The following is a 144,179-nucleotide window of genomic DNA, read 5'->3' on the forward strand; positions in this document are numbered from 1 at the left end:
ATGACGCAGTTCTTCATCCCCTCGGGCTCAGCTTTTCAAAGATTTATGATTATTATTATTTTTACTTTTGTCCCTGTTAGACCATGAGCTCCTTGAGGATGTGTTAGCTTGTTATCCTTGTTATTTAGTTTAGTAGCAAGAAAATGTGATTAATAATGTCTGCATTGTTACTAATAACAATATTCTTTGTCTAATTCCTAATGCTCAAAATAATGTCTTTAATACAATGAGTTCCCTCAGGTTGAAAGAAAGGAATGAACCAATGCAGGACCAAATACAGGACTCTTTTCAAATTGTGAGTGACATGCTTCTGGTGGGGAAAGGTCTCTGGAAGCAGAGTCTTTGGTTCATCTAGAATCAGAATCCTTGGAGCCTGGCTTAGTTTCTGGAACAAATGAGGAGCTGAGGAAGTATTTTTTGTAATTTAATAGCCACTGTTCTAGGATTCTTTCAGACTGCTAGAAGATTTATTTAATATGTAGGAGTGGGTAGTGAAAGAGAGTGTTTCAACAAAGAGGTCTGAGATTCTTTTTCTTGTTTGCTACTTTGAAATAGGAATGGGGGAAAGCAGGTCCCAGGTCTCACATTGAAAGGAATCTGTTTGAGAGGCTCACACTTTCTTGATCGCCACAGTTGGCCTAGTTCTGACTTCTGCACGAGACAGTGGTCCGAAGACTACAAACCACACTGCCTGCGCCCAAACCATGGTCGCGTGAGCGAAGCACGTTCCTTAAGGTTGCAATGTGGATTAGCGCGGAATTCCTACCCTACGGCGTCCTTGATAGCTCAGAGGTAAAAGAATCCTCTTGCAATGCAAGAGTCCTGGGTTCAATCCCTGGGTCAGGAAGAGCCCCTGGAGGAGGAAATGGCAACCCACTCCAGTATTCTTGCCTGGGAAATCCTGTGGAGAGAAGGACCTTGTGGGCTACAATTTGTGAGAGAGTAAAGAGATGGACGTGACTAAGTGACTAACCCACCACCACCACCACCTACCCTATATGGCCAAAAGCAGCAGAGGAGGCAGTTATCAGTGGGATCTTTTGTCAATAACTGCATGGTGAGAAGAATCAGTCTCCTGACTTTTGTCCAACAAATATTCATCAAATACCCACTTTGTGCCTGGCCCTACACCAATGATCAGAACCCTCAAGGGTGCCTGGGTTTGTGTTTGGACCTTTCCATCTATGCTGCCTTATTTAAATCCTGCAACTGTCCAAGTGAAGTGTCATCATTATTACCTCCATTTTGTAGATGAAAAAACAGGCCTTGGAGGCCCCTCCTCTCAGAGCTGGCGCTGAATTGAGATTTAGTTCTCGATGTCTGTCTGTGTGTCTGTCTCCAAAGTGCCTCCTTTTCTTCCTGTGATACTCGACCTCATGTCAGTATCTGCACATTTAGAAAATAGCACGAGGGGGCAAAACCTCAAGGATCGTTTGTTTAAGAAATATTTGTGATGTGCTGGGTGAAGCATATATGGAGGGTGACCCGAAAACCTGAGCCACCGCGGTGAGCCTGCTGAGTGATTTCAACGTTCAGGAGTCAGGCTTATTATTCATAACCTCTTGTCACGATCTTCCAAGATAACCTACGTATCGGGGGATCCAGACTCCCATATAAGATGGAAGAGCCCAGTCAGTGTCTGGGGGTAGAAAACTAGATTTACTCACCCTCTGGTCTGACACTCGTCCCCTCACGTGTTTACCGACTACCCCACCAAGCGCAGTGCGTTCCACTCCTTGCAGTAGTCATGTGCTACAAAGGTGCTGCAAAAGCTGAATCAGTGAACACTGAACCATCTCTCCTGCGGGAAATACGGGGTTAGGCTCCTATGAGCCTTTGGTCACATTTTGTCCAGTAATCTGTATCCGCCTTTCACGTGTGTTTCTGTTGAAAGACGTCTTATTTAATACATATGGTTGGTTTATTAATACGGGACTCACAGCCATGGCGCTGTTACTCCTGCCTGAAGGAAGCTCATCTCTTGGATGTATTTTCTCCAGCAGGCACAGCACGGTCTTCTCACGCTCAGGGCACTAGACCGCACTTCGGGACTGTATGCAGGGCCATTTTAAATAGCAAAATCACCAACAAAGTCACAGGAAAACAAAAACCGTGGCACCAAATAGGCCCAAGAGGACACTTGTTTACAGCGCGAGAGCCAAAACCGGGCAAATGGCCTTGCATGAGCTCACTTGGGAATGTGTGCAACTTTGCTCACTCTGAACATTCTAGAATGACTCAAAAAGTGGCTCAGAAGGTAAAGAATCTACCTGTAACTCAGGAGACCTGGGTTCCATCCCTGGGTCGGGAAGATCCCCTGGAGAAGGGAATGGCTACCCACTCCAATATTCTTGCCTGGAGAATCCCATGGAGAGAGGAGCCTGGCGGGCTACAGTCCATGGGGTGTCAAAGAGTCAGACACAACTGAGAAACTCACACTTTTACTTTACAGGTAAATGCCAGCCAGGAGGCAGATCTGTGAGCAACGAGGATCTGCTGTGCAGTGGGCGCCCCACCCAGTTTACCCCTAGCTTCCCTGTTATCTCTCTTGTTCCTTCCCACCTGGTGTATGCACCTGCTGTCCCCAGCACCTCCCTCAGGCATTGGCTCTGTATCCACCCTTTGGTTCCATCTGGCCGTTGTCCATCCGCTTCCTGCTGAACCTCGCAGCTGAATTTCATGCTGATGAGCATTCCCTACTTCCCTGAAATCCTCTGGCTTCTGAGATGTGGTCTCCTTGGCCCTCCTCTTGGCCACGACCCTCAGTGGATGCTCAGTGCATACACGTTTATTGACTGGATGAATGACAGATGAATGAATGAACAGTCCCATCTCAGATGACCCAGGTCCTCACGTGGCCATGACTTCTGCCAGTCTACTGCTGACCTGACTTGATTGGTTCCCTCCCTCTCCCATCACCAGCACCTCCTTAGTTCAGACTGAGTCCAGGATCTGGTTGCAGCCTTTCCTCGGGGACCCTTCCCTCTCTGAGACTTGACCTTCCTTCCTGGGTCTGTATTTCTGTTCCACGGACTCCATGACCTCCTCTTCTCCCTGCAGGTGTCTCTCACCCCCCTCCCCTTTTTTTGTTCAGGGAACTGGCTGCTTTGCATGGTTTTTCTAGTCTCTGGTGCCATCTTGGATTCCTTTTCAAACAGCGCCCAGGAATCTGTGTCCTGTCTCCATAAGAGTGTGAAATGTGTGCCACAGGGTCTAACCCTCCCCTTCTTCTCTCTTTTAACAGCAGAATGCATTGGAAGAAATGGAAGTTCCAATGAAGAAAGATACCTTATGCATTGTGTAATTTTCTTTTGATCAATTTCAGTCCCTAATAAACGGCTTACTTTTCCTTTCATTGCTTTTTTTTAATGAGTAACTATCATGTATTTGCTTCCCTGTTGGCTCAGGTGGTAAAGACTCTGCCTGCAGTGTCAGAGAACCAGGTTCGATCCCTGGGTCGGGAAGATCCCCTGGAGAAGGGCATGGCAACCCACTCTAGCATTCTTGCCTGCCTGGAGAATCCCATGGACAGAGAAGCCTGGCGGGCTACAGTTCATGGGGTCACAAAGGGTGGGACATGGCTGAGCAGCTAACACTATCTATCACCATGTGTTTAGAGGAGAAGCTAATGTCATGAGGACAGTTCACTCAGTATGTGTCTCTTCCCATGGGCCTGTTGACCCCCAAAGAAAGGCGACGTTCGGGGACCACCTGGGCTGAGCTAGCAGGAGGATGGCTGGAACCATTCCCACGTGCACGCTGACAGCACAAATCAGAGTGTTTCTGGTGCCGGAGACACAACCTGACAAACTCCCGTCTCAGGGTCCGTGACTACTGCCAGGCGAGGACTGGACATTTCAGGTGTAGTGTTTGTTTAAAACTACAGCACGCTGGTTGCAAAGAAGCCTGGCTCCAGGAGGCACCAAACTGGGCCCCGTTTCTAAGTAAGCAGCTTGGGGGACAAAGACCTCAGTCCCTTGGCTTCTTTCTTGGTGATTCCTGCGTTGGCAGAAAGCTCATTTTGCTCAGTGGGCAAGAGGGCTCACTGACCCTTGGCAGTGATGGGGACTTCATGAAAGATGGGGGCTGAGTGTGTGACCCATGTGCTCCGCTCTCTCACCAAGGCTATTCCTGAGAACAAAGTGACCTCGTGGCTTTCCTTAGGCATGGCCCTGTCCTCACCGTGGGTAGAGGGATGTGGCCACCACTAGCCTCCCTCCCAGCTCTGACCTCTGTGGGAACCCGGTACAAGACCAATCTGTCAGTCAAAATATCATTGTGCCACTTCCATACATGTTGTGAAATCAGATATTTCAGGATACCTCCATCTCGAGATCTTAACTAAATCATAGCTGTGTGTGTCAACTCGGTCGCTCAGTTGTGTCCGATTTTGCAGCCTCTTAGACTGTAGCCCTCCAGGCCGCTCTGTCCATGGAATTTTCTAGGCAAGAGTTCTGGAGTTTTCTTGGCAATCTCAGGATACATAATTTCAACTCCTGGGTCAGGAAGATCCCCTGGGAAAGGAAATGGCAACCCACTCCAGTATTCTTGCCTGGGAAATCTCATGGAGAGAGGAGACTGGTGGGCTACAGTCCATGGCTTCAAAGAGTTGGACATGACTGAGTGTGTGGGTGTGTACACACACACACACACACACACACACATACACACACACAGGGTGCTGGGGAGGTCATGGTTTGGTGAATAAAGCAGTTGCTCAGTCGTGTCCGACTCTTTGCAGCCCCATGGACTATATACAGTTCATGGAATTCCCCAGGCCAGAATACTGGAGTGGGCAGCATTTCCCTTCTCCAGGAGATCTTCCCAACCCAGGGATCAAACCCAGGTCTTCCATACTGGGGGCAGATTCTTTACCAGCTGAGCCACAGGGAAGCCAGAATAAAGCAGAGGAGAAAGGAAAGAAAAACAAGCCATCTCTCTAGGCTCCCCGAAGCACTAGGTGGCAGAATTTGCTCAGCACAGCTCTGCGGGCCACCAGCTGGGACTGGTTTGGCGTTGTTGCCCGGGCCCCGTAACTAGGTCACGGTTAAATTGGGAAACGTGTGTCGTCCTGTGGACAGAAGCTCAGGGGCTGTTGCTGCTTCTTCAAAGGCAGGGCTGTGCACGGCCGGCAGCGGCTACAGGCAGCCTGCTGGCCCCTTTCCTTCCTATTTTCTCTGCTCTGCTGTGTCGTGAGGGTTCTCGTTCTCTCTCCTTTGTCTCCTGTTGGGCCAGAACCTGCTGGGACGTCACCCAGTTCAACAGTGGTGACTCAGATGGTGTGGTTCCTGCCTCCCATTCCAACCTATGCACACTCTGCTTTAAAACAGCTTTTGTGGTAGCACAACTCACATTTTCAAGAAAGTGCATAGCTTTGTCGAAAGAAGCATCACGTTAAAAAATAAAACAAGAATGAAATAATGCCATTTGCAGCAACATAGATGGATCTAGATATTGTCATAGTGAATGAAGTAAGTCAGATAGACAAGGAGAAATACTGTATGACATCCCTTATATAGGGAATCTAAAAGAAATGAGGCAAACGAACTTACAAAACAGAAACAGACTCACAGACTTAGAGAAGGAACCAAATGAGCCCTGGGCCAGCTGTACTGGGTTGAAATCATGTCCCCCGGAAATACATGTCCACCTAGAACCTCAGAATGGATTCTACTCTGACACAAGGTCTTTGTAGACGTAAACAGTTAAGATAAAGTCATGCTGGATTTGTTGTTGTTCAGTTGCTAAGTCGTGTCCAGCTCTTTGCGACACAACCAACTGCAGCATGCCAGGCTTCACTGTCCTTCGCTATCTCTGAGAGTTAGCTCAAACACTCTTAGCATTGTGTCTATTATGCTATCTAACCATCTCATCCTCTGTCTCCCCCTTCTCCTCCTGCCCTCAATCTTTCCCAGCATTAGGGTCTTTTCAAATGAGTTGGCTTTTCAAAGTACTAGAGCTTCAGCTTCTGCATCAGTTCTTCCTATGAATGTTCAGGGTTAGGGTGGTCTCTTGTAACCAGGAAGGGTTAATTTTGAATTTATGATGGATCAGCTTCTGTATATATACAAAGAAAGCTGAGCGCCGAAGAATTGATGCTTTTGAACTGTTCTATTTGAGAAAACTCTTGAGAGTCCCTTGGACTGCAAGGAGATCCAACCAGTCCATCCTAAAGGAGATCAGTCCTGGGTGTTCATTGGAGGGACTGATGTTGAAGCTGAAGCTCCAATACTTTGGCCACCTGATGCGAAGAGCTGACTCATTAGAAAAGACCCTTATGCTGGAAAAGATTGAGGGCAGGAGGAGAAGGGGACAACAGAGGATGAGATGGTTGGATGGCATCATCAATTCAATGGAGATGAGTTTGAGTAGACTCCGTGAGTTGGTGATGGATAGGGAGGCCTGGGGTGTTGTGGTCCATGGGATCGCCAAGAGTCGGACATGACTGAGCGACTGAACTGAACTGAGCTTCTGTGACTTTAACCCTTTTTTGTTATTATAAACACACATGGTGGCCTGTCTCAGGGAGATAACCTGAGCCCACCTGTGAAGGACAGTAAGGAAGAGAAACTAACACATCCCTTGCTTGAGACCTGCCATTCTCTAGGGGACATTTGGAAGAATTAAATAGTGTTTTTACTTTGTTTCCTCGCCTCCCCCCATCTCTAATCCATAAAAGAACCTGGCAACCAGGCCCCCTACAAGATGGTTATTTTGACGTGCTAGCCTGCCATCTTCTTGATAGTTGGCTCCTGAATAAAGTCCTTCCTGACCCCAGCACCTTGTCTTGGATTCACTGACTTATCTTACGGCAAGCAGGCTGAGCTGCTACTCAGCAACAGTCCTAGTCCAGTGCCCAGTGTCCTTATAGGAAGAGAAGACAAGAGACAGAGAGGAGAATCGGCCACGTGGCGATGCCGCAGGGAGTGCAGTGATCCGTCCCCAAGGATCGCCAAGGATTGCCAGAGTCCAGGAGGCGGGTGGGAGGATGGACAGAGTCCCCTTCAGAGCCTGCAGAGGGAACCGTCCTGCAGACGCTTGCAGACTGTGAGTGAGGAAACCTCAGCTGTGTGAAGCCTCTCGTGTGTGGAGTTGTCGCGGCAGCCCCTGCTTCCCCACTTGGTCTCTATCAGGCCCCAGGAAACACCCACACATTGTTTGTCCCCATCAACCCTGCAGGGCAGGATGACCCCAGGATGACCCAGCCCTCCCCTGACCCTGCCTCCAAAGCCTTCGGTCAGCTCTTCTCTTGTTCTCTCCACCTCTTGGGGGCAATTGGACCCAGCCTGAAGTCTGATTCCTTCTCTTCGCCTCGGGCCTCAGCTTGATTCTCTCCCTGGGCTCTGGGCTGGGAACCAGCATCCTCTCTCCCCTCACCCAAGCATGGGTGCCCATAGCAAGGCACCTTCTCTCCAAAGAGACCTCATCACCAGTCTCCTCCACAAGGCCTCTCTCTGATGCTTAAAAAATCCCTCCTTGCTAAGAGGCCCAGGTGTTGGGCCGCAGGTTCCTTCATTCCCTTTGAAATTGTGCATCTGGGGGTGGCTTGGGGGTTTTTCATGCTCATTTTGGTTCCCCAGTTCCCTTCTAAGATTCTATTACAGGTGTGTGTATATACACACACACACACACACACACGTATGTATATAAATATTTTTATGTTGTTCAGGTTGGACTGTATAAAGTTTATATTTGTTGTTGTTGTTTAGTTGTTCAGTCATGTTCAACTCTGCGACCCCATGGACTGTAATCCATTCTGACTGTGGGATTTCCCAGACAAGAATACTGGTATGGATTGCCATTTCCTCCTCCAGGGGATCTTCCAGGCCCAGGGATCAAACCTGCATCTTTTATATTAGCAGATAGATTCTTTACCCTTGAGCCACAGGGTAAGCCCGTATAAAGTTGATATACTGCTTTTCTAATTGTAATAGGTTGAATTATGCTCCCACTTATCCTGCAAAAGACATGTCCTCTCAGAACCCATGAATATAATCTTATTTGGAAAAAAGATCTTTTCTGGTATTATTCATTTAAGTATCTCAAAATGAGATCACCATAAATTGAGGATGGGGCCTAAACCTGGCAGACTGCAAGGAGATCAAATCAGTCAATTCTAAAGGAAATCAACTCTGAATATTCATTAGAAGGACTGATGCTGAAGCTGAAGCGCCAATAATTTGGCTACCTGATGGGAAGAGCTGACTTATTGGAAAAGACCCTGATGCTGGGAAAGATTGAGGGAAGAAGGGGAAGAGAGCAGCAGAGGATGAGATGGTTGGACAGCATCACTGACGCAATGGACATGAATTTGAACAAGCTCTGGGAGATAGTGGAGGACAGGGAAGCCTGAGGTGCTGCAGTCCATGAGGTCACAAAGAGTTGAACATGACTTAGCGACTAAACAACAACTAATCCTGGTGACAGGTGGCCTTATAAGAAGGATGAAGTGAAACAGAGGTGCAGGTGATGTGGAGACAAGGCTGAGATTGGAGCCATATAGTCCCAAACCAGCAAGCGCATTGAACCTCCAGCTGCTGGGAGTGGTTCTCCCTTAGACCATTGGGTGGGAGCCGGCCCTGCCAACAGATTGGGTGACCCCATTATTTCCAGCCTCCACAAGTGTGCAAGGATAAATGTCTGTGGTTTTAAGCTGCCTAGTTGGGGTAATTTTTTACGACAGCCTGAGAAAACTGACACTAATTATATTATAAACATTTCCCCATGCTATTAGATATTGTGATAATTGTTTTTAATGACAGCACACTATTCTGTAGTATAAGGAAGCCAATCAATTCTCTGTTGTAAAATATTTAAGATTTGAAAACTGAGCTAACTAAATAAAAAGGATTACATGCTCGTGAATATTCATTTTGAGTGTGTGATCATTTCTGTAGAAGGGACTTCTGTGGAGTGGGACTACACACATCTTTCAGTCTGCATGAACCTATCTTGCAGGAAGCCTGTCACTCAAGGCCTGTAATTTCTGCAAATATTAGTTTATGCTAGTTGTACAAGACTCGTAATAACCCTGTGACTCACTTATATAACAACACTCACAAATGCTGTCCTTGTGAGCTTGAAACACAACCTCCTATGAACCTGCCACCACCTAGTACTTAACTCTCTGGGTCACCCATCTGATACATTTTAGTCGTAATTAGTACACATCCCTCAGTTTTGGCACCAGATATATATCAAAATGTGTTTCTTAGGGCCTTGTCTTTTATTGGTCTCAACTCTAAAAGCAAACCCTGAAACATAGCAAGTCATCCTTAAGCATTCAGAACAAATGAGCCTTGGATCAGGTTCCTGCTCTGTCCTGAACACTTCAAAGCATCAACATAACAGAGACTGGAAGTAATGTTAGCACAAAAAGTCTTTGGGCATCTTTGCTGTGAGGAGATTAGCATAGAAAAGATATATCACTGAAAATTGCATTTATCTAGACTCAAAGGATCTGGGATTCAACTTGCGTTTTCCTAGCATATAATTATTATTATTTTTTGGTTGCTTTCCTGCCTGCCAATGTAGGAGACTCGGGTTTGATCCCTGGGTTGGGAAGATCCCCTGGAGAAGGAAATGGCAACCCACTCCAGTATTCTTGCCTGGAGAATCCCATGGACAGAGGAGCCTGGCAGGCTACAGTCATGGGGTTGCAAGAGTCAGACAAGACTTAGTGACTAAACAACAACAATAATTATTTTTATCTTATGAATGTTTGTATCACTTAATCTTGGTGACACATTCTGAACCATGAGTGTAGTGTGCTAAACAGACTCTAAGACTGCCAAGACTCTACCCTCATGCTATTGTTTAAATGACCCATTTGAAGCACATTTGCATGTTTACTTCTAAGGATTGAGGCAGATGTGTCTGAACCACATGAAGCTTCCCTACATCATTTGGAGATGGTCTTTGGAGTCAAGACCTTGACAGAATAACAACCACAAAGATCACAACCAAACTAGGCTGATGCAATCGTACCAGGAGCCTCTCTTTTTTTCAGTTGACTAAAACATTTGCTTTTTATTTGAACTGCTATCTTGATACACAAGATTATAATTAGAGACAAAAAAATAAGTCATGGAATCATTATCCGACTAGCTGTGGTGCATCATTTGTGAGTTTATAAGAGACTGTGGCCTGCCATAAGCTTATAAAACATGTCTATATAATTCTGACTTGGGATCTGAAAATGACTTGAAAATTTAGTGTAGAAAGAAACTGGTCAGTGCCATCAAATAGGAGATCCATTAGAAGTTTACTATCAGTTTGTTATTAGCTATTGAATAATTAGAAAATATTGATTCTAAGAGAGAAACACAAGCATATGTACATGTAGACACACATGTACAGCACAATGCATACGCACACCCAGGCACACACACAAAACTATGAAGGATGCAGAGTAACATCCCCGCTTGCTTCTTCTTGGCATCTTTACGCCACTATCCCCTTTTTGGGAAAAGTTAACCGCACTGCATATCGGGAGGAAAGGTCCGCTGTACTAAAACTATCATCAGGAAAGATGACATTTCCACATGACATCCCTTTGAAGTCAATGAACAGCCAGTACACATTGGTCCTCAAGTTGCCCACTGTAATCCCAAGACCCAGGGACAATTTACTTAAATTATTTAATTTTTTTCTTTAATATTATGTTACTATTTTGTCATTTAGTCACTAAGTCATGTCCTACTCTTTGTGACCTCATTGACTGTAGCCCTCCAGGCTCCTCTGTCCATGGGAGTTGCCATTACTGGAGTGGGTTGCCATTTCTTTCTTCAGGGAACCCTTGCAACCCATGGATCCAATGTGTTTCTCCTGCATAGCAGGCAGATTCTTTACTGCTGAGTCACTGGGAAGCCTATGTTACTGTTTGGGCTTCTTTAATATTTCATACCTTGGCATTTATTTTTGTTATTTCATAAAAGCTATTGTTGGTAGTAATGGTAAAGAACCCACCTGCCAATTCAGGAGACATAAGAGGCATGGGTTTGATCCCTGGGTAGGGAAGATCCCCTGGAAGCAGGCATGGCAAACCACTCCAGTATTCTTGCCTGGGGAATCCCATGGACAAGAACCTGGAGGGCTATCATCCAGAACGTCTCAAAGAGCTCGGCATGACTGAGGCAACTTAGCATGCACACATGCAAAAGTTGTTGAGTTTTTAGTCAGATGAGGCTTTGGAGAGCATCTACAGTGAAAGTCCAGAAGTCTATCTCCTTGGAGACCTGGGCCCGTGAGGTCTCAGGGGCCCGTGAGGTCTCATCATGAGGATATCAATTCCTTCCAGTGACTGGTTCTGAAATGTATGTGTGAATCTATGCAGGCTGGGGACAAGCAACCAAAAGTTTGCTGGAGGTTGCTGGACACATTTTCTTGCTTTTCTGGACTATCTTCCTTCTATAAAGATAAAGTTGACACATGGCATAATGCAGAAATGAGAAAAGCTGAGCTATGAAGCCAGAGCCAGTAGGTTCAATTGAGCCTCAAACCTGCACTTCCAGAGTAGAACCTTTCAGCATTGCTTCATTCAAGTCATTTGGGGTTGGCTCTTATGAAAAAAATCCTAAGTATGATAGACTAACAAGCTCAGTTCATCTCATTTTAGACAAGAAACCACAGCTCCTTAGGCCATGGCTAGGAAATGGCAACCCACTCCAGTACTCTTGCCTGAAAAATCCCATGGACAGAGGAGCCTGGTGGGCTACAGTCCACGGACTTGCAGAGATGGGCATTAATGAGCACACACACAGAAAGGGCTTGCCCACCATCATCAGCTACCTAGAGACAGACCAGAAACTGGGGGCCAGTGTCCTGATGACCAGTCCACAGGGCTTCCCATCTCACAGAGTGTATACATCTGAGCTGAACTTCCACATGTCTTTCCAAGCACATGATTCTTTGGTGGATCAGTGGACCTCTCTGGGCTGGGATCAGGAGGGGAGGGGGAATCTTTAATATTCAGAAAAAAATGGATAAATTCATAGAAGCAGTGTTTGTTTGGCAGACTGTATCTTATGACCCAACTTAATTGAGATCCTTCTTGATCTTTGCTCAAGCGCTAAGGTGCTTGCTTAACGGATAACATTTTAGAGTTTTAATATAGATAGGCAGGTTGAGATTCCTGTTCTTCAAGGAGACTTGTCTTTTGATTAGAAAATTTCTGCCACTGCTGTTTAACACTCAGAAAGGACTTCGTGATCTTTCAGATACTTTGGACAAACATCATTCTATCCTGTGCATTGCTAAGTCACTTCAATCGTGTCCAACTCTCTGCAACTCTATGAACTGTGTCCCACCAGTCTCTACAGTCCATGGAACTCTCCAAGCAAGAACACTGGAGTGGGTTGCCATTTCCTCCTCCAGGGGATCTTTCCAACCCAGGATTCAAATCCACATCTCCTGCATCTCCTGCATTGGGAGGCAGTTTCTTTACCACTAGCGCTACTTGGGAAACCCATCCTGTGCATTATAGGGAAGAAAAGGAAGAGATGAGAGAAAGCTGTGGTCTACCCACTCCGCTCCTCGCCACATGCCTAGACTTTTCTCCAAGAATGTAGACTCACTCTTCTTTGTCTTGCTTTCAGGGAACCCATGATTCTTTCCTGCATTAACACACCTCTTTTTGTGGTTGTTCTGGACCTTAAAGAACAAAGATACTAGGTCATGAATCAGACAACTTGATTTTAACACCTGGAAATGATTCTGAGCAGGTCATTTCTTTTTTTCTTAATTTTATTGTAGGGTTGATTTACAATGTTGTGTTAATTTCTGCTGTGCAGCAAACATTTCAGTTATACATGTATATATTCTTTTTCATATTATTTTCCACTATGGTTTATCACAGTATATTGAATAGAGCTTCCTGTGCTATACAGTAGAACTTTGTTGTTTATCCATATTATCTACACAAGCTTGAGCAGGTCATTTCAATGTCACTCTGAAAAAACTTAGTGTCCCCAGGCCTTTGCTCACTCATCTGAAAATGAAGGTAATAACCCCCACCCAGCACATTTTCTGCCTGAGCTGTACCCCAGCTTGTTATGGGGGACTGGTTAGACTAGTTGAGTGCCCACTATGTAAAAGGCACAATGCCAGGGGGGAGATACAAATGTAAATTGTAGAGCTTTATCTAAATGTCAGGTCTTGGTACTGTTATAAAAACACTCATCTGGAAACTACATCAAACATTTTATTTCTTCTTCAACTACTGTCATCTTCCACATCCATAAACCCCCCAGCTCTTCTATTACCCACATTAGTGATAAAGACAAAATGCCATCCTTTCATGCCCTGTCACCTTCCTCACTGAGCAATAACCATGTCAACTGGAAATATTAGAAAGGTCACTGGCTGAAACATTTATTCTGCAGTCTTGCATCATTGGTTGTTTTTTTTCTTTGAGTGTCAGCTAAGTATCATAAGGGATTGAGGTCCTCAATAATTCTCAATTTTTGTTTTCTATTTAATAAGTCACACACACAAACTTTTACTTTCTGTGTAAGGGTGGTAGTCAGAAGAGATTAAGCTACTTCTGAGTTGTTTTACTCTGAAAATGGCATCATGCTAGTTAGAAACATCGTTTTCTAAGTTATGGGTTGAATTTTGTGTTTCCCCCTCTCCAAAAGAAAGATGCATGAGGTTTGAAGCCCTGGTGACTCAGAATGTAGTGTGGTTTGGGAAAGAGGGTCACAGCAGATGTGATTAGTTAAGATGAGGTGAGGTCATCCAGGAGAAGAGTGGGCTCCAGTCCAGTGTGATCGGGGCCCTTATAAGAAGATTCTCATGCGAAGGCAGAGACACGCGGGGAGGAAGCCATGCGTCAATGGAAGCCCAGACTAGGTAACACAGCTTCGAGCCAGAGAACACCGAGTTCTGCAGCAACTTCCAGGAGGCACGCAGAAGGAAAGAAGGATTTCCTTACATATTTCAGAGAGGTCCTGGCCCTGATCTCAGACTTCCAGCCCCAGAGCTGTGAGAGGGTGCGCTTTTGCTGTTTGAAGCCATCCAGTTGTGAAACTTTGTCAGGACAGCCTTAGAAAATGAATACAGTACATAAGACATCTAGGGAAAAGAGAGCTTCCAAGTGATGCTGTATTGTTATCTGTTTCTGGGTAACAGACTACCTAAGCTCGGCAACTTAAAGTAGTACACCTTTGTCATCTCACAGCTTCTCTGAGTCAGGAGCCTGAGTGTGGCCTGACTTGTCCCGCACAGGCTGTGCTCAGGGTGACGGCCGGGGCTGGGGTCTCGCCTGAAGGCTCGCCTGAGGCAGGATGCATCGTGAACTGATGGCGGTTCAAGGTCCCGGCTGCAGGGAGTGTGTGGGCAGCAGATGGACTCTCAGGTGAGCTCCGGAGACCAGCGATGCTGGCCTTGGTTACTCAAGGAGGAGAGAGAGCTCGTCACAATAAAACCAGTGAGGTTTTCAGAGACAAACAACAAAAGTGTATATATATATATATTTCCAACTACAGGTATTGACCTTTATTTGGTAAAAGAAAGCAGTTTTGACAGTTGAGTTACCAGAGTCTTAAAAATACAATTATATATTAAAATTTCTTGTTTTCTTAAAAGAACTGCTGTTTTGAACCAAATATGGGTTGGGTATAGTTTATTTACATGATGAAACTGCACCTGAACACAACTTAAAATGTTCTTATCTCTCAGCTTTTCTCTTCTCAGAGTTAAATGCCTCATATCATCACTGTGCTCAACTCCTCAGTATATTCCATATCATTTCCAGGGGAAATCCTTGGGAAGTAGGGAATACCTGTCTTCCCTCAGAAAGATACTGATCACCTAGAATTCTTCTTACTACATTGTGAGAATATCCTCACAACTCATACCTTCTGCTCTTCTGAGATGTGCATTTTGCCACAACAGGGCAAAACACACCACTAGGACCTTGAAAACCTATTTCTTGATACCAGCTGTTACCTCCATTAAGACTACATGTTTGGCACAAAGGAATATTAGTCAGACATTAAAAAAGAGTGAAATAATGCCATTTGCCACAGCATGGATGGACCTGGAGATTGTCATACGGAGTGAAGTAAGTCAGACAGAAAAGGAGAAATATCATATGACATCCCTTATATGTGGAATCTCAAAAGAAATGATACAAATGAACTTACTTACAAAACAGAAAGAGACTCACAGACTTAGAGAACGAACTCACAGCTGCCGGGGGGAAGGATCAGGGAAGGGATAGTTAAGGAGTTTGGAATGGGCATGTACACACTGCTGTATTTAAAATGGATCACTGACAAGCACCGACTGTACAGTACATGGAACTCTGCCCAGTGCTGTGTGGCGGCCTGGATGGGAGGGGAGTTTGGGGCAAAATGGATACATGTATATGCATGGCTGAGTCCCTTTGCTGTTCCTCTGAAATTATCAGAACATTGTTAGTTGGCTATACACCAATACAAAATAAGAAGCTATAAAAAAAGACTACATGTTTGGTTATCTTTTTCTGGAGCACATGTAGTTTTGGAAATGTGATGTTTTTAACTATGCCAAAATAGGTTTGATGAAAGATTAAAGAAATTAAGCTATCTTATCACATCCTTGTGTGGTATCTTGGGGAAATCAGTAGTGAGATCTCTGTCCTCTCATATCCTGGGACTGAGGGAAAAGGAAAATAACAGCAGACATGACATTTAGGACAAATTTGTTACACGACTGACCTGAGTGTGTAACTTTATTTTTCCAGAGGAAACTTACTCATGCATGTATTTAAACAGCCTTTAAAAGACCTATTGGACATCTTCTGTGTGCCAGGTGCTGTGCTTGGCACTGGGGATACAAAGACAGTGAGAAACCAGTTTTTGGTTGAGCTTTAAATGGCACAAATGATCCAGTGTCCTGTACTCTGAGCTCTGAATAGTTTCACTTAGAAACACAAGTATTGACTAGGAATCAAAACTCCTGTCTTGTCACTGATGGATTGGAAAAATTATCTTCCTAGTTGTCTACAAAATTGTGATGGAGACCCTGGTGAACATTTCTGCCCAGGGTAGCAACAGATGGGAGAAACTCTGTGGTCTATGTGCAGGAGAAGGAAGGGAGAGGGAGAGACACAGAGACAGAGAGATGGAGACAGAGAGGAACAGAGAGAGACAGATAGGAACAGAGAGAGGGCGTCTCACTTGAAGACTATGCCCTCCTACCTTACTTGAAGACTATGCCGGTGAGGTGGGCAGGGCTCAGCTGGGTGGTTGCTGCAGGTTTGCCTCCTGGTTAATACAGCATCAGAGCTGTGGGTCTCTGTGCGGCACATTGGAGAAGAGGGCCTCCTGCTTGGCTCTTCGATGGGGACAATTCTCTTATCTGAATGGCCTGTCTATATGGCAGGGCAACATCTAATTACATCTGTTCCTCTCCTCTCCTGTGAATGGCCTTCCTCTGTTTGGACGCCCCAGGCCTGGATCCCATTCCTTAGCGTAACCAAAAGTGGGGTCTGGCTGCTCGCTGCCCAAAAGCCAGTAGAGAGGCCAGGGTGGTGCCAAGGAAAGTTTGCTTAATTTTGGATGAGGAGGCAGGAATGGACTCCCATCCTAAGGCAGACACCCCTCCACACACTTGACAATCAGTGGGAAAGAACTTTTATAGACAGAGGGAGGGGGCTATATGCAGAAAGAGCACAGTCAGCTCTGACAGTCATCTTGAAATTGATCATCAGTGGTCTGACCAAAGTCATCTTGATTGCTTTAAATACAATCAACCTTCAGTTCCAGACTTGGTTTGTTACCGTTTCCTTGAGGCCAGTTCTCGGATTTGTGGCAGCTTCTGTTATGGCTACAGTCTGGGCATTTTGTAGTTAACTTCTTTCATCCAGCGGGGGTTTCAGTACCTACAGGAGAGCTCACAGAATATGGCTCAGAATATTATCTATAGCCCTTGAGGTGGTCCTTGACGATACTTAAAGACAAAGCTATTATTATTTGGTCTCCTTTGACTATTTTCCTTTGTTTCTGCATTTTCTCACTTCTCTGATCAAACTTACCCTTTGGCTAAAGTTTCTCCACAGACAAAGGCAGGCTGAGGACATGGGGCAGGCGGTGGGGGTGGCGAAACCACAGGACTCTGTTCTGGTTCATTAGCTCAGGATGGCACATTGCCTTGGTTCTTACACTTTTAGAACCTGTATGTATGAAATTAAATTTGCTTTTTCTCCCATTACCATGTCTCACATCAATTTAATAATTAGACCAGCCAAAGAACCTAGAAGAAAAGAAAGGAAAGCTTTCCCACCTGACAATAGACAAGAAAAGCAAACTGGGAGAAGCACAGAAAGGAAGCATTGCTGATGAAAGCAGACCAAAGCTTACGGGTGCCGGGATTGAGAAAGACAGAAAAGTGAAACCAACATGAGCCGAGAGTTGTAAAGAATTGGAGAGAAGTGAGAAATAAGCAAGACAGACAAAGGAGCTCAAACACACATGTAACTGATGCCTCAAAAGAAGATAACAAAACAATGGACAGGAAGGATGTTTAAAGTTGCAATTCAGGCCCAATTTCCAGAATTAAAGAAAGAAGTGGCTCTTCAGGTCAAAAGATCACACCATTTGTCCTAGAGGAAAACATTTACATTGGACCATCAATGTGGAGGCTCATCTTAGTGAAGTTACTGAACTTTATAAAGAAAGAAAATCCTTTGGACACTTAGACCAAGAGATCAAATGACCTCTTGGTGGGGAAAATCAGTCTTGCTCAGAGAGCTCACAGCCTCAATCAATCCTTGAAGTGACAGAGCAAAGCCTACAAAGTCCTAAAGAAAAACCCCATGACATAAGAATTTATAGCCTCCTGTGCCTTATGCCACAAATGAAGGCAGCAGAAAAGCATCTTTGAACTGCAAGAGCTTAGAGAATAGTGTTCCCATGAGTTGCTTTTAAAGAAACTACTAGATGACATTCAGCTAGTTGAAAGGTCAATGGGAAAAAATACAGCAAAAAGACCACCCGTGAGGGCTGAATTCATTATACTCTGGGGTTAAGACCAAAGCACTTGGTTACGGGCATTAGGAATTATAGAATCAATGAAGGCCAGGAGACAAAGAAGAGAACTGTGTAGCTGGAGGAAGTGAACGAGGGATCTACTCTTTATTACGCAACACTTTCTGTTTTTCTTTTAATTCATCCCAGGTGCATTGACATACACAAAAAATAAATAATGCATTTAAAAAAATAGAATGAAACAAGATGGGCCAACATTTTAGACTTTACTGTTCTGTCAGCTTGAAGCCAGTGGATGAGACAGAGTTTTGTACCATCTTGGCCACAACCAATAGGGGTAGAGAGAAGCCATCTAATCGCTCTCAAAACCAGAAAAGAAGGTAGAGAAGGAAAAGCAGAAGTGTAAAATTTTGTATGGGGCTTAACTATCAGCCTGGTATTTTTCTTGTGGCAAACATTCAAAAGATCCTTTTAGAAGTTCAGCATACTAGGTTGATGTGTATTTGTTTTCTTTTTTTTTTTTTTAAGAGAAGGTGGTGACTGAGGAGACTTTCCAGGTCCAAGTGACATCTACTCTGGACTTGTGGTTTTTACCCCTGTCTCCTGTGTATCCTCATGGCCAGTGAAGGGGAGCAGAGTTTGTCTCCCCAAAATGTGGTTATCTTTTAAGAAACAACAGACATAGGAAAAGGTCTGAAAACCAAGTAGAGGTGGTTGTTGTTGTTCAGTCACTCAGCTGTGTCCGACTCTTTGAGACCCCATGGACTGCAGCACAACAGCCTTCCCTGTCCTTCACTATCTGCCTTTTTATTTCGGGGGGTGAGTGTGGGTGGGGGGAGTGGGAGTGGTCTCAGCCAAGAACCTAGATGGGTAGAGGGAAAATTATTTTTTCTCTCCCACACTGGACCTGCCCATTTCCTGATAGTTCTGCTCTAGTCCTGGTTCTGGGGTGTTTCAGATAGCATCTGAGCCTCGTGGAGGACCTGCAGTGACCCAGCCCTAGATGCCTTCTCTGCCCTCAGAGTCTGCCACATGCTGTCCTGCAGCCTTGTTGATGTCTGTGCCCTCAGCTCCCTGCCTGGGGCTTCTGTGTGGGTTTGTTTTGCTCTGACTCCTTCCAGCCCCTCAACCAAGAAATCATGGCCTTCTCCTGGAATCCCAGCCTGGAGGTCAAGACCTTTGAAAGAGATGATGCCTTGCCCCTCATTGGATCAAAATCGTCTCACTTGGACACCTCAACCTTTTTTGCAATTTTTGTGCTAATTTCACATTATGTTTCTGGTTGATGCTGTTTGAAAACCCCCTTGACCATCCAAAGCTCTCCATGCACCAAGTTAACCTTACAGCCTTCTGACTTGAATGAATAGGTTTTCTGCCTCTGAAATTCCCCCTCCTCTTCCCTTGCTTTCTGTTGGAACAAGACATCACCAATTCTTATGCCTCATTAAATGGTTTATTCATAGAGTTGTTGACTGAAAAAATGCCCAACCTAAAGTGGAGAATTCTCTTTTATTTGGCAGATAAAACTGAGGGCTTAAGCCTGGACATAGCATTTCAGCTCTAAGGGACTGTTCCAAAGAGGTAAGTGAGGAGCCAGGATATATAGGAGTTTTTGCAACAAAGACCAGGTAGTTGGAACATCAAAAGGTTACTATTAATTAAGGAAAACCAGACATCTCAGGTTAAGGTACTTAGAGTTTTTCTGTGTATGGGAAGATGCAAGAGTGTGGTCTCTTTGAAATCATTTCATTGATATGTACCTCAGCTATCTGGGGCCAGCATCCTGTGTTTTCTCATCCTGAATTTCTTCAGATGCGCCTAGGGAGGGGTGCAGCGTGGCTGCAGCTGCTAATTACCGGATGGAGGGAGGCATACTGCATCCATCCCGAGTTCCCTTAGGGCTCACCACTGGGGAGGCTATAATGGGATGACTTGATGGCTACAACATCCTTTGTTTACTGATGTGGCAAGCAATATTTTTCATTCACGGGGTGCATCTCAAACTTTGATGTGGATACAAATCACCCCAGGGTTCTTATTAAAATGTAAAATCTGTTTCATTTAGGTCTGAGCTTGCACTTGAGATTCTTTCGTGGGGAGGAAAATGTTGACCCTCTTGGGGTTCTTGACTGGGTCTGAAAAAGATCAGGAGGGAAGCACACAAATATATTTATTATAAATTTTACATAACATGGGAAATTTCATCAGGAAGTAAAGACCCAAAAAGACAGTTAAACCTGAATCTTTTTTTTTTTCTGGGTTTGGTGAAGAGTGGACAGTCGTATAGATATCAATATAAGTCAAAAAGTGTGAGGCAAGTGTACAAACTGTGGTGTCCCAAGGATGAAAGAACAAGGTGAATGAGAAGGGTCTTGGAATGTAGGAACAGAGAAAACCAGATTCTATCGCCCTCCCTACCCATCCCCCCCAACGCCATGTTGTAACTACTGAGGAATTTTTGGACCCTTCTGAGCAGTATGGCCTGTCTCCCCTTCTACCCCAGACCCCCATATAAGGAAAAGGTATTTGCCTTACTCTTCTGCCCAGTGCACATACCTCCCCCAATCAGCAAATGACTGGCAGGACCCCTACCCCACTCCTTGTCCCCTGGCTACAGAAACAAACCAAGAATCCACTCCAAGGTTGGTTCTCCCTGGCTATTGGGAAGCTGGCCCTCTGTACTGGCAGTGACTGTCCCCTCCTCTGCTCTAATAAGCTTTATTCTCCTTTCATTCTGTCTCTTGTCTGGAAATTCTTTTCCAAGCCGCACATAGACCACGACACAAACTAGGGGAATCTTGGCAAAGTCTGTTGATTCAGATTCTTCTCAGTGTTTCTGTGTCTTTGGAGACAAGTATGCTCTTTGCTCCAGGCACAGGGAAATCGTCTCTCACATGAGGGTTCTGTGTCTAGGGCAGAAGGGTGAAGAGGAAGGTCAAAGTGGCCTTGCCATTTATGCTGCTTTCTCAAGTTCCTCCAGCTAAAAAACTCAATATGCCAAGGTTCCAAGTTTTAGGGTAATGTGTCCTTCACCCCATCAATCTGCACTTTCGACAAGTTTCCACATGATGATACCAGGTACTCCTGGGAGGAAGACCATGCTTTGAGTGGCAGGAATCGCCATCATTCCACCAGGTGGCACTTGTGGTAAAGAATCCACCTGGCAATGCAAGGGACACAAGAGAGGCAGTTTCAATCCCTGGGGCGGGAAGATGCCCTGGAGAAGGAAATGGCAGCCCGCTCCAGTACCCTTGCCTGAAGAATCCCAGGACAGAGGAGCCTGGCGGGCTGCAGTGCATGGGGGCATGGAGAGTTGGGCATGACTGAGTGACTTCACTTTCACTTTTCACTTTCATGCATTGGAGAAGGAAATGGCAACCTGCTCCAGTGTTCTTGCCTGGAGAATCCATGGACAGAGGAGCCTGGCGGGCTGCAGTGCATGGGGGCATGGAGAGTTGGGCATGACTGAGTGACTTCACTTTCACTTTCATGCATTGGAGAAGGAAATGGCAACCCACTCCAGTGTTCTTGCCTGGAGAATCCCAGGGACGGAGGAGCCTGGCGGGCTGCAGTGCATGGGGGCATGGAGAGCTGGATATGACAGAGAGACTGACATTACTACTACTACAGCAGCAAAAGCCTCATTAAACAGCTTAGAACAAAACAAGGCCCCTACTTCTTAGTATTCAAAACACCAGTTCGTATTGCTCTGGTCTTCTGCCCCTCCTTTGGGTCAGTGGATGAGTCTGCAAGTCAGATTGATGGCGACTTTGAGTCCTGTTTACTCAAACCCAATGGTAAACTTTATGCACCTGGTTACAAGTTACCGATGTACTGTGTGTAATCTAACATGTGGTTTCCCCATTCATTTAATGAAGTTTTATCAGGCTTGGTTTCCTCATTAGACATCAGAGGGCATAGGGCACATGATTCTTTAGGGACCCAGGAAAATGTTTACATTTCTGTTAAAATCAGAAGGAAAACAAGCATTTAAAAAGAACTTTTAATTTTGGATGGACAGGGAGGCCTGGCGTGCTGGGATTCATGGGGTCGCAGAGTCGGACATGACTGAGCGACTGAACTGAACTGAAATGAAAGTGTTTTAGTTTTTAATTCAGCCAGGATTGTATTAATAGTTGTCTTTCTTTCAGTGGCAAGTCCCTCTTTCTCTGAGACCGACCACGTGACTTACTTGTGTGGTGTCAGACACTGGGCTAGGTGAGAGGGACCCCTGTGGCCTCGAGACCTGGGCACTGCTTCTCTGGGTCGCTGTCTTGAGCCAGACTCTGGAGTAGCTCTACCCAGCCCTGTTCAGAGATGTTCCCAGGGGAGCCCTTCAGTGACGCACACGGTGCCTTCACGTGGGAACCTGAGGAGGCCTTTGCTTTCCAGCTGCTTGGGGCTCTCGTGTTGGAGGCCTTGCTATAGAGTCAGTGGAGTTGCCAGACCACAGGGCTCCACTCCTCCTGGGCGCATCCTGCCTCGTCCTTCATAGCTACCAGACTGTTCAATTACATTAAAGTAAAGGTATTTGAGAGGGGGAGAAAAAAAGAAACCTTATCATTTCCAAGGACGGCTTAATTGCAGTGCCTTTTCCTTTCACATCCTTCTGTCCCTTTGGTGAATTTCCAGCATTAAATAAACACTTCAAATACATCGGGGGCTTCTCTGGTGGCTCAGATGGTAAAGAACCCACCTGAGATGCAGGAGACCTGGGTTCGATCCCTGGGTTGGGAAGATCCCTTGGAGGGGGGCATGGCAACCCACTCTAGTATTCTTGCCCAGAGGAAACCCCAAGGACAGAGGAGAGTTGCAGACTACAGTCCATGGGGTCACAGAGTCAGACACAACTGAGTGACTAACACATTTCAGTGGAGCTGTAAAATATGAATTTTAATACTTTAATGGAGTAAGGGCCAATGAAAATCATAATGTGGCCTTGGTCACATTCTAAAGGTCATAAAATAGTAGATGACATCATAGAAAGCAAAATGATGGTACTTTTTGTGAGATTTAAAACTTTGTTGGTTGATAGAGTTGGTTTTGGTCTTCCTGGGGGCTCAGTAGTAAAGAAATTGCCTGCTGATGCTGGAGATGTGGTGTGATCCCTGGGTCAGGAAGATCCCTTGGAGAAGGAAATGGCAACCTACTCCAGTGTTCTTGCCTGGAGAATCCCATGGACAGAGGAGCCTGGTGGGCTACAGTCCATGAGGTCTCAAAGAGTCTGACAAGACTTAGTGGCTAAACAACAATAAAGAGTTGGTTTACAAATCATCATCTGCCATGTGTTGCTCGTAACCCTGATGGGCATCTTATGCAGCCTGGATGGACTTAGGGACTGCCTAAGTGTTGACAGGCTGTCGACACTGATGGTCAGAACCAAAGCCAGCAACTCTGGCCTCACGTCTGCCCCAAGTTAGAAGGCTTGTTGTTCCTAAGAATGGCCTGAGAGCCAGAACAAGCCCTGATTTCCAGACCACACCCATGCCCGGGTAACCAGGACTCGTGGGCATCAACTGGGTGTTGAAAATTCCCTCAATGATTCCAAGGTGCAGCCAAGTTTGAGAACCAATGATTCAGTTTCCCCCAGGGAGTGACTGTAGGATCTTATTTTGCAGGGTTCACTCCACGGAGCCCTGGTTCCTCACAACTTTGACACTAAGGTTTGTTGAAAGATTATCCTTAGAAAAAAGGGATCCTGGAGTCAAATATATCTGGGAAACATAAAAAAAAAAAAAAAAAAAGTAAAGCAGTTGCCTTTATTGTAGGATGCCTGATATTTGTTGAAATAAATTTCTAGGCCCAAGATGCAGCCATTCCAGTCCAAGGTGCCACATTAGCAAACCGAAATTTCGAGAAGTTTAGTGTCTCTATAAGTGCCCGACTGGACCAAGAGCAATGTATCTGGGCAGTCAGCCCCCAAAACCAAACGCATTCTTAGCTCAAAATTTCCTGTACCTTCTCACCTCAAACAAGGTTACTATACGTTCTTTGTCAATCAGATATTATCTGATTTCCTCTTTCTTTTCTTTATGCTTTATCCCATAAAAACTTCCTGCCCTCTGCTCATTTTGCAGTTCTCCAAAAGGAAACTGTCTACATCATGAATAAAGTTTGCTAGTATCACATAACTATCTTCTTTAATCACTTTTTTACCACTGACTAATATGAACTAAAATTTCCTAAGAGAAGGTATGCAGCATTTTGAAGAGTAGCAAAATATTCTACCCCAAAATATTCCTCTTTGGCATGAGGATTATTTTGAGTTGAGTATTTTGAGAAAGAGCAGATACAGCAGAAGTTCTGAAAATGGAATGGAAGTTATCCTTTTGAAAGGGAAATTTCCATGTATCGCTATTTATAAATTTGTCTCACTTTCTCTACCAGGAAGAGAGAGATGGCTTTAAACCTTTCACAGGAAACTTCTATCAGTGGAGAAGGCTTTGAGCTGAATATTCATAATAACTAGGACTTTCTCTGTAACTAGCCTTCCTCACCCCACACACCCTTTCTTTAGCTACGGATGGCATTTAAGCTGGTGGCTTAGGCCATCTTGAGGAATTACTTAATTTTCCCTGGGTATTTCTCAGGTGTGTATATATAACAGTATATCTCATATTCCTAAATGAAATCAACCCTGAATATTAATTGGAAGGACTGATGCTGAAGCTAAAGCTCCAATATTTGGCCACCTGATGTGAACAGCTGATTTGTTGGGAAAGACCCTGATGCTGAGAAAGATTGAGGGCAGAAGGAGAAGAAGGTGGCAGAGGATGAGATGGTTAGATAGCATCACCGACTCAATGAACATTGAGCAAACTCCAGGAGATTGTGAGGGACAGGGAGGCCTGGGGTAGTCCATGGGGCTGCAGAGAGTCGGACATGAATGAGAGACTGAACAACAACAAATATCTCACATATGAGGCTTGCCGGATGGCTCAGAGGTAAAGAATTCACCTGCCAATGCAGGAGACGCAGGAGATGCAGGTTTGATCCTTGGTTTGGGAAGATCTCCTGGAGGAGGAAACAGCAACCCACTCGAGTATTCTTGCCTGAAAGATCTCATGGACAGAGGAGCCTGGTGGGCTAGACTCCATGGGGTTGCAAAAAGTTGGACATGGCTGAGCAACTGAGCACACTCACATCTCATATATACATCTATATTTCTATAACAGCTTAACTGTGAAAGTGCTGCATTCAATATGCCAGCAAATTTGGAAAACTCAGCAGTGGCCACAGGACTGGAAAAGGTCAGTTTTCATTCCGATCCCAAAGAAAGGCAAGGCCAAAGAATGTTCAAACTACCACACAATTGCACTCATCTCACGTGCTAGCAAAATAATGCTCAAACTTCTCCAAACTTGGCTTCAACAGTACATGAGCCGAGAACTTGCAGATGTTCAAGCTGGATTTAGAAAAGGCAGAGGAACCAGAGATCAAATTGCTAACATCTGCTGGATCATAGGAAAAGCAAGAGAATTCCAGAAAAACATCTACTTTTGCTTCATTGACTACACTAAAGTCTTTGTGCGGATCACAACAAACTGGAAAATTCTGAAAGAGATGGGAATACCAGCCCACCTTACCTGGCTCCTGAGAAATCTGTAGGCAGGTCAAGAAGCAACAGCTAGAACCGGACATGGAACAACAGACTGGTTCCAAACTGGGGAAGGAGTACGTCAAGGCTGTATATTGTCACTCTCCTTATTTAACTTATATGCAGAGTACATCATGAGAAATGCTGGACTGGATGAAGCACAAGCTGGAATCAAGATTGCCAGGAGAAATATCAATAACCTCAGATATGCAGATAACACTGCTCTTATGGCAGAAAGTGAAGAGGAACTAAAGGGCCTCTTCATGAAAGTGGAAGAGGAGAGTGAAAAAGTTGGCTTAAAGCTCAACATTCAGAAAACTAAGATCATGGCATTTGGTTCCATCACTTCATGGCAAATAGATGGGGAAACAATGGAAACAGTGAGAGGCTTTATTTTCTTGGGCTCCAAAATCACTGCAGATGTTGGTTGCAGCCGTGAAATTAAAAGACACTTACTCCTTGGAAGAAGTTATGACCAACCTAGATAGCATATTAAAAAGCAGAGACATTATTTTGCTGATAAAGGTTCATCTACTCAAAGCTATGGTTTTTCCATTAGTCATGTATGGATGTGAGAGTTGGACTATAAAGAAAGCTGAGTGGCGAAGAATTGAATCTTTTGAACTGTGGTATTGGTGAAGACTCTTGAGAGTCCCTTGGACTGCAAGGAGATCCGATCAGTGTATCCTAAAGGAGATCAGTCTTGAATATTCATTGGAAGGACTGATGCTGAAGCTGAAGCTCTAATACTTTGGCCACCTGATATGAAGAGCTGACTCATTTGAAAAGATGATGGGAAAGATTGAAGGCAGGAGGAGAAGGGGATGACAGTGGATGTGATGGTTGGATGGCATCACTGACTCAATGGACATGAGTTTGGGTAAACTCCAGGAGTTGGTGATGGACAGGGAGGCCTGGCGTAACTGTGGTTCATGGGGTCGCAAAGAGCTGGACATGACTGAGTGACTGAACTGAACTGAACTGAACTGAATATATATGAGATATATATGTCAATAGACTTCAGTTTGTTCTTCTCCTGTTGATCTGTCTTTTATTACAGGGGTCTCAACTCAGATGAGTAGAGGGGAAATGATTTTTCCTTCTCTGCAACTTCCCAAGGTTATCTGGTCAGTCTTCACCTTCCCCCACTCATTTGGGAGGCTTCACAGAGGAAGCTTTGGGAAGTACTAACCTAGAGTTATATTTTACGAAGTAAAATTTAAACCCTCTACAGTCGCCTGTTTGGCTTTTGGGTTTGGGTAAGATGCATTCTTGGCATCAAACTTGGAATTCAGAATTCACTTTCTGCAAAACAACACAGCTAGATGTAGTTGAAATAGTATGATTACAGCTGTAATTTGGATGTTTGGAGGTAAAACAAGATTTTGCGATCTACTCCAGAAACCACACCACCAGGGATAGAGGAGAGGATCATTAGGGGAGAATCCACCCGGGGTGCACGCAGGTTAGATACACATGTGTGGAGTTCAACCCAGGCTTAACTGAAGAGCTGATTCTGCTGTCATTCTCAAAGCAAAGCTTTTAATCAAATGTAACACATGCACCCACTTTTTGAATGACTGAATGTAACATGAATGTGTCTTACTTATTGCCACCTTAGGGGCCTCCAAACTCTGAGACATTCTTTCATACTGTATTTTTCTTAAGAATAACAGAAACAACAACAACAACAACCAAGTAAATGTCTTACAATTATAATCAACTTTAATTATTTGTTGCTATGAAGTTTTGCTTGGTTACAGATTCTTCATCTGTGGCTCCTAATTCAGCTGAAGTTTCAGTGACTGAAGGGATATTCTGACTCTACTGAGAGACAAGGCGACCATACGAAAAAATTTTTAATGGTTTTAATATTCACTACAGCAGGGCTGACCCAAGGAGTGCCAAGAGATGGGAAAAAAAACTGGAAATAGAGCTATCTCGTAAGTGCACCAACACAGATCTTCAAGAATGATTTGGAATGCTTTCTCGGTAAGGGATGGAAATTTTGTCGTGACAGCTTGAGAGTGAAAGAAAAAGCCATTTGTCAATGGACTCATTTTAAAACTCAAGCTGTTAGCTGGGCAGCAGTCTCCCCATTAGAAATGTTATGTTTACTTGTTCTTTTTTCCTGAAGAAAAAAGGTTAGCTGTTGTCAAAATGGCCCTGATAATCTTAATCTCTGTTTGATGGAGCAAAATAAAAATCAAAGCTATATCAGACCAGATAAATTGAACAAACTCTTTTTTTTAAAAGCACAGGTATTTTATTAAATAAGAGTAAGATCAGACTGCATCAGTTCATGGGGGCTTGTTTCAGACATTTAAATCCATATGACACAGGGAAGCTGAGCATTTGTCACGATAATTCCTCATATGGCTGTTTTCTCTTACCATTTAAGAATGAAATTGGGGATAAAAGTTGAAGTATTTAGAGATGAGAAGATAAAATTTTAAAAACAATTTGGAACTGGGGCTTTGTAACATATCAGCTTGGCTGGGTTGATCTGTATTTCCTAGAAGTCCCTTTCCTACAGGTTTCTGGCTAGGGAGGACCACAGAGGACGTTCTTGGGAGGCTCTGAATGTGGAAGGACGCAGCAGTCATCCTGTAGGTCCTGTGTGTCCTCCCTGAGCAGCAGGCTCACCTCTCACTTTGTTGGCATGAGGGCTGCTGGGTTGCAAGCACTTCCCCTTCCCCGAGATCCTCCTCCAGCTTCTCCAACCCCTGGGCTGGGTGCGTGCTCAGCTAGGTAGGGGTCTGGCTTCTGCAGGATTCCTGCTTCTAGCAAGGTTAGCAGCACCAAGAATGTTGTGAGCCTATGACTTGCAGACTTCTGTAGCTTTCTGAAGACTCGCCATCTGTCTACCTTTGTGGGATTGCAGCCTTAATTGCCTCCATTTTACACCAGTCTACCTTTGTGACTCAACCTTCTGTATCAAACACAAAGATAGCAGCCTTAGAAATACATGGAAACAAATACAAACATGCAGATATATAGACCTGTAGTGGTTCTGCCTTTCTAATGAACTCTGATACACATGCCTACTCTCTTATGAAAAAATATATACGTATACATTTATACACATATAAAAATACGTAATATTGGTAAATATGTGTAATATTATATCTCTTTACATATGAGGCTTCCTAGGTGGCGCTAGTGTTAAAGAACCTGACTGCCAATGCAGGAGACCTCGCTTCGATCCCTGGGTCAGGAAGATCCCCTGGAGGAGGTCATGACAACCCATTCCACTATTCTTGCCTGGAGAATCCCCATGGACAAAGGAGCCTGACAGGCTACAGTCCATGGGGTCACAGAGTTGGACACCACTGAAGCTACTTATCATGCATGAACACTCTTCACATATAATACAAGAATTATAACAGTATATTTCCATTGTCTTTTGCACTTTTTTCTTCTACATTTAAAAATACGATTTCTTTGGCTGCATTAGGTCTTGGCCGTGGCATGAGGGATCTTGTTGTGTCATGTGAGATCTTTTGTTTTGCCACGCATGCTCTTGTTGCAGGGCCTGGGCTTCTCCAGTTACAGACTTCTCTGGAGTTGTGGGGCACAGGCTTAGTTGCCCAATGGCATGTGGGATCCTAGTTCCCCATCCATGGATAGAACTCATGCTCCCAAATGAGAAGACAGATTCTTAAACACTGGACCACCAGGGAAGTCTCTATCTTACACTTTGTATTGTCATTTTCATATATTTTACTTTTAGATGTGCTATCAAGCCAATTCAGTTCAGTTCAGTTCAGTCACTCAGTCCTGTCCGACTCCTTGCGACCCCATGAACCACAGCATACCAGGCCTCCCTGTCCATCACCAACTCCTGGAGTCCACCCAAACCCATGTTCATTGAGTCGGTGATGCCATCCAACCATCTCATCCTCTGTCAACCCCTTCTCCTCCTGCCCTCAATCTTTCCCAGCATCAGGGTCTTTTCTTTTCTTTTTTTTTTTTTGGCATCAGGGTCTTTTCAAATGAGTCAGCTCTTTGCATCACGTGGCCAAAGTATTGGAGTTTCAGCTTCAACATCAGTCCTTCCAATGAACACCCAGGACTGATCTCCTTTAGGATGGACTGGTTGGATCTCCTTGCAGTCCAAGGGACTCTTAAGATTCTTCTCCAACACCACAGTTCAAAAGCATCAATTCTTTGGCACTCAGCTTTCTTTGTAGTCCAACTCTCACATCCATACATGACTAATGGAAAAGCCATAGCCTTGACTAGATGGACCTTTGTTGGCAAAGTAATGTCTCTGTTTTTTAATATGCTGTCTAGTTTGGTCATAACTTTCCTTCCAAAGAGTAAGTGTCTTTTAAATTCATGGTTGCAACCAACATCTGCAGTGATTTTGGAGCCCAAAAAAATAAAGTCAGCCACTGTTTCCACTGTTTCCCCATCTATTTGCCATGAAGTGATGGGACCAGATGCCATGATCTTAGTTTTCTGAATGTTGAGCTTTAAGCCAACTTTTTCACTTTCCTCTTTCACTTTCATCAAGAGGCTTTTTAGTTCTTCTTCACTTTCTGCCATAAGGGTGGTATCATCTGCATATCTGAAGTTATTGATATTTCTCCTGGCAATCTTGATTCCAGCTTGTGCTTCTTCCAGCCCAGCGTTTCTCATGATGTACTCTGCATATAAGTTAAATAAGCAGGGTGACAATATACAGCCTTGATGTACTCCTTTTCCTATTTGAAACCAATCTGTTGTTCCATGTCCAGTTCTAGCTGTTGCTTCCTGACCTGCATACAGGTTTCTCAAGAGGCAGGTCAGGTGGTCTGGTATTCCCATCTCTTTCAGAATTTTCCACAGTTTATTGCGATCCACACAATCAAAGGCTTTGGCATAGCCAATAAAGCAGAAATAGATGTTTTTCTGGAACTTGCTTGCTTTTTCAATGATCCAGCGGATGCTGGCAATTTGATCTCTGGTTCCTCTGCTTTTTCTAAAACCATCTTGAGCATCTGGAAGTTCTTGGTTCACGTATTGCTGAAGCCTGGCTTGGAGAACTTTGAGCATTACTTTACTAGCGTGTGAGATGAGTGCAATTGTGTGGTAGTTTGAGCATTCTTTGAGATTGCCTTTCTTTGGGATTAGAATGAAAACTAACCTTTTCCAGTCCTGTGGCCACTGCTGAGTTTTCCAAATTTGCTGGCATATTGAGTGTAGCATTTTCACAGCATCATCTTTCAGGATTTGAAACAGCTCAACTGGAATTCCATCTCCTCCACTAGCTTTGTTCATAGTGATGCTTCCTAAGGCCCACTTGACTTCACATTCCAGGATGTCTGGCTCTAGATGAGTGATCACACCATCATAGTGATCTGGGTCGTGTAGATCTTTTTTGTACAGTTCTTCTGTGTATTCTTGCCACCTCTTCTTAATATCTTCTGCTTCTGTTAGGTCCATACCATTTCTGTCATTTATTGTGTTCATCTTTGCATGAAATGTTCCCTTGGTATCTCTAATTTTCTTGAAGAGATCTCTAGTCTTTCCCATTCTATTGTTTTCCTCTATTTCTTTGCATTGATCACTAAGGAAGGCTTTCTTATCTCTCCTTGCTATTCTTTGGAATTCTGCATTCAAATGGGTATATCTTTCCTTTCTCCTTTGCTTTTCATGTCCCTTCTTTTCACAGCTATTTGTAAGGCCTCCTCAGACAGTCATTTTCCTTTTTTGCATTTCTTTTTCTTGGGGATGGTCTTGATTCCTATCTCCTGTACAATGTCACGAACCTCCATCCATAGTTCATCAGGCACTCTGTCTATCAGAAATAGATTTAAGGGACTAGATCAAGTCAATAGCATGTTATTAATTTTAATAAATGGGCATTTATATTATAGAGATAGAAAAATGCCTTTTATGCCTACTCAAGTAATGATCATATTCAGTGCTCAGTTGTCCTTTTGATAAAACCAAGTGTTCACTTGGTACCTTCTGCACGAACAACTTCCTTTAATACTTCTTGCAATAGAATTCTGATAGAAATATATTCACTAAGCATTTGTTTTCCTGAATATGTCTATATTTTAAACATTTTTTTTTTTTTAATGAGTGAAAGTTTCTGGGTTGAGAGTTTTTTTTCTTATAGTGCTTTATACAAATATTGTCTCACTGTTGTCTGGCTTGTATAACTTCAGGTGGGAAGTCTGATGTTATTATTATCTGTTCCTCTCTGATCATAAAGTATCTTTCCACTTGGTGGTAGAGCTCAGTTGCTCAGTCGTGTCTCTTTGTGACCCCATGGTCTGTAGCCTGCCAGGCTCTGCTGTCCGTGGAACTTTACAGGCAAGAACACCGAGTGGGTTGCCATTTCCTCCTCCAGAGGCTCTTCCTGACCCAGGGGTTGAACCTGTGTCTCTTGTGTCTCCTGCATCAGCAGGCAGATTCTTTAACACTGGGCCCTATCTTTTCTCTTAGGCAGTTTTCTAAGATATGTTTTTCTTTGTCATTAGACATTTTTTTTTTATTATGTACCTTACTATGGTTTTCTTCAAGTAAATTTTGCTTGGCTTTTGTCAGTTTGATGGTTTATAATATTCATCAAATTTGGAAAGCATTATAGATAGTCATTTTTTCTTCAAATATCTTTTCTGTCCTCTGCCATTTTCTATTGGGATTCCACACCTGTGTATTAGACCAGCTAACTTTATTTCATTATAAATGATGGTCTGAACTTTTTTTTCCTGTCCCTTTTCTTTTTGTTTCACTTTGAATAGTTTTTGTTGCCTTGTATTCACATTAATTTATCCTTTCTTCCGTAGCACCTGTTTGATATTAATTCTGTCTAGTGCATTTTTCATTTCAGATATTTTATTTTTCATCTCCAGATGTTCTATTTGGGTCTTTTGATATGCTATAGTTCTTGCCTCCTCAGTTTTCTAATACCTTCTTGAACATATGTAGGCTATTGATGATAGCCATTTTATCATCCTTTTTGCTAGTTTTAATGCGGCTCTCATTTCTGGCTCAGTTTCTGCTGACTACATTTTCTCATGCTCTTTGTTTGTCTGTTAGCTTCTGATGGACACAGGGCATTATCATTGTTTTGTTCCTGAGTGTTAGATTTTTTCTTGTATTCCATTATTAGTGCTGCATTTTATTCTATCAGTTGGTTGTATTACTTGGGACTGGTTAGATAATTCTGAGCCTGCTTTTAAGCTTTGTTAGGGGTCATCCAGGAAACTTTAAGTCTAGAGCTGATGCCCAGACTAGTAGCCCCACTATTAAAGCCCAAGGCCCCAGACGTCACAAGGCCTTTCCATCCTGCATGGGCGGGGGGGTAGTTGGGGGTGGGACACAAGCTAGTCCCAGCTCTGTGGACTCGGGGATCGTCCTGCCTCCACTTCTGGTGATTCTTATCCTGGACTTGGTTTCCTCTAACATAGTCACAGCTCACCGGGCAAGCCTGCTAAGTCGCTTCAGTCGTGTTCAACTCTGTGCGCCCCTATGGACTCTAGCCCACGAGGCTCCTCTGTCCATGGGATTCTCCAGGCAAAAATACTGGAGAGGGTTGCGAAGTCCTCCTCCAGGGGATCTTCCCAACCCAGGGATCGAACCTAGGTCTTTTACATCTCACACGTGGGCAGGCAGGTTCTTTACCACTAGCACCACCTGGGAAGCCCCCACAGGCCAACACTCAGCCCAAGATTTGAAGGCTCTCCTTTGGCAGTCTCCAGAATTCTCTTTCTCTCAGTAGCTCATTCCCTTCTAGTATTTTACCAGGAAAATTCTTGCCATTTTTGCCTTTCTAAGCTTTGACGTCTTTTTCCTCAACTCGAGGAGACCACTGGACTCTTATTTGGATTCTCCCTTCTATCCTGCTGGTAACTCAGCTGGTAAAGAATCTGCCTGCAATGCAGGAGATCCTGGTTCAGTCCCTGGGTTGGGAAAATCTTCTGGAGAAGGGAGCGGCTACCCACTCCAGTATTCTGGCCTGGAGAATTCCATGGACTGGATATTCCATGGGGTCGCAAACAGTCGGACATGACTGAACAACTTTCACTTTTGTCCTGCAACCTAGAAACTGTTTCCAGCTCATAAGTTGGGACAATCTTAGGGCTTATTTTATTTGCTTTCTTCCTCTCAGGGAAACTGTGTTTTCAATTACCTACTCTCTAAAAGTACATTATGTCATATATTTTGACCATCCTTTAGCTGTTTAAGGCAGGAAGGTCTCTGTTAATCTATCTTGGCTAGAAATGTCCAGTAATTGTTCTGGATAGTATAAAAAATATTTCACAAAATGAATTTTTAATTTTAAAAATTTTACTTCAAAGAAATAAAGACATAATTACAACTACAAGAGCAATCTTAGAATTTTAGTTTACATTTCTAACTTTAACTCACAGTAATTGAAGTATAAAGCTCTCAGGGGGAAATTAAGTTAATAACCCATCACCTTTTCTCAGTTTTGTACACCAGCAGTGAATCCTTCAAGCTCTATGAACTTGGTTATAATTTCCACTCCATAGGAATCTGTCAGATCAGTAAGCTTCTAGCCTCTGTTCCTCCCTGAGCTGTGTAAATTTATTTTTAGGAAGTAGAATTGAAAATGAGCCTTTTGTCCTTACTGTAGTGATGGACTACGTCAACCCCAAATCTAATAGTGCTGACAACCCAATAACTTTCCTTCAAAGACCATATAATAAACAGCTAATATTATTAATACTTAGCAACAGAGAAGTGATTAAAGAGTTCTATGTATATTGGATTTCTGGCATTGTATTTCACAATGAATTTGTAAAATTTTTGCACATACATATTTTATGCCTCATCTATTGGCTGCTTTTGTTTAAATATAATTATAAATGTTTTTCTTTTTTTCAGAAAGTTACCTTAAAATATAAAATTTAGTTTTACAGTAATTATCTGAACATTGGTACTGATTGTATTGAAGTAAGTACTGATTTCAAACATTCTGAGTTGTCTCCAATATCTGGGTACAAACTTCTCCATGAACATTTTCCATTTTCTCTTACCCTTCTGACTTGGCTTCACTGAGAACTCAAAAGGCCATGTGCCTAAAGCCCTGCAAATGGAAGCTCGAGAGGACTTGGTGAAATTTTCTGAGAGAACTTCCCTGGTGGCTCAGATGGTAAAGAGTCTGCCTGCAATGCAGGAGACCTGGGTTGTATCCCTGGGTTGGGAAGATCGCCTGGAGAAGGAAATGGCAACCCATGTCAGTATTCTTGCCTGGAGAATCCCATGGCCAGAGGAGCCTGGCGAGCCCCAGTCCATGGGGTTACAAAGAGTCGGACACTAATTTTAGGCTCTTCTCTATTCCACTAACCACATTATACTATAATCCTCATTCATCCTTCCCCCTGCCTTCCCAATATTTCTTCCCTTTTAAAGAAAAGCCTTTTATGACTTCAAAATGCTTTAGAAATTAATTTTGGTGTAACTCATTCTCTCCAGGTTGCTTTGAAACTTTTATTATCTCTCTCAAATCATAAACACAGCATTTCTTTTCTTTTCAAAAGCAATAAAAATATCTATTATTTTTCTTTGAATCATACTTTCAAAGTTTAACACTTAATTTTTTGGAAAAACACGACAATCTAAATTTATAGCAATGTTTATAAACCACTTCACTCTATGGCCACTTGTATCATTGAAAACTTATTTAATAAACTCAAATATTTCCACTATTAAAAAAAAATAAGGACTTTTAATCAGTCCTTACTATAATAAGCAAACCAACATGTTTGGGAATATTAGGTAGTCCTAGTATGATACATCTTTGCTTTTTTGATATGTTTAATTTGCCAATCTTTTTTGTAAATGCATAAATCATGCCTTATAAAGATTGCCAATTGTGGTAGAGATTGCTATTTTCCTGAGCAAGATCTATTCTACTGCCTTTCTTTAGAAAATCAGAGAAATAACCCTGATTTTACTCACTTGGGATAAATATTACACTTCCCAACTCTTTTTGCAGGTAGATGTAGCTATGTGGCTAAGCCGTGGTCAATGTGGTATAAGCAGAAGCATTGTAGGGGACTTACAAGATGCTCCACAGGGAGGGTATGCCACGTTTTTTTTGCTTCTGCTCGTCCTTCCTTGTCATGATAGCCTGGAATTGAGACTGATGGAGGTCTGGTAGTTGTCCATCTCGGACTGTGAAGCAAAAATAAAATGGAAGCCAGGGATTAGGGAGGTTGAACAAGAAGAGAGAAGGGGCCTGGGTCCTTGATCATCACGAAGCTGTGACACCAGCCTGGATGGCTGACCCTTGGCCTGCTTCTAAGGAAGAGAGAGAAAACCTCCTCTTTTCTCACCATGGAAACATCCCATCTGGAAGGGCTCTGGGTAAGTGTGGTCAGAACTAAACTTGCTCAGCTAGCCTTGAAGAGAGGCATCTTGTTCTGCACAGAGAAGTGCCTCCAGGTGGAAGGAGGCGGGTTGCCATCACAGGAGTTGGCACAGTGCCCTGCCCTGCACAGGTGGTGGGACCTGCTGTCTGCATGGACAGAGAGACCAGCTGACTTTGGAGCTAGATGGACCTGGGACTTGATCCTGATCCATCAACTGTGACCTTTTGGACAAATTGACTCAGAGTCATTGTATCTCAGCCTTCTCATCTGCAAAGTCAGGACAATAAAACTTCCCACAAAGAGTTGTTATCAGGACCAAACGGAGCAGTGGAAGTCCAGAACTTCACTCAGTGCTGGGTGAGCACTGAGAATCTGCCAGCAAATTTTCCAACCACCCAGAGAGGAGCGATGTGCATCCAGGTTGTGGCAGGGAGATGCCTCAATCAGCTCAGGCTATGATAACAAGTTCCACACACAAGGGGACTTACACACCAACATTTCCTTCTCATGGCTCTGGAGGCTGGAAGTCCAAGTTCAAGACCCCAGACCTGGGGTCTGGTGAGGGACAGCTTCCTGGTTTGTAGAAGGCCATCTTCTCGTGGTCTCCTCACATAGCAGAGAGCAGAGAGAGAGAGAGACCCTGAACCTCCTCTTCTTTGTATAAGAGCACTAGTCCCATTCATGAGGGCTCCATTCTCAGGACCTGTCACCCCTGCAAAGGCATCACCTTCAAATACCATCACATTGGAGATTTAAGCTTCCACATATGATTTAGAGGGCACGACACAGACATTCCATCTACAGCACAACTGGACTCTTAATCCACTCCTCTGCTATTTCTCCAGCACCCCGGGCATCCCAGTCTACACCAAGATGAGAGACAGACTCAAAAGAAACCTCTGAAGAGAGTAACCTAGGCACAAACCTACAGGGTTTTTGTAGAACCAGTGTACCACTTTGAGGACTAGAATGCTCAGGTGGGGAGTGGAAGATGCTGGAAAGGGGTGGAAAGAGGAGGAAGGGACAGACTCTTCCTGGTGCGGAGGAAGGAGGACCAGCAGGTGTCCTGAGGGTGGAGTGGAAGGGATGCAGTGACCAGGTAGCCTTCTGGAGCACAGACCCCACTGACACATTTTCTGGTCTCACAGGCAGGACCCTCTTAGTCCCACCTCTGAGCAGAGGGTGGGATCCGTGTACCTGGCCCCAGGAATGGTGTGTGAAGTGTAAACCTTACCCTCTGACCAGGTGGCAGTGGAGAAGGACTGGTTGAGAACAGCCCAGAGGCCAGGGCAACGGTGGGCATCTCCCCCTTGCTCTGCCCAGGCCCTGACTCCACTCTTCCTTTGCCAGCACGTGACAGAGGCAGATGCTGGATGGGTCCGTCACAGACCCTTGGAGAACGTGGCTCACAACGGCTTATCAACATGTATTTGGGAGACCATATATGTTGACAGATTTTTTTTTTTTAGTGACATTAAAAGAAACAAACCACCTTGTCTTAGCACCATCAATTGACCAAAGAAAGGACATTTTAATATAAAGGACAATTTCAGAAGGGCACTATTAGACTAAAAAGACATTAAGTGGATGAAGTTTGGTTTTCTTCAAAATTAGCAGCTTCAAGATATGCTCCTGCGTCAGTGGAGATTGCTTGTGCCCCATTCTGGAATGGGAACCTCTCTGACTGTCGGCCAGGAGCCACCTTCCTTGTGGGCCTGCCCTCTGCGCTTTGGTACTGGTGTCTGTGTGACCTCAGGAAAACGTGGGTGGCTTCCCTGGATCACAGTTTCCTCCTGGGTAGCACCGAGTATAAATGTTCACCGAACAGAGGATAAGTTAGGTTAATAGCTGCAAAGCATTTAGCATAGTGTCTAGAATGAGGAAAGGGCTTAGAAATGGCAACAATAGCTGTTTTTCATTATTTTAGTTTTAGAACATCAACAACTGCCAGGAATTACTGTTTACTACTAAGTAAATGTGTGGAAAAAAACTGGCTTAAAACTAAACATTCAGAAAACTAAGATCATGGCATCCAGCCCCATCACTTCATGGCAAATAGATGGGGAAACAATGGAAACAGTGACAGACATTATTTTTTTGGGCTCCAAAATCACTGCAGATGGTGACTGAAGCCATGAAGTCTGCTTTCTCCTTGGAAGAAAAGCTATGACCAAATGAGATAGCATATTAAAAAGCAGTGACATTACTTTGCTGACAGAGGTCCGTGGGGTTAAAGCTATGATTTTTCCCGTGGTCATGTATGGACATATGGATGTGAGAGCTGGACTATAAAGAAAGCCCCTCAGCAAAGGATGTCCCAAGCAGCAAATTCTGCTCTATTTCTCACTCTTACCCTTCTTCCGCTTTCATCCTGACTTTTGGCTTAAATCTTAAAGTGGAAAAGTGCCCATGAGAAGCTTGTTTTGAATATTAAAAAGATGGACATATGAATTATTTTCTGTAACATCCATATGAAATGCTGAAGGCATGGGTACTCTCTAATGAATTGTGCAATGTTATGAAATAAAAGATCAGATACACCTTCCTCTTGGTTTATGCGTGTGAGCACATCCCCATGATTTACAAGTCGGGAAACAAAAGATCACAATTCAGAGCTCTGATGGAAGACGTTCCTCAGAGACCCCACTCCCTGTGATGTTCAGTAACGTGAATGTTGCAAAGGGATCCTGGAATTATATAAACAATCAGGGAATCCCTGGAGAAAGGGAGAGATGGAAAACCAGGCAGCTTAAAAATGGAAAAAGGAATCAAGCTGTAGCTGAGAAACCTCATCTTTTGTCATGATGGAGAGCTGGCTGTGATTGGTGTAGAAAACACAGCATCCACGCTTCATCATACGGAATTCTTTCTAATACTGTTTGGTTCATTGTATCTGACTGCTAAACACACACACACACACACACACACACACACACACACACACACACACACACCAATAAACAGCATGAGCCTGGGAAAAACTGGAACCAGAAAAGAAGAAGGAGAAAAAAAAAATCTGAAGCACCCCTCTGAGTCCTATTCCAGTCTCATTTCTTTCGTTTCCTGATTGGAGTAGGCAGCTTTCTGTAGTCAAATCTGATTAATTTAAAGCCTACAAAGAGGTAATTTGTGCTAGCTGGATTTTATGTTTTTATTTGCAAGCTGGGAGTTTTATGAAATCCCTCATTTATCCATTAAACAAGTATTTGCCAAGAACCCATATTCCTCTGAGTGAGAAGTAGAAAGGACCGAAGACCACCTTTTTTGATTCAGTAAGGAGGGGGAAGGAAATTACTAATAAATTTTAAAAGCCTTTCGTCAACTGAAAAAAAAATTTCATGGCCTAAATTGAGAGTTGAGAGCTGTGTTTCATTTGGGGAACACTCTTAGGACTTCAAGCATGGGTGATGGCATCTCAAATAAGGCTGTGAGATTGCTCTGAAGAGAGGGCAGGAAACCAGGATACATAGGAGTTTTTGCAACAAAGGCCAAGTAGTTGAAACATCAAAAGATAACTGTTAATAGAAAAAACACAGATATCTCAAGATAAGGAATGTAATGTTTTTCTGGGCATGGGAAGATGCAAGAGTCTGGGCTCACTGAAATCATTCCTCTGATATGTACCTCAGCTATCTGGGGCCCGTGTCCCCTTTTCTCACCCCGAGTTTTCTCAGGTTCATTGTTGGGAGTAGCTGCAATGGCTATAATGTGATGACTTAATGGCTGCAGCATCCTTGGTTTACTGATACAGCAGGTAGATTTTAATTCTCACTTTACAAAACATCATATATTAGATCGTTCTATAAAACAAAGATCACAGGACTCAAAACTAACTCTTCCATACTTGAAGCCTTATCTTTTTGAAGCTAAGAGTAATTAGTAAGAAGCGAGGCCACTGGTTTTTCAGCTGCACCCATCAAAAGCAACACTTTAGGGAAATCCCATCAATAGCTATGTGCTTCCCAGGTGACTCAGTGGTAAACGATCCACCGGCCTGCCAATGCAGGAGACTCAGGAGACACAGATTTGAGCCCTGGTCCAGGAAAATCCTCTGGAGGAGGAAATGGCGACCCACTCCAGTGTTCCAGTACTCTTGCCTGGAGAATCCCGTGGACAGAGGACCCTGGCGGGCGACAGTCCATGGGGTCCCTAAGAGTTGGATACGACCGCGTGACTGAGCATGTACGCAGTCATCAGTGGCTATACTCTGAACCCCACCTGCTGGGTTAGCAGTCTCTTTGTGATGTTCTCTTGCCCAATCACTCCTCCTTGGAGTCATGGTGGGAAGACAAAGTGGGTCTCATATGGCCCTGTTGCTGCTTTTAGAGCCTTGGGTGGGTGTCCATCACCTTGTTCATCCCTGTCTGTGTTTGGGGTCCCTGGCTCAGGAAGGAAGGCTCTTCACATTGCCGGCCACTTGCTAGTTTCCCCATGTCCCTCCTCCAGCCTCCACACCAGGCAGTGTGACCAGGTTTTCAGGACATTCCCTTTATCATATTGTCTATTTGTTTTGGTTGTAGAGGATAAGAAGATAATGTACATAACAAGCTAGTGTCTCCCTTCTACTTGCGTATTTAAAAGAAATATTATAGTAAAAGCATGTGATTTGGTTTTCCCTTTGGAAGGGATAGTATTTAGGCAAAATTGAGAGACAAAATTTTCTAAAATGATTGTGATGTACACTAGACAGTGTCTTCACAGAGAAAGAAACGGGTTCAGAGAGAACGTGATTTGCACCAAATAATCCAACTGGCCTCTAAATCAAAGCTGTATCCTCTTTTTGCGTCTCCAGTTGTTGCCCAGGCATGTTCTGCAAGGCTCCAGAACTAGGATTCCAGGGCTCGAATTACTCTGAGTGTGGCAGAAGGACACCATTAATAATTGGAAGGAAAAGGGTCCTAAGACCCAGAGCTGTTCTCTGGTTCATTCAGGAATGGAGCGGCATGCTGGATGCAGAGATGGGGTCGAGATTCCCTGACCCCAGAGGTGATGCAGGCAAGAGAAGACGTGTCCTGGTACCAGAGGGTCTCCTGGCAGGTCTCCCAGGCCCTTTTGGGGAGAGGTTGTGAGATCTTGGATGCAAAGGTTAAATGTGCAAATCACACAATGGGGAGAGCCACAGGGGTATGTGGATGGATGCCAGTGAAGGTGTGAAGAGTGACAGGGAGATGTCTTTGTCCCCATCAGTGGAAGTCATCTCCAGAGAGCAATGAGCTGATTCCCGAATATCCTGTGTGGCGTAAATAAATAAATAAATGGCCCAGAAATGAAATTCTAATAGACTTGGTGGGAAGTAATTTGCGAACAAATCTTTCTGCTGCTCTGGATGCGAACTGCGTCTCTGGGAGAGGTCGTCAGTATCTCCAACACATTTTCTAATTACTGATGCTAATTACTTGCATCATCATTTGCATACCATTATGAGGCAGACGCCACAGAGGGCTGAGGCTGTTGGGTTTTTTTCTCGCTCATTCATTCGGGAGTGAGGAGACTGCCATACAGGCCACACATTTGCCAATAGACAGAATGGCTGGAGCAGGCTTTGCCCCTCTCTCTGTTCTTTGGGAGGCTGGCAGCTTCTAGCTCTCAGATCTCAACATAAAGGCAGCTTGATTTATGTCTATGTCCATATATCTGTCAATCTATCTATTGATCATCTATCAATCTACCCATCTGTTTATCCATCTATTCATCTGTCCCTTTATGAATTTATCTATTATCTATCTATCTTTAAGTATCTAACTATCCCCATGGCCAATTTGCAAAGCCTTCTAGGCACTTCCAGTTCTTTGAGCCCCCAAGTTAGGTGTCCAGGCTGTGGAGTCAGACCCTGACTTAGCCAGATGAGCATAGCTCCAGGTCTAGAGCAGTGATAAAAAACACGCCTGCCAATGCAAGAGACACAGAAGACTTGGGTTCAATCCCTGGGTTGGGAAGATCCCCTGAAGACAGAAATGGCAACCCACTCCAGTATTCTTGCCTGGAGAAGCCCATGGACAGAGGAGCCTGACGGGTGACAATCCATGGGGTCACAAAGAGTCGGACATGACTGAACGCAGCACCACTACCAGGTCTAGAATAAGCTTAAGATAATTCCAATTGCTGCTAGTGCAGGACTAAGGTTGACTCCTGTCCTGCTCCATCGGTCACTCAATTTCTCCTACTTACATCGGTGGTGAGTTGAAGTTCTTTGACGAGTTCAGTGGATGTCAGCCTTGGCTTCTCCTGCCTGGTGCTACCCCTTGCTCATAGTTTGGGGCCTCCCGGGCTGCAGCAGCCTCAGCACTTTTCCTCTCTTGCTGTCCCTGGGACCTGCTGAGAGCTCCAGTCTGAGACGGGAGGTGGCAAGAGTAGGCGATGTGGCGAGGGCTTGGGGGGGAATGATGGGTTCTGGACCTACTTGGTCCAGGAGACAGTGTCTCCTGAGATGACTGATGCCTCTCTGGCTTTCTGGCTTCTCGTTGTTTTTCTGGTTAAAAAAATAGCAGCAGGAAATTGTAGAGAATCTTTTCTTTCTTTTTTTGAGTTCAGAAGATGGAGTGTATCTTTCTAATTCACCTACATATGTGTGTTCTCAGTCACTCAGTTATATCCTACTGTCTGTGACCCCATGGACTGAAGCCTTTCAGGCTTCTCTGTCCATGGGATTTCCCAGGCAAGGATACCAGAATGGGTTGCCATTTCCTCCCCCAGGGGATCTTCCTGACTCAGGGATCAAACATGCATCTCCTGCATCTATTGCATTGGCATGCGAATTCTTTACCACTGAGCCACCAGGGAAACCCTCATACGACATGTGCTCTTAGCCAAGATGCTGAGAAGTGATCCATGTACATAGTTTATCCTACGGCAGAAACTTCACCTTGAAATTGATCTTTGGCTTTTTGTCTCTATATTTGACTACCTTTGTGAGTTTTTAAAATGAGAATCACTGCGGATGGTGACTGCAGCCATGAAATAACAAGACGTTTGCTTCTTGGCAGGAAAGCTATGACAAACCTCAACAGTGTGTTGAAAAGCAGAGACATTACTCTGCCACCAAAGGTTCGTATAGTCAAAGCTGTGGTATTCCCAGTGGTCGCACATGATTGAGAGAGGTGGACCATAAAGAAGGCAGAATGCCAAACAATTGGTACCTTCAAAGTGTGGTGCTGGAGAAGACTCATGAGCGTCCCTTGGACACCAAGGAAATCAAACCAGTCAATCTGAAGGGAAATCAACCCTGAATACTCATTGGAAGGACTGATACTGTAGCTGAAACTCCAGTATTTTGGTCATCTGATGTGAATACCAAACTCATTGGAAAAGTCCCTGATGCTGGGAAAGATTGAGGGTAGAAGGAGAAGAGGGTGTCAGAGGATGAGATGGCTGGATGGCATCACCGGTGCAATGAACATGAATTTGGGCAAACTCCGGGAGATGGAGAAGGACAGGGAGGTCTGAGATGCTGCATTTCATGGGGTCACAAAGAGTCAGACATGACTGGGCGACTGAACAACAACAAAGACAAAGTCATTTAAAATACAGCTAGTTTACCTTTGTTATTCTAACCCTGGAGTTTAAGTGTTAGTTTTTTTAAAAGGTTCACTGGGTTTCCCAGGTGATGCTGGTGATAAAGAATCCACCTGTCAATGCAGGAGACCCAGGTTTGATCCCTGGGTTGGGAAGATCCCTTGAAGAAGGAAATGACAACTCATTCCAGTATTCTTGCCTGGAAAATCTCATGGACAGAGGAGCCTTTTGGGCTACAGCCCATGGGGCTGCACAGAGTCAGACATGACTGAGTGACTGAGCACAAAAGGGTCATACAGTGAGAGAACTAAAGAGAGAGGGTGCGTGTAATGTATATCATAGAGAAAGTGTCTGAGATAGTTAGCTGTTTGTATTATTTCCAAAAGGAAAGGTGAGAATACAGGTACAGATTTCAAGGAAATATGTTTATTAAACATTTAGGTCCCACACGTGTGCTCTCCTTCACATCTAACATAATTATGCAAGCTCTCCAGGCAGTGGTTTCAGCTTGGTTTTCATATGTGTGGTAATGGGTTCCCTTTGGATCAAAAGTCCTGCAATGAGATGGGCTGTGCTTCCCGGGCAACCTAAAGCCAGAGGTCCAAACCCAGCTTCCCTGGGTACCAGGGGCACATCTTTGAAATCCTTAGCAACTTGCTCTTGTTCGTTTTTGAAGCAAACCAGTCTAGGCGTCCTGGGTTTCCTTCAGTTCTGCGGCTCTCTCGTCACCCCGAGCAGTGAATTAAAGCTCAGATCACGGCAGCCTCCTTCATTAGGTGTGTGTGTATGTGTAGGACAGCGGGCGGGCTCATAAGGGAGAAGGAATATAAATACTTACCTAGTGCGTTTTATTTTATCCCTGTTCCATTATGAATGACCTTGTAACCCATGGTGTAGAATTTGAATTTTACTCTAGGCAATGAGAGTCATTAAAATGTTTTAAGCAGAGAAACGCTGTGATCAGGTTTGCATTTTGGAAACCTTTGGCTGGGGGGAGAGTGGATCTTGGGGGAAGAAAGGAGGTGGGGGGAGGGATTATCGAGCTGGGGCAGTTATCCAGGAGAAAGATAATGGGACCCTGAGTTAATGCAGTGATCATGGGGTAGGTAAAGAGAGGTGGAAAAGACTAGAGATCTGGAGAGCAGACCCAGTGGGATTCAGCGATTGACTGAACGTAAGGGCAGGAGGAAAGTCACGGATGGGTTGTGGGTTCTGTGCTTGGCAACTGGATTAGTGGTGAGTCATTCATGAGATGAGGAGGAACAGGTTTGAGAGTGAGAATATAAGTTAAGGTTGGCCATGGTGAGTTGGGGGCTTTCTTGGTAGCTCAGCTAGTAAAGAATCCACCTGCAAAGCAGGAGACCCTGGTTTGATTCTTGGTTTGGAAAGATCCCCTGGAGAAAGGATAGGCTACCCATGCCAGTATTCTTGAGCTTCCATGGTGACTCAGAAGGTAAAGAATCTGCCTGCAATGTGGGAGACCGGGGTTTGATTCCTGGGTCGGGAAGATCATGTGGAGGAGGAAATGGTTACCCACTCCAGTATTCTTGCCTGGCGAGTTCCATGGATGGAGGAGCCTGGTGGGCTACAGTCCATGGGGTCACAAAGAGTTGGACACAATTGAGTGACTAACACACAAGGTGTGTTGAGATAGGGTATTGAAGTGAAGATGTCTGATGGGCAGGTGACTATAAAGAAGGAGGGGTAATAGCCTTGATGTAGCAGTGAGGAGGGAGAATAGGGAGCTATAGGGAACCCATCAATCTCCACTAGAAAATTCTCCACCAGAAGAAGACTACCCCCAGGGTATAGTCGGGCTTGAGTTAAGGCAAGAAAGAGGAAAGAACATTTGGTGAAGCATTTCATTCTTTGGTTGGGTATATTAACCGTGAAATCACCCTCCCCCATCTCAGAAAATATGGAATATTTGGGGGGCAGAGGAAGGGTGAAAAGCTGACTGAGAGGAGAGGAGGAATAGAAAATACGGGAAAGAGTTTGGTAGAATGAGATGACCAGAGGCACTTCCAGCTCAAGTGGAACCAGAAGAGCAGTGCGAGGCATGAGGGTTTAGCTAGCTGTTCGAATTCCAGAATAACTAGACACTGATAGATCTAAGCTTCCAGGGCTTCTCTGGTGACTCAGACAATAAAGAACTTACCTGCAATGTGGGAGACCTGGGTTCGATCCCTGGGTTGGGAAGATCCCCTGGAGGAGGGCATGGCAACCCACTCCAGTATTCCTGCCTGGAGAATCCCCATGGACAGAGGAGCCTGGTGGGCGGCAGTCCACGGGGTTGCAAAGAGTCGGACACGACTGAATATTAAGCACAGCACAGAGAGGTGGAAGGGCCCGCACTGAAGTGAACGGCTCAGCAATGAGTCTTTCTGGTCCCCTTTGTTATTTCCCAGACCAGCCCAACAGGGAAAGGGTTGTATGTTCCTTTTGTGCTCGCTAGAGAGCCTCATGGCAAGGCAGGCTAAGGGCACCATTTGTAGACTGCTCAGGTATGTGCCCAAAGCTTGGATTCATTTTCCTCATCTTCTCCAAGGCTCTTTGTAAACCTCTCCACCATGTCTCAGCCATCAACTCTACCACACTCTCAGTTCCCAATCCTATCTCTTTCTAATTAAGTCCAATGTAAATGACTTTTGATCCATGGAGACTTAAACCAAAGGAACAAATGACTGGTTCAAAGTTAGGAAAGGAGTATGACAAGGCAGTATGTTGTCACCCTGCTTATTTAACTTATATGCAGAGTACATCATGAGAAATGCTGGGCTGGATGAAGCACAAGCTAGAATCAAGATTGCTGGGAGAAATATCAATAACCTCAGATATGCAGATGACACCACCTTAATGGCAGAATGTGAAGAGGACCTAAAGAGCTTCTTGATGAAAGTGAAAGAGGAGAGTGCAAAAACTGGCTTAAAATTCAGCATTCAAAAAATGAAGATCATGGTATCTGGTCCCATCACTTCATGGCAAATAGATGGGGAAACAATGGAAACAGTGACAGACTTTATTTTGGGGGCTCCAAAATCACTGCAGATGGTGACTGCAGTCATGAAATTAAAAAATGCTTGCTCCTTGGAAGAAAAGTTATGGCCAACCTAGACAGCACAGTAAAAAGCAGAGACATTACTTTGTCAACAATGGTCCATCTAGCCAAAGCTATGGTTTTTCCATTAGTCATATACGGATGTGAGAATTGGACCATAAGGAGAGCTGATAGCCAAAGAATTAATGCTTTTGAACTGTGGTGTTGGAGAAAACTCTTGAGAGTCCCTTGGACTGCAAGGAGATCAAGCAGTCAATCCTAAAGGAAATTAGTCCTGAATATTCATTGGAAGGACTGATCCTGAAGCTGAAGCTCCAATACTTTGGCCACTTGATGTGAAGAACTGACTCATTGGAGCAGACTCTGATGCTGGGAAAGATTTAGGGCAGAAGGAGAAAGGGACAACAGAGGATGAGATGGTTGGATGACATCACTAACTCAATGGACATGAATTTGAGCAAACTCCAGAAGCTGGTGATGGACAGGGAGGCCTGGCACGCTGCAGTCCATGTGGTCACAAATAGTCAAACATGACTGAGCGACTGAATTGAACTTGCTGACAGAAGCCACAAGGTCTGCTTTGGGGAATAAAAAGATGAATCCCTATATCAGAGCTGTTGTGAAGGTCAAGTGACACAGCTTGCATAAGCTGGGGCCAGTATCTAGCTCAGATTTCTTGCACCTCGGATAGAAGCTCAGACTACCAGCCTCTTTCCTGGAAATTCTTGGGTGGGAGCCTAGGAATCAGTGTTCAAACAAGTGACCTCCATGGGTCTTCTCTTTGAAGGATGGGGAAACATGGGTGGTTGCAGGCAGTGGTCTCAGCCTTGGCTGCCTGGGGAAAGGAAAAGGAAGCCTCTCTCTGTGACGTTTGGTCACTAACCACCTTCAGACACCATCCACTCCTTCCTCTTCTGCCAACATCTGGGTAAGCTGATAAGAAGACTGAACCCTCCACCTCCCCTTGGCGCAGTGAAAGTGAAAGTCACTCAATCGTGTCTGACTCTTTGTGACCCCATGGACTGTACAGTCCAGGGAATTCTCCTGGCCAGAATACTGGAGTGGGTAGTCTTTCCCTTCTCCAGGGGATCTTCTCGACCCAGGAATCGAACTGGGGTCTCCTGCATTGCAGGTGGATTCTTTATCAACTGAGCTATGAAGAAAGCTCCCTTGGCACAGTGGGGATGTTCAAATCCTAGCCCACGTGCAGGAACCCCAGTCTGCTGACTCCTCCAGCCAAAGCCACAGCTAATATCCCCTCCAGCCCCTAGGCTTGCTTGCAACCAATCCAATCTCCCCAAAGTCTTATGATGTGAGCAATACACTTTTCCCTGTCCTCTTGGGCCCCAGCCTTATTATCCTAACCAGTTTAGAATGGGAGTTGAGCCCGCCTTCCATGGGGCAACCATGCACCAAGGACTTTTAAAGCACTATGTCTGACTGGGCAGAGTGGAATGTGAGCGTCTGTGGCTGCCCGGCCGTGAGTTTCCAGGCCTCCCAGGCAATAGTGATGGGCACTGGGATGAGGACCCCGGTCCAAACCCTCCTCACCCCCTGTCCAGTGAGTGCACTTGGCTCCTAGGCAGCCTTGCCTCAACCCCACAAGGGCAGAGGCTGTGCGTATTTTGTTACTTTCTATTCCTAGATCTTAGGACCATATAGAGAACAACCGTTGTTGTTCAGTCACTAAATCATGTCCAACTCATGACTGTGGCCCAGGCTTCCCAGAGGAGCCTAGTGGGCTACAATCCATAGGGTCACAAAGAGTCAGACATGACTCAAGCGACTTAATAGGCAAACATGGACTGCGGCCCGCTAGGCTCCTCTGTCTATGTGATTTCCCAGGCAAGAACACTGGAGTGGGCTGCCATTTCCTTCTCCAAGGGATCTTCCTGACCTAGGGATTGAACCTGCATCTCCTGAATTGGCAGGCAGATTCTCTACCATTGAACCACCCTGGAAGCTCTAGGGAACAATTAAGGTGCTTAATAACCAAGGGAAAGAAATGAAAATAAACTGGAAGCTTGGAAACAGTGATATATATATATATATCAAGAGTCAGGCTCAGCTCCATCTTAGCTTTCTACCTCCTACTGCTATTCATTTTTGGAAACTTTGGGGTCAAAGAGCAAGTTTAAAAATATAAGGAATGGGACAATTGTGCAATAGTTGCTCAAAAAATGCACCAGGAGTCCCTTGGAGGCTGGATCTGAATGAAGGGATTCCTACAACGAGTGGCCCCTGGGAGGACGATTTTCGTGGAATCTTCCAGGCCTACGTTCCAAGGCCCCCAGGTTCCTGTGACCGGAGTTGTTGAGTCCCTCAGTTCCTCTTCTGGACACTAGATGGCGTCCAGGCAACGATTAGGGCCCAAAGATGAAGGCTTGGGATCTGCAGCCTTGGTTTGGCTGGGGCCGCCCCCACAATGACCCCGGAGAGGTGGGCATTGTCATCCTGACTGTGGGCAGGAGATCAGAGAGGGTCAGCGGGGTCACATGAGGACCGCATGGCTCTAAGTCCACATCCAGCCTGTGAGCAGGGCTGGGAAGCAGGCGAGGGCAGGGGCTCAGCGTGCTGCCCGCTGTGAAGGAGCCGGTCTGAGCCGGTCTCTGCCCCCATCAGCGTCGGTCTCACTAGCCTGGGAGATGAAGGGCTTGCAAAGCCCGATGAGGCCTTGTGCTCCCAGTGGGCTGTCCTGCATCCCCCAGACGTTTTTTAAGGATGCTTTAATGATTTGTTGATGTTGTTCAGTCGCTCAGTTGTGTCTGACTCTTTGTGACCCTGTGGACTGTAGCCTGCCAGGCTCCTCTGTCCATGGCATTCTCCAGGCAAGAATACTGGAGTGGGTTGCCATTTCCTTCTCCAGGGGGTCTTCCCAACCCAGGGACCCATCTCTTGGGTCTCCTGCATTGGCAGGCGGATTCTTTCCCCCTGAGCCACCAGGGAAGCCCTTGCATTAATAGTAATGTCACCTATTAAAGCTCTTTCCACCGACTAAGCACGGTTTTGAGTTCTTTCCAAATGTCGACATCTTTAATCCTCACAGTAACGCTATGGGGGCCGTGTCATCGTTGTCATTTTACAGGTGAGGAAACGGAAGCTGAGGAATTAGGGAGCTTGTCCAAAGTCACACGGTTAGTAGATGGCAGAGCTGGGACTCAGACCCAGGGCTCCTGGCCTGGAGTCATACTCTCTGTCATTTGTTGATGACTTTGACATGACCAGTATGGACAGATTTGTTCAGTTCCATTCATTTATGGACCTGAGGGTTCTCTCCGTGGCCTTGAAGTTACAGCATCAGAGTGGACCCACCTGGAGAGTGGGGGCAGGGCCTGTGGGGAGGCCGCTGACATACCTGCCAGTGAGGCACTCACAGCTGCTTCCCCAGGCTCGGCCTGCCTTGCTTGAGTCCATCAGACCGTTTTCTAGAAGATTCCTGCACATGAAGCAGAGTGCCACAGCTGTTTCTGAACAGTCTTAATTAAGATCAGCAAGATCGTCTTTTGTGAACAGTGTGAAGGCAGAAGATAACGTTACTGTGAGGAAGGACTCCTTTCTTGCAAAGACTTCACCTCTCGCATCACTTTTAAGGTCAGAATAACTCTTCAGACCTCCAGGGGATAAAGCAACTGATCCCCTCTCCTAGGAAGTTTCTATGACTTTGAACAAAGCTGTCAAATTGCCATTCTTTTGTTCTCAAGAAATTAGACCTACCTTAACCCCAAATGCCTGAAGGTTACATTTGCACCGGTGATTCATCTCATTAAGGTGAGTTATTTCTTAGTTAATGATGCCAAGTTTTGGACATGAGTTGGGTCTTGGTGAAAATATTGAAAGGGAACTAAAATGAATTCCACAGCCCAGTAGTATCAGGTCAAGCCATTTAAAGCCCTTTAATTCTGGTAAAACTTTACCTGGTGACAGGCTGAATGTGTCTCCAGAGCCCTGTCAGGGCAACTCAGGGACAAAGTCCCACCAGCCAAAGGCACTTGCCACGGACTGGGACATTCTGGGCTCAGTCTGGTCCCTCCGCCCAAAGGCCCCTGGACATGGATGGAGTTTCCTGCCCTCTCAGTTCTTTCCAAGAATGACAAGCAATCATAAGGTAGCTTGGGGACACCTTCTTATACCTGGCCTTTGCCTAGAGACTTGAACTAAGGAGAATTTAGGCCCATTTTTCTTTTGCTGTTGGTGCTATAATTAAAACGATTTTCTCTTTCAGCTTGTTTTGTAAGCATCAAATTAAAACGCCTAGCTAGATCATGTGAGACCAGCAATTCAGGATGTTTGAAACGGTCCTCAGATTTTAGCTAAATTGTCACGTTCTTAGAAAAGCCTCCCATGACCAAGCCCTCCCAGCCCCTCCATCATTCAGTCAAGTTCTTCTGTGATCCCCTCCCTGCACTGTGTTCTTTCCCCTTAATAACATCTTAGTTTGTCAGATATACTGGCGCTTGTGATTGTTTGATCTGTGCTTCACCCCCTCCCAACCTTTGACAATACACTAAGCACCATGCTTGCTTTTATAGAATAGTTAGGAGATATTGTTGAACCTCCAAACATCAAGCGCTTGAATTACTAAAAGGAGAATAAAAATAAATGAGACATTTCATTAGAGAAAAAAAAAATTATCCACACAAGTCAGGCCCTGGTCACATGATAGGCTGATGAATTACATAATGGCATCTATATCCAGTGGGAATTTTGTAGTCATTAAATTAGTAGCATAGAAGTGTCAGTAGTAGCATCAGTAGAAGTATCAGTTGACTAAGGTGTTTAACTTATCTTTTGAAATAGCAGTTTATAAAGCAATCCATGAGTCCATCAAAAATTACAAAAATGTGGGACTTCCCTAGTGTTTCAATGGTTAAGTATCCATCTTCCAATGCAGAGGATGCGGGCTCAATCTCTGATTGGAGAGCCACATGCCACGGAGCAGCTGAGCCTGGTAGCACGCTGCAACTAGAGAGAAGCCAGGAAACAGCAACGAGAGATCCACGTGCCTTCACTAAGACACGATGCAGTCAGAAATAAATACAAAAAGAGTTGACATTTTACAAAACTGTGTGTACGAGATAATGTGTGAAAGCATAGACTCTAGAACATTAGGAGCTCTTCATGGCACCAAACACGAACAACAACCTAACCCCCTCCCCCTGAACAATGTCTACAGGGCATTTTAAGTGAGGTTGGACCCAGAGGATGGCTTCAAATGGAGGGAGAGATCTTGGAGATGGCTGGGAAGAGACTTGTCTCTGGGGGCCTCTCCTTGGGCAGTGTGGTGGTAGGGGTGTATTCTTTCCACAGGAGCTGATTGTATCTGGGATCTGTCCAACTGCATCTGTCTTTCCTACCAGGGAACAGACTCCCTCCCCACAACCTCAGGTGGATTCCACCGCCTTTCAGGCTCTCTTCCTACTGAAGAAGTCTCATTCTATTATTAAGATCCAGTCCTGCTCACTAGTTTCAATCTCACATTCCATTTTAAAGTTCTGAGCAGGCTTTAAATGGGCATTGGCTCTGGCCTCCTTTATTCCTGGTTTGGGGTTGGGGGATTAGGGAGGGAAAGGAAAAAAAACCTGTCCCCTTCTCTACATGTATGTGTGGGCTGACTGTCCCCTCCTGGTTTGGTGGAATCATGGCTCCTTTTTATGGCAACCCACTCTCTCTGGAAGCAAGGTGTTGGGCCTGACAATTGACGGTCTTCTGTCTGCATGGAGAGTCATGAGTCCCATTTCTGCAGCAGGCACCTACATGCTGACTCTCATGTGTCCAGGTACGAGTGGTCCAGCTAAGACTTGATGCCCTCCTCTACCCCTCCACTCCCGCCACTGTGATCTACCTCATGACCTCCTGCTTCCGAATCTCTTGTCAAGTAGCTAGTCCTCTTAGACACTGGCTTAAGCCAGTCTGGTTTCGGCTCTTCAAACCCAGGGTTTTCTTGCACAAAAGGCAGTCAACCCTGACTCTCCCAATCCGGTCCATTTTCAATGGCAGGAGTCTCTAGCCAGTTTGGCTTCTCTTTCCATGCGGACAGCAGAGAGTTTCATGCTAAGCCTCAGCTCATCTCTGATGGTGGCCCTGGAGAGGTGTGTCATCTTCACAGCAAGTGCTGCATTCTTAAGCAGCTTCAGAGGCCAAGGAAAGATCTTGTCAGTATCTTACACCCATTTCCTTCTCCAGAGGATCTTCCTGACCCAGGGATTGAACCTATGTCTCTTACGTCTCTTGCATTGGCAGATGGGTTCTTTACCACTAGCGCCACCTGGGAAGCTCCTATGTCTCACCATCCTGTTTAATTCACAGAATGGTCCAGTCTGTGTCTTCCATTTCCCAGATCTAATTCATAGAAAGTCCTTCTATGAACTGAGTTGAAGACTGTCATCTTTTAACTTCTCCCCAGTGACTCTGGGGCAAAATGAATTATTTGATTAAGTGAAGAATACAGAACTCACTTAAGACTAAGAGCATTTCCTTGGAAGCACTGGACATTATATTAAAAAAAAAAAAAAGAACCAGAAATAAACATAACTAGGGTCCATTTATGTCGATTCAGCTGTCTTAAAAAAAGATCACATACAGTCAGTGTTTATCTACAGGGCAGCAAAAACAGCCAACACTGAAATTAATTATTTAAGCAATAGCATCTCTGAGTTGCTTAAGTGATATTTGTGGTATTTTGCCATGGCAACTACTCTTGTTTTGAATATTATTAAAAGTCTATCACACTGCAGTAGTGAACTTCTGGTTTAAAACTGTAACAGGCTAGCAGTCCCTGAGTCTTTGCCAACTTGCTGTTAAAATTTCTGTTGAAGACGGAGAAACTAGGATTACAGCAATTTGGCTGTGGGCTGGCTGGTCACGGGGACCCTTGGGCAGCTTGATGCTATCTCCAGAGGGGGTAGCTGTTCCTGCTTAGGATCTGACGAGATGCCATTTCTTTCCAGATGCAGTAGTTTCCTGTAGCTGCTGTAACAGATTACCACAAACTGAGTGACTTTAAACAACCCACACAGTTATATTACAGTTCTGGAGGGGCATCATAAAGTAGGTTAGCAGGACTGTGATCCTTCTGGAAGCTCTAGAAGGGACGCTGCTTCCTTGCCTTTCCAGTTTCTAGAGGCCACCGGCATTTCTTGGCTCATGGCCCCCTCCTCCATCTTTCAGCAGCACAGACTCTTTAGATTTCCCTACCTCTTTTTCCCTCTCTTTCTCTCTCATCTTTGCTTCTGTTTTTATAAATCTCCTCCTCTGACTCCCCTGTCTCCTTCCCATAAGGACTCCTGTGTTTACATTGATTCTACCCAATAATCCAGGTTAATGTTTTCATCTCAAAACCTTTGACTTAATCACATCTGCTAAGTTCTCTTTTGCCATTTAAGGCCACGCACTTACATTTGAGAGATCAGTTCATAGACATCTTTTTCTTTGGCGGGCGGTGGGGGGGTGGGTGGGTATATTTCAGCCCACCACACATGGGTTCAGATTTCCTGTTCTGGAAATGTCAGGATTTCCTGGGAATGGACTCTGAGAAGCTTATCCCCATGGAAACCTTAACAGCCCCCTAGGACCAGTCTGTCCCCTTCCGCCTTTGAACCCTCTCTCCTCTTGCCGCGTGGACTCATCTGCACCCACGTGCCTGCCTTGAGTGTGCTAGCCTGTTTTGTGCCTCTGTGTTCTTACAGATACCTCCCACAGCCGACATGTCCACCCCCTTCTACCCTGGGTGGGCCCATACTTCACTGCAGAATCCTCTTGCTTTTGGCCACAGATCTGGCTAAGCCCTGCCCAACTGCGGGGCAATGTCAATGTATTAATAATAAAGAGAGCTCAAGTGGTTTCTTGATCTAATAAATAACCTTCCTGTCTTATCGAAGTCATGCATAAAATTTGTATAATTGCATCATGGTAAATGAAATGCTCTCTGTGACCTCTCACAAGTCACTTCCACCTCTGGAATCCTATTTTGATTTCAAATGCATCCATGAGTTTAATCAAGGGGCTTGAGAGACTGCCCACTGCTGGGCGCAGTCACCTCGGGGCGACATTGTTCTGACTGTGAATCGTTACCTGAGGCCTCGTTGCTGATTATTAAATTGGTGTTTATCAAGGTGCTTCTAAATTGCCTCACCCCTCGAAGATTCTCGGGGGAGGCTAGATTATGAAACGGCAAAGCTCATTGATCCCAGCGGCCTGGCTTGGGGTAGTCATAAAATGTGAGCTGCTATGCAGGGAGCCCTGGGAGAGACCCAGCCTCAGTGGGAAAACCGGCTTCAGTGAAGAGTGGTCCAGGTGCCCTAGATAACGGCAGGGCTGGCTTCTCCATCAGGCACAAGCGGAGCTTGCTCAGAGCTCATTATACGTCAGGGGGCCCACAAAAATAGTGCAATTTCTTTTAAACTCAGAAGAAAATAAGCTTTTAGAGTCAAAGGTATTTTAAGTTTTGTTTTTTGTTCACATCAGAAAAAAGAGTGAATTTTTTTAGTGTCTGTATTAGTTTGCCTGGGAAGTCATAACAAAATATCTGGGTGGCTGACTTGACTGACATTTATTTTCTCACAGTTCTGGGGCTGGAAGTCCAAGAACAAGGTGTCAGCAGGGTTGGTGTTCCCTGAGGCCTCTCTCCGAGGATTGTAGATGGCCGCCCTCTCGTTGATGCTTCACACGGTCTTTCCTCTGTGAGTACGCACACCCCTGATGTCTCTGTGTGTCTTTATGTCTTTATTTCTTTTAAAAGGACAGTGGTAAGATAGGATGGGGGTCACCCTTGTGGCCTCATTTCACTTAATTACCTTACTAAAGGCTCTATCTCCAGGGACTTCCCTGGTGGTCCAGGGGTTGAGAGTCTGCCTGTCAATGCAGGGGTTTGGTCCCTGGTCTGGGAAGATTCCACGCGCTGTAGGGCAGCTAAGCCCATGCACCACAACTCCTGAGCCCACACGCTCTGCCTACAGCCCTTGCTCTCCAACAAGTGAAGCCACTGAAATGAGAAGCCAGCACACTGGGACTAGAGACAGCCCACGTGCAGCAATGAGGACCCAGCACGGCCAAAAATAATTTGTTTTTTCTTTCTCCAAATACAGTCACATTCTGAGGTCCTGGGGATTAAGGCTTCACCATGTGAATTTGTACGCGTGAAGGTGGGCCATACGATTCACCCTATAACCAGGGCCACAAAAATTGTGTTAGGACGGGATGGGCCGTAGAAGTTGTGGTTTGGCTCCTGTGATAGCTGACTGCTTTGGTTTCCGCAAGGAGGCGGGTGGAGCAGGAAGGTATCTGGGCAGAGGAGACTTTCGAGAAGGATCAGCGGCCCTACAGCGAAGGCTTCAATGCGTTTACCAGCAGCATCCGTAGCTACTTTGTTGGCTCAAGCTCAAAAGAACACAGGACCAGCGAAGCACGTTGCAGTTCATATTTCACCTTCTCCTTGAAGGTGAAATATTTGCTGGGCCAGCTATAAAAAGAGAAATTTTATACACTGGACTCATTACACATTGAAGTATTTTCTACAAAACTGTGGAGACCCGAGCCAGAGCCTCTGCTGAGCTCAGGAAAGGAAACCATCAATGTGTTTCACAGGCCCCGCAACTGATGAGAAAACAGCAGGGAGCGTCCCAGTGACTCAGGATGAGGCACCCGGCCCAGAGCCTGATTCACTCCGGCCGGGGAAGACCACATCCTTCCTCCCGTTTCTGCTTTTCGTTGAACAGGCTGTCGTGTGTGTTCAGAGTTCTGCAGACGTTCATCACCTCCACAGACATTAAAGGAGACTTTCCAACGTGGAGGAGTGCGTGCTGTCCCCAAGGTCAGCGAAAGCCAACCAGAAGGTCACTGCAAGGAGAAGAGACAGCCGTGCTGCCCAGGGGAAGGCGGGCACTGAGGGGGTTACGTCACCCCCTTGACCTCGGAGGCTGCACTGATTCCCTCACAGGACTGGTGGGAGGAGGAAGGAATCTTGGGAGAGAAGGTTCTAGCAAAATACCCAGTGTGGTACTTGTGAGATGCGTGCAGTGCTGCCGTTCGTGTTCGTTCCTTCTTTTCTGGGTGTGCCCGGTCTGTGTTGCTGCGTGGGCTTTCCTCTAGTTGCCGTGGGGGCTGCTCTCCAGGTGTGTGGGCTTCTCATTGGGGTGGCCTCTCCTGTTGAGGAGCCACAGGCTCTAGGGTGTGTGGGCTTCAGTAGTTGCAGCTCCCAGGCCCTAGAGCAGAGGTTCAATAGTTGTGGAGCAGCGGTTTAGCTGGGGATGACACGCGGGATCTTCCTGGACCAGGGACCAAATGCGTGCCTCCTGCATCGGCAGGTGGATTCTTTACCGCTGAGCCACCAGGGAAGCCCCTGATCATGTTCTAGCGTGCTCTCTTCCATCTAGGGGCAGGGCTCAGGCCGAGTGGCCGCTGTGTACAAGGGGTTGTATGTGACTGGATGACCCACCGTGAGAAGACTCCCTGAGCTGCTTCCAGGAAGAAATTGGGGCTGACTCGCCTCTGCCGCTGGAGAAGAGGTGAGGGCCTTCTGCTGCCGGTTCAGTGGCCAGACAAACGAGACGAAGCCAAAGGCCTTCGGGGATGTTGGCAAGGCTTGGTGGTTCCTTCTACCCAGGTGAGCCTCTGGGAACAAATGCCTCAACCCAGACCCAGGGCTGAGCTGGCAATGATCTCTAACAAGTAAACTGTTAAAGAGAAACCTGTTAAGACTAGTAAATAATTAACATAGTTCATGGACATGCTCAGCGGAGCATTTCCGGGGCATCTAACCATTCATAGTAAATGTTCGTCCACATCTTTAGATTATAGACTCAGATAATGAGATCAAACGGGCCATCAAAACTCCCGATATTGCTCTCCCAACCAGTTAAGTCAGAATAAAGTCTTAAACTCTTCAGAAGTGCTTTTTTAAAAAAATAATTGGCTTCCTTTTGTTTTTAATTTTTTTAATTGAAAGCTAATTGCTTTACAGAATTTTGTTGTTTTCTGTCAAACCTCAACATGAATCAGCCAGAGCACTTCTGCTTCGATAGGTGGGAAAACTTATTTACAGAGTGACGGGAGTGAAGGTGGAATTAGTCCTCCATCACAAAGCGTGGAAAATTCTTTGTGATGAATCTGTGTTTACCATAAGGCTGGTGATTCCCTCTGGAAGCTTAAGTACAACTCTGCTGTCAGATTAATGATTAAACGAAGCAATTTTCAGCTTAATTCAGTAGGATAGCCTGAGTTTGGGTGCAGAGACAGGAAGCTGCACCTGTGAAGGAGTAGTCGTGTGGTTTCCTGGATACTGAAACTCAAGCCCAAGCAGCCTGAGTTACGGTGAGTGCTGGGCAGCCTGCCATCAGCCTTGGATGCTCTCCCCAGGCCTTCCCACTTTCTCTAGGTGTCAGAGGAGCTTCTTCAAGAGGGTCCCAGTCATGTAGACTCTAACCCCAAGAGAGCGATTTCACATGAAGGGAGGCACGGCCAGACAACAACCCTGAGCTTTACTTGCCATTCTGAACCTCACTTGCCCTTGATTCTGGGGTTCCCTCCCAGATGCGTGACTCTGGGAGGCCAAACTGTGGAAGGGAGGAGAGGCGAATCCGCCCCAACTCAGTAGATCTGGTCGTTGCTACCTTGACCTTCCGAGCATCTTCTTGCCTTTCGAGTCAGTAGGATCCGTCTGTCCCTTTCCCCAAACTTGCAGCACAACCTCCGTCTCAGCCTGCTCTCCCCACAGCTGGGGCTGCCCCTTCCCCCCTGCCGTGCGGCTTCCCTGGGGTCCCAGGGTGACTTCCTGGGAGATGAAGACCACATCAAATACAGGGAGATGAAGGGAAACCTGCTCCCTGCCCATCCCGAGCCCTAATATGCTGGACAGGAGCCCAGCAGGCCTTCCTCTGTCCATCTGTCCATTTGCTCTCTGCAGGCTGCCACGCTGTTTTGCAGGACTGGGTGAGAAGCCGGACGTGGACAGGTGGCCTCTCCTTCCTCTTACCCGGACGCTGATTTCCAGAGCTTGCAGGTAACAATTGGCCAGGATGCGTCTAACCAAAGGCTCTGGGCATGAACTTCACTTGTGCCCGGCAAAGAGCCTGCCTCAGTGTTTGCGGGAGCCAGAATATGTTTATGGGCAGGAGGCCTCCTGATAGCTTATTTAGAACAGTCTCCTCTTTTGCTGCCTCGGTGAGACCTGCTCAGCCTCCCTGAGGCTCTAAGAGTTTCTTGTGGTCAGACAAGTCCTACCAGATTAAGAGTGCAGGCAGAGAGCCCAGGGTGTTGGAAGGACTTCCAGGCAGAGCCTCTTTGCAATTAAAATATTAGTTTTAATAGAGGAAGGAACTGTGTGGCATGGGTAAAGACAGATGAACATCATCCGTGGGCCAGCACATGGTTTAGGAACAGATTAATGGTGCTGGCAGGATCGACTCTACTAGGGGAGAAAATTCAGGCCAAGAATAAGGCCTCTTGGCCTGGTGTGGAGCTGGTGGGAGGCTGCTATATAGCCTAGGGAGCTCAGCCCGGTGCTCTGTGATGCCCTAGAGGGGTGGGATGGGGGCCGGGGGAGGGAGTTTCAAGAGCGAGGAGATACATGTATACATATGGCTCATTCACTTCTTTGTACAGCAGGAAATTAACACAACCCTGTAAAGCAATTATACTAAAATAATTTTTTAAAACGGAAAAAAAATAATAAAGGCGAACTTCCCTCCTCTCATTTAGGGCTGCAGCGTGGAATCCCTGAGAGTGGCGAGATTGGCAAATAACCCCCCAGCTGCACTGCAGTGTGTTCCCAGATTTGAGGGAACGGTGACCAGGGTTCCAGGAGGGAGAGGTGGCCCCTGAGATCACAGCAGGAAATACTGACTCAGAGAGATGAGTTCCAGGAATGTGGGTCCCGGTGAGATTCAAATCCAGCCAACAGTGATTCTACGCCACATCTCTTGTCTGCTTTCATCTCTATGGATTTCCATATTCTGGACATTTCATATTAATGTTCACACATAGGAGGTCTTCTATGTCTGCATTTCTCACTGAGCATAAGTCTCCAAGTTCTTTGTCACAGCATGATCAGGTCTTGGGTTGGGAGTGTTAGTCCCTGAAACAATAAATGCAGCTACTAGTAGGTTATCATTACCCCTATCTCTCTTCCATTGTCAGGGGTTTGGTAGTTTCTTAAGGGCAAAATGATTTAATAGCTGGACACTTGCATATACAATTTTTTCCTTCCTATGGTTTAGCTTGGATTTTCACATAATTAATGCAGAGGGTTGTATATAAACAAATCACAAACATAAAAACTAAGCCTGAGTCTACTGTACTTTGGCAGCTCAGCTGGTAAAGAATCCACCTGCAATGCAGGATACCTGGGTTCAATCCCTGGGTTGGGAAGATCTGCAGGAGAAGGGATAGGCTACCCACTCCAGTATTCTTGGGCTTCCCTTGTGGCTCAGCTGGTAAAAAAAAATCTGCCTGCAAAGAAAAAAAAACCAAACAAAAAAAAAGAAAAAGAAAAAAAAATCTGCCTGCATTGCAGGAAACCTTGGTTCGATCCCTGGGTTGGGAAGATCCCCTGGAGAAGGAAAAGGCTACCCACTCCAGTATTCTGGCCTGGAGAATTCCATGGACTGTATAGTCCATGGGATCGCGAAGAGTCAGACATGACTGAGTGACTTTCACTTTTACTTAAAGACTATCAAATGTAACCTGGATGTCAACCAGTTTTCTGACTGGGGCTAACTCTGCCCAGAGCCAGCTAGGGGTGGAGTGATGCCGCCTTGCCTTGTGTGGAGTTGTTTTGGACAGAAGGTGTGTGGTTCTCCTCCATTTGTGGAGAAGATGACCTTGGGGACAGCACACCCTCCCTGAGCTCAGGTCTGCAGCCCCTCTTGATCCTCTTTTTGAAGAACTTTGACAGGTCAAGACTGATTCTTCCAGAATTTAACCTCAGCAGTGTGTCTGCAGCTCCAGAACCTGTTCTTTAACTTGCAAAATTTAGACGTTTCATGTTTTCAATTGTCCCAAGATTGATGAGGCCTTGGGAAACCGATTTATACTAACTACACTTAGAGGAGCCTGACTTACAGCCAGAAATTTGGTTAATTTACTCTTGGGATTTGTACCAGAATAAGACTTGGCAATGCTGCTGTGATATCTCCAAGACTTGGGGCTTAAAAGCAACAGAGCTGTTGATCTTGTTCCCACAAAGGCCACTGCAGGTCCTTCCTCCGCAAGGTGGCTTGGAGCCGCCTCCACAGTCACCACCTCGCTTTGATTGTGGGGACAGGGAGGACCCTCCTGAAGTAACACATGCTCTGCCAAAGCAAGTCATGCAGCCACAACTAGACCGCGGGGAGCAGGGAGCAATTCTTGGACTGTCTGGAAGGAAAGCGACTGGAAATATTGGAGAGGAGCATTGATGCCTTCAGAGGAAACCACCCATGTAACAACTAGAATCCTCACACCTACATTCCCTCCAAATATTACAGTAAAGTTCCTAAGAAATAGGACTTACAAGGCAGAGGTCAGTGGGCCAAAACTGCATGACAGGATCATCAGTAATCAATACCATCATCAATTTCAGTGACATTTCTTCTTATTTTTTTTAGATTTTTGGAAGCACGCTGGTTTCCTTGATTATATTTGAGAGATACACTAGTTTTACTAGAAAAACTCTGCTCTTACCCTGAAGTTATGTAGTGGACCTCAGAGCAGCTCTTTATAAGCTAATGGCAATTCCAAGTTTTGATGATCTCATGTTCCCAAGTGAAAAAGTAATGATTGTATATATCTCAGGATTTTCTGTGACTCAGTTTGGGTTTGTCCTCTAATTAGAGGACAAAGTATTTTTGACTTATTTATCTAGCTTAATATTAAATATCTCAACAGATGGTGCTCATGAAAATTTCTTCATTGATAATTTTATAGTTGAAGAAAGAGCATCTCCTCTTCTTCTTTAGTTAGCTTAAATTACCATATATCTTCCTTCATTGTATTTAATTACTCTGTTTTATGCCTAATCATACTACAATGGGTTATTCATCCTCCCTTTAATATTTAAGCATTTTTAAAGTTTTTGATGTTTGTCCACTCTCCTTGAGGCCTTTCCTTTGCCACATGGAGCAGAACTAAAGGTAAATTAAAATGCACAGTCTCACTGAAACAACACAGTGACGGAAAGAAAGAGAAAGTGAGGTGCTCAGTCGTATCTGACTCTTCGCGACCCCATGGACTGTAGCCTACAGGTTTCTCTCTCTATGGGATTTTCCAGGCAAGAATACTGGAGTGGGTTGCCATTGCCTTCTCCAAACATTTCCAAATACCTGTCTTTTCTTTCTTTTTTTTAAATTTATTTTTAATTTGAGGAAAATTGCTTTACAATGTCGTGTTGCTTTTTGCCATACAACAACACAAATCAGTCATATACATATTTGTGTGTGTGTGTGTGTGTATCTCCCCTCTCTCACTCTTGAGTCTCCTTTCCCTCCCCCATCCCATCCCTCTAGGTCATCACAGAGCACCGGGCTGGACTCCCTGTGTTATATAGCAGCTTCCCACTATTTATCTATTTTACACATGATAACTGGTCTTTTCTTTGAGAACATCTACATCAGATGGAAGCTTCCTATCCATGAGCAAACCTTTATAAACTGTGCCCTGGCCACAATCTTCACTGAGATTTCTAAGGCTGCTTACAGTTCAAACCTCAGGAACTGATCTGAGCCTTCATCTTAAAATATGAGGATCATCAAACTCAATAGATTTCCTTGGCAAATTGTCCATCGTTTTTTTCCAGAATGAAAATGACCATAAAAGAACATTTTCTTGGGACTTCCCTGGTGGCTCAGTGGATAGGAATCCGCCTGCCAGTGCAGGAGACATGGGTTCAACCCTTCGTCCTGGAAGATTCCACATGCAACCAATCCTGTGAGCCACAGCTACTGAGCCTGTGTTCTAGAGTCTGTGTTCTGCAACTAGAGGAGCCACCACAATGAGAAGCTCACGCCCCGCAACAGAGAGTACCCCTGCTCCCCGCAACTAAGAAAGCCCACATATCAACGAAGACCCAACACAGCCAAAAATAAACACATAGATAAAGACTTTTTAGAAAGAACATCTTCTTGCTTCCCTGGGTGCCATTTCCCAGTGGGTCACAGTGCGACGAGGCTGGGCAGGGGGGCACACCTTCCCAGCTGAACTCTCTCTCCTGCTCGTGGTGGTGTCCTTCAGCAATGGCTAATGATGGTAGCTTCTCAAGGTGCACCTTGAGATCATAGCCTCTTTTCAGACCAGCTCAAGTTGTGCGTTTTATAGCCAAACCATTGTTAATTGAAGATGAGTTTTCCTGGCAGCCACATCAATAGCTGCTTAACCTGACCAGCAGCCCATATCCAGTGATTCCATGCAAGAGCAAAGAGATGCCAGCAACTTGCCACCAGAGCAATTGTGACTATTCCCAGTGATGCACGGTAGCTCTTGACCTCAGCACCCTTCACTGCATCCTTGAGCTTCAGTCCTGTTGTTATGTCTGGATTAAAAATGATGCAAAAGCTTTTCAGTGTCCATTCCTGTTGCTCTGTCAGTTCAGTTCAGTCACTCAGTCGTGTCCGACTCTTTGTGACCCCACGGGCTGCAGCAGGCTTCCCTGTCCATCACCAACTCCCAGAACTTAACCAAACTCATGTCCATCAAGTAGGTGATGCCATCCGACCATCGTATCCTCTGTGGTCCCCTTCTCCTCCTGCCCTCAATCTTTCCCAGCATCAGGATCTTTTCCAGTGAGTCAGTTCTTCACATCAGGTGGCCAGAGTATTGGAGTTTCAGCTTCAGCATCAGTCCTTCCAATGAACACACACCCAGGACTGATCTCCTTTAGGATGGACTGGCTGGATCACCTTGCAGTCCAAGGGACTCTGAAGAGTCTTCTCCAGCACCACAGTTCAAAACCGTCAATTCTTCGGCGCTCAGATTTCTTTGTAGTCCAACTCTCACATCCATACATGACTACTGGAAAAACCATAGCTTTGACTAGACGGACCTTTGTTGCTAAGTAATATCTCTGCTTTTTAATATGGTATCTAGGATTGTTCTGTCAGCTCCTGTCTAAGACCCGATCAGTGGGATCTCTGAAATGTTGCCTTTTGAAGAGCAAGTCTTCCTCAAACCTGGGAGCCCCGCAGCAGAATCCTGAGAGTAGTAAGTGCTCAAAAAATGATTGGTGAAAAATCCAGCTTCTAGGGTGAAACATTTGAAATGGCCACTATGCAACTGCTTTATGATCTACAGAAATAACAATTTGATATGATTTGACTTAATTCATAGATATAGCAATTTTTATCTGATTAAAATGTTAATGCATATTATTCTTAATACCTCTCACAATTGTTCCTAAGGTAAAATATGGTTTTCTGAAAATTTTGGGCTTGGCCTCTTCTTAGAGCCATTTTATTCTTTATCTGAGGGCTTCCCAGGTGGCTCAGTGGTAAACAACCTGTCTGCCAACACAGGAGACACAGGAGAGTCTGGTTGGATCCCTGGGCTGGGAAGATCCCTTGAAGGAGGGAATGGCAACCCACTGCGGTATTCTTGCCTGGGGAATTCTATGGACAGAGGAGCCTGGTGGGCTACAGTTTTTAGGGTCACCAAGAGTTGGAAACTACTGAGCCAATGCGTAATTCTTTTCCTGAGTAATCTATGGTTTGTATAATTTTAAGGTGTGAGAAAGACTCTACCATACGAATTTTTACACTGTGTAATATCTTTTGATGCAACACTTGGTGTCTTTCTTCTTCTAAACCTGAAACAACTCAAAGAATCACAGAAATCTGGTCCAATTTCCACTCTGAAATCATGTAGCCCCTCCTGTAACTTCTCACTAACACAGCCATAAAAACAGCAAAATACTGAAACTCATTGCAACATGAAACACTCGTAACTAACAGGCATCTTATAATACCAAGATCCTGGAGGAGTTGACATCAGTTTTAACACAAAACAGAGCTGGGTAAAACTGAACAGGCAAATAAACACAAGCAGTTCTAGAGAGTCAATGATGATACTCCCAGGCTTCTTTGGAACAAAATCAGGACAATTTTTTTTTTTAAAAATCACTCTATTTCCTAATTTAGGGATGTAGTGTGGTCAGCTACTTCTCCCCGGTGGGGGCTGTATTTTCCTTTCCCCACCAGCTCTCATATCTACTTCTCCCAGAAGGGCAATGAATAGGCAGGGAGGCTGGATGGTAGGGAGCAGGGCATTTTGGGAATTGTAGGCAGACAAGAAGAGAAGTGGTACATTTTGGGAATTGTAGTCCTGAGGAATGTATTATGATAATAATCAGTGACGATATCTATGGAATGTTGCCTATCCATTAGGCATTATATAGATTGCTTGGCTTAAATTATTCAGGAAAGTATTAACAAATTCCCACTTTCCATTTTCCAGCAGTAGCTGCTGTTAATTAATTTTATTGCTTTACTATTGGAAGTTATCTGGATTCTTTCCTTCCCAACCGTTCCAAACAGTTCTTGTGTATCTTTCTGGATAAAGCTAGAAGTCCTTGAATATTACAGGTCAACAGCAAGCCCTAGCAAATTTGTGCTGGTCTCCAAAAGAGTTCTTTCCATTCTGGGCTGATTCTAGAACTGAACACACTAGGATGTGCCTGTGGACATTTAGAATTGCTCCAAAGGGTGTTCACATAAATCATGATCTATATTATAAAGTTTTAAACTGCTTTTTTGGCTATCATCTTGTATATTTAGCTTTTAACCCAACTCTACAAGGTCAGATCTGCAAAGCTGTCATTACCTGTATAATTAAGATAAAATAGATTATTAAAATATTCTAATTTTTATTTTCAAATGTTCTTTATAGTTTTTGTAAAAATTATATATGCTTACTGTGAAGAATTCACACAAGGCAGAAAGAGTTCAAAGAGGAAAGTTAAAGAGAAAAATCACCCACATTTCTGCTGCCGAGACATAGACATTGCCTTTGAGGAGAAAGCAAGCCCCAACGAAAGTGTCTTAATAACTGAAGGCATATTTAGGCAAAAGATTTCCGGAACATACTTCATGTGAATTATATTTAGAGTTTGCATTTTGATTAGAACTGCCTGCGGGGTGTGATTTAAGGCTAAAGCATAATTCTTCCAGGCTGTCAGGCATTTGTGAAATCCTCCACCCTGCCTTCCCCTTCCCCGATCCTCGCCTTCCCGTCCCTTCCCCATCCTACTTTCCCTACCCCCTACCCTCCCGCTGAGACTTCCCTCCAGCTTCCAAGATTCTACTGACTTTGGTCTTCAGATTTCCCAGCCTCAGGGTGAGGGGCTTGGGCCAAGTTGTCCCTAATGACCTCCCCCCACCTCCCACCCTCTCCCCCATACCTCACCTTCTTTGAGCTATTTTCCTAATGGAAAGGCTCTTAAGAGGTTCTTGGGGGTTTAGGGTAGAAGAAGAGAGAGGAGGGAGTGTGGGGGAGGATGGCAGCTGGGAAACCCTGAGCTTCCTGAGTGTACTATGGAGGAAACTTAGATACTTGGGCTGTAAGATGAAAGGGGAGAGAGAGGAACCACATTTAGCAAATAGCATTTGTTCCACAATTCAATCCAGGGATGACATACATTTTATAGTGTGTCTTTGATTGGCAGTTCATTAAAAAATGATAATTATATGGGTGATTAAAGCCTGAAATAAAAAACACACACACGTTAGTGATAGGTCTCCGAATTACACCAAGGCTGCCTGAATTTCCGGTTCTGATGATTTTCGGATCATTAACCAATCGACAAAGAGGTGAAGGATCAGATGAGCTTTCAATGTAAGTGTCGGGGAGCAAAAAGAACAGTCCCCAAGTGAGTTCCGAGCTTCACAGGATGGAAAATCTAAGTCGGAGCCCACGCATGCCTCAGTTTATGAGAATCTGATGATCCGACACATTTTCCTTCCAGGGTGATACGTGTATGGAGGGCTGTGGTTTGCACAATCAGAGAGTATGTGGTAAGTAATAGATTGCATCATAAAAAACAACTCAAACACTCGGCAGTGACTCCTCAGTGGTACAATTTTGGATCCAAAGACAACATGAGGTGAGTCGATTTTGGGCCAGAGGAGGTCTCCTTTCAGAGGGTTCAACTCACTCTGGATTAATGTCTCCACCGTTCAGACACGACTTGAATCCCAGCTTTCCACATGCCCCGTTGTAGCAGGACCAGATCACAGCTGCATGAGGAATCAGTTCCCTGGGTTTGAAGAATTTCTGCTGATGGGACCTTCAAGGCAGGCGGGTCAGACCAGGTTCCAGGGTCAGAACCAAGCAAAGGGGAGAAATAGGATATGGGATCATGTTACATCCTCGGGCAGGCAAAGGATGACTGTGTGTGTGCGGTGTGTTTTGAATGTGTTGTGTGGATGTTGTGGATGTGTGTTGTGGGTGTGTGTGTGCACACACGTAAGTCTATCTGTGTGAGGTGGGTGTAGAGGCAGCTTTGGCAGATTGAGGCCAAGTTCAGTAGGACTGGTGGTCCAGAGAGGCGGGCTGTGTGTCTGCCCAGGTGATTCTAGAGGGGCTTGGGAAGCACATCGAGGTAAATGGCGGAGCTCAGAGGCTCAGCCACACCTGTCCAGGGGAGGGCCATTATAGACAGGCTTCGTGGGATGACTGAGAAGTGCACAGTTATTTCAACATCCACATAGAAGTAACCCAAGGTTGAGGCTGGTCAAGAGGAAGCTAAAGACCAGGGTAAGAGACATAAAGTCAAACTTTCCATCTCTTTCCTAGTGAGGATCAGAGTAAAATACAATTACATGCTATATCATATATCTTACCTGATCTTCCTGGATCTGAGCTGTAATTTCCCCCTGAAACCTTCTATGCCTTATGTGTCTGGCATATCCATTTGTTGCAGAGTAACTGTTTCATTTGCATCTGCTCATTTCTAGATTCTTTCTCCTTTTTCCTTGACATCTTAAGCCCTTTGTCTCTCAAATGAAAACCACATACACAAAAGAAACGCCTGACTTTGCACCCTCATTGCTTTTATTATGGATTCTGCTCTGAAGCCATATTTATGGATCCCATGGTTCTTCCTAAAACTGGATTTAATTAGAATTAAAGGAAGAAATGTGCATATTTTCATGTAAATAATGCAAGTGACAGTGGGTAAAGGCTGGTGGAGCCCATTTCTTTTCCTGTTTCATTAAAAACCTCCAGTTTATGATCTCAGTTGTCACTTCACCTGGAAATCCACCTCAGAAACCCTGAAATCACAGAAAAAGGGGAGAAGCCTGAGGGAGACAAGACAGAGGAACACAGAGGCCAGAACAGAAGCTGTGGGGGCAGAGGCTGCACATCTCTAGGGGTACCTGCCTCCACTCAGCAATGACACCAGCTAGGGGCCAGACCTTGGTCTCCAGGGAGGAATGCACTGAGGCTCCACATGGTGACCTTCTTAGGACCTCGGCCACGTCCTTGGCCAAGTCCACTTGAGTTTTTTTGTGGAGGTGACTGTAAGCGCAAAGAAACCCAGGAATCTTGAAAGCCTCTGGGGCTTTGATTAATTGAGGGAAAGATGGCCCTGGGCAAGACCTCTAGCTTCTGAGATTTGAAGCAGAGTGGCATCACGGCAGGTCCCGTTTGACGGTATAGTACAAGTGTTGCCTTGATTTTCAATCTTGACTCTGCTACTTACGGGCTCGGTGGTTTCAGTCAAGGCATGTGACTTTTCTGAGCCTTTGTGTTCATGTTGCCCACAGGGGTTCTTGACCTTCCCCAATCAATGGAAATTGACTAAAGGCCGGACAGGAAATTCAGGCAAGGCTTTAGTGGGACCCCTGAGTACCAGAGGGGTAGCGAGAACGAACAACAGATTCCATTTTGTGCTTGCTCCTTGTATGGAGTGTGTCCCGGGTTTGGGCGGGAGGGGTGGTTGAGGAGTTTTGCCCACCCCTTAGGTGGTGCTGGGGGCAGGGAGGATGAGCAATACCCTGCCTTTACTCCAGACCTCCTGCTTTTTGCTCCAGGCTCTTCAAAAGTGGCAGTTGTGTTTTTTAGTCTCTTTGTATCTTTTGGGTCCACAGTTTGCCCCACTGGGCATGCACACAGCTGTTTTCAGTCCCAGACAGTTTCTTTTTATTTCCTTGCTCAAGAAGAGGTGTGTCCAGGTGCAATCATGGCAGCACCTGCAGCAAAGGGTCCCAGGTCCCAGGCCGGTTTCATCTGCACCTGTAAAATGGGCTGATGGCACTCCTCTCAGAGGCTGATACTGAGCAAAAGGGGACATTGGGTAGTGACAGCTTCCAGAACGATGGGCGGCAGAAGGAGCGTACTCAGCAGCACCGGGTCCCTCCTTCCCGAGGGCAGCGCCAGTTCTGCAGGCATGCTGTCATGCTGAGTCTGGGTGTAAGAGGAAGAGAAAAGATTAAACCTCCCTTAAGATTTGCCTTATCTCTTTCTTGTTCCTCAAATTTTACTTATGTTGCTCTTGTGACTCTCCTTGTGGCCCCCTGAACCGGAAGCCACAAGTCAGAAGCTCAGAAAAGTCTAGGAATGAGGCTTTGGCAATCCTGTTGCCAACTCTACATGATGGGTGAATACATGTAGGCGACTCCGAAAACCATGGAGATGGCAGACCAGGGTGCGAGGCTCCACATCCCTTTGGGTGTACTCCCGAAGGGATTTAAACCCACCCTGTTAAACCCACCTCTTCCCACCTCTCTTCTGTCCAGGACGGGCCCTTCAGAGCAGCGGACACCATTCTCAGCTCCTGCTCTGGGGACGTGTCCGTGGTGATGTGCAGGGCTGCATGGAGCCTTCCTTGCCCTGTGCAGTGGGATTCTGACCCCCAACATCCTTCACCTCTGCCTTTGCAGCAGCTTCCTAGCTCTTCTCCCTGTTTCCACACTTGCCTCCCTCAGTACAACCTCCTCACCCGGCCCAATAACATCCCTGATGCTCGCATCTGCCTCAGACCCTGCAGGGACGGGCTGATGCTGGCAAGGCAGCCAACGCCACTCCTGGCAGATGACATTAGAGCCCCAGATGACCACTCCCAGTGCTTCTGTGTTTCGACACTGCCTCCAAAACCATTCTCGCAACAACTGCCCGGCTCTTCTCGAATTTCTCATCACTCATTTCTGCCTGCAAAGCTTCTTTCCTCCCTCAAAATGCAGCTTAAATGTCACTTTGAAAGACAATTCTGTTATAATCTGCAAGGCAAGTTTCTGCCATCATCTTGGCAGTTAGGATAAATATCTACTAAGAACTTTCTGTGCCTTTTGTTCCCCCACATCCCATGTATACAAAGGTAAATAAGAAATTCTGTTCACCAAAATCTTTACAATGGGGGACTGAGATGGAAAGTTAACAGTCAAATAAAATACAATGTGTTCAGAGCTAGAAAATGAGAAGTGATAGAATTACTGAAAGTTACTATTTACTCATGCCAGGCAGTATTTTGGTTGCTTCACAAAGATAAGCTCATGTAACTGGCATTCCAACCTCAATAAATAGAGATGATTAACATTTCCGATTTTATAGATGGGAACTCTTAAGCTCAGAGATGTTCAGAGACTTGCCCATGGTCACATAGCCAGAGGGTGAAAAAGTCAGGGTTTGAGAACCGCTGTTCTCAGCCTTGACGTCATGCTGCTCTCGCTGGCTCTCATCACTTCACATTGACCCAGTCCTAATGTCTGCAGTCACAATCCAAGGGCCAGGAAGCAACCGTCATGGGCCTCTGCCAGCCAAGATCCAGCCACACAGCCACGTTCCCATGGTAGTCCCAGCCTCCCACAACCCGTGAAGACATGCACACTTGGAAAGTGTTAGTCACTCAGTCGTGTCTGACTCTTTGTGACCCCTATGGACTGTAGCCCACTAGACTGCTCCGTCCATGTATTTCTCCAGGCAAGAATACTGGAGTGGGTTGCCATTTCCTTCCCCAGGGGATCTTCCCCACCCGGGGATCAAACCTGGGTCTGCCAGATTGCAGACAGATTCTTTACCAACTGAGCCACCAGGGAAGCCACTTGGGGGTCACATGCAGAGTCACAGAAAGAGCAGTAGCCACTCGATCACCCAGGAACTGCCCTGTTGCTAGTTCCCAGGGGCCTTGCCCTGCAGGCTCTGGGAAGTCCACAGAGATAGTTTAACAGAGATCTGGAAATGGGTAAATGTTATTTGCTATCCGATACAAATCTGGAGATGAGCGTGTGCACATTTCAGAGACCCTGGAAGTAATTCAGTACCTAAGGGACACCAAGTCCGGTGGGCTCAAGGGTTGGTGGGCTCAAGGTGGGGCTGCAGGGTGAGGAGTAGTGGGAAGCAGCAGAATAAGACAGATCACGATGGACCTTAGCCCAGGCTGAGGGTTTGTCCTGAGAGCAAGAGGCAGCTAATGGAATATTCAAGGTAAGGTAGCTAAGGTGCCCCTTCCATGGCTGAGCACACTGGAAGTAGGCTTGCCCGATTTAGCAAATAAAAATACAGGATATCTAGTTACCAGTAGCTTCCCAGGTGGCACTGGTGGTGAAGAACCCGCCTGCCAATGCAGGAGATGTAAGAGACGCAAGTTCGATTTCTGGGTTGGGAAGATCCCCTGGAGGAGGAAATGGCAACCCACTCCGATATTCTTGCCTGGAAGATCCCATGGACAGAGGAACTTGGTGGGATACAGCCCATGGGGTAGCAAAGAGTTGGACATGACTGAGTGTGTGAACACAGTATAGTTACACTTGAATTTTATATAGTCAGTAATTATTTTTATAAGTATGGCCCACATGATATTTGGGATGTACTTATACTAAAAAATTGTTTGCTGTATGTCAGCTTGCATAGATATCTGGCAAACAATTTTTTAGTGTAAGTGTGTCCTGTGCAATAGCATATACAATAATTTTTTGTAAAAGTATGTCAGAGGATGAGGCTGGACAGCATCACCGAGGCAATGAACATGAAACTGGGGAAATCCTGGGAGATGGTGAGGGGCAGGGAAGCCTGGTGTGCTGCAGTCCATGGTGTTGGAAAGAGCTGGACACAACTGGGCAAGTGAATGACAACAACGTCTCAAATATCTCATGGAATTTATACTAAAACATATTCACTTGGATGATATAAAAGTCAACTGTAATTGGGTTATCTACTGCAGTGCAACAAACTATCCCAAAATTTGGTGACTTTAACAACCGCCATTTAAATGATTTGCTCAGGATTCTGCAATCTGTGCAGGGCTCGGTAAGGACAGTTCACACAATGCCGTCTGGGGGCGCAAAGGATGCGCTCTGAAAGTTACCTCACTCAGGATTGGTGGGTTGGTCTTGTCCAGCTAGAAGCACAGCTGGGGCTGTTGGCTGCAGGCCTCTGTTCTCCTCCATGTGGCTGCTACACAGGGCTAGGTTGGCATCTCTCAGAATTGTGGTCACAGGGTAGTCAAACTTCTTAGCTTCTGGCTGGCTTCATCCAGACAAAAGAGAAGTTCAGGTTTAGGCCTAGAACTGGCCTAGCGTCACTTTCTCCATCTTCTGCGGCTTGGAGCCAGGCACTGGGCCAGAGCAAATTCAAGGGGAGGGAGCTCCCGTGAGGCTGTGCACACACTAACTTTATTGGAGGCACCAAAGTCACGTTCTATCATGGTGCCCAGCTGGCTTTATTGTAGAGAAGATTCATTCTCTGGGTAGGATGTTGAATTGGATGACCACTGATTCTTCTTTAAACTCTAGAATTCTCTGCTTCAATTTCTTTTCCACCTCCAGTTTCCTAGTACAATAATGAGCATAATGTGAGCATTCACATGGGACTTAAGAGTTTCCGGCTGAGGCAGAGCCTCGGTCATCATTTCATGGGAACACAGCTCTCTCTCTGACTCAGGCCTTCTCAAGCCCACTGATGATTATTCTTCATGCTGCAGATACCAGCTTGCTCCCAAGCAATTCATTTTGTAAATGCTGTTACCAGACAGAAGCACACGTTATTGTAGTTTGCAAAATCTGTGCTTCAGTGAAAGCAATAGTAGATAATTATATACTGTAACATATATATATATAGCAACCTGAGATTTTTAAATATAAAGTTTCTTTTTATCATAAATGTAATAAATGCTATAGCAAATGTATATAGAAAAGAAATGTACAGAAAAGAAAATAAAATCAGCTACAGGGACCCATAGATAACTACTCCAACTTTTTAATATGTATTTTAATATAAACTAGGATAGTTATATTATTTTCATTCCACCAAAACATTTTCTATGATACTAAAAAATTTTATAAGATCAAAATAATACATTTTATGTTACAGCAATCTTCAATAATAATATTAAAATCTTTATGAATGTTTTAAATTACTACATGTAATTCTGCCATATGGATGTACCATAATTTGCTTAAATATTATGCAACTCTTGAACTTTAAATTAAAAAAAAATTTTAACATTAAATACCATACTAGTATAAATATTTTTCTGCATAAAGCTTTTTAAAATTTAGAAGTATATTCTTAAAATACACTTCCAAGTGATGCTTGAACATTTACTCATTTTATTCTGCAAGCATTTATTGAGTACCTATTATGTTTCAGAAACATTGCTAGCTATTGAAAAAACCAGTATGTTTATTGTGTGATGAATATTTGCCAGGTTCTATGCTAAGGGTGTCTATATTAGTTTGCTAAGGTGTCCTTGACAAATTAATACAAACTGAGTGACTTAACCAACAGAAGTTATTCTCTCAGAGTTCTGAAGACTAGAAGTCTGAGATCAACATGCCAGCAGGGCTCGGCTCCTTCCAAAGGACCCAGGACTCCTTCCAAAGACCCCCCTTGTCTGTTCCTAGTTTCTGATGATAGTCATCTATCCTTGGCATTCCTTGTCTTGAACCTAAGTGACCCTGATCACGCCAATCTCGGTCTCCACCGTCACATGGCCTCCTTTCCCTCTGTGTGTGTCCAAATTCCCCCTTCTTATAAGGATACCAGTCACTGAGTTAGGGCTCACCCTAATCTAATGTGGCCTCCTCTGCACTTGATTGCACCTGCCAAGACTTTGTTTCCAAACAAGGTCACGTTCACAGATTCCAGGTAGACACGAATCTTTGGAGAGCATTTTTCAGCGGTTCGGTGAAGGGGTCCATGAACAGTGCTTTCTGCTTCTCACAATTGCCTTTTGGGGTAAATATGTCAACCATTCTGAAGACAGTTATCCTTTTGAGGGTCATTCAGAGAGGAAGCTGAGAACTAGGTACTCAAAGCTGTGTGTTCCAACTCCAGACTCTTGCCTGCTGACGCCAGCAATGCTGCTGGAGGGGCTATTTGTGCCAGAGGCCATCAGGTTAGGAGAAGAAGCAAAAACAAAGGGCTTTCCCGCCAGAGGATGTCGAATCTGTAGCCCTGTGAGTTACCATGACCTCACTCTTTATTTTCTCCTTCAGAAGAGGAGGAGGAGCCAGAGGATGGAGAGAGAAGAGAAGGCTACTGAGCAGGGGTCCCTGGGAGCTCCAGGTGGGAAGGCCAGGAGTGGTCCAGCCGGAGTTCAGGAGTCCTTACAGCTGCAGCCAGGATCCAGCTGTGGGGCTGCAGAGAGTCCTGGGGCAGGTAATGCACCGAGGGGTCCTGAGAGGCGCGGATGCTAATGGCAGCAGAAGGAGCGGCTTTCGGCCAATGCCACCTCCCTTTCCTAATGAATTTGCATCCCCCCTGATGAGGACACATGGGCTGCTTAAAAATAGCATCAATGGAGCCTCTCTTAGCTTCATCATTTCCACCCTCACATCCTGAATGAGCGCCTCTAAATTTGGAACTGACAAAAGCCTGCCAAAAGATTTCCTTTCAGAAAATAATGGGCTTAATGGGCCTTTTGACAAATGGCTGAGGTTTCATTTTCTGCTGTCCCTGAGTTCGAACTATTTTTCCCTTTTTTAAAAAAAGAGGTGCCGTGTGCATCTTTGTTTCCAATAATTGGATCAGAGTGGAAGGGAAAAGTCTCTGTGGAATGACTTTCCTGTGAAATCAGACCTCGGTCTTCTGAACTATTAGTAGGACTCTGGTTTAAAGAGTCTAATTATGAGAAAACGGTCTTCCCACTGACTGCAGTCAGAAAGGTAGGAAGAAGGCTCGGGAGAGTGAGGAGGCAGCTCCACGTCTCAGAGGGGAGGGCTCTTCCATCCATGGCTTCTGACAACTCCAGATGCTGTTTCTCTGGGATGGAGGCAGGGGGTTTTTCTGATCTTGCTCCTTTATGAACATGTTTGTGCCATATCTATCTGGTTTTGTTCAACTTTTAGCAAGAAAGAAATGACCCTTTTAGTAGAACGCGATCAATTTTTTTTTTTTTCCAGTGAAAACACTGGATGAAGCTTATGCATGGAGCACAGTTTTCCCCCCTTCCATCCTTAATTTTAAATCAAGAAAGTCATCCAAAAGAGAAGAACGTGCAGTAGCCCTGGAACCAGGAATTGTGCATTTCAAAAGCATGCCATCAACTTCCTAGGATCTCTGTAAAGATCATGCAGTAGAAATCAGATGGAGGGCACGGGGCAGCTTGCTGGACGTGTGGGTCCCATCCTACCTGGGAGGGCAACAGCCGGGGTCCATCTACCCCTATGGCCCTTGCTGCAGAGAAGAGAGGCAAGGCAGGGCACGGGGGGCGTGGCATGGCCAGTGATGAGGGATCACCCTTCCGCAGCATAGTAACTGTTTGGGGCAGCCCTGAAGCCCCTTAGGGAATGCAACCTCTGACCTATGTGAAAAGCAGGGTAAGTCATGGCTTTGTTTCTCCCTTGTCTGGGCTTAGACACTTTGAGCAGGATCCCATACAGAGGGTCCTCATCTCTTCCAGAAACCACCACCAGTGCTTCCAGGCATAGCCAGACCCGCCCCCCCCCCAACTCCCCTGCATAATAAACAAGCTGAGAAGTACAGCTGGACATATGATGATGCTGGTTCCAACAGGGATCGGTCTAGGGACAGAGAGCAAACACCATCCTCATCATGCTCCCTAACGCCTGGGTGTGAAATACGCTATTGAGCCAGAGAAAGAGCTTTAGTGAGTCCCTAATTTGTGTTCTCAGTGGATATTGGCTCTGTGAATATTAAAGGAGTGGCATGAGAGCAGGAAAGGAGGTTTTCTGATGACAAGTACAGCCCTTGAATTAAAAAAAAAAATCACTGAAAGTAGGAAAGTTTAGATCCGGTGCTCCAAAATTCTCAGAGGAAGAGTCTGCAGAGCTTAATGAGAAAAGCAAAATGAACTAGATAAATAAATGAATGCTATATAGAGATAAATAAAGGACACAGAGGACAAATTCAGGAGACTGAAAATATCTACCATCAGGATGGGCTTTCCAGGTGGCACCAGTGGGAAAGAACCCACCTGCCAATGCAGGTAACTTAAGGAAGATCCCCTGGAGGAGGGCATGGCCACCCACTCCAGGATTCCTGCCTGGAGAATCCCATGGACAGAGGAGCCTGGTGGGCTACAGTCCCTGGGGTCGGACAGAGTCGGACACGACTGAAGCGACTCAGCATGGCAGGGCACTCCATTTTTCTTGATTAGCATGGTTTCTGTTCCTAAGAACTGCCCATTTATAAGGATTACCTGCAGTCCTTGCTAAGAATACAGATTTCAGGATCTTTCCTCAGATGCTCTACATTTGACTTTGAGGAGGTAGAGGGACCTGGAAATGTAATTTATCCAGCATCAGACATTATCTTCAGTTCAGTTCAGTCGCTCAGTCATGTTCGACTCTTTGTGACCCCATGAATCGCAGCAGCACGCCAGGCCTCCCTGTCCATCACCAACTCCCGGAGTTTACTCAAACTCATGCCCATCGAGTCGGTGATGCCATCCAGCCATCTCATCCTCTGTTGTCCCCTTCTCCTCCTGCCCCCAATCCCTCCCAGCATCAGGGTCTTTTCCAATGAGTCAACTCTTCTCATGAGGTGGCCAAAGTATTGGAGTTTCAGCTTCAGCATCAGTCCTGCCAATAAATACCCAGGACTGATCTCCTTTAGAATGGACTGGTTGGATCTCCTTGCAGTCCAAGGGACTCTCAAGAGTCTTCTCCAACACCACAGTTCAAAAGCATCAATTCTTCGGTGCTCAGCTTTCTTCACAGTCCAACTCTCACATCCACACATGACTACTGGAAAAACCATAGCCTTGACTAGACGAACCTTTGTTGGCAAAGTAATGTCTCTGCTTTTTAATATGCTATCTAGGTTTGTCATAACTTTTCCTCCAAGGAGTAAGTGTCTTTTAATTTCATGGCTGCAGTCACCATCTGCAGTGATTTTGGAGCCTCCAAATATAAAGTCTGACACTGTTTCCACTGTCTCCCCATCTATTTCCCATGAGGTGATGGGACCGCTTGCCATGATCTTAGTTTTCTGAATGTTAAGCTTTAAGTCAACTTTTTCACTCTCCTCTTTCACGTTCATCAAGAGGCTTTTCAGTTCCTCTTCACTCTCTGCCATAAGGGTGGTGTCATCTGCATATTTGAGGTTATTGATATTTCTCCTGGCAATCTTGATTCCAGCTTGTGTTTCTTCCAGCCCAGTATTTCTCATGATGTACTCTGCATATAAGTTAAATAAGCAGGGTGACAATATACAGCCCTGACGTACTCCTTTTCCTATTTGGAACCAGTCTGTTGTTCCATGTCCAGTTCTAACTGTTGCTTCCTGACCTGCATACAGGTTTTTCAAGAGGCAGGTCAGGTGGTCTGGTATTCCCATCTCTTTCAGAATTTTCCACAGTTTATTGTGATCCACACAATCAAAGGCTTTGGCATAGTCAGTAAAGCAGAAATAGATGTGTTTCTGGAACTCTCTTGCTTTTTCCATGATCCAGCGGATATTGGCAATTTGATCTCTGGTTCCTCTGCCTTTTCTAAAACCAGCTTGAACATCTGGAAGTTCACGGTTCACGTATTGCTGAAGCCTAGATTGGAGAATTTTGAGCATTACTTTACTAGCGTGTGAGATGAGTTCAGTTGTGCGGTAGTTTGAGCATTCTTTGGGACTGCCTTTCTTAGGGATTGGAATGAAAACGGACCTTTTCCAGTCCTGTGGCCACAGCTGAGTTTTCCCAAATTTGCTGGCATATTGAGTATAGCACTTTCACACCATCATCTTTCAGGATTTGAAATAGCTCAACTGGAATTCCATCACCTCCACTAGCTTTGTTCATGTGATGCTTTCTAAGGCCCACTTGACTTCACATTCCAGGATGTCTGGCTCTAGGTGAGTGATCACACCATTGTGATTATCTGGCTCTTGAAGAGCTTTTTTGTACAGTTTTTCTGTGTATTCTTGCCACCTCTTCTTAATATCTTCTGCTTCTGTTAGGTCCATACCATTTCTGTTCTTGATTGTGCCCATCTTTGCATGAAATGTTCCCTTGGTATCCCTAATTTTCTTGAAGAGATCTCTAGTCTTTCCCATTCTGTTGTTTTCCTCTATTTCTTTGCATTGATCGCTGAGGAAGGCTTTCTTATCTCTTCTTGTTATTCTTTGGAACTCTGCTTTCAAATGGGAATATCTTTCCTTTTCTTCTTTGCTTTTTGCTTCTCTTATTTTCACAGCTATTTGTAAGCCCTCCTCAGACAACCATTTTGCCTTTTTGCATTTCTTAGGTTCATCTAAATCTGGGTAACTGGTATATTACCATGTCCTTTACAGATAACTAATTTTTTATTTACTTAACACATTTGCTGTCTTTGTGATTCATTTATTTCTGGTTTTGTCTTCATCATTTTTTCCCTCAGAGTTTTGCTTTCCCCTCCCCCATCCTTTTCTAGATTTTTCAGATAAATCCTGATAGCTTTCTTTTTTCTCAAGTGATAAAATCTTTTAAAATATAGACTTTTCATCTGGGGAAATTTTGTCCAAATTACATATCTTTTGATTAACAGAATTTGCATGGTTATTATTTTCTAAATAAGTTGTAACTATGATTGATCCTTTTTATTAAACAGCATTGTTTAAAATTTTTTCACTTGATTTTTAACTTCTAAAACTTTTTAAGAATTTCATTGACAGGAAAGGCCTTCAGTTCTATAACTAATTAGAAGAAATATAGTCAACTGACATCTAGTCAAAATGATAAAGTTATTAGGATGGGTGTATAAATTTGTAGATAAGAGACATTGATAAATAGAACGAATAGAATTAAATATTAGACTACCTCAATTCAGAGCAAGGTTTCTTCACCTTAACACTGTCGACAATTTAGACTAGCTAATTCTTTGTGATGGGAGCTGCTTTGCGCTTGTAGGAGGTTTAGCAACATCCCTGGCCTCCATCCACTGGATACCTCTATTATTCATGTCCTCTTTGCAACCCTATGGGCCAGAGCTCACCAGGCTCCTCTGTCCACGGGACTCTCCAGGCAAGAATACTGGAGTGGGTTGCCAAGCCCTCCTCCAGGGAATCTTCCCGACTCAGGGATTAAGCCTGAGTCTTTTACATCTCCTGCATTGGCAGGTGAGTTCTTTACCACTAGCACCACCTGGGAAGCCCGTGTGTGTTAGTATTAACCCCCAAACCTGTTTTCCAGGAGGTAAAAACACCCCAATTGAAAACCACTGAGTTAGAGAAAATGACTTCTATCTTTTTTTCAGGGATGAATTTGGACACCTGCAGGTCTTTAACCCACCATCCTTTTCCCTTTCAAAATCCTTTCTCCAGCACAGGCTCACTCTGCTGGGCTTCAGTAGGGGCAGGGCCCGGGGAGGAAGAAGGAGGTTGCTTTGAAAAGCTCACGGTAATGTGCTTTAATCAATTTATTGATTTCTTTTTCTGTCTGGGAGAGCTCACTGTCCCTTTTTCTTTCCATCCTTAGCAGCAGTGTCTTAAGCCAGTATTATTAAAATAACAACAAAAGTAGCTGGAACAATTCCCATAAGACAGTTATACAGCAGGTTTACAATGCACGCTAATAGTTTCTCCAAAGTATTTATTTTACGTCACTGAATGGTGGGCATTTTTAAAATTAACTTTTAATGGACTATTTCACTCACTTTATTTTTTATACAATTTTGAAAAGTTACTTTCCATTTACAGTTGTTACAAACTATTGGCTATATTCCCTCTGTTGTGCAATAAATAGATCTTGAGCCTCCTCGATAGTTTGTATATCCTAGTCCCCTGGCCCCTGTATTGCTCCTTCCCTCACCTCCACTGGTAATCATTAGCTTGTTCTCTAAATCTGAGTCTGTTTCTTTTTAGTTAGATTCACTAGCTTGTTGTATTTTTCAGATCCCACATATAAGTGATATCACACAGTATTTGTCTCTGTCTGATTTTCTGCACTGAGTGTAATGCCCTCCAAGTCCATCCATGTTGCTGCAAAGGGCAAAGTTTCATTCTTTTTTATGACCGAGTAGCACCCCATTAAATATATATATATTATATATGTATGGACCATAGCCTGCCAAGTTCTTCTTTTCATGGGGTTCTCCAGGTAAGAGTACTAGAGTGGGTAACCATGCCCTCCCCCAGGGCATCTTCCCTACCAGGAATTGAACTTGCGTCTCTCATGTCTCCTGCATTGGCATGTGGGTTCCTTACCACTAACACCACATAGGAAGTTATATGTGCTATATTACATCTTCCTTATCCATTCACCTCTCACCTCTTGATAGACAATAAGTGGTATGCATTTTAATCCCTCTCTTGTATTAAATTAATTGAAGCCCCAGTAGATTAAAAAAATGGTCCCAGGATACATAAATATTTCAGAGGTGGTAGACTGGAGATAGGACCTCAGGGTGGTCTGATTCCTACATGAATGCTATGACTTCTTATCCTAGATGGAAATCTGTTTACCGTGTCTTGTTTGCCCCTTCCCCAGTTCTCATAAAATTGCACTTAAAGGTCATAAAACTACACTGCTTTTTCCTTCTATTTTACAAAGTTTATATTCTATTGGATGAAAGATAAGGAAACAAGGAAAGTCAGAAAATGTTCATGCCGTTTGATCTGCTAATTTTGCTGATGGCAATCCATCCTAATGAAATGCAATGACGTTACCTTGCAATAAAATATTTCTCATATGTACAACAGTAAAACCTTTAGAAAAGTACAAATGTCCAAGATAAGGTAATCGGTTACTAATTATGATTCAGCCACACAGGGGATTCCTACAAAATATTTAAAATGATTCTTATGAAGCTCTTTTACTAGATTTTTTGTTTTACGATAGATGTTAATTGTAAAAATAAAGTAACAGAGCATAGAATAATGCAAATATGAAAGTAAAAATTCTATTAAGTATCCCAATGTGCAGTATAGTAATCATTAGGGCTATTGATACATTCACTGGCTTCCCTCATTCTGAATGAAGATTGAACTTGCCCACCCACCTCAAATTCGACATGGACATGGTCATGTGACTCATTTTGGTCAATGGAATGTGACCATCCATGAGCTTGCCCTTTTCCAACACACTTATCACCACTGTATTTAATCAATGTCATCAATCATCCATGATCTGCCAGCAAGTGATGGGCTTTCCTGATGGTTCAGCATGTAAAGAATCTGCCTGCAATACTGAGACACAGGAGACACAGATTCCACCTCTGGGTTTGGAAGATCCTCCTGAAGGAAGAAATGGCAACCCATTCCAGTATTATTGCCTGGAGAATCCCATGGACACAGGAGCCTGGCAGCCTACAGTCCAAAGGGTTTCAAAGAGTCAGACACAATTGAGCACTAAGCATGAGACATTTCCATTTTTTTGTTGCCTTTCTCTGATTTTTTGAAGAAGTTGAATCACTTCATGTTGAAAGTTTATAATTATCCTTTTGTGAGCTAACTCCTCAAGTCATTTAACTAATTTTTATTGTCAGTATACTTTGCATCTTGACCCATTCGCTGCAAGATTGGTTGCAAACATTTTATTTCTGTCATGTTTTCTTTCAGCTTTCTTATGGTGTCTTCACAAAGCAGTTAATGTTTACATAGTCAAATTTTATTCTTTATTTAAAAGTTTTGGTCTTATGACATGCTTAGAAAATGCTTCCTCACTTCAAAATTATGAACTCATCTAATGCTGTATTCTAGTGTTTTGATGTTTTTAATTTTTGTATAATCTAGAATTTACTTTGGATTAAGGAAAGAATTCTAGTGATTACATTTTATTTTCCTTTCAACTACTTAATATGTTGTCCCAATGTCATTTTTTTTTTTTTTTTGTTTTGTTTTGTTGTTAGGTTCAGTTGTGTCTCTCTGTGACTCCATGGACTGTAGCCTGCCAGGCTCCTCTGTCCATAGCATTTTCCAGGCAATAATACTGGAGTGGGTTGCCATTTCCTCTTCTGGGGGATCTTCCTGACCCAGGAATCAAATCAGTGTCTCCTGTATCTCCTGTCTTGGTAGGTAGATTCTTCACCACAGACACCACTTGGGAAGTCCTCCAGTGCCATTTCCTTAAGTTGATATGTTGTATTTTCATTTTTATTCATTTCAACGAATTTTCTCTTCCTTTTTTTGGCCACTTGGCATGGAGGCTATTAATTCCCTAACCAGGGATCAAACTTGTACCCCTGCTGCGGAAGCACAGTCTTAACCACTGGACCACCAGCAAAATTCTCCAATGTCATGTGTTGAAGCATCTCTCTTACCCCCATTGACTTAAAATTATGCAGAGTGTTTGATGACATGGGAACTTTCTTCTCACAGCGCCATGTGTGAAGAGCCGAGTGAAACAAGGTTATGTCGACAGAATGTCTCCTATCTCAAAAAAAAATGTATTTATAGAAAAGTTTTGGAAGGAATTATACAACTCTATTTTGGGGAGAGTATTTTTTACTTTAATATTTTAATATATTTTCTAAAATTCCCACAAAGCATTATTTCATTTCATAATCAGGAAAAATCATATATCATTTTAAACTACTATGCTCTTAAATGAAGGAAGGAAAGGGGCCTATAAATTCAGCTTATTTTCCTCATAGAATTATTTCCCATGCCTTAGCAATATTGTTCAAAGTTCTCTGAATTCTGGCAACCATTGCTAGTTAATTTTCTACTCTACAGTGCTTCCATATCTCAAATTCACCACCCCATAAACTTTCCAAGCAGTGGGGATAAATGTGAGTTTTCTCAAGTGAAGAATTATAGTGCATCTTTAGTGAAAATGCAGAATCTGAGGGATGCTATTGGATTGTGCAAAGGGGGATAAAGTGGAGATTTGTGGTGACAAAACTCAACTCACTCTCCTGTTGTTTAATGTTTCGTTTCCTTCCTTTTGCTTCTTGCTACAATAGATTTTGGAAATAGATTGGCTTTACTTTTTTGTTTTCTTGTTAGTGCTTTGAGAAGTCAAGCCTCTTGCCTTTATAAGCATCATGATAAATATCAGCTCTTACAATTCACAGTGAGATTTCATACAGCAGTGAACATAACTAAATCTGGCCCTTAGGAATATGTTCATTTGAATATGTGCATATATGTTCATATATTTATGATAGATTTCATAAATGTCACTTATGTACTTATATAACAAAAATGTGTGCAAAATAAGCAAATTACTGATCAGCAAGATATTTTTTATTTTATCATAAGTATAAAACATATAAAAAAGTACTGTCTATTGTTTAGGGTTGTTGTAGGAATAATATAAAGAAGTGCATGAGGTGAATGATAACTGTCTTTTCATGCCAGTGGTTAGCTCTGATGGGGAGAATGCCAGGGAGGGCCACGTGGGAGGTGGAAGAAATCCTGAGCACCTTGACTCTTTGTGAGAGAACTGAATCTGCACTCAGGGAAGGAGAGGGAAGGGGGAGCCCAAGGTGACTCCTGGATGCCAGGGGGAGTGGTTGGTGATGGCGAACCCATGCACCAAGGCCCAGAATGCAGGAGAAGCCTGGTACCCTCTCCATTTGTTTCCTTCCAGTCTGTGCCGTCAGGCTGATGTCTGTGGACGTTTAAGCGTCTGTGGACGCTCCATCACCCTGTGACTTCTGATTGGATTTGGCCTTGGGGCAGCACCAGCAGAGACTGGAATATGGGAAGGGGGGGTGGTGAGGGTATTTGCTCACATTCCCTGGATCCCTCCCTTCGAGGCTGCAGGCCCTTTCCTGCTGAGTGCCTGGAACAACCTCTTGCCTCTTCAGTCTAGCAGGGCGATGACCCTCTGATGTCGCTCATCCGAGGGCATATCTCCTTTCCTTGTTGCTCTTCTATGCTGTCATTGTTCAGTCCCTCAGTCGTGTCCAACTCTTTGCAACCCCATGGACTGTAGCACACCAGGCTCTTCTGTCCTCTACTATCTCCCAGAGTTTGCTCAAACTCATGTCCTCTGAGTCAGTGATGCCATCTAAACATCTCACCCTCTGCCGCCCCCTTCTCCTTTTGCCTTCCGTCTTTGCCTGCATCAGGGTCTTTTCAGATGAGTTGGCCCTTCACCAAAGTATTGGAGCTTCAGCTTTAGCATCAGTCCTTTCAATGAATATTCAGGGTTGATTTCCTTTAGGACTGACTGGTTGGATCTCCTTGCAGTCCAAAGGACTCTCAAGAGTCTTCTCCAGCACCACAATCCAAAAACATCAATTCTTCAGCGTTCAACCTTCTTTATGGTCCAGCTCTCACATCCGTACATGGCTACTGGAAAAACCATATATATGGTCTCCTATAACTGTGCACATATCTCAAAAATGGATCATTTATTAAGCTATCCTCAATTACCTTTTTTGAATGAGTCATGAGGCCTGCAGCTTTTCTGACTCATGTAAGGAGTATGACAGATTAGCTTCCTATGACTGCTGTAACAAACTATCACAAATTCAGTGGTTTAAAGCAACATATTGTTCTTTTGGGGTTCTGAAGGTCAGAAGCTTAGGATAGGACAGAAAGGCTGTATGCCTTATGGAGGTGCTAGAGAAGAATCCATTTCCAGTTGTTTCCAGCTTCTAGATGCTGCCTCACTCCTCAGCTCATGGTTCTGTATCACCCTAAACTCTCCTTCTGTCGTCATTTCATCTCATTCTCCTACTCTGATCCTCTTACCTTTTCCTTTTTTAATAAGGACCTTTGTGATTATTTTCTATCCATCTCAATAATCCAGAATAATTTCTCTATCCCAAGATCTTTAACTTAACCACATCTGCAAAATCCCTTTTGCCTTGTAAGATAAAACTCACAGACTCCAGGAGGATTGGGGTGTGGATATCTTTGGGAAGCCATTACCCTGCCTGCCATAACAGATTTTTCAGAAAAGATGGTTAATTTGATTTTAGATGTAAGAGGTCTGTCGAAATTGGAGGGATTAAGGATTAGGCTGTTGGATATCTGGATTCAGAGGTCAATTTAGTTTCCAAGACCCTCCATGTACATGGATCACAGAAAGAAGGAAAGAAAGTGAAATCGCTCAGTCGTGTCTGACTCTTTGCGACCCCGTGGACTGTAGCCTGCCCGGCTCCTCCATCCATGGAATTTTCCAGGCGAGAGTACTGAAGTGGGTTGCCATTTCACATTCTCATATTGGAGCCAATGTAAAAGGAAGACATAGCTTCACTTCTCACATTTGGTTTTGCTAAATCCTATAAAGGAATCCATCTTATTCATCTTATTCATCACTTATAATAAGCATCTTACTCAGCACTACGTATTGGGTGGTCCTAAAGGCTGCCCCTCCGCGCGTCTGCCTTTTCTCTCTCACTCGTATGAAAAAGTGAAGTGACTGTGTGTCAGTTGCTCAGTCATGTCTGGCTCTGTGACCCCATGGACTGTAGCTTGCCTGCCTCCTCTGTCTAAGGAATTCTCCAGGCAAGAATACTGGAGTGGGTAGCCATTCCCTTCTCCAGGGCATCTTCCCAATTCAGGGATTGAACCCAGGTCTCCTGCATTGTAGGCGGATTTTTTACCATATGAGCTACCAGGGAAGCCCCTGACTAATATAGACCCTCTTAATCTCATAGTCTCATGATTTCAGGCAATGGTTAAATAGAACCAAAGTGAATTATAGCACATTTCCAATCTAGTGACCTCATGTGATTGTTTTTAAGAGTTGCTGATGCTGGGTTGATTCAGTTGAGGTACATTGCTTATAAGTTAGGATTAGCTGGACTTAGAAAACTGAGCATTTTAAAATCGTAACAATAGCTTTTACAGGCTTAGATTATTAATTAGTTTAAATGTTACTTCTTTCTTTTATTTTCTAGGTGTCTTTGAACTTACATTTCGTTTGCCTTATTTTGCTTATTTATGACGCAGGATGGAATAATTTATCAGGCTGTTGTCAGATTAAAGATGGTAAAGATTCAAAAGTCTTTTATGGTCCTTGTAACATAGAAAGTACATGAAAGCGTTAGCTCCCAGCCTGTTTTTCCAGTTGACCTCATGTACTACAGTAATACACCACTAGCAGAATGCTCATTCTTAGTAAAATTCAATTCAGTAATCACTTGCTGAACACATGCATTAAGGAATGCTAGGCATCAAAGTGGATACAGAGATGTATGGGCTACATCTTCTTCCCTTCCGAGGTTTACAGTCAGATGAGTAACGAAGATTAAAGCAGAAACAACCCTAACAGAGCATAGAAATATAAATGTATCTTTTATTTACATTAGCAGTGATGGTTTTAGGCTGAACTTCCCAGCCTTCCCATCTGATATTCATTATTATACTTGACTGCCATTTGCTGACAGCTGGTAGGAATTGGGGGTGTAGTTTGTGGCCATGGCACAGTGGGCTACTTCTAACCAGGGTCATAGTCTTGTTAACATAGTACTCTAACTAGCTGAGCTCATCAGACAGAGACGTACAAATTTGCCCCAGAAAATGGTACTTATGATAACCTTGGAGATAAAAGAATATTTATTGAAAGGAGAGAATCAATACGGATTACTGGGTTCCATAAAGAATGGTTTCAAAATCGAATTCAATGTATAATTAAGTAATATCTTTTATGAGTAAGTCACTGTGTTTGGGTATGGAGGAGATTGTAGAGTGAATAAGTCAAGGAAGGCACAGTCTTATTCTCAAGAAACTGACAGACTATTTGTGGGGAGTAGCCTTGAAGGCAGCTAAGGCAGAATATGACAAGGGCCTAGGGGAAAGTGCTGGGCTGTGGGGCTTGAAGCAGAGAGAACAGATTTGGTTGAATGGGTTAATAGAGAGGTCAGGGAAGTGGGGCATTTGAAATAGATGTTGAGGAATGTGAATATACTCGAATATACTCAAGTATATTCGAATGTACTCGAATATACACGTGAATATACTCAAAATATTGCATACACCTTAACATTTATTTATTCAGTTTTGCTTACATCTTTCTTGATTTTCTGAAGCTATTTTAAAAATTAACAGTGGTACAAATTACATTATCGTAAAATGCAAACACAGAGTCAGATACCAAAGTCTCCATAACTATGAGTCTTATTTCAACTCCTTTTTCCACAGATTGCATTTATGTATTATTCAGAACATTTCCTATTTACTTACATACATTTGCACTTACACAAATATATGGGAAAAAATTGACTATGTACAAATGTGTTCAGCCCTTGGCTTTTTAAACAATTTAACAATATGTTTTGCCTTTTCTCATGTCAGTTCTTTTAAATCTATCCCTTTTAGTGGTTGAATGGTCATCTCTAGACCCATGCTGTCCACTATGACATCCACTAGCCACTGTGGATCTGTTTCAACTTAAATTTAAGGTAACTGGAATAAAATAAAGTTTAATATTCAGATCTTCAACTGTATTTACCATATTTCAAGTGTTCAATAACCACCTAGATACTGTGCCAGACAGAACAGATTCAGAACATTTCCATCATTGCTAAAGATTCTACTGCATGGAGCTTCTCTTTTGGTTCAGATGGTAAAGAATCTACCTGCTCATGCAGGAGACGTGGGTTCAATCCCTGGGTTGGGAAGAAAGCTTGGAAAAGGGAATGGCTACCTACTCCAGTATTCTTGCTTGAAAAATTGAATGGACAAAGGAGTCTGGTGGGCTACAGCCCATGGTGTCACAAAGAGTTGGACACAACTGAGCAATTGAGCACACACACATACACTACTCACTGCATGGAACTATACCACACTACAGATGCCCCAACGTTCACTTACACATTCAGTCTCTGCTGAAGAATATTTCGGGTCTTTCCCACTTTTCACTATAATAAAAATGCTGCAGTGAACACTTGAATGCCCACCTTCTATACATGGGGGAAGTTTTGTGTGGAAAAATTTCTAGCGTAGAGATGTCAGGGTGGCGTACTTTGGATGCTTCAATTTGGATTGCCAGTGCTGAATTTTCTCTTAAAAGTTTGCACTAGTTATATCACTTTAGAACTTACTTGAATGCTATTTTTCAAGTGTTTACCAGCTCTGGAGATTACAAATCTCTACAATTTTGCCACTCTGATGGACAAAGAGAAAAAATCCTGCTTTTTAATTTGAATTTTCTGATTTCTTAGAGAGATTGGGCATTGAAAAATAATTTTTAATTGCCTAAAGGAATGTATGAGAATATTTTTTTAAAATAAAACATTGTAATTTCTTACCTGGCTGGTTAACAGTCGTCCAGAAAATAATTTATCTCTACTAACAAAGATCACAAATATCCTGAACTAGACAAATCACACAGTAAGAAACATGAACAGGTAATAAGCACAAGAAAAATGCAAGTTTCTACTAGCACCAGTAGAAATGCAAAGTGTAATCCAATGTGAAAGAAAGAAGTGAAAAGTAAAGTATATATGCATTGAAATGTAAAGTTTATGTATGCATATATGCATATATTTAAGTTTTATTGACTATAATCGTTCCAGGCACTAAAAAAACAAGCACCTTTGGAGTTTAATATAAAGCATTAAATTTGTTGTTGTTTTCAGTCACTATGTCATGTCTGATTCTTTGTGACCCCATGGACTGCAGCACACCAGGCCCCCCTGTCCTTCACCATTTCCTGAAGTTTGCTCAAATGCATGTCCTTTGAGTTGATGATGTCATCCAATCATCTCATCCTCTGTTGCATCTTCTCCTCCTGCCCTCAATCTTTCCCAGCATCGGGGTCTTTTCCAATGAACTGGCTCTTCCTATCAGGTGGCCTGACTATTAGAGCTTTAGCTTCAGCATCAGTCCTTCCAATGAATATTTGGGGTTGATTTCCTTTAAGATTGACATTAAATAATATTGATGGATTCTCTGAATCAGCAGTGCAACTAGAATAGTCTTACAACATGTTCCTTTGGTTAGCTGGTTTTTCTTGGGTGGGAGCAGGGATGGGAAGAACTTGTTAGTTTCAGCTAATCTCTAATGACACGTCTCGCCAATGATTAGTTTGAAAAACCTGAGCTGAGAGCAGCACGCAGAGAATCGATTGACAGGCAACAGGGCAAACAATCCATTGTTGCTAAGAAACGCTATCCTTAGAAGAACAGCAACGCATTCACCCCCGTTTGAAAGCTGAGCCCAGATTCACTCCAGGGAACCTGCTCCATGTGGAAGACGTCAGGCAGCTGTGGTCCTCCCAGCCATGGATACTGCAGAAACAGAATGTAAGATTCTGCAGCAAAGGTGCGTAAGAGGAATGAATGAAAAACAACTTTGGAAACCTGTTGAATAAAATCAGTATAATCCATAGACTGGCTAAAGAGGAAGCTACCTGTCATTGTTAAGCCACAACCACTAGAAACAGTGAGATTCCTGAGATAACTGTATGGCCTTGATTAAGACATAATTAGGTCATAATGCCCACTGGCTTTGGAGGACCAGACTGGCTGAACAGGTGTTTAGTGGTGTTAAGCAGGGAGTGTAGTGGCTGTTGTCATCTTCACTGAACCTCTAGCAAAAGCTGAAGCACCCCTTCCAAAGAAAGGACGTTGTCCCTCATAGGAAGCCAAGAGCTGTGAGAGGATAGAGATGCGGCCTTCAGTTCGAGGCAGAAGGATGACATAGCATGTGGTTAAGTTCACTGAGACTGCCAAGAGTCCATGTCTTATACTGTTGTTTAGTCACTACGTCGTGTCCTACTCTTGGCAACCCTTTGGACTGTAGCGACCCCATGGACTGTAGCACTCCAGACTTCCCTGTCCATCATCAACACCAGTCTCCTGTGTCCACAGGACTTTTCAGGCAAGACTAGTGGAGTGGGTACCAGAAGATCCTTCTCCAAGGGATCTTCCCGACCCAGGGATGGAACCCACATCCCCTGCATTTACAGGTGGGTTCTTTAACACTGAGCCACCCTTTGTTATACATCAGCTAATTAAGATTCAGACCCAACACTTAAGATTTGCACAGACATGGGAGAAGACGTTAGGACTTAACAGAGAGCAATCAGACATCTGTGAAGTGAGAGAGTGGACCAGAGCATGCTGGACCCCACAGGAGAGAACTCTAGAGGCTGGAGGAGAGGAAGGCGGCTCAAGTGAACCGTGCCTTCAAGCCTGGCTCAGAATACTTCCTCCCGGCCAGGACGGTAGAGCCACAGAAGGACACATGCTTCGGCCATAGAATCTTGATGGATGCATCCCTGTCTCTGCACATGGGTGAAATGTAAAGTAACTATGCTTCAATCAGCAAAATAGCCTATTTCAAAAATAATTCTAGGAGCACGTCATATCAGCATGGGTTTCATTATTCTTTAAAGGGTCTTTCTCATCTTTGTAAAGATATATAGATTTCCCAGATGGCTCAGTGATCAAGAATCTGCCTGTCAATTCAGGAGAAGCAGGAGGCGAGGGTTCAGGTTGGGAAAATCCCCTAGAGGAGGAAATGGCAACCCACTCCAGTATTTCTTGCCTGGAAAGTTCCATGGACGGAGGAGCCTGTTGGGCTCCATGGGGAGCCCAAAGGATCAGTCCATGGGGTCACAGAGAGTTGGGTATGACTTAGCAACTGAGCATGCATGTGAAGATATGTAAACATTTTTAAAACATCTGTAGAATAGTTCTTATTTATAGGTAGGTGGATAGGGTGGACTCCAGTTCAGTTCAGTTCAGTCGCTCAGTCATATCTGACTCTTTGCGACCCCATGGACTGTAGCACTCCAGACTTCCCTGTCCATCATCAACTCCCAGAGCTTGCTCAAATTCATGTCCATTGACTCAGTGATGCCGTCCAACCATTCCATCCTCTGTCGTTCCCTTCTTTTCCTCTCTTCAATCTTTCCCAGCATCAGGATCTTTTCCAAAGAGTCAGTTCTTTGCATCAGGTGGCCAAAGTATTAGAGCTTCAGCTTCAGTATCAGTCTTTCCAATGAATGTTCAGGGTTGATTTCCTTTAGGATGGACTTGTTGGATCTCCTTGCAATCCAAGGGACTCTCAAGAGTCTTCTTCAGCACCATAGTTCAAAAGCATCAATTCTTTAGCACTCAGCTTTCTTTATAGTCCAACTCTTACATCCATACATGACTACTGAAAAAACCATAGCTTTGACTAGACAGACCTTTGTTGGCAAAGTAAAGTCTCTGCTTTTTAATATGCTGTCTAGGTTAGTCATAGGTTTTCTTACAAGGAGCAATTGTCTTTGAATTTCATGGCTACAGTCACCAACTGCAGTGATTTTGGAGCCCCCCAAAATTAAGTCTGCCACTGTTTCCCCATCTATTTGCCATGAAGTGATGGGACTGGATGCCATGATCTTAGTTTAATAGCCTTTAGGTGCTGTTTGGAAGAAAGAAAAGAAGGAAGGAAGGAAGGAAGGAAGGAAATAGGGAAGGGAGGGAGGGAAGAGGAAGAAAGAAACCAAGAATTACTGGCTTATTAACTTCTAAAAGCTCTGTGTGTGTGCACACGTGTGCTCACTCGTGACTATGTTTGAATGTCATTCTTGTGATTGTCACTGGGGTCCTTTCCCCATCATTGATCAAATTGATCCTAAGAAACACCTCTATGGTCGAGTAGGGTGGAGCTGGGTCATAGAACTACAGAAGAAGTCTATTAATTTCTCTTTGCCTTATCCATGGAATGCACTGGCTGCAGTAAATTTCCTCTAGCTTTCAGTTTTATTTATCAGAAAGGCTTTCTAACTGTTCTTGACATTTAAACAGACATATCCTTAACAATCACCATCAGAATACTGACTTTATAAATGTAGAAAGCTAAGTTCTCTGAGGTGAGGTCATTGTTACAGAAACACTGTGTGTGTATCTATGTGTCTCACAACTCGGGGCCCAGTGTCTTCCATGTACTTTACTCCCCATAATTTTGAGTTCAAGAAGTGCCTTCTGCCAGGTCCCTGTCCCCTATCCTTCTACCTCATACTGAGCAATTTTACAGGTGTCAGCATAGACATTACTTTACCAGTAAAGGTCCTTCTAGTCAAAGCTATGGTTTTTCCAGTAGTCATGTATGGATGTGAGAGTTGGACTATAAAGATAGCTGAACACTGAAGAATTGATGCTTTTGAACTGTGGTGTTGGAGAAGACTCTGGAGAGTCCCTTGAACTGCAAGGAGATTAAACCAGTTCATCTTAAAGGAAATCAGTCCTGAATATTCATTGGAAGGACTGATGCTGTAGCTGAAACTCCAATACTTTGGCCACCTGATGGGAAGAACTGACTCACTGGAAAAGACCTTGATGCTGGGAAAGATTGAAGGCAGGAGGAGAAGGGGATGACAGAGGATGAGATGGTTGGATGGCATCACCGACTCAATGGACATGAATTTGAGTAAACTCTGGGAGCTGGTGATGGACAGGGAGACGTGGTGTGCTGCAGTCCATGGGGTCACAAAGAATCAGGCACGACTGAGTAACTGAACTGAACATGCTCTTTCTCCTGTGGGCTGCACTTGTTCAGTTCTCTGAGCTTCCACTCTGTTCCTTCTGTAATTCTGCACAATCTGGGCACATCCATGACTATGTCCAAAACACAATGACTTTCAAGTATATATTTTAATCTCCTGTGTTTCTTCCATATCCCAATTATTGCAGCCAGCTGTCTACCTGAGCATCCCCAATTCACCTTGTACACCAAAGAAGATGCATTCAACTTAAAACTGGAAGTCACTGCCTTTGCCACACTGTAAAATCTCTTCTGCCTAAGGTATTTGAGTTGATGGAACCGCCATAACCAGTGTTCACTAGAGCCCAGGGTGTCATAACAGAATCTCTGCCCTTCCCATCTCCTCCTTACAATCCTATCAGTGTCGCCTCCTGAATCTCTTTAATCCACCCTTCTCCTTTCCCAACACTAGTAGCTGAGACCATGCCAGCCCTCTCTGTCTTCAGGAATAGCCTAAAGGCATTGTTACGCTCGAGGTCTCCCAACCTCATTCCCCTCCGCTGTGAGCTACCCTCCCCACTGCTATTTCCCCAAGTGCGTTTTAAAAACTAGGGTGTTTTGTTTTAATCCCTTGCATAAAGCACTGCCGTCACCTACACACTGAAGCTCTCCCCTCATCTGTCCTCTTGATCCTCTTTGATGATCCTCTTTGATGATCCTTAGATGATCCTTGATGTCCTCTTTGATCATCTTCCCAGACTCATCTCTTTCTGCTCCAGACACTCCAGACTCTCTAGTCAACATGAAACAGGTGTAGCCCCTCTGATAGGAATGTTCTCTTACGTCTCTGTGACTTTGCAGGGGCTGGTCCTGCTGCCTCAAGTTTCTTACTCATTGTCAGTTCCACCTCATCCTCGCTAAGATTTACCACCCACACAGCCTTTTCTCACCTGGCCAGACTTCCTTCCCTGTGCCCCTTACATGAGCATTTATTTCAACCTACTACAATCACTTTTGTTTGTTTGTTTATATGTTTTTTCCCCTTTTGGAGTATGGACTCCTCAATGTCCTCTTTAGCACAGTCCCTGCCATGTGGCACATGCCTAGTAAATGTTTATTGAATGTCCACATGCACAAATGTCTGTTGATTTAGTGTCATGCACCATGGTTTCATGGGGAAAGCAACCGAAGCATGTAAGAATTAGATGTGTTCCTAGTAATTTAGAAAAATCCAAAGTCAGTCTTACCTAAAATTAAGCCAACCAAGTCTACCTGTACTAGGCTAAACAGTGCTGCCCCCCACCCCCATTCATGTCCTTCTCAGAACCTCACAATGTTACCTTATTTGGAAATAAGGTTATTGCAGATGTAATTAGCTAAGTCACGTCAGTTGTGTCTGACTCTTTGCAATGCTATAGACTGTAGCCAGCCAGGCTTCTCTGTCCACGGGATTATCTAGGCAAGAATACTGGAGTGGGTTGCCATGCCCTTCTCCAGGGGATCTTCCCAACCCAGGGATGGAACTCAGGTCACCCACATTGGCTAGTGGGTTCTTTACCACTAGCGCCACCTGGGAAACCCTCATATTGGTGTAGGGATGGCCATTAATCTAATATGACTGATGCATCTAGAAGAGAAGAGACAGACACAAAGGGACAATGCACTGTAACAGCTGAGGCAGAAATTGGAGTGATGCAACTACAAGGCAACAACGCCAAGGACCACCAGCAACACCAGAGGTTAGCAGAGACCTGGAGCAGATTCTCTCCTAGAGCCCTCAGCAAGAGTTTGGCTCTGCTGAGACCTCGATTTCAGACTTGCAGCCTCCAGAACTGAAGGAGAATAAATGTCCATTGTTTTAAACCACCCAGCGTGTGGCATCCCATTTCACTGCCCTGGGCAACTAATGCAGCATCTAGTCTAGGAGGAGGGAGGTGGGGAGTGCCAGTGAGTTAAGGGAATTCCTCCCAACAACAGTTGATCAGTGTGAGACGTAAGATGCTAGTTAAAGCTCCTTTCCTCTTTCTGCGAATGTCCTCAGTATAAGGGCAATGACTAAGAAAAAACACCCAGCAGAAAAGCCAAGGGTGATTGAATGACAGCAAATAAAAGTGGCGGAAAGATTGTGGGTAAAGGCCAGAGCTCCTTCCAATCTCCTCTGCTTTTGATTGATCTTCAAACAATTTGGTCCTTTAAACGATCATGAGATTCTAAGTGATCACTTTGGCATTAAACTCAAGCATTCTCAGAGAGGGGAGTGGTCAGAGAAAAGGCAAATGGTCATGTTCAAAAAAGGGGGTGGGGAGCAGGGCTGGGGAGAAAGAGGGCATGAATCTGGGGCCTTTGAATCTGGGGGTCCAGTTTTTTGGGGGGGTGTTACAGTGAGGAAGCTTCCAGGAGGATGTCCCTCTCAGTTCTCTGATGTTTTCTGTTAACCTGTTTGTCTGTTCTTGAACAAATGCCAGACTGGTTGTTTAAAAATTATTATTTTGACTTTGTAATATGTATTCAAATGTGCCAGGGCAAGATCCTCCTTTTATATTCAGTTTCTAAAGGTGACAAGGGTGACCTGAAGTGCTTCAAAACAGAAAAATAGCCTGTACGATTTGTTTTTGAGTCAGAAAACTTCAGAGGTGGCTTGGCTATTTTCATATAATTTTATTCTCAAATCTATATTTTTAGTAATTTTTTTTTGTTGGGAAAAATCCACTTGCAAATTTGGTTGGTATTGCTTTCAGTAGGTAAATTTGGTGAAAAATGTTATCTTTATAGAGTTAAATTATCCTGTGAAAGAGTATGGGATTTCTCTCCATTTATCTAGATTATTTTCTATGACCTTTATTAACTTTTGGTTCTTAGAGATATTTAGAGTGTTCTTGGCTAAGTTAAACTCTACTTATGTATAAATGTTTTGATGCTTTTGTGAATGCTTTCTTATGTTTTAGCTGGCTATTGCTCATGTTGATAAATTACATTGATTTTTAAACTAATCTCTAATATGGCAGATCTGTAGAACGAGCTTATTAATTCTAATATTTAATCTGTTAATCTGTTGCTTTTGTTTTCTAGGTACAGGATGACATCACCCTCAAAGAATGATAGCTTTGTGTTTTGTCTACTAATTAACCTCTTGTGGCTCTTTCTTCAGTTTGGGCCAGGACTTCCAGTTTTATAGTAAGGGTTTGCATTAATAATATACATTTTTGTGTTGTTCACAAACGTAAAGAGAATGAAGCCAAAGGTTTCCACCAAGCCTATTTGCCATAGATAGATTTAAACAATGTTTATGTTTATCCAGTAAGGACCTTCCTTTCTCTTCCAGGTTTGTGAGCTGTCAAATCTTACCAAATACTTTTTCAGCATGTTTGGAGATAACTGTGTGATTTCCTCCTGTGTCTATTATGTGGTGAATTACACTGATTCATTTTTTTTAATTACAATTTTATTTATGTTGACTATCTTCAAAGTTGAAATAAAGAAAAATATAGAGAAAATCAGATTTTTAAGTTACAGTAAAAAGATCCTATATATACCTACTTAATTTCTAGAATTATTTCTTTAAGGACATATGTAAATGTATAGGTCTATGAACAGCAGTCCGTTAAATTAACTACTACAGTGCTGTAAATTATAGTCTCAAATCAATTTACTTTCTTAAACTGAGAAGATCAAGAATATTCCATTACATAAGAGTTCTGCCATTTAGAAGCCTTTAACACAAATTTATTTTCTTTATTCAAGCAGACTTTTATCTAGAGTCAGTTCAGTTTGATGAATTAGTTTTAATTCACTGTTGATTTAGGCACCGAGCATTTTAGTTGGAGATTTTGCTCCTATATTTGTAACTGAAGTGGGCCTGTGATTTTCTCTTCTGGTGTCACCCTTATCTGATTTTGGAATCAAGAGTACAGATGACTTTTAAAATCAGTGGCATCTTACTCCTTCTTTTGCTTTCTGGAACAACTTGTGTAACAGTTGTATAAATGGAAATAGAAATTAACTATTTCTATTTCTATTAACTGGCTTCCCTGATAGCTCAGTTGGTAAAGAATCCACCTGCAATTCAGGAGACCCTGGTTCAATTCCTGGATCAAGAGAAGGGATAGGCTACCCACGCCAGTATTCTTGGACTTTCCTTGTGACTCAGCTGGTAAACAATCTGCCTGCAATGCTGGAGACCTTGGTTCAATTCTATTAACTAGTTGTGTCAATAGAAATAGAAATTAACTATTTCTTGAAAGTTAGGTAGAACTCATCAGAGGAACTATCTAGAGCTGGGTTTAGGGGAGAGGTTCAGATGGTAAAGAATCTTCCTGCAATGCAGGAGACCTGGGTTCAATCCCTGGGTCAGGAATATTTCCTGGAGAAGGGAATGGCAATCCACTCTAATATTCATGCCTGGAGAATTCTATGGACAGAGCAGCCTGGCAGGCTATAGTCTATGGGGTCACAAAGAGTCAGACACGACTGAGCAATTTTCAAGGTCTTTAAGGACAATTTCAGTGTATTTAATATTACCACTCTATTCATGTTTCATTTATTCTTGTTCCAATTTGACATTTTCTTGCCTCCCCACACCCCCGGGAACATATCCACCCAGGTTCCCACATATTAAATTGTGTATATGCTTACAATATGCTTTTTATTATTTTTAAACCTGTTAGACTGTAGTTATTTTTCATTCTTTATTTTGACTATTTGCATCTTTTCTCTCTTTCTTTCTTTGTTGCTTGATCACCCTTGCTGGAGATTGTTTATTTTAATAATCTTTTAGAAGAATCAGCTTTCAGTTTTGTGAATCTTCTCTGTTGTTTTATTCTCCATTAGATTGATGTCTGCCACTACTTGCATTATTTCCTTCTATCATTATTTCAGTTTGTTCTGTTGGTCTTTTTTCAACTTCTTGAGTTGATAACTTCATCAATTTACTTTTAACTTGCTTATTTCCTGATGGTGGTGGTCGTGAGTTGGTTGTTCAATTGTGTCTGACTCTTTGCCACCTCTCAGAGTATAGCCCTCCAGGATTCTCTGTCCATGGGATTCTCCAGGTAAGAATACTGGAGTGGGTTTCCATTCCCTTCTCCTGGGGGTTTTCCTGACCCAGGGATCAAACCACATCTCCTGCATTGCAGGGGAATTACTTACTGACTGAGCCACCAGTGAAACCTTGTTTCCTGATAATGGTATTTAAAGTGATGAATGTCTCTTAAGATACTATTTTAGGTCTGTCTCATATTTTTGAGATGAAGTGTTTTCATCCTCATTTAGTTTAACATGTCTTAATTTATAATTTCCTTCTTAATTCTAGACTTTAATTGTTGTTTTGAAATTGTGTTGCACTGTGGTTAGAGAACACATTATATAAACATTAAATTCAGTTCAGTTCAGTCACTCAGTCATGTCCAACATTTGTGATCCCATGGACTGCAGCACACCAGGCCTCCCTGTCCATCACCAACTCCTGGAGTTTACTCAAACTCATGTCCATTGAGTCAGTGATGCCACCCAGCCATCTCATCCTCTGTTGTCCCTTTTTCCTCCTGCCTTCAATCTTTTCCAGCATCAGGGTCTTTTCAAAAGAGTCAGTTCTTCCCATCAGGTGGCCAAAGTATTGGAGTTTCAGCTTCAGCATCAGTCCTTCCAATGAATATTCAGGACTGATTTGCTTTAGGATGGACTGGTTGGATCTCCTTGCAGTCCAAGGGACTCTCAAGAGTCTTCTCCAACACCAAATTTCAAAAGCATTGAATAGTATGAAAAGGCAAAAAGAAACTAATGCATGTAAACATCAATTTCTTATAACTTTTTACATGATAAATACATACATATTTTTGTGTCTTAGATTTGGTTGAAAAGAACATGCATTATTTATTTGGTACTGCATTCTGCATATATCTAGTAGTTCAAGTTTATTAATGATACTGTGAAGGTCTTTGGTATCTGTGTTTTTTATTTTTAATTTAAAATTTTTGCCTACTGTGTCTATCATTTTCAGGAACAGGTGTGTTAAACTCTCCATTACTGTTGGTTTGCTGGTTTCTCTGCCATTCTGTCATTTGCTGCATCTCAGATTTTGAGGTTGTATTGTTTGATGCATATATGTTTGTGAGAGATATACCTTTTTAATCTATAGTGCCTTTTACTAATATACAATTTATAAAGCATCCTTCTTTGCTCCTAATTATGACACTATTTTCTTTAAATTCTGTTTCATCAGATATTGTATTTTATATCTTTGCTTTCTCCTGGTATTTAACTGGCTTATCTTTTTCCATCCTTTCATTTTCAAGCTCCATGTATCGCTTTCTCAAGTGTCTCTTACAAATAGCACGTTGTTACAAATGTCTAAGTCCAGGCCCACGGGTGTGTGGACCCGAGTAATTTGGGAAGAGTCTAGACTAAGTTCAGAGTGGAGACTCTTATATCATAGGCCGTGAGTATCACTCCTCCTGCCACCATGACTCAGTCTGCTCCTTGGGTTGTGCAGAAGCAGCCCTGGAAAGGCCAGTCCCTTGGGTTGACATCAGTACTGATGGCTTGGAGGTGGAGATGGAGAAGTGATTGCTTGAGAGAGGCTAGCCAGTCTGTACACCTGTTCCCATCAGCCCCCACCTAGCAGGCTTTCGCCTTGTCCTGCTGGTACCCTAGTGTTGCATAAAATGAACCAAAGAAGGTCTCTGTGTGTTTCTGTTGTTCAGTCACTAAGTCGTGTCCAACTCTTTGTGACACCATGGACTGCAGCATGCCAGGCTCCTCTGTCCTCTGCTGTCTCTTGAAGCTTGCTCAAACACATGTCCATTGAGTCAGTGATGCCATCCAACCACCTCATCCTCTTTTGGTCCTTCTCCTCCTGCCCCCAATCTTTCCCAGCATCAGGGTCTTTTCCAATAAGTCAGTTCTTTGCATCAGGTGGCCAAAGTATTGGAACTTCAGCTTCAGCAACAGACCTTCCAATGAATATTCAGGGTTGATTTCCTTTAGTATTGACTGGTTTGGCCTCTGTGTACCAGCCTCTAGAATGTTTATTTCTTCACTTCACTGTGAGACACACATTAGTGCCAAAGCTCACTCCCAGACTCAATTTTTAAAACATTTTCCCCTGTGGTAGAAGTTACATAACATAAAATATACTTTAACCATATTTAACTGTACAGTTCAGTAGCCCTAAGTACATTCACGTTGTACAACTCTCACCATTATCCATATCCTGAATTTTTCACCTTCCTAAACTGAAACTCTATCTTACATATCCAATTATTTTTAAAAAATAGCCCCAATAAGCAAAGTTTTATTAATTTAAAACCTACCTCTTTGTGAGTCCTATGAAACCTCACCTGACAGCCCTTACCTCTCGATAAGATAGGGCCGGTATCAATAGTTATTAACATGATGCCCTAGGTCTCCGCCGGCTTGCAGAATTCTCTGATGCAGAGCCTCTCTGTCCCCACCTAGACATGTACGCTCCCTCCCTCCTGAGTTCCCCTGCCCTCCTCCCCTACTGAGGAGGGATCAGACTAGCTCCTGCCTGAGGGACCTTCCCTGCTGTCAAAGCATCACAAGACAAGGCTTGCGTGTGTAACTGCCACCTTGCGCTCATCACTTTTTCCTGGTATGTGTGTGCACTCAGTCTTGTCCAACTCTTTGCAACTCCCTGGGGCACACCAGGCTACCTAGAGATCTTGGCAAGTTTATCTTTCTAACTCCCCATCCAAAACATAATGCACAATTACGAGGAGTTTCCTTTAAAATGACCATTTGGGGGCAGCCAACAAAAGACATTAAATACTCTTTGTGACCTCACCAGGCTCCTCTGTCCTTGGGGTTTTCCAGGCAAGAATACTGGCGTGGATTGCCATGTCCTCCTCCAGAGGATCTTCTTGACCCAGGGATCAAACGCTCACCTCTTGTGCCTTCTGCATTGATAGGCAAGTTCTTTCCTACTAGCACCAGGATCAGCCTCCAAGTCTCTCCAACTCCTACCTACACTTGTGGACCCTGGAACCAATGGAACAGGCAGCAGCGGCTGGTTTCTACTTTAAAGGGGCAGGGAGTGACTGTCAGGACGATGTTGGCAGAACTCAAGGAACTAATCTCTAAGTGGTCTTCTTGCTGCCACCTCTGACCATCTCCCACCCTAGAGGGGACCCTGCTCTGGGCCCCAGACATGAGTTCAAGAGTCTCCAGTACCCATGGCCTCTCTGTCTTCCACATGTGGTGGTAGAAACAAAACTTGGTTCACATCTTTGCTTGTTCTCTTGCTTTTACAGGTTAAATAAATTTCTTTTTATTGTTATCAAAGTAATGCTTAGATGTTTTTTAAGTTGGAAATGAGTAGAAGACTTGTAAAAATGTTTATCACCGAAGACAAGCATAGTTAACGGTTGGGTGCATTTCCTTCAAATCTTTTTTTCAGTTCAGTTTTTGTCTTATGGTTATTAAGACCATGTGGTACATTCAAAATTGTGCATCGTGACATTTAAGTCTATTTTTTCCTGTTTATAAAGGAATTGCATGCTCATCACAGAAAAACTGCTTCTTGGTAGTTTGTTGACTGTTCTCATCTGAAAAATATCCAAAGATTCAGGCCCATCATTATGAGTTTTGAAGATGCAGAAAATCACTGCTCTAGTTTTTGGCACTGAAAATGGCCATTTTGTTATTCTATGAATCTATGCTCTTTGTAGAGGGAGAAGAAAAATCTTCTTATTTAACTATTCTTACATCAAAACTGCATAGAACTTGGGTGCTATTAGTGAGTGCCAGAGCATATTGTTGTTCATTGTTCAGTCGCTAAGTCATGTCCGACTCTTTGCCACCCTGTGGACTGCAGCCCACCAGGCTTCCCTGTCCTTCAGTCCTTCACTATCTCCCAGAGTTTGCTCGAACTCATGTCAATTGAGTTGGTGATGCCATTCAACCATCTCATCCTCTGTCTTCCCCTTCTCTCCCTGCCTTCAATCTTCCCCAGCATTAAGGTCATTTCCAATGAGTAGAGAGGAGAAGGGCTGAAGGTGGAGTTAAATATGAATGGTCAATGATTTGACCAGTCAGGCCTCCATCAAATATCCAATATGATGGGGTTGGGAGGGCTTCCAGGTCTGTGAACACACAGAGGTGCTGGGAGGGGGCCCAGTCCAGAGAGAGCCTGAGAGCTCTGCCCCACCCCCATGCCTACCCTTACCCATTATTTCCATCTGGCTGCTCCTAAGGTACACTCTTCATGATAAATGGATAATAGGAAGTAAAGCAATTTCCTGGGTTTTGTAAGCCATTTCTCCAACAAATTATCAAACCCAAAAGGGGATGATGGGAGCCCCTGATTTATAGCCACTTGGTCAGAAGTACAGGTAATATTTTGGGACTTGTGATTGACATTTGATGTGTGGGCAGACTTGTGGGGCTGACCCCTTAACTTGTAGGGAATGCAGTAATGCCAGGCAGTTCATGTCAGAACTGAATTATAAAGTGTCCTATACCCTATCGGTATCTGGAGAGCTGCAGAATTGATCAGTGTGCAGGAAAAAAAAAAAAACCACGCATTTGTTGACAGAGTGTTGTGAAAGTGAAAGTGCTCAGTCGTGTTCAACTCTTTGTGACCCCACGGATTATACAGTCCATGGAATTCTCCAGGCCAGAATACTGGAGTGGGTAGCCTTTCCCTTCTCCAGGGTATCTTCCAAACCCAGATATCGAACTCATTGTAGGTGGATTCTTTACCAACTGAGCTATCAGGGCAGAAGTGCTGTGAGTAAAAGAAAATGGATTTTTTTCCCCCTTAACTTGGTATCTTGGATGGCAGAGAGGTCAAGCCAGTCAATCTTAAAAGAAATCAACCCTGAATGTTCATTGGAAGGACTGATGCTGAAGCCAAAGCTTCAATACCTTGCCCACCGGATGCGAAGAGCTGTCTCTGATGTTTGGAAAGATTGAAAGCAGAAGAAGAGGGCAGCAGGGGATGAGATGGTTAGATGGTATCACTGATTCAGTGAATATGAACTTGGGCAAACTCTGGAGTTGGTGAGGGATAGAGAAGCCTCGCATGCTGTAGTCTATGGGGTCACAAAGAGTCGGACATGACTTGGCGAATGAACAAACAAACATTTGGTATCTGACCACCCTGGACATCTGATCAAGTCCCTCCCACACCCCAATTTAGATATCTTAATCACCCTGGTTTGCCTCCAGCAAAAATTTTATCAAGTGTATTTGACCAGAATCTCTCTTACTTCTGATGCTTTCTCTTAGTAGTTTTCCATCTACTGATCCCACCCTGCTCCTTGCCTCCTAAATAGTCTGCCTCACTCTTCTTTAACAAATGTCATGAATAATTTTACTTTAACATAACCTGCCATGCCTTTATAATTAGAGTGTATTTAAAGAGCTGGTTAGAATTCCTCTGCCCAAATGATTATGAATTTTCTATATATAAAACAGTAGATCTATTTTTTCTACCTTCTCTGGAAAGGCAAATCATTCCATAATATAGAGGCTGCAGTCAATGTGAAACAAATTGTTGTTTAATTAATACACTCTTTAACTTGGATCAACTCTTTATTGTAACTGCCTCATATGACCCACAGGAAGTTTCTATGTTCCTTGCTTTGCAGTAAAGTGAAATTATATGCAAATCTAGCTGGAACCATGTTGAAACTTGTACTTGGCAATCCAATGAAAGCCCACTGAAAAAGATCTCTATCTCTTTATGAGAAACATATGTCAGAAATTTACATCCTGCTGCTGTGAACCCTTTTGGTCAGTTGACCAACTTAGTATGAGCTTAAAACTAAAACACTCCATCTGTCAAAATCTTTGAAGAATGACTTTCCCTGCCACTAGCTAAAAGAAAAATGGTGCAAGAGTTTCTTTATATAGTTGTTCTTGATATAAATTAGAGTTACATGAGAAAAGGATGCTTAAATCTATATTCCAAATAATACAGCAGAGGATTACAAGGCAGACTGTGCAGACTGGAGCAGAATCCTCAGCTATTTTTACTACCGATAAATGAATTGCTTGAGAGAAAATGTCTTCCTGTTCCCTTTCTCTCTCTTTCTCAATATATCTCCCTCACTCCCTGCCTTCTGCCCCCAAAGTCTCTCCTTCCCACATATTCACAAAACTTCATGTCCACACAGAAAAACACATTGTAGCTTCAAGTTCAAGGAATTCATCCCTTGAACTTAAGCATTTCAGTAAAAGTTTTCCAGCCTCATTTTCCTTCAATTTAATGCATTTTTCTGGAGCTAAAAGACTTGCAGAAATAAAGACCATGGGGTCAAAGTTTGCTTCCAGGTCTACTCTTTCCATTTCTAAAAGGACCATTGGAATATATGTGTGCTTAGTCACTCAATCGTGTCCAATTCTTTGCGACCCTATGGACTGTAGCCCTCCAAGCTCCTCTGGACATAGAGATTCTCCAGGTAAGAATACTGGAGTGGGTTACCATGCCCTTCTCCAGGGGATCTTCCCAGTCCAGAGATCAGATTCAGGTCTCCTGCATTGTAGGCAGATTTTTTTTTTTTTTTTTTTTTAACCATCTGAGCTACCAAGGGAAGCTTGGTTTATATATAAACAGGACAAATCTGTTGGAAGTCAAGAGGAAGAGCCTGCTTGGAGAACCAGATGACACAGAACCAGGCTTCATGCTGCCTCAGTGTTGATTCCTGTTTGGCCACCCTAACAAAGTACTGTGGGCTGGGTGGCTTATAGCATCAGGTAAGAGTCTTCTGTCACAGATCTGGAGGCTTTGTGGGGCGATCGGTTCCAAGCCTGTCTTTCATCTTCTGGTGGCTGTCAGGAATCCTCAACATTCCTTGGCTTGTGGCTACATCATCCCCTTCTCTTCATCCAATCATCACATGGTGTCTTCCCTAAGAATCTGTCTCCAAATTTCCTTCCTATAAGGACATCAGTCACTGGATTAGCACCCACTTAACCCAGTATAACCTTATCAACTTGGTTATATCTGCTAGGATGCTATTTCCAAATAAGGTCATGGGTTCTGGATTAGACATGGATTTTGGAGAGGCAATATACAACCCAGAACATAGTGCACAGGAGGAGAATTTAGAAGGAATGGTCATGGTGTCCTCTCAAACATCCATCCCACCACTGGGAGGAGCCACCTGGTTCAGCTGATACCATTTCTATCTTCATGGGTCAAGACAATCTTATAGTCTGTCATCCTACTTGCCACAGTGATTGGTTCAGGAGTCAGCAAAGCATACTCCTCAGTCAGTAATTAGATCTAAGGGCAGATGAATGACCCACAGTGGTCCCTTGGAGGGGAAGCCAGGACTTATATTTGACGGTTGAGGACAAAGAAGTCTTTTTCTCTCCCTGCCTATTTTCTCCTGGTATTTCAATAATGTTTTTGACATTAAAAAAAATACACTTTGACTATAGAAAATAGACAAAAGTACCAGAATTATTATAACTACTCTTAGTTTTGCCAACATTATAATCAACATTATGAAATCCTCTTTAACTTTTTCATAATATTCACACACTATGTTTTATTTGCGAGCTTTAGTGAGATATATTTGACATAAAATATTGTGTAAGTTTAAGACGTACAATGTGGTGATTTCATATGTGTGTATGTTGTGACATGATTACCATGATAGGGTTAGTTAACCCTCCATCACCTGATCACTATTTTGTGTGTGTGGTGAGACCTTTCAAGAATTATTCTCTTAGCAACTTTCAAGTATATAATACAGTAGTGTTAACTACACTCATCATTTTAAACATTACATCCTCAGAACATATTCATCTTTAGTCGCTAAGCCCTGTCCAGCTCTTCTGTAACCCCATGCACTATAGCCTGCCAGGCTCCTCTGTCTATGGGATTTCCCAGGCAAGAATACTGGAGTGGGCTGCCATTTCCTTCTCCAGGGGATCTTCCTGACCCAGAGATCAAACCTGAGTCTTCTGCTTGGCAGGCTGATGCTTTATCACGGGGCCACCTGGGAAGCCCCATATTCATCTTACAACTGGGTGTATGTACTTTTTGACTGGCATTTCTCTTTTCCCCCAACTCCTCAGCCCCTGGTAACGACTTTTCTACTCTTTGTTTCTATGAGCTCAGCTTTTTTAGATTCCATATATAAGTGACAACACAGTGTTTGTCTTTCTCTGACTTATTTCTCTTCTCTTAATGCCCTCAGGGTACACCCATGTTGGCACGAGTAATGGGGTTTCTTTCTTTCCCACAGTGCAATGATACTCCACTGTGTTTATACACCTTGTCTTCTTTATCCATTCGTCTGTTCATGAACACTTAAGTTGGCTTTTATGAAAATCCTCAGTGGACAGGGGGTGTAGATAGTTGTTTGAGACCCTGATTTCATTTCCTTTGGATGTATACCCAGAAGTGGAATTGCTGGATCATATGGCAGTTGTATTTTTTTTGTATATGCAATTTTATTTACTTATTGTCTGTGCTGAGTTTTCGTTGCTGCACAGGCTTTTCTTTAGTTCTGTAGGGAGGGTCTACCCTCTAGGTGAGGTACTCGGGTCTCTCATTGCAGTGGCTTCTTGTTGTGGACCACAGGTCCTAGGGCATACGGGCTGCAGCAGTTGCAACTTCTGGCTGCAGTAGTTGTGGCTTCCGGGCTCTAGAGCACAGGCTCAGTAGCCGTGATGCATGAACTTTGTTGCTCTGTGGCATGTGGGATTTTCCCGGACCAGGGATAGAACCCCTGTCCCCTGCATTGGCTGGTGGATTCTTTACCACTGAGCCACCAGGGAAGCCTTGGCAGTTGTATTTTTAATTTTTTGAGGAACCTCCATGTTTCATTTGCTTTGGCCAATGGAAATAAAGTGGACTGGGTGCAGCAGATGCCCAGCATGTGCGTTTGTGCTTCTGCTGGCACCTCTGTGCTACTGCATCACCCAAGGAGACTTACGACTCAGCTGACCCGCAGCTCTTGGGAGGAGGATGAGATACACGCCGGGCAGAGCCGCCCCAGAGCCTATTCAGCTGAGCCTGGGCTAACTCCCAGCTGACCTACGGACTCTGTGATTGTTTGTTATTCAGAATTAAGGACACAGTCAACTGATACATAGCAAGCGTGGGCTTGAGTGGGGCTAACACTGAATTTCAGGGCACTTCATGCCGCCATGTGAGAGTTTTGTATTTGTTTCCAGAGAGTTTCAACATTGGGCAGAAGCCCAGACACAGGCTTGGGGCAGAGTGCCCTTGGGAATCTAGGAAAAAGGAACTGGTAAGCTATAGAAAGGCCATCAGGATCCAGCCAAGTGTAATGGGAGCTGATAAAAACCAGTGTAGCAAAGAGATTGGGGAGTGGACCTGGACCACGTGGGAAGCCTGCTGCGTGAGCTGGGCTACCCAGAAGGCACTGCAGGAAGACCAGAATCTCGTGGCCTGCGTGTGTCTGAGGCGGGACCTGATGCCCTGGAGGGAAGCTTGCTTACAGGAACAATGTGGGTCCAGATTGCACGATCCTTTGGGACAGGTGTACGTCCAGCACTGCTAAGGATGGATGAAGACTTCCAGAGGATGCAGCCTGCAGGTGAGAACTTCAGGCCCTGAGAAGTGGCAGCAGGCAGACCAGATTGTGAATGATCATGTTTGCAGTGTTACCAGAACATCTTCTTAATCTTCCCAACATCCTACTTCCCAACAAGTAGACATGTAGATCAGGAACCCATGTCACGTACTCCAGTGGTCCCCAACATTTTTGGCACCAGGGACCAGTTTTGTGGAAGACAGTTTTTCCACAGACCAGGGTAGGGACAGAGGGGAAATGGTTTCCAGATAATTCAAGCATATTACATTTACTGTGAACTTTTTTTTTTTTTTTTAATATCAGCTACACCTCAGATCATCAGGCATTAGATCCTGGAGGTTGGGACCCTGAGGTAGACTAAATGATTTACTCAAGGTCACACAAACAGAAAAGGCAAAACCAGAATTCACTTTTGAGTTCTGCCCTGTGGAGGGGAGATCCTGACTCACACCATATGTACCTGAATTCTGTTCTCTGGCCTGTTCCAGGTTTTTACTTTAGTCATTAAGAGTATCTAGTGAGTTCCTTTGGTTGGGATTTCATGCTCACAAAGTAACTTTCTGTTTATATTTTTCTTTCTCATCTAGATTTTTGGGTAGGATGACCATACATGTATTCAACATTACAAGGTACATTCCGTGTTCCTCTTTACATTTGTAGTTGACGTTTTTCAAACTGACTCCAGGTTTTGCTGAATTTATTTGGGATGGAATGAGTTGCTCTGGGTGCACAGACCAACCAAGATTTTGGACACGTAGTGAACCCCAAACAATGGGAACCCACCCAACTACTGCTGGGTTCAGTAAGACTTGGTAGGTACCCTTCTGGGGCCACATTTCCGAGTCTTCCTTTCCTCCAACTGCAGAACATAATGGCAAGACTGAGGGGAGGGCTTGTTTTTGGAGATTGTGTTCTTAAACTCCACTTTGTTGTTTTTTCAGGTTAATGGGTCACATGCCTTTGTGACACATAGTTACTTTCTGTTGTCATTACCAATGCTAAAGGTAAGAGTCAAACTACGGGAGAGTAATAGAATTTTTAAAGAAGTAATCCATGCAACTCCACATCTCAAAACGGAAATTCCTAGGTTCGTACATGTGGCAGCCTGGTGGTGTCTGCGAAGCTGTGGTGGCCACGCGCATGCTCTATGGACCGCCAGCTCCACGCGGCAGGATGACACACTCGTTTTGTCTGGAACACACACATCTGAAGTATAAATTTTCTGCTCAAAAGCATGTTTTAATAGGCTTTGTTGTATTTTGTTGGCTACTAATTCAAACACTTGTACGGCTTTAATAGTCAGTGGTTAATTCCAGGTTGCTCTTCATGTGGGAATTACTCAAAGCTCCTCTCAAAACCAGGCTGCATTAATCAGCGTGACTCACCTTTTCACTATTCCAGAGCTAATAACGGGGATTATCCAGCTGGTACTCCAGGAAATGAGTGAGAGTGAGATAAGCTGGCAAGCCACTTCTGCTGGACTTCTTTTCAGTTTGAAAAAGTTTTCTCATAGGTGTTTTTCTTCCAGGGCAGGATGATAGTATTTCCACTTCTTTTTTAAAGAAACCATTAGTTTTTTTTTATAGAAAAAATCCGCAAATAATAGGTATACAGCCTGATGGATTTTAGTATTGAGAATCGCTTGATGTATCCATTAACCAGAGCAGAAATCAGAACACCATGAGCATCCTCAAGCCCCTTCTGCCCCTAGTTTCTTTTTTATCAGCTTTGTTGAGTTACAGTCAGCAAAAATTAAACACATTTATGGCATACAATGTGATATTTTGATATATGTGCCTGCCCAAGTCGCTCAGTCGCATCTAACTCTTTAAGACTCTTTGGACTGTAGCCCACGTTTCCTCTGTCCATGGGATATTCCAGGCAAGAATACTGGAGTGAGCAGCCGTTTCATCCTGCAGGGGATCTTCCCAACCCAGAGATCGAACCTGTGTCTCTTGCATCTCCTGCTTTGCAGGCAGATTCTTTACCGCTGAGTCTTCAGGGAAGCCCCTTTGTTATATGCATACATTGTGAAATATTGACCACAGTCAAGCTAATTAACATATCCATCACCTCGTATAGTTACCTCTCTTCTTTTGTGTGAGAACATTTAAGATCTGTTCTCTTAGCAGATTTCAAATATATGATACTGTATTATTAACATTAGTCACCATGCTGCACCTTAGATCCCCAGACTTATTTATCCTATGTAACTGAAACTTAGGGCCCTTCAGCCAGCAACTCCCCAATCCTGCCCCCTCGTCTTCCCCAGTCCTTGACAAGCAGTACTCCAAACTCTGCTTCTATGAGTTAGACTTCTCAAGTTTCTGCATGTAAGTGAGATCACACTGTTCTTGTCTTTCTGTGCCTGGCTTATTTCACTTAGCCTAATGTCCTCTGGGATTTTCTATGTTGTCACAAATGACAGGATTTCCTTCTTTTTAAAAGTCAAATAATATTCCGCTGTGTATATATCAGTATATACCACATCTTCCTCCATTCATCCCTTGATGGACACATGTTGTTTCCACATCTTGGCTGTTGTGAGTAATGATTCAATAAACATGGGTGTGCAGACATCTCTCTGAGATACTGATTTTATTCCTTTAGGGTATGTACCCAACCCACTAAAGTGTTCTTGTATGTGAAATCCTGTGGACAGAGAGGGGCCTGGCAGGCTGCAGCCTCTGAAGACACAAAGGAGACAGGTAGAACTTAGAGACTAAGGGGCAACAGCGCATGCCTAGAAGTAGACTGCTAAGTCACATGTCCTCTAATTCCTGACTTCATGCACGAGCTTTGCCTGTATTTAAAGTTTATATAAATGGAACCATAGACTACATATGCTTTTCTCTGTTATTACTCTTTCCTTCACTGTTAGGTTTGGGAGTTTCACCCATATTGTTATAATTAGCGATTGTTTATTCATTTTCATTGCTGTATAATATTCCACAAAACCCACTGTTGGTTTATCATTAATTCTGTCCCTAATGACTAATGACATAGACTCATCTTTCAAGTAGCTATCAGCCATTTATCCAGTAACTTTTGTCCAATTTTCTGGGTTTTTTTTGTTTGTTTGTTTGTTTTTTTTAAGAGCATTTTGTTTAAAACTTTTATATTTTATTAAACAAGCTGTTTAATCTGTAAAAAAAAAGTTGCAAGAAGTATCTAATAGATGCCCATATATCTTCTCTTCTTGATTCATCAGTTGATAACAATTTGCCACATTTGTTCTATCTATCTATAATATCTATAACCTTTTCATATATCATTTGAGAGTAAGTTATAGACATTATAAGTCTTCATCTCTTCATCTCTAAATACTTCAAGTCTTCATCTCTAAATACTTAAGTATGGATGCCTAAGCCACAAAAGTATTTCCTTTCAAAATCACAATATTGTTAAATGCAGGGAATTTAACATTTTTTATTGCTATTATATGGCATATAGCTCAACTGGAATTCCATCACCTCCACTAGCTTTGTTTATAGTGATGCTTCCTAAGGCCCACTTGACTTTGCATTCCAGGATGTCTGGCTCTAGTTGAGTGATCACAACATCATGATTATCTAGGTCATGAAGATCTTTTTTGTACAATTCTTCTGAGTATTCTTACTACCTCTTCTTAATATCTTCTGCTTCTGTTAGGTCCATACCATTCCTGTCCTTTATTGAGCCCATCTTTGCCTGAAATGTTCCCTTGGTATCTCTAATTTTCTTGAAGAGATCTCTAGTCTTTCCCATTCTATTGTTTTCCTCTATTTCTTTGCATTGATTGCTGACGAAGGCTTTCTTATCTCTCCTTGCTATTCTTTGGAACTCTGCATTCAAATGGGTGTATCTTTCCTTTTCTCCTTTGCTTTTTGCTTCCCATCTTTTTGCAGCTATTTGCAAGGCCTCCTCAGACAACCATTTTGTTTTTTAGCATTTCTTTTTCTTGGGGATGGTCTTGATTCCTGTGTCCTGTACAACATTATGAACCTCTGTCCATAGTTCACCAGGCACTCTGTCTATCAGATCTAGTCCCTTAAATCTATTTCTCACTTCCACTGTATTGTTATAAGGGATTTGATTTAGGTCATACCTGAATGGTCTAGCGGTTTTCTCCATTTTCTTCAATTTAAGTCTGAATTTGATAATAAGGAGCTCATGATCTGAGCCACAGTCAGCTCCTGGTCTTGTTTTTGCTGACTGTATAGAGCTTCTCCATCTTTGGCTGCAAAGAATATAATCAATCTGATTTCAGTATTGACCATCTGGTGATGTCCATGTGTAGAGTCTTCTCTTATGTTGTTGGAAGAGGGTGTTTGCTATGACCAGTGCGTTCTCCTGGCAGAACTCTATTAGCCTTTGCCCTGCTTCATTCTGTACTCCAAGGCCAAATTTGCCTGTTACTCCAGGTGTTTCTTGACTTCCTACTTTTGCATTCCAGTCCCCTATAATGAAAAGGACATCTTTTTTGAGTGTTAGTTCTAGTAGGTCTCATAGGTCTTCACAGAACTGTTCAACTTCAGCTCTTTCAGCATTACCCATAGGGGCATAGACTTGGATTGCTGTGATATTGAGCGGTTTGCCTTGGAAATGAACAGAGATCATTCTGTTGTTTTTGAGATTGCCTCCAAGTACTGCATTTTGGACTCATCTTTTGACTATGATGGCTACTCCATTTCTTCTAAGGGATTCCTGCCCACAGTGGTAGATATAATGGTCATCCGAGTTAAATTCCCCCATTCCAGTCCAGTAAAAGATGATGCTGTGAAAGTGCTACACTCAATATGCCAGCAAATTTGGAAAACTCAGCAGTGGCCACAGGACTGGAAAAGGTCAGTTTTCATTCCAATCCCAAATAAACGCAATGCCAAAGAATGCTCGAACTACCACACAATTGCACGCATCTCACACACTAGTAAAGTAATGCTCAAAATTCTCCAAGCCAGGCTTCAGCAATATGTGAACCGTGAACTTCCAGATGTTCAAGCTGGTTTTAGAAAAGGCTGAGGAACCAGAGATCAAATTGCTAGCATCTGCTGGATCATCGAAAAAGCAAGAGAGTTCCAGAAACACATCTATTTCTGCTTTACTGACTATGCCAAAGCCTTCGACTGTGTGGATCACAATAAACTGGAAAATTCTGAAAGAGATGGGAATACCAGACCATCTGACCGGCCTCTTGAGAAACTTGTATGCAGGTCAGGAAGCAACAGTTCCAACAGGACATGGAACAACAGACTGGTTCCAAATAGAAAAGGGAGTATATCAAAACTGTATATTGTCACCCTGCTTGTTTAACTTACATGCAGAGTACATCATGAGAAATACTGGGCTGGAAGAAGCACAAGGTAGAATCAAGATTGCCAGGAGAAATATCAATAACCTCAGATATGCAGATGACACCACTCTTAATGCAGAAAGTGAAGAAGAACTAAAGAGCTTCTTGATTAAAGTGAAAGGAGAGTGAAAAAGTTGGCTTAAAGCTTAACATTCAGAAAACTAAGATCATGGCATCTGGTCCCATCACTTCATGGCAAATAGAGAAACAGTGGAAACAGTGGCTGACTTTATTTTTCTGGGCTCCAAAATCACTGCAGATGTTGATTACAGCCATGAAATTAAAAGATGCTTACTCCTTGGAAGGAAAGTTATGACAAACCTAGACAATATATTAAAAAGCAGAGACATTACTTTGTCAACAAAGGTCCGTCTAGTCAAAGATATGGTTTTTCCAGTGGTTATGTACGGATGTGAGATTTGGACTATAAAGAAAGCTGAGCACCGAAGAATTGATGCTTTTGAACTGTGGTGTTGGAGAAGACTCTTGAGAGACCCTTGGACTGCAAGGAGATCCACCCAGTCCCTCCTAAAGGAGATCAGTCCTGGGTGTTCATTGGAAGGACTGATGCTGAAGCTGTAACTCCAATACTTTGGCCACCTGGTGTGAAGAGTTGACTCGTTTGAAAAGACCCTGATGTTGGGAAAGATTGAAGGCAGGAGGAGAAGGGGACGACAGAGGATGAGATGGTTGGATGGCATCACTGACTCAGTGGACATGAGTGTGGGTGGAATCTGGGAGTTGGTGATGGACAGGGAGGCCTGGCGTGCTGCGGTTCATGGGGTGCCAAACAGTCAGACACGACTGAGTGACTGAACTGATATGACATAAAATCCATATTAAAATTTCACCAGTTGTCTGAGTAATGTCTCTGTAAAAGCATTTTCCCCTAATCTAGGATCACATATTGCATTTAGTTGTCATGTATTTTTAGTCTCTTTTAATCTGAATAAAGATTTTATTATCTTTATAATAATAAAGATACCTTTATTATATAATATATAATATCTTTATTATACATTATTCTGTAATAATATTAATATCTTTATTATAATAAATAATCTGAATCTTTATTTTTGTTTTGCATGGTACTGTTTTGAAGAATACAGACTAGTTGTTTTGTAGAATGTGTTCTAAATGTAGATATTTCTAGTTGCTTCTTTAGGATTAAGTTCAAGGTATTTCTTCTTCTCAGAATATTTCAGAATTGATGCCCTCTCCTGAAATGGATAAATTAGTAGCCATAGTCACAGTTCTCATTTTATCCTAATTTCACTGAGTGCCTCAAGTGAATCACCAACTGTGATCATGACCTTTGTTTTAAAATAATTGTTCTTAATCTGTGAAGCAAGAATCTATTCCAGTCCTGGTTTTCAAAAAGTTATATCTGAAAAGGTAACTGAAATATATCAAATGCATTTCAACACCTTTTGAAAGGGCTATATATATTTTTTCTTTTTGAATACTAATATAATGCATTATTTACATTTTATCCCATTCCTGGAGTAAATTCTATATAATCTATGTGTATGTATGTGTGTTCAGATTTAGAACATAAGTGTGTAGCAGGATTTTTACTTAGAATCTTTATATTCTTGCCAAATATGAAGCTGCTTTATAGTTGCCATACTTGCTGGTCAAATGTTGAAATCAAGTTTAGTTAGCATTTCACAGATTTTCTATTTATTATCATTGGAATTTGTTTTAAAGGATGACTAAAACCAGAGTCTGTAAGGAACAATTGTTTGCAAACTTCTACAATATTCTTTGATTGCTAGTCTTGCTATTTAAAAATTTGCCCAAGATATTTCTTTTCACATTTTCAAGTTTATCACTGAACAACTTTGCTAAGTAGACTCATATTTAAGAAAGTGTCATATATTTTTTATAATAACTTACAGATTTCTATTTTATTTCTTTATATTTTGGATTTTTAAAAATTAGATTTGATAAAGTGTTGACTATTTTGTTAATTTATAAAAGGAAACATCCCTTGGTTATATTTATGGATTCCCATCTTTTTTCCAATTAATTAGTTTTTGCTGTATTTTTTATTCTCCTCTAGGTGTCCTTAGGACTCATTTTGGTTACAAACAAAAAAGAAAACCTGAAGTGAATTTTTAGAAAATGTGCCTTTCTTTCTGATTATCTCAGTGACAATGGCACGTGCTATTTTGAAATGGTGTGTTCTCATTTTCGTTCTCTAAGTAGCTCACCATTGTATATTTTTATTTATTTCTTACTCCTGTGGGTTTTTAGGCAAGTGACTTTCACCTCTATGTATTTATTCAAACTTTTTATTTTGTATTGGGGTACAGCCGATTAACGATGTTGTGATAGTTTCAGATGAACACTGAGGGGACTCGGCCACACACAAACACGTATCCATTCTCTCCCAAAGCCCCCTCCCATCCAGGCTGCCACGTAACACGGGCAGACTTCCCTGTGCTCTACGGGAGGTCCTTGCTCGTTATCCATTTTAAATGGGCATCCAGGCTGTACAGGCAACTGTAAGTTCTTTCCCTAAGTAGATTTCTGAGTGACTTGGTACTTTCTTTTGAGCCCATATTATTAGTTTGTAGGTTTATTGTGTCATGGTTAAAAAAATAAAAAGTGTCTAGTACACTCCTTTGGGGAATATATGAGCTCTGTAGAAGGAAGCATATAATCAAGTTTTAAAATTTCATGGATATTAAAAATGAAAAATAAAGCTTATTTATTTGTAAAAAAAAATCATGACGTGTCTATAAATTTCTTATTAATTACATTGAGCAAATCTCTTGTGACAATATTTGTGTTTGCCGTCTTCTGAGCTGACAATATTGCTTTAAAATCTTACAATTGCTCTTCTGTTCAATGTCCTTTGCAATTACAATAATTTTTGCTTTATTCGGCTTAAGCCAGCATGTAAAGCTCCACCATCATTATCTTCTCATATTGGATTGGGTTTTGTGTCCATTGAAAATGGCCCTATTTGCCCCATTACATACTATTTACTTAGAATTCAATTTCTCGGCAATTCTGTTTCTATTTCTTCTCTTTACGTGCTAATATTTGCACGCTGTGTATTTGTTCATCTTTTTCTTTTTTGCTGTCCTTGTCTCTCCCCTTCGGGTATTTTTGTAAGCAGCACACCAGGGAGAATCTCGATATTTTAATAAGTGGGTTTAATCCATTTCTTGTCCCTCTGTGCTGTCGCGTTTTGTGGTCTCAGCTTTGATGCTCCTCGCTGCTCTCTTTCTCATCTGCCCTTTGCCTTAGAGAAATATGTTTTGCCTGCTCTTATTTTCTGAAATGGTTTTGAACTTTGACATTCTGAATGTAATCCTATCAGAGCAGTGCTTTCCAGAGCGCCTGGCGGAACACAAGCTTTGTGAGATGCTCTGTAGAAAAAAGACATCTGAGGTCAAACATCATGAACAAGGAGGCATTCTATGTGTCCCCCGCTTAAAGAGTCTTAAAGCACAGCAGCATAGCCAAGGCTCTGATAAGTCCTGCAGTGGTGCAGGGGGAGCCTGTTTTTGCTTTTCTCAAGTTACTTTTTAGGAGAGCTTAAAGAGGTGGCTCAGATGGTAAAGCGTTTGTCTACAATGCGGGAGACCCGGGTTCAATCCCTGGGTGGGGAAGATCTCCTGGAGAAGGAAATGGCAACCCACTCCAGTACTCTTGCCTGGAAAATCCCATGGACGGAGGAGCCTGGTGGGCTACAGTCCATGGGGTCGCAAAGAGTTGGACACGACCAAGCGACTTCACAAAGAGCCGGAACAACTGAGCGACTCAGCACAGCACATATCCCACTGTCATAGCCTGAAGCCCTAAAGAAGATACTTCCCCAAATGTTAGTCAAATATGAATTTCTGATCCTACATTGGTATAGCGAGGAAGAGTCCAGCGTAGGTAAGCTTCTCGCTCAGTAAACCCATCTGTCCTTAAGACTCAGGATTGTGGCTTGGTGCCCCAGAGGAAGAGGGTGAGAGGGGCTCGCCGGGGAGTGAAGGGGACAATTTGAGCTAGAGGAGGTCCCCAGGGATGCTTGAAGGTGGGAGGAGGCCCTGTAGAGTGGGAGGGAGGAAGAGGGGAGGAGTGGAGGGCCAGGAGGGGAAAAGTCAGATTCCTGCCTCTCCCTCAGGCTGAGCTCTCATGGGGACTAGAAAAGGATGGAGACCCTCAAAGAGCTAGAGTCAAAGTGGAAGCAGGGGCTTTCATCCCATTTCCTCTTTGGGGTTCGCACAGAGCAGTTGGCCCATTTCCCCACAGCAGCATGGAGCAGTCTGCCACATCTGGGCTGAGACCGCTCTGAAGTCCAAAGGGATGCAGAAGACGGGGGCTGGGAGTCTGGAAGTTCCCACAGATAGGGGTGGGCAAGCCCCACAGCCGAGGTTGAGCCCCTGAAACAGCGAGCACCAGTGGGGACCCCAGAGTGCTTGGCCAGGAGTGGGAGTGGACCCTGGACGTGGGGACAAAGAGGGCTTCCTCCCAGGAGCTGAGACCTTAAGTCTAGGGACAAGGCAGCCCCCAGGGACCCCACAGAGAAAGAGCCAGGGAAATCAATTCCCTGGTCACACTTTCCTGCCCCCTCCATCTCCTGCCAACATCCCCACTTACTGAACACAAGCAGTAGCTGCAGGGCAAGGAGACGTAAACAAGGGGACCGCTCAGGTCAGCTCTGCAGGATCCAGAGCAGAATGGGGCTTGTGGGTCTCCTTGCCTTGCAGCTGCTTGGTTGGGTCCAAGGGCACCCCAGGGCAGCACGGGAGTCAGTCGTGGGTTCAAGACCCGCCCTCCCCCATGCTGTGAGGTCAAGTCCACTCTGCTCTCTACCCAGAGGTCAGCTTGCTGGGAGAAGGGAGCAAAAGTCACTGAAAAAGAGCCCAGGACACCCTCTCTAGGAAACTGGCGTGGTGGCCCTCCTCCTTCCTGTCCTGCCCCCTCCCCAGGCCCAGAAGATGGATGCAGATCAACCAGAGGACAGCCCCGAAAGATAGCCGGTGAGCAAAGCCATGGTTGTTACCCCTGATCCCCAAGGACGTGGACATTTCCTATGAGTCAGTTTCAAAGACGTGCCTGTTTCAGCAGTAGCAAGTCATCCTGACGAAGAGGCTTTGTTACGGTTAATGCCTTCCAATAATTCCCTTCTCCCTCGCGCAAATCAGCACCCACTATTTACAGCCTACATGTTGTCAAACAGTGATGCCGTTGCTTTTACTTCCCTTTAATTGAAACTGTGTGATTAGAGCCTTCTGTGAACAGTCTCCACGAGCCTGTGTAGACCCGCGGAGGAACGCTGCGCGGTGGGAGGGGGTGCCTGCCTTCCTTTCTGTTCAGTGTATCAGTGGCAGGGGTCAGGCTTGCTGGACTTGTCACCATCATCTGGACTTTAATGAGTTGCAAAAACACCCATATTCCAGATGCTCTTCCTGCGAACCTCTATTAACCGGGCATGCCGGAGACCATGGGTTGGACCAGTATGGTCAGGATGGCTGATGCAGAGGTCACTGGCCTATTTAACAGAAGGTTCAGAACATGGATGGTCCTGGTTAGATCATCCTTGGATGGCAGGAAGCGCAGATATGGGAGGCCTGGGGAGTCATCGCAAGGACCACCTGGTAATACATTTCAGCAAGTCCCCCATCCAGTCTGTGGCTCTGGGTACCCACACATGAGGCTTCCTCACAGGTGGGTTTCAGCTTGAGCAGGGACAGGTCACACAGCAGAATCACCTGGGGAGGAGGGACTGAAAAGGCTGGTGCCTGATTTCCACCTCCACCCATCTGCTGATTGTGTGTGGGCATCTGTGTTTGAAGGAGCCTAGGTGATTTTAGCGTGCAGGTAGGCTAGGACTGAGAACTGCCGAGTCAGGCTAAGCTTCTTTCTCCTCACCTGTCATTCACATCTTCCCCGGGAGGCAGAGGATCAGGGGCTCATTGGTGTTGGTTGGAGAGCGGTCTGAGCCTTCTCACTTCCTTTTGGGAACCTGCCTGTAGAGAGGTGTCCTTTGGCCCATGGTCCTGCCCTGAACTTAGGACCAGCCTCTAAGGGCAAAGTCCTGGGGTGTCTAGCTTTGCTCATGGCCAGGTGGGCATCTGCTACTTAAGTGACAAAGCACCATGAACTCACCTGGCTAAGACTCCCAAGCCATGTCTCCAGGAAGCTTCTACCAATGACAAAGCTGTTAGTCTCATCTTTGGCCTGGCAGCTCTTCTGTATCTTATTGATTCAAAACAGATGGTGAAGAACAGGGGGTTCTATTGACACTGCTCAACCCCCCACCTCCCACACCTGAGGTTAAATCTGTCTTATTGGCATACGCTCCTTCCATTATTGGGTTTCCCAGGTGCACTCGTGGTAGAGAACCTGCCTGCTGATGTAGGAGATGTCAGTAAGGAGAATGTGCGCGGAATACTTTGAATGTGTTTCAAGAATGTCTCTATTAAGAACTATGAGTAAATGGAAGCAAATTAAATCCATCTTCATTACAATAAACACTTATTTATGTATTCCTTATGAATTCTTACTTATGAAGAAGCTGAACGGTTCTATGAAGACCTACAAGACCTACTAGAACTAACACCCCAAAAGATGTCCTTTTCCTTATAGGGGACTGAAATGCAAAAGTAAGAAGTCAAGAAACACCTGGAGTAACAGGCAAATTTGGCTTTGGAGTACAGAATGAAGCAGGGCAAAGGCTAATAGAGTTCTGCCAGGAGAACGCACTGGTCATAGCAAACACCCTCTTCGAACAACACAAGAGAAGACTCTACACATGGACATCACCAGATGGTCAATACAAAAATAAGATTGATTATATTCTTTGCAGCCAAAGATGGAGAAGCTCTAAACAGTCAGCAAAAAACAAGACCAGGAGCTGACTGTGGCTCATATCATGAACTCCTTATTTCCAAATTCAGACTTAAATTGAAGACAGTAGGGAAAACCACTAGACCACTCAGGTATGACCTAACTCAAATACCTTATGATTATACAGTGAAAGTGACAAACAGATTCAAGGATTAGATCTGATAGACATAGTGCCTGATGAACTATGGACAGAGGTTTGTGACATTGTATAGGAGGAAGTAATCAAGACCATCCCCAAGAAAAAGAAATACAAAAAGGCAAAATGGTTGTCTGAGGAGGCCTTACAAATAACTGTGAAAAGAAGAGAAGTGAAAGGCAAAGGAGAAAAGGAAAGATATACACATTTAAACGCAGAGTTCCAAAGAATAGCAAAGAGAGATAAGAAAACCTTCCTCAGTGATCAGTGCAAGGAAATAGGGGAAGAAAAAAAAAAAAAAAAGAATGGAAAAGACTAGAGATCTCTTCAAGAAAATTAGAGCTACCAAGGGAAATTTCATGCAAAGATGGGCACAATAAAGGACAGAAATGGTATGGACCTAACAGAAGCAGAAGACATTAGGCAAAGGAGGCAAGAATACACAGAAGAACTGTACAAAAAATATCTTCATGACCCAGATAATCACGATGGTGTAATCACTCACCTAGAGCCAGACATCCTGGAATGCAAAGTCAAGTAGGCCTTAGGAAGCATCATTATGAACAAAGCTAGTGGAGGAGATGGAATTCCAGTTGAACTATTTCAAATCCTGAAAGATGATGCTGTGAAAGTCCTGCACTCAATATGTCAGCAAATTTGGAAAACTCAGCAGTGGCCATAGGACTGGAAAAGGTCAGTTTTCATTCCAATCCCAAAGAAAGGTAATGCCAAAGAGTGCTCAAACCACCACACAATTGCACTCATCTCACATGCTAGTAAAGTAATTCTCAAAATTTTCTAAGCCAGGCTTCAGCAATACATGAACCGTGAACTTCCAGATGTTCAAGCTGGTTTTAGAAAAGGCAGAGGAACCAGAGATCAAATTGTCAACATCTGCTGGATCATTGAAAAAGCAAGAGAGTTCCAGGGAAATATCTATTTCTGCTTTATTGACTATGTCAAAGCTTTTGATTGTGTGGATCACAACATATTATGGAAAATTCTGAAAGAGATGGGAATACAAGACCACCTGACCTGCCTCTTGAGAAATCTGTACACAGGTCAGGAAGCAACAGTTAGAACTGGACATGGAAAAACAGACTGGTTCCAAATCGGGAAAGGAGTACGTCAAGGTTGTATATTGTCACCCTGCTTAACTTACATGCAGAGTACATCATGAGCAACACTGGGCTGGATGAAACACAAGCTGGAATCAAGATTGCCAGTAGAAATATCGATAACCTCAGATAAGCAGATGGCACCACCTTTATGACAGAAAGTAAAGAAAAACTAAAAAGAGCCTCTTGCAGAAAGTGAAAGAGTAGAGTGAAAAAGTTGGCTTAAAACTCAACATTCAGAAAACGAAGATCATGGCATCCTGTCCCATCACTTCATGGCAAATAGATGAGGAAACAATGGAAACAGTAACAGACTTTATTTTATTGGGCTCCAAAATCACTGCAGATGGTGACTGCAGCCATGAAATTAAAAGACACTTGCTCCTTGGAAGAAAAATTATAACCAACCTAGACAGCATATTAAAAAGCAGAGACATTACTTTGCCAACAAAGGTCCGTCAAGTCAAAGCTATAATTTTTCCAGTAGTCGTGTATAGATGTGAGAGTTGGACTATAAAGAAAGCTGAGCACTGAAGAATTGATGCTTTTGAACTGTGGTGTTGGAGAAGACTCTTGAGTGTCCCTTGGACTGCTAGAAGATCCAACCTGTCCATCCTAAAGGAAACCAGTCCTGAATTCATTGGAAGGACTGAGGCTGAAGCTGAAATCCCAATACTTTGGCCACCTGATGGGAAGAACTGACTCATTTGAAAAGACTCTGATGCTGGGAAAGATCGAATGTGGGAGAAAAAGGGGACAATAAAGGATGAGATGGTTGGATGGTATCACCGACTCAATGGACATGAGTTTGAGTAAGCTCCAGGAGTTGGTGATGGACAGGGAAGTCTGGCGTGCTGTAGTCCATGGGGTTGCAAAGAGTTGGACACAATGGAGTGACTGAACTGATACATTCCTTTGTTTGTATTCTACTTTCTAAATTAACCTGCTGGAGATGACAAACAAATGCATATCTGGGAGAAGTAGAAGATGAGGACTACAGAAAGGTTTCTCTGGTAGCTCAGATGGTCTGCCTACAATGCAGGAGACCTGGGTTCGATCCCTGGGTTGGCAAGATCCCCTGGAGAAGGAAATGGCAACCCACTCCAGTATTCTTGCCTGGAAAATCCCATGGACTGAGGATCCTGGTAAGTTACAGTCCATGGGGTTGCAAAGAGTCAGACACAACTGAGCGACTTCACTTCACCTCACTTCTACAGAAAGGTAAATTAGGATGGAGCCCTTAGACGTGATCCTTGGTGTGGATCAGCCTCTTGTGTGGTGCACTGGAATTTGCTCCGAGAGCCTGGCCCGGCCACACTTCTGTGCAGACCTAGTTGGAAAGGCACCCGCCACTGTGTTGTAATCCTTGAGGCAGCTCTCCCCAGCCAGACAGCACCGGGGTTCAGGGCACAGAGCCTGACCTGGAAGGCTGCCCTTCTCCTAAGCCAGACTCCACTCCTCAGATGACAGGCATCATGTTTAGGCTTCTTGATTCATGTAGGAAAAAACGCATTTTAGGAAAAGTTATATCAAATTATATTCCTGGAAGAAAAATATAAAAAATTTCTAGTCTGTGCTAATGGGAAATATGATTATTTTTTTCTCTTAAACTTAGAGATGAAAAAAAAACCAATATCACATAGTTATTTAAATTTTCACTTTGTTAATTAGTGCTGAAATGTACATATGCTGCTTCTTTTTAAATTAAACACCTTTATTTTCCTCTGAGAATATTTCTGGCTAACTGATTTTTAAGAGTTCTTTATGAGAGCAAAGCTCATGTGAGTTGAAACTATTTTCCTGAGATTGTCATTAATGTTAAGGTTGTTTTTGGTGGCTTTTCATGGAAGCTTTATACTTTTTTATGCTTTCTGTAATTATATATATATATATATGTGTGTGTGTGTGTGTATATATATATAACTTTTCTCTGATACTGAAATATTTGTCTATACCTTCACATTATCTCTAACAAAACATGTCTCAACTTCCAATATTAACAAACAACTCTATCCAGAAAAACAAATGGCCAACACAGAAAAGTCATCAGCATACCCACAGAAACACAGGTGGCCAAGAGAGGGAAATAATGTGAAAAGATAGAACAAAGGTGTCTGTATTGGAAGAACAACAACAACAAAAAATCAAAATGTACCAAGTTTTGCATTTCTCAAAAGGAGACCCTCTCTAGAAAGAAAAGAGACAGATTCCAGTCAAACTCTGGCCACATGCTTTGTGATGTCCAGGATATTCATTGGTTGTAAAATGATGGAGCGATACATTAAAACTCCTGTCTTGGTTCAACTGAAACTTGAAGACAACAGATGCACAGCCCACTGAAACCTCCATGCAGAGATTTGAACATAGATTAAGAAACCCAGGTGTACAATTTTTAACACCCTCACCCACAGTAAATAAAGGCGGGATGTGGCAACTGAGAGGAAGGGTTTTACAAAGAGGATAAGGGGTACCTGCTCCTACCTCGAATGTGGTTTCAGGATTTTCACCAGGATAAGAGTTAGCCCTGGAGAGTTAGGGGTGTGAAGTCCCTTGCAGTTTGGGGTCACAGAGATCTGGCACCTGACTCCCTCAGATTGTGTAAAAGGCAGAGAAGAGCTGGTCAGCTGCTGATGGGTGAGCTGCAGGAAGTGGGCATCCCGGGACTGACCCGCAAGCCCAGAATGTGCTGGGACAAAGAATTCACAAGCATTTACTCAGATGGGTCCACACAGGTGAGCCCACGGTGGAAGGTGTCAGGTCCAGCAATATTCTTCGTCAGAGAGAAACTCAAGGTACTGCTTGCTCCCTGGTGATGGCCCTGGGATGGGAGACAGGGGGTGCGGAAGAGGAAAGCGGTTAGAAATCTGTCTATACTATGGAGCAACAGGAAAGCAGTATTCAGGGACGGGAACAGAGTTTCTCCCAAGAACCTAGAAACTCCTCCCACGAGTCAGTATAAGCCTCTGCCCTTCAACTTGGAACATCGTAGCTCAAACGACTGCCTCTTGCCTGTGGCTCTTTAATGTGTGTGCCTGTGAGCAGGGAATGATTAAGAGAGACCAGGAAGGAGGGGAATAAAGAAGAAACAGCCACACCCCAGTCCCAGTGCGGCTTACCACCTGCGTGGACATGGGAGGAGGGGGAGGGGCTGTATCTGAAAGAAGCCTTAAGCTTCAGCCCTACGTGGACTAGATATTCCAGTGACCAGCGAGGGACTGTGTGTTCCCTAAGAATGACTAGAAAAAAGCAAGTCACTTACTTCCCAAGTCTTCATTGGAGCAGGGGAAATCGGAATTCATTTAAAGGGACATAAAAGAAGACAAAATTGCTGGATCCTTCTGTCCCATGGGTCCCCTGGTTCACTGTGCTGGTTACATTCAGAATTCCATGACAGCACCTAGCAGGAAGTTAATTCAGTTCAGTTCATTCACTCAGTCATGTCTGACTCTTGGCGACCCCATGGACTGCAGCTTGCCAAGCCTCCCTGTCCATCACCAGCTCCCGGAGTTTCCCCAAACTCATGTCCATTGAGTTAGTGATGCCATCCAACCATCTCATCCTCTGTTGTCCCCTTTCCCTCCTGCCTTTAACCTTTCCCAGCATCAGGGTCTTTTCAAATGAGTCAGCTGTTTGCATCAGGTGGCCCAAGTATTGTAGTTTCAGCTTCAACATCAGTCCTTCCAATGAACATTCAGGACTGATTTCCTTTAAGATGGACAGGTTGGATCTCCTTGCAGTCCAAGGGACTCTCAAGAGTCTTCTCCAACACCACACTTCAAAAGCACCAATTCTTCGGTGCTCAGCTTTCCTTATAGTCCAACTCTCACATCCATACCTGACTACTGGAAAAACCATAGCCTTGACTAGACGGACCTTTGTTGGCAAAGTAATGTCTCTGCTTTTCAATATTTTGTCTAGGTTGTTCATAACTTTTCTTCCAAGGAGTGAGAGTTTTTTTATTTCAGGGCTGCAGTCACCATCTGCAGTGATTTTGGAGCCCAGAAAAATAAAGTCTGACACTGTTTTGCCATCTATTTGCCATGAAATGATGGGACCAGATGCCATGATCTTAGCTTTCTGATTGTTGAGTTTTAAGCCAACTTTTTCACTCTCCTCTTTCACTTTCATTAAGAGGCTCTTTAGTTCTTCTTCACTTTCTGCCATAAGGGTGGTATCATCTGCATATATGAGGTTATTGTTATTTCTCCCAGCTATCTTGATTCCAGCTTGTGCTTCATCCAGCCCAACGTTTCTTATGATGTACTCTGCATATAAGTTAAATAAGCAGGGTGACAATATACAGCCTTGACGTACTCCTTTCCCTATTAAGGTTGCCTTTATTACCATTTGAGCCCTGATTCTTAAGACTTCCATACCTGTTATGTCACAGTCTCCCTGAGGAAATGTGCTTACCTTTGAGACTAGGAGACTGAGAATTGAAGATATTAAGTAATTGGCCCAAACTGATCAAGTGAGTAATGACTATCTGGGGTAAATTAAAATTGTTCACGTCGGAATTCCCTGGTGGTCCAGTGGTTAAGACTCAGCCCTTTCACTGCTGGGGCCCAGGTTTGCTCCTTGGTTGGGGAATTAAGATCCTGCAAGCCTAGCACCATGCCAAAAGGAAACAGAAGTCTTCAGGAAACCCAGTTTCAGAGGGCAACTGTGGGGATAGATGAACAAGATGGGCCAGGAGCAGATAACTGTTAAAGGCTGGAGGCAGCAGCTAGGGTTCACTATACTATTCTGCCTACTTTTTCATGTTTCAAAATTCTCACAATGAAAGGTTAAAAAGTGTAATGAACATGTGCTTTGAAGACATCCCTGAACAATGAAAAGGCTGCATGTAACTGGCAGGCCTTCACCACTATGTTCTGGCTGAGGACCAGCCCTCATGCCCTGGGGCCCCAAAGTCACCAGTTCGCCTCCAACCTCGGGCCCTTGCCCCCTACGCTAACTGCTTGTCTTGCTGATATGGCCAGAGGGGATCTCGATCTGGGGACAGACGTTTTCTTGTCCCCTCTATTACATAATCCCCTGGGATTCTCCCCTTTCTCCTTCTAGAGTGGTTGGTATATTAGGGCAACAGAGAAATTGACAATTTGGAGGGCAGAAAGGACTTGACCACTGGGAAAATCAGATTTGCCCCAGAAGTGTTAAATTCCCTGCACGATCTCAGAGAAGACATTTACAAATCCACGCTGCGGAGGCAGATTGGGTTTTGAGCCATAAATGAAGGAATCAGACATTCATTTCCCAAATTAACAGGTTCCAAGGTCATGCTCCTTTCTCCTCCATGAATGCATATCCTTTTTAAAAGTCATTAAAAGAATATTTCACGGAGACGGCTTTGATCACGAACACCGAGCATCTTGTATCGGTGGTTTTCACTAATGAGTCATTATAGTGGCTCTAACAGTAGCTGAGGCACCACAGTTTGTGAGTTTCATTTTTATTGGCAAGAATTAGAATGTATTTTAGATTATCCCTGTAATATTGTCACAATCATTCTCTTGCACTCTGACACCTGTTCCTCAATGTGATTGAAAGATATGGAATCACTGTTGTCTTAGGTCACCTGGGGGAAAGTTTTGTAGGTGTGAGCACCATTCATTGTTTGTCTGGCAGTGGGGAGTAAAAAGGTTAAGATCCACTGTTTAGATGCCCAATTAGTGATCATCAATTTGAACTGAACTCTGAATCTTGCAGTTTCTATTCTGAAAAAAGGGTAGAATAGACAGATTCCCTTCAATTCCTTTAAACAAAAATCTCACCAAGAGGGGACAGCTTGTGTGAACAGAGGGACAAATTATTCTTTTGGCTAATAAGCTTTTTCAGAAAAATCACCACAAAAAATCATCATCAAATGCTTGTTTTGTTAAAAGGTATGGATAATGATAAATCGGCCTTGGAGGAAAGGTTTATGGTTGGAGGTAATTTTATCAATTTGAGCCTGGCTGGTCTCTTGGAAGCACAGCATTATTTTCAGTAAATCGATTGTGTCTGGTTTGTAAAGGCTTTGCACTACATTTGTCTTAAATGATGTTTAAATAATTGATCACAGTTTGTATTTGTTAATGACCTTTCACTGAACTGCCATTGACCTGCGTTGGGCCACAGAGATCAGTTTTGTGGACAGCTCGTTCATCTTTGTGACTTTTCTTAAAGAGCTGGTGTTTTTCTACATTCAAACCCTCTATTAGGTGTTTAAATCAGAAACCAAGGATTATGAGTCTAGCTTATTTTTAGAAATTAAAATGGGATCTGGATGAGAAATTTCAATACCTTTTAGATACAGAAAGCCCACATGCATGCTCAGAATACCCCCCCACTGGGATCAAATACCAAAACCCTAGGGCAGAGGAGGAAAAGTAGCACCATGGATCCCAAATGGAACCCACCCCCTTTCCTCTCAAATATGGGTTTCTGACTTAACTCATTGGAAAAGACCCTGATGCTGGGAAGGACAGAAGGCAAAAGTGGAAGGGGGCAAGAGAGAATGAGATGGTTAGATAGTATTATTGACTTAATGGGCATGAATTTGAGCAAACTCTGGGAGGTAGTGGAGGATGCTATCTCCCAGAGTTTGCTCTGGCATGCTGCAGGCCATGGGGTGGCAAAGAGTCGGACACGGCTTAGCAACTAAACAGCAACTTCCCTAAGGATGGCTGCTATTACTCTGTTTCCCGCATCAACACTACAGGCGACCCAGGTAGAGGAAGACATGATACAGTGCTGATGGATGGGTCTCTGAGAAGCTGGTGACCCCAGAGGGGTCCAGTCCAGGGACTTCGAACTCCAGAGATCTCCATGACAGAGGCAGTGGAGGCTGTGGCCCCAGGGTTCCTTGCATGTCAGCAGCCTTCTGGTGGGCAGAGATCCAGGACCCAACGCCAACTACATCCAGAGCTTCTGGGCTTCATCTCTTCGAATTGATTTGCTCGCATCTGCTTCCTCCTTGCAGGAAAATGACCAAAATTTATCACTGGGGTAAATAACTTCTTGCTTTGGGAGAGCCTTGAAGGAGATCAGCCTATAGGAGATTGAAGTGAGCTATTTTTGTCCTATATGGTGAAGTCTAGAAGGCTTGGGTTTTCTGCAGACAGCCGTTGGATGGGAAGGTAGAATTTGAATCTCAATAGTGGGAGTGGATCAGTTTCCTTGGGCCGCTGTAACAAAGCACCCCAAACTGGGTGACTTGAAACAACAGATTTGTATTGTCTCATTGCTCTGGAGGCTGAAGCCCAAGATCAAGGAGGTGGCAGAGCCTCACTTCCTCTGGAACCTTTGGGGAGACTCCTTCTCTGACTCTTCCTGGCTTCTGGTGAAGGGCAGGCGGTCTTGGGCGTTCTTTGCTTTATGGATGTATTGCTCTAGTCCTCTGTTGTCCTCCAGCCTTCTTATGCATCTTCACATCATCTTCCTTCTGTGCACATCAGCCCAGTGTTTCTTTTCTTATAAGGATACCAGTCATTTTGGGTTAGAGTCCACCCTGAGGATCTCATTCAACTTGACGACCCATGCAAAGACCTCATTTTAAATAAGATCAGGGCTTCCCTGGTGGCTCAGACAGTGAAGCGTCTGCCTGTAATGCAGGAGACCTGGGTTTGATCCCTGGGTCGGGAAGATCCCCGGCAGAAGGAAATGGCAACCCACTCCAGTACTCTTGCCTGGACAATTCCATGGACGGAGGAGCCTGGTGGGCTACAGCCCGTGGAGTCGCAAAGAGTCGGAGCAACTTCACTGGTTCACTGGTTAAATAAGATCACACTCAGGTCCTGAGTGTGAGGACTTCAACGTTCTATCCTTTGAGGGAGGGTTGGGGGGACACAATTTAGCCCCTAAAAAGGGGGAGATTGAAAAAGATGGTTAAGGGATGGGAGACCCAGAGGCTGGATCTCAGGAAAGCAAGCCTGGTGGTGTGGGATGACCAGAAAATATTTAGTAACAGTAGCACTCAGTTTGAAGGCATTCTTAGTTCTAATCTAGAATCCCTTTGGGTTTTCCACTAGCCTCCAGTAAAATCTTGTGCACAAGAGCCTCAAGCTTGTGAGAATGAGTGAGGAGTAGATGTATCCATGTTTTGGATGAAGAGAGAATAGCTTCTACTGTGTAATTAGTTGTGTATTAGTTGTCTGGATCTTTCCCTTGATTATAACACTGCTGCAGCTGCTAAGTCACTTAATCGTGTCTCACTCTGTGTGACCCCATAGACGGCAGCCCACCAGGCTCCACCTTCCCCGGGATTCTGCAGGCAAGAACACTGGAGTGGGTTGCCATTTCCTTCTCCAATGCATGAAAGTGAAAAGTGAAAGTGAAGTCGCTCAGTCATGTCCGACTCTTCACGACCCCATGGACTGCAGCCTACCAGGCTCTTCCATCCATGGGATTTTCCAGGCAAGAGTACTGGAGTGGGTTGCCATTGCCTTCTCCCTGATTATAATGAGATTGTCACAAGAGCAGGGTGCTCTTTTTCGTCACACAGAATGTTGCCTGGAAACTAGTAGGAACCCAGTTAACACTTGATGTGTAGGTACATGATTGAAGCTGCAGGAGGAAAGGGAATCTTTGGGGTTTGAACTCTAACCATCACCTTTGAGCACACGACTTTGTGGGTATATATGCATATTTCTTTAGAAATGCCTAGCAAAGTAATCGTGGTATCAAATGGATGTCATATTTAGGACTCAAAATATATATTGTCAAATTCCCACTTGTTAATATGTTATGAATTTAAAATTCCATAGTATTACATGAGAGCATTTGGTTTCTTACACAGCTTAAAACCTAATTAAACATTTCAAAATTATAATTTTTCAAAAGGCAAATAGCTGGGGTTTTTTTCCCCTAAAGATAAAGGTGATGCATATTCATTGAAAACATTCAGAAAATAGAGCATGAAGAGAAAAACAATTTAAAAAAATTGAGTTTGAGTGCTGGGCTGATAATATACATTTGTATGGTAATAGGGCCATGTCTGCTATGTATTAACCCTCTAATACCCAAATGCTAGTAGAATCCTGGATTTCCCTTTGTTAGTGGGGCTCAAGCAGTTTGAAGTATAGTGGAAAGGGCCTCCAGAAGATTGGAGAACCCAGGCAGAATCCATTCCCATGTTTTTAATAATTATCTTCCACATTGGCCTTCTTGCCATCCGGGAGATGGACAATGGCCATCTGACTGAAAGCCTTTCCCTTAGTGGGTACTCGGTAAATACTTACTGACTCGAAATGAATAATGTGAAGGAAATGTTTGCGAAGAACAAAAAGAAAGGGAGTGTAATGGCTGAGTTTCTAACTTTCACTGAAACGGAGATTCAGACAAGCCAGTTAAACCTCGGAGACCCTGACATTCTCAGCGAATAGCCCAGCATCCCCTGTTACCATCCTCAGGTCCTCCTCATTGGTATTCTGTCTGGGGAACTGGATCTGAGGTCCAGATTGATATCCTGACATTTAAATCTTACCCCGTGACATTTTCCCGATGCTCTGTGTAGCCATAAGGTCATCTCAAGTGTGCTGAGTTGGCTGGTGTGGGGCGGGGCGCCAATCGTGTGGTCCTGGCCCCAACTGAGCCTGTCTGCTGCTGGTCTGCGGGCTCACTGAGGATATTAAGAAATATGAGCGACTGCTGAAGAAAGTGCGTCTTCAGCTCTGACATGAACTACAGCTTGGCTGGTGGGAAAGAATGCTGAGTCAGTGTCAGATCTGTGTTCTGACTTCTTCCCCAAGAAGGTTGCTTGGCCTTGAACTGACTTGCCTCACTGGTCAGCAGGTCATTTTGAGAACTGATGAGAAATACGTAGAAAAGTACTTTAATATTTGAGGTCACCGAAGCCACTTAATTATTTCTCATTGATATATTGTTGTTCATTCTGTTAGTAGTGTTTAACTCTTTGTGACCCCATGGACTGCAGTATGCCAGACTTCCCTCTCCTTCACTGTCTCCCGGAGTTTGCTCAAACTCATGTCCACTGAGTCGGTGATGCCATCCAACCATCTCATCCTCTGTCGCCCCCTTCTCCTCCTGCCCTAAGTCTTTTCCAGCATCAGGGTCTTTCCCAATGAGTCAGTTCTTTGTATCAGGTTATTGGTGTACACATAGTTGATTTATTACATTGTGTTAATTTCTGCTGTATAGCAGTGACTCAGTTACACATATACATACATTCTTTTTTAAAATATTCTTTTTTCCATTGTGGTTGATTATAAGATACTGAATATAGCCCCCTGTGCTATACAGTAGGATCTCGATGGGTCTCCATTCCACATATAGTAGCTTACATCTGCTAACCCCAAGCTCCCTCTCCACCCCTCCCCCAATCCCCTCCTCTTGGCAACCACATGTCTGGTCTCTATGTTGGGAATCCAAAGCCCTTTAAATGATCACAGTGGAAACAGTTCGCCTGCTTGCAAACCACCTGCCGTATGCTTTGGAGCTGGGCCTCTGTCAGAATTGCTTCTCCTGATGAGAAGCTTCTTTTGCAGTCACTTGATGATTCACTTTGGTGAAACTGGAGGCATCAGAATTACCCTTCTGGCCTCCTACAGAAACTGGTCCTGGATTTTCAGCCCCTGCCTCTGTCCAGTTATAACACTGATTCATCCCTGTGGACAGGTGGTCTGATGGGTGGTCTCCACCCAGGGCCTTCTCGCGAAGGTTTCTGAAGGACCTGCAGTTCATGGAGTGGGCGTATCACAGAGGGCTCTCTCTGTTTGCCAGTCTCTTCTGTGGAGGCTTGAAGGGCCACGTGGTGGTCTTCTGATCATCAAAGTCCAGGCTAGGACTGGATGCTCCCTGATGCCAGGACCACATGTCCTATGACTCTGCATCTCAGGTGTGTGAGTCGGAACTGACCTTAGCATAATAGAAGCTCTTCTCTGCTTTACCTGACAGTCCCAGGCAGGTTGGTGGGGTCTCTTAGGAGCCCAGGCTTAAAGAAGCAGCGTCTATCATCTTTAGCACACAGCCAAAGCTGCCACGGTTGTTCCCATTCCAGCCAACTGGAAGGGAGAACGGGCAGGAGGAGGGCACTTAGGGGCCTTTAAAGGGCGAGGCCTGAGAGAGGGGCACACCTGTCTTCACATCCCATGGGCTGGAACCAGGCCCAAGGCCTCAGTCACAGGGAGGGAGGCAGGGGAAGGCAACCCACTCGTGTGCACAGGAGGTAGACAGGGTGTGTCCCGATGGACAGCTGTTGGCTGTGTCTGGGGTCTAGTGGAGAGTAGGTACCCAGCAGATGCTGGCTGAATGAATGGTTCCAGTTAAGAATTTTAGAAATTTCTCTTTTTTGTAAATAAATTTTTAGATATGTATTTATTTAGCTGCAAGGATCTTAATTGTAGCACAAAGGGTCTTTAGTTGCAGCATGCAAGATTTAGTTCCCTGATCAAGGGTTGAACTTGGGCCTCTGCACTGGGAGTGTGGTCTTAGCTGGTCTTAGGCTCAGGACCACCAGGAAAGTCTTGAGAACTTCAGAAGTTTCTGCAGGGCCAGCAGGAATATGATCTTCAAGATATCCATCCAACACTGGTGGTTTTCTGCCCACAGTTCCTGTGCATCTCACCACCCACAAAAGCATTTCATTCAACCCTTATTTTGTTTGGGGCACTGAGCTACACGTTAGAGATCTCTTGCGAATAACACCAGGTTCCTGCCTTCAAGGGCACTTGCAGCCTATGCCACTAAGTGCATCTGGTGTCTTTATACTAAAGTAGCTACATGGTCGGAGGCTTCCCAGGTGGCGTTAGTGGTAAACAACCCTCCTGCCAGTGCAGGAAACAGAAGAGGCTTGGGTTTGATCCCTGGGTCAGGAAGATCCCCTGGAGGAGGGCATGGCAACCCAATCCAGAATTCTAGTCTGAAGAATCCTGTGGTCAGAGGAACCTGACAGGCTACAGTCCATGGGGTCACAAAGAGTCAGACAGATTGAAGTGACTTAGCACACACACATTCAGCTGCATTGTCATGAAAGAGCAGATGCTCTTATAACCAGAGTTGCATCTTCCTCAATGAATTGATTCATCTAAAATCCTTTAAACATAGAACCATATGTTGAAGCCCTCAATGGAATATCAATCAACATTTTTTTCTGAGCTCTGCACCCTTGATTGAAAATGCATATGCACAAGAGGCCTTTTTAGAAAATTACATATCTTGCACTGAAACGAGCAATCCAATCTTGCCCACCTCTTCACAATGGAAAGGCAGAGAGGATGGCTTATCCAAGTGAAAGACAGGAGAATTTTAGTCTAATGAGATGCTGAGCTGGATCAATTACAGACAAGTGAGCAAAGTTAGTTCTTGGGGTTTTCTTATTTCTGTTTTGGGAAATAGAATATCCTAACATTTTCTTGCTGCCTTGTGAGGATCAGATATGGCTCTTGAATATAATTGTTCAAGCCCATCTTACAGGATGTTTCTCAGGAACAGTGAAGACATGAAATTTGAGAGTCCTGTGGAGAAGCAATACCCAGAGGTGGAAACCTGAATGACAGAGATGATATAGGATGATGTCACCCAGAACATCGCCTCTCTGCACAGACAGCCCTTCAGCTTGTTGCTGCTCAGTTGCTCAGTCATGTCTGACTCTTTGTGACCCCATGGACTGCAGCACACCAGGCCTCCCTGTCCTTCACTATCTCCCTGAGTTTGCTCTAACTCATGTCCATTGAGTCAGTGATGCCATCCAACCATCTCATCCTCTGTCGTCCCCTTCTCCTCCCACCTTCAATCTTTCCCAGCATCAGGGTCTTTTCCAATGAGTCAGCTCTTCGCATCAGGTGGCCAAAGGATTGGACCTTCAGCTTTAGCATCAGTCCTTCCAGGGAATATTCAGGGTTGATTTCCTTTAAGATTGGCTGGTTTGATCTTCTTTCTGTCCAAGGGACTCTCAAGAGTCTTCTCTAGCACTACAGTTCAGCACAAAGCTTAATTTAGCCAAGAACTTGAAGGCTGCTGGAAGAGAATTCCACAATCTCAGCCAGTCTTGCTAAGCTTTATTAAGAATAAAGCTGATTCACATTTATGCCTTCCTTGGCATCCATCTTAGAATACACAGCTGCCCACCCAGCTGATCGGTTGTAGGAACTGGTTTAGAGCTTCCCCTTTTAACTTTGGCCTGTGCAAGGCAATACGAAACTGGGCAGACACCTAAAGTTTTTGGATCTCCTCCTCACCGAAATAGTTTTTTCTCTTTGTTTTTAATTCAGGGAGCCAGTTCAGCTTTGCCCAAGGATTATAAATTGTTACCCCTCATTTTCATAACAAATTTACATCCTTGGCTGGAGGAGAGGGACAGTAAGTAGGGAAAGAGTGTTTCATGTATAAACTGCGTAATGTTCTAGCATCTGAGAAATGTGCTGGCCAGAACTGAGCGTGAAGCCAAGTATAATAAACTATTTCAGGACCCTGGTGCAAAGGAAGCCCTGAATAAAAGTTGTTCAGTGACTGAATAATTTAAAGACCTTTGGAAATTTAAGCATTTTTTTCTTAGAATGCTGGAGAGAAGCTTGTAAGAAAGACATTTAGAACTTCTCATTCTCTAAAAAAAAAAAAAAAAAAACTCCAGCATTTTCATGTTTTCTGATGATACCCTAAGTGGTTAAGCATTGATGATAGATGCTATTCATCAGGCTTTATTTACTCATAAGTTGTTGCCATAGAAACAACTAAATCAGATACTGAAGTCTTCTATCACCAGGAATTCATCATCCCTTGGAAGTTTTAGAAACAACCCATCTCAATAATATCAGTGTTAGTTATATTCAGGCAAATTGCACTACTCACTCCCTACAGCTCCATTTTCTTGACAATTCATGCATTTACATGTAGAATTCTGCCTAAAGAAGGGTACCCTTTTCTTCATTGCTTTCAGAAATAACATAGGTACTAAAGCTCTCTCATTTCACTCTCATGACCGTTCAAAGACGTCACATCAAGGTCAGCAAATAAATGTGGGTCATTAATTATTACTTTTCTATATGGTTATATCATTGTTGAATGTTCCATATCTTTGATGAGCATATAAATTACACAAAATATAAAATTTATATCTTTCCATTTGAAGCATTCCTAGAACAGAATCATCAGCAACATATGTGCAAATACCTTGCCTATCAAATTAGGTAAAGTTTAAAACACCATCCCCATGGTTGGTGAGGATATCAGGAAACTAGGACTTTCATACAGTGTTTAGAAGCTGTTGGGCCGCACCGCAGCCTCAGAAAGAGTCCAGAATCAGCCTCAGAGACATCGACAGTTTAATGGGTGGTGGATCTGAAGCAAGGATACTCATCTGAAGCAAGGTCCTGGAGCAACGCCCCACCACGTGTGGCAGACAGCAGGCAGGATAGGGCAGCAGACTTCCCTCCCAGAGGGAGAGGGAGGTTGCCAGTTATGCAAGGAGTCAACATCAGGCTGGCTCATGGGTTGCCAGGGAAACCAGGAGAGAAGTCCCCCCCCGCCCCGTTTGGTAAAGATACTTCTGATCTAAAGATTAGAACAATCTCTAGCTGAGGTCAAAGGCAAGTGTGTAGGCATTTACTGATTAGGCTTTATGATGAAGAGGGATCAGCCAGGTGAGTGGAGCAGAGAAGGCGCAGGGGCTGGTCCAATAGGAGCTGTACAGAGAGCAAGATAACAGCCGTCTTGAGTGGCCTGTCATATGGGAGTGTACATCGCTACACATCTTCAGAGAATGACTTTGTATAAAAAAATTTGAAGCATGTAAAGTTGGAAGAAGTTTACTTCTAGGAATTATCCTATATGAGTAACCATGAATCTGCACATAGATTTTAGCTGGCTTCTATAAAATAGTGAAAAATGAAAAATACAAAACATTTAACAGCTGGGAGGGAAACCTTAGGTGTCATTTTCGGGGACTCTGAAGAATTCTGTCCTTTATATCTCAGCACAGAAAAAATTCTGCAAGAGGCAAAGTGATAGATAAGTGATAGATAAAAAGTGACTTATTAGACTAGGACACTTGAGGTTTACAAGAGGGTGGGCAAGAAATGCTACGCCACGCCCTGAGAACTTAGTGGGCTGCTAAGTTTTATAATCAGATCAGGGAAAGGGAGAAGACCTTCTTTGTCTTTCTTGAGTAGACATCATTCTTCCATCATCAGCTCCTCCTCCAGGTTGAGCAGAGTTTTCTTGTCCCCACATGGTCAAGCTATGTCCACAAATTATTGTTTTTCATGTCTTCTTGTGTGCAGAGAACATATCCTAAGGATCTTTAACTACTGAGCTCACAGGACAGGGTGTGGGTCCCATGCAGTCTCCGTTTTTTTGTTCTGGGGCATGCCTGGTGCTTCTGCTGCCTGGTTTTGTTGCTAAGCAAGCCTGCTTGGTTTTGTGGTTAAGGAAAACTTCTCTCTCAGTAATCATTAACTTATAGGGGGCTCTCATATTTTTTATACTTACAGTCCCCTATGGGGATTAACTATTTAATCACCTACTTTGTCCCTTTACTCTGTCCTTATCAGAGGGTTAAGATAAAATGTAGCAATCCGCAGAATGGAACAATTGAAAAATATGCATCAATTAAAAAACAATTCTAAATACATCATATCATGGAAAATTTCATCAAATTTCCATTTTAAAACATAGGTCTCAAACAGTTTGATTCTATTTACAAGAAAAAATTTTCTCTAAGATATTCAATAAAATGTTAATAGTACTTGATCTTGTAGGATTCTCAAGGATTTGGATTACTTGCTTTTTTTCTGAATTTTCTATGAAAAAATGGAATTTGCATATAATTCACATAACTCTTAGTTAAACAATTTAATTAAAAATATGCATTCCCAATGGAAGTGCAAAGTTGCATGGAAGATAGTGCTGTGGGTCTGACCGCTGGTGAGAGATACCCTTTGGGACAAGAGGGGCAAAGGTAGACTGGACTGGAGTCTCCTGAAGTCTCAGACTTTGAATCTATACATATGGCTCTGTTGGGTCTATTTGAAGTTTAAATGTGGTTAGTGAAAAATGCTGTCTGATTTTTTTTGGAGGAGACAGCATATATCTGTATGTGTGAATGTGCATGCCCCAGAGTTAGTGTTAATATTTAATTATGTATAGGATTAATTTATTGAAATGTATTTTCTGCCCTTGGTGTGTGCTGGCTTAGCAGTAGCTAATTCATTTTTTAAGACGCCAAGACTGAATTTTCCCAGGGGAGGATGGGCCTGCATCTTCAAAGGTGTCAACTTCTAACTACAGAGATTTTAAAAGAAAAAGGGCTGTGACGCTTTTAGTATTTATCTAAAAGCATTTGTTTTGCATTTCAAGTAAATAAGAAATTCACACTGCCTCTTCCCACCCTTTTTTTCCTATTGATGGTTAAGGAGCTTGAAACCCCCAAAGTATTCCAGAGAGGGAGAGAGGAGTGGAACTTATTTGCCATAAACCTTTCAAATGCAGAGGAAAAGGCTGCGTTTGGGGATAAAACAAGAGCAGAGACTGCCCAGGTGGTCACGCCTCACCAAACCCGGCAAAGACCACAGAAATGGGTGCATTTTGCCTGCCCACGCTCATGTCGACTCATTGGAATAGACCCTGGTGCTGGAAAAGATTGAAGGCAAAAGGAGAAGGGGACAGCAGAGGAGGAGACAGTTAGGTAGCATCACCGACTCAATGGACATGAATTTGAGCAAACCCCAGGAGACAGTGAAGGACAGGGGAGCCGGGTGTGCTGCCGTCCATGGGGTCCCAAAAAGAGTCAGACACGACTGAGGGGCTGAACAATGACAACAGCATTCCTGCCTCCACGACTGCCCACCTCACTCCCTGAATTTACAACAGTGAAGCCTGCATTAAAGAGACCTGCTGGGCCAATGCAGGTGATGGAGTCCCAAAGGAGGGAGGGAAGGAAGGCGTTTGTAAACAAGAGCCCCACCATCCCGGAGAGAGGAGCCCGTGGGGAGCTGCCTAACCTGCCCCTGCTTACTGAGACATTACTCCAGACACCTGGTGAAGACTTCCTTGTGCTGCTACAGACTTTGCAAACTTGAAATTCTGGTACATGTTGTAAAGTTACCTTGTGGAAAGTGTGAACTGATTAAAATTGCTCACACCAAAACGGAGCATTATCATTTAAAAAAATTGGTTCATACAATAGGTAAGACAGAGGAGCCTGGTGTGCTGCAACTCATGGGGTCACAAGCAGTTGGACACGGCTTAGTGACTAAACAATAGCAAAAGCTCCCCTCGTGTGTACTGGTTTTATCCAATTATTTTCCCAAAGTGTCTCTTTATGTCCCTTGTCGATTTATTCTTGTGATTGTCTCTTGTTTATTGATATGCAAGCTTTTTCTTACATAAGAAGAATATTAACTTTTGTAACTTTTGTTATAAATAACATACCATTGATCTTTCAACCATTGACTCTGAGATAGTTTGGTCAGTTAGAAATTATTATTATTTAGCTGTTTATGTCTTCAAACATATCCAACGGGGGGTTTCTTTAAGAGCTTTTGGTTTGGTAGTTATACTGAAAAATTTATCTTACTATAAAATTATAGAATTATTCACTTAAACTTTCCCCTGATGCTTTTATGGTTTCATCTTTTTGAATGTGTATGTTCAATTTGTTACTGTCAATGGGCATGAGTTAGTTTAGAATCTAAACTTTTTTTTCTTAAATGATTTGTTAATTTTCCTAATACTGGATTTCTTTCTCGTTTTCTTGTTGACTTAAATTCATATGGATGATTGGGCCTATTGGAGGTCCTTCTGTCTGTTCCACTGTTAATAGTGTGTGTACCAAGTCGCCTCAGTTCAGTTCAGTTCAGTCACTCAGTCATGTCTGACTCTTTGCGACCCCATGAACCACAGCACATCAGGCCTCCCTGTCCATCACCAACTCCTGAAGTTTACCCAAACTCATGTCCATTGAGTTGGTGATGCCATCCAGCCGTCTCATCCTCTGTCGTCCCCTTTTCCTCCTGCCCCCAATCTTCCCTAGCATCAGGGTCTTTTCCAATGAGTCAGATCTTCACATCAGGTGGCCAAAGTATTGGAGTTTCAGCTTCAGCATCAGTTCTTCCAACGAACACCCAGGACTGATCTCCTTTAGGATGGACTGGTTGGATCTCCTTGCAGTCCAAGGGACTCTCAAGAGTCTTCTCCAACACCACAGTTCAAAAGCATCAATTCTTCAGTGCTCAGCTTTCTTCACCGTCCAACTCTCACATCCATACATGGCCACTGGAAAAACCATAGCCTTGACTAGATGGACCTTTGTTGACAAAGTAATGTCTCTGCTTTTTAATATCCTGTCTAGGTTTGTCATAACTTCCCTTCCAAGGAGTAAGTCGTGCCCAGTTCTTTGTGACCCATTGACTGTAGCCCACCAGGCTCCTCTGTCCATGGGATTCTCCAGGCAAGACTACTGGAGTGGGCTGCCATGCCCTCCTCCAGTGCATCTTCCAGACCCAGGGATTGAACCCACGTCTCTTTATGTCTCCTGCATTGGCAGGTGGGTTCTTTACCACTAGCACCACCTGGGAAACCCCATTAATAGTACTGTAGTTCTCCAATTATTTTAGAGATTGTTACAGCATGTCCCTATCACTGCTTTTCTGTTTTGAAATTTGTTTGACTGTTTTTATGTTTTCTTCCAGCTTAAATTTAAATTTATATGATCTTTACTTGTTTTCAAAAAGGGCCCTGCTTAGTATATAATAGGTGCTAAACAGAATAATGCCCCCCCCTGCCCCAACTCCAAAAAATGTCCATGTAAATCTTCAGAACCTGTGAACATGGTAACTTAACATGGCAAAAGAGTTTTTGTAGATGTCATCAAGTTAAAATCTAGATACAGAGAGATTATGGATTCTTTTGGGGGAGGCAATGTAATCACAAGGGTCTTTTTTAGATGGAAAAGAGGCAGAAAAGGAGAGTCAGAGGAACCGTAATGACAAAAGATGATCAGAGAGATAAAACTTTTCTGGCTTTGAGGGGGGATGGAAAAATCGCAAGACCTGGAGTGCGGATGAGTTCTAGAAACTTGAAAATGCAAGGAAAAGGAATCTCCTCTAGACCCTCTAGAAGGAATGCAGCCCTGCTGACACCTTGATTTTAGGACTTATGGGACTGAAAAAGAGGAATTCTGTGGCCAAATTGTTTTGGCCACTGAGTTTGCAGTAACTTGTTAAAGCAGCATTAGGAAGCTAAAACAATATACTTTCTTGTTGTTCAGTCCGTAAGTCATGTCCGACTCGTTTTGTGACCCTATGGACTGCAGTACGCCAGGCTTCCCTGTCCTTCACTATCTTCTGGAGTTTGCTCAAACTCATGTCCATTGAGTCAATGATGCCATCCAACCATCTCATCTTCTGTCATCCCCTTCTCCTCCTGCCCTCAGTCTTTCCCAGGATCAGAGTCTTCCAATGAGTCAGCTCTTCACATCAGGTGGCTGAATATTGGAGCTTCAGCTTTAGCATCAGTCCTTCCAATGAATATTCTTTCTAAATTCTTCTGTATCTGAGAATTTATATGTTACTCTTAAAAATAAGCAATAGCTTATGTTATAGAATACTTGGGTTGCAAAACTATGCCTACAAAATTATAGATATCAATGTATTAGTTTTTAGCACTTTGTACCATAGAAGATAAGTTTGATGCTAATCTGACTATGTGATCACTTTTCACATGTTTTTCTGGATGCACAAAATAAATGCTCTTTACTCTTGAAATACATCATCACTGGGTGTGGATTTCCTTTCATTTATTTTTCTTGGTGTTAGTGGGGCTTACAATTTGAGGATTTGCAACTATCTTCAGCTAAGAGGTTTCTTGTATTATTTCTATGAGAATTGCTTCTATGCTCTCAACATTTTCTGCTTCTAAGAATTTCTTTTATGTTTAGAGTTGATTTCTTGTCTCTATTGTCTAAATTTTATTTTGTAATGAACTGCTCTAATACAGTATTTTATTACAGCTTAGCTCTGATTACCTATATCTTCTTATACTTTTCAGGGCAAAATGAAGCAAGATACCACAGAAATAAGAGGCACATAGAGATAACAATTCATGAATCCATGGTACAGATGCTGCAATTTAAGAGATATTAGACTATTTTCTTACTTTTATACCATCTAGAATTCACTTCGTATTTGTGTTATTTTATATGAACTTATTTCTTATATTTAGTTAATGTGACTACTAGAAAACTAATTTCATAATTTGCATTTAATAGCTAAGGGAAAACAAAGATAAATATGATAAAGCTGATTGAGCTGTTTTTGCTTCTTGCTTTGGGAACTTCCACCTAAAAGCATTTATAATAAATCATATGTTCAAGTGAAAAGTGAAAGTGTTCTTCATTTGCAGTTATGCTTGACTCTTTGTGACCCTATGGACTATATCCCGCCATAGTTTTCTCTCCATGGGATACTCCAGGCAAGAATGCTGGAGCTGCTTGCCATTCCCTCCTCCAGGGGACCCTCCTGACCCAGGGATGGAACAAAGGTATCCTGCACTGAGCTGCAAAGGAAGCCATGCATTCAAATACAGTCAAATGAAGGGAGATAATTAGAAATGAAGAGCAATAAAGGTATCAGGACTTCCACAGAAATGACTCATGAAAGGCTTCTTTATATTACAAAGGTCTTCATTACAAAGGCAGTTTTTATAATGACTCATGACTTCCCAGGTGGTGCTAGGGGTAAAGAACCCACCCACCTGGCAATGCCGGAGACCTAAGAGACTTGGGTTCAATCCCTGGGTTGGGAAGATCCCCTGGAGAAGGAAATGGCAACCCACTCCAGGATTCTTGTCTGCAGAATCCCATGGACAGAAGAACCTGTGGACTGCAGTCCATGGGGTTGCAAAGAGTCGGAGCAACGACTGAAGCAACTTAGCACACAGCACACCAACAAGAACAGCTAGCCCACAGCTAAGCTTGTTCTGAGCCAGACTTAAACACTTATATGATCAGCAGTGTGACTTCCTCGATTCAAATGGTTGCAATTTCTCATCTGGCTTATTATGAGTGACTACTAAGTTAAACACTGGCAAATGATTTCAATAGACATTTCACCAAAGAAGACAGACCGTGACCATTAAGCTCATGAAAAGATGTTCAACCTCATTAGTGTTCAAGAAAATGAAAACTGAAACCACAAGAAACCACTTCAGACCCAAAAATGAAAAATGCTGACAGCACTCAATGCAGACCAGTCTGTGAAGCAACTGGAATTCTGATGTGACACTGGTGAGAATGTAAATCAATACAGCCACTTTGTAGAACTGCTTGGCGGTTTCTTACAAAGTTGAACCTAAACTTGCCGTTTCATCGAATCCTCTCCTAGGTATTTACCCTAAAGAGAGAAATGAAAACATATGTCTCCAAGAATCCTTGCACCAGGATATTCATAGCAACTTTATTTATTACAGCCCAAACCTGGAAAAAATCCAAATGTTCATTAGCAAAAGAAGTGACAGATTGCTGTTTATTCATACAATGGAAGATGTCTCAGCAATGGAAAGAAATAAGTCACTGATGAATTATGAAGACATATGGTGAGCAAAAGAAGCCAGACAGTTACTTACTGTATAGTTCCATTTAGATGAAGTTCAAGTACAGACAAAATTAATCTATGATGAGAGTAATCAGGATGGTTTCCTCTGGAGCAAGGATTGACTAGAAAGGAATACAAAAGAACTTACTAGGGTTTTGGAATTCTTTTCTATCCATTTGCAGGTCAAAACTCATAGACCCCCAAACACTTAAGATCTGTGCATTTCCTTGCAGTTCAGTAAAAATAAAGACATTTATACAGAACACATTTATTGTTTATATTTTTCAGCAATTTTACTCTGTACTTAGCAAAACTTTTCAAGGTGCAGAATCAGATTTTTCTGAAATACAAACTTTTTTCTCTCATATATTACTTCTTTCCCATGGATTCAGATCTCTTCCACAGAAAATCCAATTTCCCATATAACTTTCACAGTCTCCAGTGTTTGATTTTTCTTTTTTTTTGTCCTTCTCATTTGCATTTTGTGAGAACTTCTCAGTTGGTTCTTCACATCACAGATGTTGATTCTTTTTACTGCTTCCATGTACAGATTTTAATTCTGAAATTTTATCTAGAGTCTCTAATAAAATTTTCCCAGTGTATGCAGCTCCCGTTCTATTTCTCTTGCTGATACAGAAGCTAAAAATACAGGCTTTGAAATCTAACTGACCTTGTTTGTCGATATGGGCTTCAGACTGTATGTGTAACTTTGGGCAAGTTAATTCAATTTGATAAGCCTCTTTTTTTTCCTCATCTGCAAAATGAGGACCTTAGTTGTAACAACTTAATTGTGTCATTATAACAATTTGGTAGGTGATTCTTGTACAACAGTACAAGTCAAGGCACAGAGCAGTGAATAGCTATTAGCTTTCACCATTATCTGAAGCATCACTGTGGCTACTTTCTACTGGCAACCACGTTTTGGTTCCAAGCTATTAACTACTCACTTTATATGTGTTTTACACATTGGTTGACACATGATAGATGTCCAGTGAATATATGTTGAAAAAAATAGATAAATTTGCTCTTCATTTTTCTATATACCCTGATATTATACTGTAGAGTTACCAAGTTTGGTTGTCAGTGACACTCAATAAATTAATGCAACATGTATTCCTGAAACAAGTTTCATAATAATGAATCAATTTATTTACCCAGAAAAATATAGTGAGAATGTTAACTTGTCAGTGCTTGAATAAGTAACCCATCAGAAAGGGAAAACAAATTCCATGTCAAAAATTTTTTTCAGACATATATACCTTTTAACAGTACCACATTAGAATTAATTGTCATGAGATTGGGTGGTGGGAAGCTTTGTGTCAATAAGTTATTAAAATTTTATTTATTTCTTTAAGATTTTTTAAACTTATTTTCCAGCTCATTTCATTTTTTTAAATTAAATCTCAAAATAAATTGTTGAAGAGACAATAAAGAAAGGACCCTTGTATCGTAAAGTTTAAGTAAATCCCAATCTCACCAGGATAAGTACATCTTGGGTTTTAATTTTCAAATTCCAATTCAAATATCCAAATGTGAGCTTTCACCTCTGTGGGCAGGAGAAATCAAGATCTCTCCCCATAGACTGATCCATCAGTTGAAGCCCAAGGCATTGATTAGCCAATACCTTGACAAGCTCTCATCTTTTCACCATCATTGCCAATAACCCCAACACTTGGTCTGCTGGGCAGTGTCTACTGAAGGCCAAGCTTTGGTGGGGCCCGTTGGGGTCTTACCAGTTCCTGCTGACTACCATATGTACCATCACCAGCTGGCCAAAGCTAACGCTGGCACTCAGGGCTGTCCACACCTCTGCCACACCAGGGTCTTTCTCTCCTGGAGTGGAGGAGACTATCCTCAAGGACGCCTTTGCCAGCACCGCCTCCACCTCCAACATTTTGCCAGCTCTGCGGCTGTGTGCATGTGGTCAGGATCACACCTTCTGTCTGCCTTCAGTAGAGACCTGAGCAGCAGAGACCATTCCTGTATCTTGAAAGCATCTCTCTATCCTTGCCCCCCCACCCCCCCCACTGATTCAGCCATCTGGTGATAAGGATTTCCTTTCCCCGCCAGCCCAGTACAGTCCCAGAAGTGTGGAGTAGATGCGGATTACCAGGGATGATTTTGTCATGGCTTTGTTATGCCCTAAGCAGCTCTGATCACTGGGTATACCAGTTATCTATTGATGCATATGGAATTACCCACCAAATTTATGAACTAAGTTTCTGAGGGTCAGAAAGCCAGGAATAGCTTGGCTGGGGTCTTTCATGAGGTTGAATTCAAGCTGTCAACAGGGAATTGAGTTTCTGGAGGTTTGACTAGGGCTGGAGGCTCCCCTCCCAAGCATCCCTCCCCCTCCCCCGCCATGTGGCTGTTGCAGAAGGATTCAATTTCTTCAATTTCTTGCCTTTCTGACCTCTTCATGGGGTGCTTATGACATGGCTTCCCCCAAAGGAAGAGATGTAAGAGAGAGGTGAGCACACCCAAGATGGGAGCCACAGAGTCTTCTATATCTCATTTCTGAAATTATATCCCTTGACTTTTGCCATATTC

At 43.6% G+C, this 144,179-nt stretch overlaps 1 long non-coding RNA gene across 2 annotated transcripts; it reads left to right on the forward strand.

Moving 5' to 3' along the window:
* Positions 1-56,077: 56,077 nt before the first annotated feature.
* LOC136164950 (uncharacterized) lies at positions 56,078-59,690 on the forward strand. Of its 2 annotated transcripts, XR_010662427.1 has the most exons (4): positions 56,078-56,588; positions 56,850-56,981; positions 58,399-58,474; positions 59,173-59,690. It is a non-coding gene; the product is annotated as an uncharacterized lncRNA (long non-coding RNA). The 2 variants fall into 2 exon arrangements; XR_010662426.1 differs by lacking the exons at positions 56,078-56,588; positions 56,850-56,981 and adding an exon at positions 57,205-57,786 and having other exon boundaries at positions 58,379-58,474.
* The last annotated feature ends 84,489 nt before the right edge of the window (positions 59,691-144,179 follow it).

Source organism: Muntiacus reevesi, chromosome 1 (assembly GCF_963930625.1).
Source record: "Muntiacus reevesi chromosome 1, mMunRee1.1, whole genome shotgun sequence".
In the NCBI taxonomy this organism is placed as follows: Eukaryota; Metazoa; Chordata; class Mammalia; order Artiodactyla; family Cervidae; genus Muntiacus; species Muntiacus reevesi.